Source organism: Scyliorhinus canicula, chromosome 10 (assembly GCF_902713615.1).
Source record: "Scyliorhinus canicula chromosome 10, sScyCan1.1, whole genome shotgun sequence".
Classification (NCBI taxonomy): Eukaryota; Metazoa; Chordata; class Chondrichthyes; order Carcharhiniformes; family Scyliorhinidae; genus Scyliorhinus; species Scyliorhinus canicula.
Window position 1 is genome coordinate 122,557,623 of NC_052155.1, and position 144,179 is coordinate 122,701,801.

General features: G+C 48.0%; 1 protein-coding gene across 1 annotated transcript; it reads right to left on the minus strand.

The window, feature by feature from the left end:
* Window positions 1-14,809: 14,809 nt before the first annotated feature.
* Window positions 14,810-85,515, minus strand: LOC119972143 (translation initiation factor IF-2-like). The gene is made up of 5 exons (XM_038808474.1): window positions 85,461-85,515; window positions 64,672-65,168; window positions 20,125-20,235; window positions 19,257-19,317; window positions 14,810-15,009 (listed from the first exon to the last, which is right to left on the minus strand). Exons 1-5 carry the CDS (start codon window positions 85,513-85,515, stop codon window positions 14,810-14,812), a joined length of 924 nt encoding a protein of 307 aa, XP_038664402.1.
* Window positions 85,516-144,179: the final 58,664 nt, after the last annotated feature.

The following is a 144,179-nucleotide window of genomic DNA, read 5'->3' on the forward strand; positions in this document are numbered from 1 at the left end:
CTTATCTATGTCCCTCTGTAACCTGCAACATCCTTCCGCACTGTCCAGAACTCCACCGACTTTAGTGTTATCTGCAAGTTTACTCACCCATCCTTCTACGCCCTCCTCCAGGTCATTTATAAAAATGACAAACAGCAGTGGCCCCAAAACAGATCATTGTGGTTCACCACTAGTAACTGAACTCCAGGCTGAATTCATACAGCGAGCCAGTATCTGATCCAAACTGCTAAATCACCCTGAATCCCATGCCTCCGTATTTTCTGCAAATGCCTACCGTGGGGAACCTTATCAAACGCTTTTCTGAAATCCATGTACATCACATCAACCTCTTTACCCTCGTCTCAAAGAACTCAATAAGGTTGTGAGGCACGACATACCCTTCACAAAACCGTGTTGACTATCCCTAATCAAATTATTCCTTTCTAGATGATTATAAATCCTATCTCTTATAAACCTTTCCAAGACTTTGCCCACAACAGAAGTAAGGCTCACTGGTCTATCGTTACCGGGGTTGTCTCTACTCCCCTTCTTGAACAAGGGGACAACATTTGCTATCCTCCAGTCTTCTGGCACTATTCCTGCAGACAATGACGACATAAAGATCAAAGCCAAAGGCTCAGCAATCTCCTCCCCAGCTTCCCAAAGAATCCTAGGATAAATCCCATCCAGCTCAGGGGACTTATCTATTTTCACACTTTCCAGAATTGCTAACACCTCCTCCTTATGAACCTTAAGACCTACTAGTCTAGTAGCCTGTATCTCTGTATTCTCCTCGAGAAAATTATCTTTGTCCTGCGTGAATACTGACGGAAAATATTTATTTAGCACCTCTCCTATCTCCTCAGACTCCAAGCACAACTTCCCACTACTGTCCTTGACTCGCCCTACTCTTACCGTAGTCATTCTTTTATTCTTGACATAACTACAGAAAGCTTTAGGGTTAACCTTGATCCTACCTGCCAAAGCCTTCTCATGTCCCCTCCTGTCTCTTCATAGCTCTCTCTATAAGTCCTTCCTTGCTAACTTGTAATTCTCGTGCGCCCTAACTGAACCTTCACGTTGCACCTTTACATAAGCCTCCATCTTCTTCTTGACAAGTGATTCAACTACTTTAGTAAACCACGGTTCACTTACTCGACCACTTCCTCCATGCCTGACGGGTACATACTTATCAAGGACACGCAGTAGCTGTTCCTTGAACGAGCTCCACATTACAATTGTGCCCATCCCCTGCAGTTTCCTTCCCCAACCTATATATCCTAAGTCTTGCATCATCGCATCATAATTGCCTTTCCCCCAGCTATAACTCTTGCCCTGCGGTATATACCTATTCCTTTCCATCGCTAAAGTAAACGTAACTGAATTGTGGTCACTATCACCAAAGTGCTCACCTACCTCCAAATCTAGCACCTGTCCTGGTTCATTACCCAGTACCAAATCCAATGTGGCCTCGCCTCTTGTTGGCCTATCTACATACTGTGTCAGGAAACCCTCCTGCACACATAGAACAGTACAGCACAGAACAGGCCCTTCGGCCCTCGATGTTGTGCTGAGCAATGATCACCCTACCCAAACCCACGTATCCACCCTATACCCGTAACCCCCTTAACCTTACTTTTTTAGGACACTACGGGCAATTTAGCATGGCCAATCCACCTAACCCGCACATCTTTGGACTGTGGGAGGAAACCGGAGCACCCGGAGGAAACCCACGCAGACACGAGGAGGACGTGCAGACTCCACACAGACAGTGACCCAGCCGGGAATCGAACCTGGGACCCTGGAGCTGTAAAGCATTTATGCTAACCACCATGCTACTGTGCTGCCCCTATTGGACAAAAATGGACCCATCTAAATTACTCGATCTGTAGCTTTTCCAGTCAATATTTGGAAAGTTAAAGTCCCCCATAACAACTACCCTGTTACTTTCGCTCCTCTCCAGAATCATCTTTGCAATCCTTTCCTCTACATCTCTGGAACTTTTTGGAAGCATATAGAAAAACCCCCAACAGGGTGACCTCTCCTCTCCTGTTTCTAACCTCAGCCCATACTACCTCAGTAGACGGGTCCTCGTCTAACGTCCTTTCTGCAACCGTAATACTGTCCTTGACTAACAATGCCACCCCTCCCCCTCTTTTACCACCTTCCCTGAGCTTACTGAAATATCTAAACCTCGGAACCTGCAATAACCATTCCTGTCCCTGCTCCTGCCCTGTCTCCGAAATGGCCACAACATCGAAGTCCCAGGTATCAACCCATGCTGCAAGTTCACCCACCTTCTTCCGGATACTCCTATACAGAACTATACAGAACTATAATGAGTCAAGAATGGTCAATAAATGATGGAGATGAGTCTGGTGCTACAAAGAAAAAACATTGTCACTTTCGACATTAAACTGGAGATTTTAAAATCTTTTGAGGTCAGAGAAAATGATGATACTGGGGGGGGTGATACCCCCCCCCCCCCCCCATGGTGGCAAGAAAATGTCATGATAATGCTGACAAAATTACACAAAGTGTGCAAATTGTTCGATCTTTAAGTGCTACAAGACAAGTGGTACCAGAAGCAGCATCATGGAAAACATGGAAAGACTGGATTAAAGATCTAAGCAAGCATAATATGCCACTTAGAATGATGGCCATCTGTGCAATATACTGACCTTTTGAATGAACAGGTGAGAGTAGACAGTCTGAAAGCAGTTTTACTGCTGGTTGGGGTTGGTCTGAGTGTTTTAAGAAGTGTCTTTGTTTGTCTAACATCAAACAACTGAAGAAGGGACTGAATGCATGATTGTTAAATTTGCTGATGACACAAAGATAGGTCGGAAAATGTGGTGATTGTCCATTTAAGGGCAACACAGCCGATTAAGGGGCACCTGGTCTGGGCAACCAATCGGGACTCAGAGTGTGAAATCACCCCATGGTGAAAGAGGCACCCAGGCAGAGACATTTTGGACCCGAGTGACAGCCACGTGGCTGCTGTACAATTCTTATTAATACATACCTTTTGTGAAGTCTGTGAAAGTGCATTTTTACAGGAAGTAAGTTGTGAAGAGGACCAGTCTGCAAAGGGATATAGATAGGTTAAGCGAGTGTGCTAAAAGTTTGCAGATGGAGTATAATGTGGGAAAATGTGAACTTCTCCAATTTGGCAGGAAGAATAGAAAAACAGTATACTGTTTAAATAGAGAGGGATTGCTGAAATCCTGATGTACAGAAGATTCTGGGTGTCCTGGTACATGAATTAGGAAAGGTTAAGATGAAGGCTGCGATTTTACTGAAAATAGAGCTTGTGTGTGGGAATCGAGGGGTCATCCCAGCGCTTGTAGTGCAGGCAAGGCCCCCGCTATCTAACGGCACTCTGTTTTTTTCAGCCCCTGGAGGGGAACGCCTCGCCAAGGCTGCACTTAGCCTCATTTTCTGGAGCCCAGATCTCTCGTACCCCTGACACAACTCCCAGACCCCGCCCCTCCCAATCCCCCAACTTACCTGTTGGGGAGTCTCCGAGCCCCCCCCCCCCCCCCCCCCCCCCCCCCCCCACCTCACCACATACTGGAAGGGTCCGCCCCCCGCCCAATCCCTGGGTGTGGGCAAAATGCCAGCTTGGTACCTTGGCGCTGCCAGCCTGGCACCCTGGCAGTTCCCCTGCCACGATGGCAGTGCCACCTGGGTAGCCTGGCAGTGCCAGGTTGGCATCTGGGTGGCATTGCCAGGATTCCAAGTTGACAGTGGCAATGTGCTTGGGTGGCACCAGTAGTCCCAATGTGCCAGTCTGGCCAGAGGTTATCCATCCGCAGACCCCCGATCGTCCGGGAGACCCTCTCCCCCAAGTATCAGTACGCTTGATCCCTGTTTGTAGGGACCAGTGCTAATCAGCGCTCAACTGGGGTCTCCTCAATGAGGTAGATAGATGCTGGGTGGCCGTTCGATCTGGAGTCAGCGCATCTAAGTGGGTTCTTTTTTTAAATAAATTTAGAGTACCCAATTCATTTTTTTCCAATTAAGGGCAATTTAACGTGGTCAATCCACCAACTCTGCACATCTTTGGGTTGTGGAGGCGAAACCCACGTAAACACGGGGAGAATGTGAAAACTCCACACAGACAGTGACCCAGAGCCGGGATTGAACCTGGGACCTTGGTGCTGTGAGGCTGCAGTGCTACCCACTGCGCCACCTTGCTGCTCTGCTGTGTGGGTTCTTAAACTCACCAACTGTGCGAGAATTGGTCCCACCCATTGTGGGCGTGATCCTGATCATGACGTTGTGCGAGATCTGGTTAGATCTCGCGAGGCTTAATGGCCGTCAGGAGTCCTGGGAGAGACCTCTCCCGGTATCTACCAACCGTGTCCCGTCCTGATTCCGGTGGGACGCGGCTGGTAAATTGCACCTGAAGTTGCATTATCGGGTCCAAATAGTGTGTGGTGAAAAGCGTGGCCCGAATGTGTCAATGACCTCAGTGGATTTGGAAACATTTTTCAATGGAAGATCATCACCTTAGCAAGGTAACTTTCCATCAAGATGTGGAGAAGATTGGTGAGGTGGAACTGCTTATGTCCCACAGAGAAGAATTGCCGAGTGAACATTCAATACAACGATAAAAACAACAAACCAAACAAGAAAAGTGCAACTCTGCAACTGGATCCTCGACTTCCTATCCCATCGACCAGAATCAGTAAGGATAAACAACAACACCTTCTCCACGATTGTCCTCAATACCGAGTTCCTACAAAGCTGCGTACTTACCCCCCTACTATACTCCCTATACACACACGACTGCATGGCGAAATCTGGCTCCAACTCCATCTACAAGTTTGCTGATAACACAACTGTAGTGGGTCGGATCCCGATAAAGGATGTGTCAGAATACAGGAGTGAGATAGAGAGCCTAGTGGCATGCTGTAATGACAACAGTCTCGCCGTCAATACCAGCAAAACTAAAGAGCTGGTCATTGACTTCAGGGAGCGAAGTATCGTACAAAGCCTGTCTGTACCAATGGTGTCGAGGTGGAGATAGTTGACAGCTTCAAATTCCTAGGTGTGAACATCACCAAAAATATGTCCTGGTCCACCCACTTTGACGCTGCGACCAAGAAAGCACAAAGCACCTGTACTTCCTCAGGAAACTAAGGAAACTCGCCAAGTCCACATTGACTCTTACCAATTTTTACAGATGTACCATAAATAGCATCCTATCTGGCTGCATCACAGCCTGGTATGGCAACTGCTCGGCCCAATACCGGATGAAACTACAGAGGGTGATGAACACAGCCCAGTCTATCACACAAACCTGCCTCCCATCCATTGACTCTGTCTACACCTCCTACTGCCTAGGAAAGACCCCTCCCACCCGGGTTATTCTCTCTTCCAACTTCTTCCATCGGGCAGGAGATACAAAAGTCTGTGAACATGCACTAACAGGTTCAAAAACAGCTTATTTCCAGCTGGTACCAGATTCCTGAATGACCCTCTTATGGACTGAACTGATCACACATCTTCTCTGCTGAGTAGTGCTACACTCCTGTATGCTCACCTGATTGCTGTGCCTATGTATTTACATGGTGTTTCTATCGTATGTCCTATGTTTTTAATGTATAGAATGATCTGTCTGGACATAAGAACATAAGAACATAAGAACTAGGAGCAGGAGTAGGCCATCTGGCCCCTCGAGCCTGCTCCGCCATTCAATTAGATCATGGCTGATCTTTTATGGACTCAGCTCCACTTTCCGGCCCGAACACCATAACCCTTAATCCCTTTATTCTTCAAAAAACTATCTATCTTTACCTTAAAAACATGTAATGAAGGAGCCTCAACTGCTTCACTGGGCAAGGAATTCCATAGATTCACAACCCTTTGGGTGAAGAAGTTCCTCCTAAACTCAGTCCTAAATCTACTTCCCCTTATTTTGAGGCTATGTCCCCTAGTTCTGCTGTCACCCGCCAGTGGAAACAACCTGCCCGCATCTATCCTATCTATTCCCTTCATAATTTTAAATGTTTCTATAAGATCCCCCCTCATCCTTCTAAATTCCAACGAGTACAGTCCCAGCCTACTCAACCTCTCCTCATAATCCAATCCCTTCAGCTCTGGGATTAACCTAGTGAATCTCCTCTGCACACCCTCCAGCGCCAGTACGTCCTTTCTCAAGTAAGGAGACCAAAACTGAACACAATACTCCAGGTGTGGCCGCACTAACACCTTATACAATTGCAACATAACCTCCCTAGTCTTAAACTCCATCCCTCTAGCAATGAAGGACAAAATTCCATTTGCCTTCTTAATCACCTGTTGCACTTGTAAACCAACCTTCTGTGACTCATGCACTAGCACACCCAAGTCTCTCTGAACAGCGGTATGCTTTAATATTTTATTGTTTAAGTAATAATCCCGTTTGCTGTTATTCCTACCAAAATGGATAACCTCACATTTGTCAACATTGTATTCCATCTGCCAGACCCGAGCCCATTCACTTAACCTATCCAAATCCCTCTGCAGACTTGCAGTATCCTCTGCACTTTTCACTTTACCACTCATCTTAGTGTCATCTGCAAACTTGGACACATTGCCCTTGGTCCCCAACTCCAAATCATCTATGTAAATTGTGAACAATTGTGGGCCCAACACAGATCCCTGAGGGACACCACTAGCTACTGATTGCCAACCAGAGAAACACCCATTTATCCCAACTCTTTGCTTTCTATTAATTAACCAATACTCTATCCATGCTACTACTTTACCCTTAATGCCATGCATCTTTATCTTATGCAGCAACCTTTTGTGTGGCACCTTGTCAAAGGCTTTCTGGAAATCCAGATATACCACATCCATCGGCTCCCCGTTATCTACTGCACTGGTAATGTCCTCAAAAAATTCCACTAAATTAGTTAGGCATGACCTGCCTTTTACGAACCCATGCTGCGTCTGCCCAATGGGACAATTTCTATCCAGATGCCTCGCAATTTCTTCCTTGATGATAGATTCCAGCATCTTCCCTATTACCGAAGTTAAGCTCACTGGCCTATAATTTCCTGCTTTCTGCCTACCTCCTTTTTTAAACAGTGGCGTCACGTTTGCTAATTTCAAATCCACCGGGACCACCCCAGAGTCTAGTGAATTTCGGTAAATTATCACTAGTGCATCTGCAATTTCCCTAGCCATCTCTTTTAGCACTCTGGGATGCATTCCATCAGGGCCAGGAGACTTGTCTACCTTTATCCCCATTAGCTTGCCCATCACTCCCTCCTTAGTGATAACAATCCTCTCAAGGTCCTCACCTGTCATAGCCTCATTTCTATCAGTCGCTGGCATGTTATTTGTGTCTTCCACTGTGACACAGTACGCAAAACAATACTTTTCGCTGTCCGTCGGTACACGTGACAATAAATCAAATCAAATCCACTCCAAAAGTCCACTGTTGAACAGCACCCCGGTAAATGTTGGCAACAAAAATCATTATTAAGAGCTTTAAAACTTATTGAAGAAGCAATCAAAATATTGACTGAGGACGATCTGAATGGAAAATGCAGCTCAACGTGAACATGGCAAACAATTATGGCATTAAGGACATTTATTGAAAGAAGGAAAAAAAACTGTCCAAAAGTCTTTGGCTTAGTTTTTCAAGGTTGATGGTGATACTGTCTCATCATTCCATTAACTCAACCATAACATGACCGTTCAACCTATGCCACTTTCAATCCAAAACCAAAATCACTCCAACTTCAGTCATTGAGATTATAAATGCAGAAGATGCTGTGTATGCATTTACTCAGAATGTATGGTGCAGAAGGAGGCCATTCAGCCCATCAAGTCTGCACCGGCCCTTGGAAAGAGCACCCTACTTAAGCCCCACTCCTCCACCCTGTCCCCTTTATCCCTGTAACCGAATCTAATATTTTTGGACACTAAGGGCAATTTAGAATGACCAATCCGCCTGACCTGCAGATCTTTGGACTGTGGGAGGAAACCAGAGCACCTGGAGGAAACCCACACACACACGGAGAGAACGTGCAAACTCCACACAGACAGTGACCCAAGAAGGGAATCGAACCTGGAACCCTGGAGCTGTGAAGCAATTGTGCTAACCACTATGCTACCCTGCTGCCCAGAAAGCATATGGGAAAATGGGCCTTTCACCAAACACCTTGAAAACAAACATCTTCTCCTAGCCAGCCCCAACCACATCACACCCTCCTGATCCCAATCGATTAGGATCAAGGAGAGCGGTATTCTCCCATACCCGGCGGGGCGGGGTGTCCTGACGTAGCTCCAAACCTTTAGGGGCAAGGCCCGCGCTGGAGTGGCTCCCGCTCCGCCGACTGGCACCAACTGCCTTTGGCGCCACGCCGACCGGCGTCAGGGCTGGCCGAAAGGCCTTCGCCGGTCGGCGTGAGTCCGCGTATGCGCTGGAGCGCAGTGGCCGCTGACGTCACCACCGGCGCATGCGTGGTGGAGGGGGTCTCTTCCGCCTCCGCCATGGTGGAGGCTGTGGCGGTGGCGGTGGCGGAAGAAAAAGAGTGCCCCCACGGCACAGGCCTGCCCGCCGATTGGTGGGCCCCGATTGGGGGCCAGGCCACCGTGGGGGCACCCGCCTGGGGTCCGATCGGCCCGACCCCCCCCCCAGGGCCCCGGGGCCCGCTCGCACTGCCTGCTCCCGCCGGCACAGAGGTGGTTTAAACCACGTCGGCGGGAGAGGCCTGACAGCGGCGGGACTTCGGCCCATCGCGGGCCGGAGAATCGGCGCGGGGGTCCGCCGACCGGCGCGAGGGGCCCGCTGACTGGTGGGGCACGATTCCCGCCCCCGCCGATTCCCGGGTGGCGGAGAATTCCGGCTACGGCGGAGGCGGGATTTACGAAGGCCCCGGGCGATTCCCCGACCCTGCAGGGGGTCGGAGAATTCCGCCCATGATCCTGGAAACTGAGAACCATTCACAGTATCTCGTAAGCTTCCCCATGATGAAGGCAAACATAGATGATAATATTTATCATTGCCTCCAATGTGAAAGCTCAGCTTTCATATGACTGAGGAGAAGAGCATTTGAGACCACAATCTCAATCTCAAACCTAGACTAAGGCCACGGTTTTCTGGGCAGCAGTGAAGCCTATGTTTTGGAGACTTGGAAAAATCTCAGACACTGGAGAGGTACCACGTATTACCTTCACAAGATCCTGAAAATTCGCTAGCAAGGGAGACAGTCAGGCAGCAACTTTTCTCGAGTCAACAGCACGAGATACTAATCATTCAAAACCAGCTCCATTGAAATGCTTTAGCAATGTCCTTGAAGAATCCCTGAAGATGTATAAACATCCCCACTAACTCATGGGAGAACCTGGCTTGAGACTGGCAAAAATGGAGAAGGTACATTTGAAAACTCACCCATCTAGAGAGTTCATAGGGATCACACAGAAGCAAAGTTAAGTGTTGGAGAGACCACACGAACCTCCAAACAACTCATCTACCTGACCATTCATCCACCACGTGCCCCCCATGTGGCAGAGTTTAGAGATTGGACTGAACCATCTCTGAGCTCAGCAAACCAGAGTGGAAGAAATTCATCTTTGATCCCTTGTAGTAATCCAGGAGACATGAAGATGAACGTTTAAGCAGATTTATTCGCAACTCAAAAGTAAAGCCTCACTCACAGTGCACAACACATGTATCCCATCCTGGAACTAACAGAACTAACAGCCGAGTTTGGGATGGTATTTAAAGGGCTCAGTAACGTGTCGCCGCTGGGCTGGCCTCTGCCCGTTACCATAGGAACTTGTACTCCACCAGCTCCAAGGGGAGATCGATGAGTGATTCCCTGTGGTCCTCGTGAGGGTTATCCCAACCCCATGGGACAGCTAAAAAGAGAGAGAGACTTTAAGTGTTAACTAATTTAAACTTATAGTGTATTTATGTTATATTGAATTCATTATTTTGTTTGACTGTGTTTCATTTTGGGATGCGCATGACTATTTACGTACTGTACAGTATTTCAACTTGTGATCAGTTTTTCCAGGTGAGAAAGATCCATAAGAGCCTAATTCCAGTTTATACTCTGATTCTTATCATGACCTCTGAAAACAAACGTTCTATTGCAAACAGCTCCAACCAAAAAAGCTGCAAATTTGAAGAATGCAACTAGGACTTTAAGTGGGGAATCTTGCATTTTTGGAATTGAACGTCAAAGTTTTTCTGCCAATTTTTACTGAGGAAAGTATATTTTAAATAACTTGCATTGACTCAGAATAATGTTGAATTTTTTTTGTCAGGGCAATATCAATATAGCAGACAAGAGTAGACTCCAAGTTAAAGTTCAGTTTTGAGCACGTTTCCGTGGAATTTTGCGAAGGCTGTGTTGGCGAGATCACAGCCGGTATTCACATTGTGCCGAACATGAGCGACCCACGAGATTCTCGACATTACTGACTTCCTTGCTGTCTAATTCGCCCGGCTCACGTCTCAGCAGCTCCCGCTAACAAGTGGGAGCTTCTTTTAAGCACTCCCTCAATATTCACTCTTGTTGTCACACAAGCAGGGCAGCACACAAACCTGCTCCTCGCTTTGGAGATGCCTACTTCACAAGGCTTTGCGATGCTGGGGATGAGAGGTGGGGCAATCTGTTCCCCTATGGAATTCGGAGGACCAGCAGTACAAAGAACAAAGAAAAGTACAGCACAGGAACAGGCCCTTCGGCCCTCAAAGCCTGCGCCAACCATGCTGCCCGTCTGAGCTAAAATCTTCTACATTTCCAGGGTCTGTATCCCTCTATTCCCATCCTATTCATGTATATGTCAAGATTCCCCTTAAATGTCACTATTGTCCCTGCTTCCACCACCTCTTCTGGCACCAAGTTCCAGGCACCCACAACCCTCTGTGTAAAAAACTTGCCTCGTACATCTCCTCTAAACCTTTCCCCTCGCACCTTAAACCTATGCCCCCCTAGTAATTGACCCCTCTACCCTGAGAAAAAGTCTCTGACTATCCACCCTGTCTTTGCCCCTCCTAATTTTGTAGACCTCTATCAGGTCGCCCCTCAACCTCCGTCGTTCCAGTGAGAACAAACCACGTTTATTCAACCTCTCCTCATAGCTAATGCCCTCCATACCAGGCAACCTCCTGGTAAATCTCTTCTGCACCCTCTCTAAAGCCTCCACATCCTTCTGGTAGTGTGGCGGCCAGAATTGAACACTATACTCCAAGTGTGGCCTAACTATGGTTCTATGCAGCTGCAACATGACTTGCCAATTTTTATACTCAATGCCCCGGCCAATGAAGACAAGCATGTCGTATGCCTTCTTGACTACCTTCTCCACCTGTGTTGCCCCTTTCAGTGACCTGTGGACCTGTACACCTAGATCTCTCTGACTGATGAGCTGGATGAGTAGGATGACTTGCAGGGATATATTATCACCTCTCTCCTGGCATCAGTTCTGGCTGCCATCACTCAAATTCCCAAGCCCCAACTGCCCCAATCGACTGGCTGGCACCTCACACCCTCCTCACATCCAATCTTCTTGCTTGTTCCTCAGAAACACCAGCACAACTCCTTCAGATTCAGGTGTGGTGCCCATACATGCCACCTTCTATAAACCCCCCAATGCATCAAGCAGCTCACAATGCCCTTTCTTTGCCCCCGCAGGTGAAGGAAGCCCTCAATAAACGGGAAAGGGCCAAAACAAGGGTAATCCCAGAGATTCGAGTCCTCACCCTCTATGAGGAATGGGCCCTGGAAATCCCAGGGTTTTCTGAGGAGAGAGCAGTCATCGACCGCGAGATTTGCCTGTGCTAGTGAGGTGATGATCCACTGCCCCACCAATCAGATAACCTGTCTCCAGCGAGTTGTTGATGTCAGACAAAATGATTCTTCCCTTTCACTGACCACATGTCCATTGTCGCACAGGATCACCATCTGATGAGGTTAGACCCCCTGGAATTCTACTACCTACTCTCTGCCCCCCTCACCCACCTCCCCGCCCCCCCAACCACCCAAGAAAACACCTCAGAGGAGGACTCCAAGGATACCACCTGTAAGGTGTCACAGCTATTAACCGCACCTTCCAGGTTTCCCAGGTATAATCTGGTGAGCACCACAGTTGCTGATGCACATCAGGTGGAGGCAGGAATAATCAAGGAGAACAGAGTCAGAGGTCTGCTGGATCCCAGGACACAATTGGGTTCCAGCAAGATGCCGAGCCTCTGGACCAGGTTCTCCCAGAGCTGATACAGATGATAGGATGCAGCCATGAGATTCAGGAGGGGATGTCAGTGACATTCCAGTGACTGTAAAGCCAATTGGAGGAGTCACAAAGGCTTCAGGCGCAGGAGATGGTGTCAACAATGCATGGCACCCAGGCCAACACTGGTAGTGTGGCGACCACAGTGGAAAACCTGGAGCACGGCATCCAGTCTTGAGTGGTGATGTCCAATGCATGGCTCAATTTGTGACAACCGTGGCTGAGGGCCTCAACATCATCTCCCAGTCACTGAAGGACGTGTCCCAGAGTCAGGTAGACATTGCCGGGGCACTGCAGAGCATGGGCCAATCACTGAGGAGCATCGCTGAGGGCATCGACACCATCGAGCAAACAATGGGGAGCCTCCAGGACTGGCGGCACCAGAGGCCTCTGTAGATCACTCCAGTTGTCCCACCATATCATGGAGTCACCCAGGACCCTACGGGCATCGTCAGGGAGGAGGAAGTGCTGGAAGCCAACGCGGGCCCTGCCACCAAGGAGACTACGGTGGTCTCCATTTTTTCTGACTTCACTCCTCCTGACACCATCACATCTTAGGCCAGCGGGCAGAACAGGGTTAAACGGTGATGCCAGTACACCGGTAGGTCGGCTGGGGCCCCCCGGTTTCAGGCCCTCCAAAGGATGCCCGTCAAGGACATCAAAGGCCACAGGGCACAGAAATCTGTCACAGGATGTTCACTATTAAAACATGTCAGACCTCATATATATAGAGCCTTTGTCACGTTAATCTTCACAACAGGATTGCCCGCACCCCCTGTTGCCCGCTGCACAGTGGTCAATGATCAAAAGCCCCTGATGCAATCCCAGTTCAGAGGATGGATGGGAGCGTGCTGTCAGCAGAAAGACAGGAGTCAGATTTAATCAGATCCTGAGGAGCACCAGAGCTTCCCTCACAGTGAGTTACCATCACTCTCCTGCTTTGTATGGTGACCCGCTGGCAATACCAACAGAGGCCCATCATCCTGGAGTAATGTTACACAGATCCTTGGAGGGGTGAACAGGGTTGTCAGGGAGACAGCAGTATGATGCGTCAGGGAAAGGGGGGGAGGAATGGGGGGGGGGGGGTAAGGGAGGGATTGGGGATGGGGGAATGGGGAGTGGTAGAAAAATGGGGGAGGGGAGGAGTGGGGCAGGGAGGGAAATGGGACAAGAGAGGATGGGGAAGGGAGGGAAATGGGACAAGAGAGGATGGGGAAGGGAGGATGGAGAAGGGAGGGAAATGGGGGAAGGGAAACGGGCACACCCTTGTCCTCGGAGTATCTGGAGACGCTGAAGACCTCTCTGGTCCACCTGGCACGTCGGATCCTTACCGCCGACCGCCTTTCCTCCTCCTTGGACTCATCCTCCTGGACTGCCTCATCTTCCTCATCCTCCTCCTCCTCCAATATGTCATACCACTGCTGTGTCAGATTGTGGAGGGCACAGCAGACCACCACAAAGTGGGAGACGTTCTGGGGATTGTACCGCAAGGCATTGCCAGAGAGATCAAGGTATTGGAACGGCATCTTGAGCAGATTGATGTACCGCTCAATGACAGCTCAATGACAGCATGGTTGGCAACATAGGGCTCATTGTATCGGGTCTCCACCTTGGTCTCAGGCCCACACACTGACATCCTCAGTCATGACCTCAGCGTGTATCTCTTGCCCCCACGAGCCAACCCGTCATCCTGAGGTGGTCCTCGAAGGCACTGGGAATCTCCGAGTGCCCCAGGATGTAACTGTCATGCACGCTCTCTGGGTAGCAGGCACAGATAGGCATGATCCTCAGGTTGTGGTCTGACATGATCTGAACATTCAGGGAGTGGAACCCTTTCCTGTTAATATAGGGCACTCCCTGATGTACTGGTGTTCGCAGGGCGACATGCATGGCATTGATCGCCCCTTCACTATGGCAATGGCAGCAAGTGGCAAAGGGGCAGCAGGGTAGCATGGTGGTTAGCATAAATGCTTCACAGCTCCAGGGTCCCAGGTTCGATTCCCGGCTGGGTCACTGTCTGTGTGGAGTCTGCACGTCCTCCCCCTGTGGGCGTGGGTTTACTCCGGGTGCTCCGGTTTCCTCCCACAGTCCAAAGATGTGCGGGTTAGGTGGATTGGCCATGCTAAATTGCCCGTAGTGTCCTAAAAAGTAAGGTTAAGGGGGGGGTTGTTGGGTTACGGGTATAGGGTGGATACGTGGGTTTGAGTAGGGTGATCATGGCTCGGCACAACATTGAGGGCCGAAGGGCCTGTTCTGTGCTGTACTGTTCTATGTTCTAAATCCTGTAGCCCAGGCATCCTGTTGGGCCTGGTCCACCTAGAAAGTGATATACTCTGATGCCCAGGCACACAAAACACCCATCACCTCCCTTATGCAACTGTCGCCAGAAGATTAGGATATGCCACACAGGCCCCACTTGAACCATGAAATGTCAAAGTGGCATTGAGGTTTAGGGCTGCAGTGACCTTTACGACCACTGAGAGTGAGTCCTCCTCCTCCACGGGGTCCCATGTCCGCAAGGACGTGGCACAGGCACTGAACTGTCTCTCTGCGGAGACACAGTCTTCTCAGGCACACGGTGTCTGTCAGCTCATTGAATGACCAACCTGAGTCCCTCATTAGCCTGATGGGTGGCCAGGTCTTCAGGGTGTGCAGGAGCCCCCTGCACGTGGGTTGCCACCTCCAGCCTGTGTTGTCGCTGCTTCCTTCTATGGCAGCTGCCCGCATTGGCTGCCACAAGCAAGGCGAGGGCAGCCTCCGTGGGACCAACTCCAGCAAAGATAATTATATCTGGAAGGGATTAGAGAAGGAAAGAAACTGACAATCAGTTAGGGCTTCCCTCCTTGGATAGTCAACTCCCCCAAGCCTCCCCCACCCTTACCATGATTGTCCTGCATTCTCTCAGTGTGCCATCCAACAAGCCAGTCGTGTTGGCAAAACCTGCTCTGCATATTGCCCCCCGGCCACACCAGGAACCCGTAGACCCCAGACCTCTGCCGGGAACATTAGGACGTGCTCAGGTGATCATGGCTGATATTCCAACTCAATAGCCTAATCCTGCTTTCTCCTCATAGCCTTTGATCCCATTCTCCCCAAGTGCTATATCTAGCCGCCTCTTGAATATATTCAACGTTTTAGCATCAACTACTTCCTGCGGTAATGAATTCCACAGGCTCACCACCCTTTGTGTGAAGAAATGTCTCCTTTTATCTGTCCAAAATCTGTCCTGAATCCTCAGACTGTGGCCCCTGGTTCTGGACACACCCATCATTGGTAGCATCATCCCTGTATCTACCCTGTCTAGTCCCGTTAACATTTTATAAGTCTCTATGAGATCACCCCTCATTCTTCTGAACTCCAGGGAGAACAATCCCAACCGAGTCAATCTCTTCTCATATGGCAGTCCCGCTGTCAGTCCCACTGGAATCAGTCTAGTAAACCTTCGCTGCACTCCCTCGAGAGCAAGAACATCCTTACTCTGAGAAGGAGACCAAAACTGCACACAATATACCAGGTGTGGCCTCCAGGTGTGGCCAGATGTTAATGTATTCTAATAGGGGTCCCGATATGGAACATCGGGATTCCCATTACACCATTGGCGGGGGTCAGAGACAATTGTAATGGGAATTCCCGTCAGTGTAAATCACATTTTGAGCCTCTCATGGGATTTCCCACTCCTGCTTTAAGGAAACACTGAAGGTTTTGGCAAAGATTTGTATCATGATTGGGACAGGCTTGGAGGGCTGAAGGGCCTGTTCCTGTGCTGTATTGTTCTTTGTTCTTTGCTGCTAAACCTGCTGATCAAAAATGGAAGCAGAAAATCCCCCTCTTTGTCTTCACACCCTCCATGCCAATTCACCCAGTATCCACATGGGCAGAACCCAGGAGGCTCACTGTGATAAAATAAAGTATCTAGACTTCTCTATTGAAATAAAAATCCCATTGATAACATCATTCACTGCATTTAAATTCATTGAGCTCCTTAATCCCAGATAGAAGCTACCATTACATTCAAGTACTTAAGCCATTATAAAACAGGCATATTTGTATTCATAGCCTCACATCAAAGGTGTTTAACCACTCGGAGCTAGCAAACAAACTGTGAGCTGACATGCACCCCACTGTGACAATGATAAATTGTGCAATCATTCATGCAGCACAAATCCTATAGGTGTATGTCAACAGACAAAGTGAAATAGCAAGTGCTGTTTTTTTTTAAATTGTAGACATTTAAAGAGCAGGAGATTTAAATTCATTGGCAGCTTGACAGATCCAATGAGTTCATCCACATATTATATATTTTCATGTCTACCTGTAATAATTTCAAAAGGCATTCGACATCACCAAAAAAGCACTTGACTTCTCCCAAAGCTAAAACGTTTGCTTACCTCTACAAAAGGATACCAACAAACTCCAGAAAATTTAGACTTTCTCCTGGAAAGTGTAAAACCCACAAGTTTTTCAGAAACCTGGGTGATGATAATTGTATCTGACTGAAGGCATCTGCACTTTTACATGCGCTGTTCCTTCCATGAACCACGGATGTGCAAACTAAAAGCCACCTCAGTTCACCCCTGGCGAAAGTGGCGGATGCCAGGTTCGGGAGGTCCAATGCCGTTTTGGTTAAGCCAGAGACTCTCTCCATCCCTGCAAAAATTCAGGCCTCGAAGTATTCTTGGATTTTGCTTTAAATTAAACCAGTAAGTAACTGCTACAATTAAAAATGTGTCTTTTACTTTAGCTCGCTCCATGCAATTACCTTCAGTAAGCTGTTGCCTTTCGTGATTTGAATATGCAGTTTGTTCGTGATTAGTTGCACATCAACATAATGCACAGTGGGAATTGTACTTTGGATGTATTTGTTGCATTAATGTTCCATGGATGCAGCTACACGCTCATTCAAATTCCACACTTTGCTTTCTACATGCTGTTTAATTCTAGTAGTCAATTTAATCGTGATGTTGCTATCTTACTTTCCCCCACTTTCACTTGTTTGTTTACTATATCATTTATTATTCACTTAGCTTGTTCGCTATTATTGTTTTATCTGTTTTTTTATCGTTACCCCTTGTTGATCTTTCATTGGTCTACATTTGTTTTTCAGATTTTTCGGTGGAATTCTACTTTTTAAAAAATCACACCCAGTGATGTGCTTTGGGATTTTTCTCCACGTTAAGATGCCTTAAAAATCAATTTGTTGGTGTTAGTAGTTGTTATAAGAACATAAGTAAACACAGATTGAGAGAAAGTCATTTGGTCTGTCAGGCCTTCCCTTCATTTGCCCCACGAACTATCACAGACACAATTCAACCCCTTTCCCTGCTTTCAAAAAAATACACCTGTGGCTTCTGGACCATTGCTTTAAACCTGCATAATACCAACCTGACTTTCATCCAATGATATTTCCCCTGACCAGCTGTTCACCGTGGTAAAGCATTGTGACATTTCTGCAACACATACTGAGCATTAAATCATCCTCTTTGTTTTTGTGATAACACTCATGAGAACGACGGAGGGTCACTGATGACTGTGGGCTTCACAGAATCCGAGTTCCCATGGTGAGCGGGCGGTGACCTGCCCAGCTGGGGCTCATGAGCGGGACCTTTAAATGTAGCTCCCAGATCCAGACCAGCAGTTACGATTGTCCTGGGCTGGGATATTTGCTTTATGTGCTGGGGCAGCGGCTTTATTTTCACATTAAAATAAGCAAATTTAGCCTTTTCTTCCGCGCCTCCTGGAATTGTTACTGTGGTGTTATTTCTGTTTCTTATACTCAGGATGGATGTTGTAGTGTTCACAAAGACCACACAAGCTAAGTTCAATAACAAAGCTAGCATTTATTACACTACTTAATATACAGCTCGACCACTTACTCCTATAGCAAACAATAATGTATTGAACGACAAGCTACATTATACCAATACTTGTCTCATACACTCTGTCTTGAACTGTACTCTGCTCTCTCCTCTGCTCCCTCCGACATTCTTTCCCACTCTCTCCCAGAAGCCTGAGAGTCAGTCCTTTTTATAGGCCTGTTCCCAGCTCCATCTAGTGGTCAATTATGGTATTACATTAACCCTTTGTATACTAGACATTCTACATAATGTCACATCCCTCTTTCTTTGCAAAATGTTTGAAACACTTTCAAACATTTAATACATACATGTATGGAATTATTTTATTCGTATCATGTACAATATCATGTCAAATATCATAATGTCAAAATTACAGAGTAAGAGGTTGTTATTTGTTACAAGTTCAGATAATTAGTTTGTTTCCTTATCCTCTTGGACCTTCTTAATACACTCGGGGTGTCATTATAATTGTACTTTGTTCATGGGTTCTGTTTGGGAACAAAGCTGTCAGATATAGGGCCTCACGGTAGCATGGTGGTTAGCATCAATGCTTCACAGCTCCAGGGTCCCAGGTTCGATTCCCGGCTGGGTCACTGTCTGTGTGGAGTCTGCACGTCCTCCCCGTGTGTGCGTGGGTTTCCTCTGGGTGCTCCGGTTTCCTCCCACAGTCCAAAGATGTGCGGGTTAGGTGGATTGGCCATGCTAAATTGCCCGTAGTGTAAGGTTAATGGGGGGATTGTTGGGTTACGGGTATACGGGTTACATGGGTTTAAGTAGGGTGGTCATTGCTCGGCACAACATCGAGGGCCGAAGGGCCTGTTCTGTGCTGTACTGTTCTATGTTCTATATTCAATATTGCAAAGCATGGAGCCAGGGTGTGTTAGAGTTAGTTCTGGAACGTGAATTGGATTGTTGACTTTTAATAAAGCTCGTCGACTTCTGCAATACATCACTCCAGATTTGGTTTGGGCATGGTGCAACTTCATTCATCACCTTTGCAGCTTCCGACCAACCACCATTCGGATTTCGTACCCTAATAATATCTCCTTGGTGAAATGGAAGTCGATCCTTTGCATGTCTGTCGTAGAAGGAACTTTGTTTGCTTTTTTGTCATCGCATTTTATCATGCATCATCTGTTCATCCTGATTCGGAATGGATATGCCCGGTAACGGAGTACTTACCTTTCTTCCCATCAACAACTGGGTAGGTGATAAACCTGATGCCAAATGAGTAGCACTGTACCTTAACAGTGCGAAAGAAAAATCCTTTTGATCATCATACGCCTTTTTGAACAGTTTCTTTACTATACTAACACCTTTCTCGGCTTTCCCATTTGACTGCGGGTATATCGGACTTGATGTGATTTGTTGGAAGTTGAAGCATTTGGCAAAAGACAATCATTTCCAACCACTAAAACTGGGGCCATTATCCGTCATGACCTTTAGGGGCCAAAGAGAAAATGCTGGAAAATCTCAGCAGGTCTGGCAGCATCTGTAGGGAGAGAAAATAACATTTCGAGTCCAGATGACCCTTTGTCAAAGCTTTGGTAGACACTACAATCTTGAACATAGTTGTCAACCTCTTTATTGATGCCTGGCGAATAGACTGATTGCCCAGCACGTCTTTTGCATTTCTCTATTCCTTGATGCCCTTCATGAATCCTTGTTAGGATGCATCTTCGGAAGCAGGATGTCATTACAATTCTGTCACCTTCCAGCAGAAAACCACTGACAACGGTCAGATAATCCTTGACACTTCAGAAACTGTTGAGCTGTCATTGGGCCCTCCTTCCATCAGATGTTTTTTCACATGCTGATGATTGCACCTTTTGCAGTCTTCTCGAATTAAGCTTAGTTGTGAATCAGACACTGGTAACATGTCTGCGATGGATGTGTTGGCAATGTGAATTCTTTGCACCAAATTTAATTGTATGCATGCATCCACACCTATTAATGATGATTTTGTAGAGTCAACTATTTCAAACTCTCATGGTATGCATATGTCACAGTTCTTTATTGTGAGGCAGCGGGAACCTCTTGTTGCAATTACGTTTCCATTGTAGTCTGTCGAACGACATTTGGATTTTTTAATCTTTGGAAACTTATTTACTAGTTTCAGATTTGCATCTGTTATCAAGTTTGCATGTGCACCTGTATCAAGCTTAAATGCAACATCTGAACCATTAGCGTTCAGTATAACAGTCCAATCTTTGGTTAGATCTGTTTGTTGAAGTATTTTCTTTTCTAAAGTACCCAGCCGAGGTGAGTGTCTCTGGGTTGTTGGTGGGGGTTGGAGAGAGTTGTGACAGGAATTCTGTGTCAACATTGGATTCGAGCTCCGGGGTATCCTGGATCTCAGGAATATGCATCCCTTCTGTGTATATGGGATTTCTGGCTGTGGCTGGGGGCGGGAGACACCAGAAGGACCCACCCCATCGCCAGTAGCTCCTGCAAGACACAAGACAGGATTTATGATTAGACCACGGGCCGGGGGTGCTGGGGTGGTGTGAGGGGGGTGTGGTGGTGAGGGTGATGGGGGGGGGGGGGGAGGTGGTGGTGTTTTGGGGGGGGGGGGCGGTTTGACACACGTGTCACAGAGAACTACAACTAAATCTCACTTCCTCGCCCTAGGCTGATCTCCAGCCCGCGAACTTCCTGTTCTTTGGGCCTGCGAACATGTCCAGGGCCCACTGCTCTGCCACAGTGATGGCCCGCAGATCTGGCGGTCCCCTTCCAGTCTGTTCATGCTTTCTGCGGCCTTCTCCTGGGAAGGGGTAAACAGTAGGTGCACAATGTTAGACAGTCCAATGCATGTAGCTGGCAGCTTCAGTGGCCAGACCACCTGGTCATGGCGGCCGGTATGGGTGCCGGTATGTGGTGCAGAGTAGGGGATCGGCCGCCTTCTGTGTTGGAGGGCGTGGGGCAATGGGTGTGTGAGGTGGGGATTGGTGCCAGGGGCGCAGTGTTGCCTACTCACCCTGGGTGCCCTGAGAAGGTCGTGCAGTTTTTTTACAGCATTGCAGACCTGCCCAGATGGTGTTGGTGGTGCTGGCAGCCTCGACCACCTGCGCCCAGGCACAACGAACAGCGGCAGCTGACAGCCTCCTTCTCAGGCTGGGGTACAGGGTGGTCCGCCTCCCCACCATAACGTCCAGCAGTGTCTTGAGCTTGGCATCTGTAAATCTTGGGGCTGTTCTTCTTTCTCCCATCTTGTTGGCTGGGATGGTGTGTGTGGGGAATGAAGTGTGTCTATGTGGCTGCAGCATCTCAACCTCTTGGGTGTCAATCACGAACCCGGCGAATCCGGCACCACTTCTCATTCGAATTGATTGTGTTCCATGTGGCGCCGGTGCTGGCCCCTTAATAGTTGCTGAATCGGTCCAGGTGCGGCACCAGTTTTGCTGTCTTGGAAGTCCACGAACCCTGCCCCGGCATCAACACTTAGACTCAGGAACAGGGAATCACACCACATGTATTTCAAACAATCCAAATGGTAACTTTAATTTGTTATTGTTGGCCCTCTAATTCTGGAGTCGTCCTGCTGCTGACTTGCTTCTCCTTCACCTGTTCTCAGCTTGAGCTATTAGCTGGAAGCCTATGGTGACAAGTATGTCTTTCTCCTCTGACACCGTAATGCTGGACACTACACAAGATGCCTTCCGATGTGGGAGAGTCAATAGTATAAATATAAAGGAAAGCAATCTCGTAACATCACTTCAACCACTTTGCATCATCTGTGGAGATTGTTAATGACTTTTGGCATCAAGCTGTGAATGAAACAGTTCTTGATAAATTGTGGGAAAACATTACTTAGGATTGATTATTTTTTTACTCTGCATGTCTGATGATGCTGGACCAGAAACGACAAACAAGAGAATAATGAATTGGGTGGAGCTAAGGGGTGGCCACCGGCCTTGAGGAGCATCCCATCTTAAATTGGGTGCCTGAATCCGGCCTAAAATGTGACCCACAAAATGATAGAAGAGTGCTATTTAAATGTCACACAATCATACCAATACAATTAACACAAGCACAATTGCACAATTTTCATCCTGATGATAATGACTGTAAAATATATTGGTCCTCAGAGGGTTTGGTATCCCTTTTCTACATACAGACCCTTTGCAGCTGAAACTCAGTGTCCACTGTGGGGGAAGAGTAAGGACTTGTCTAGTCCCAGTCATGCTCTCAGAGTTTCAATATAAATTTTATGAGCCAAATCTTCTGATTTAATTTGTGGACAATTTTGAGACGTTCACTGCTATTGTGCACGAGACCCTGAGGAAATCCCTACACATGTGGTATTTATATGGGAAATTAAACTTCCAACAGACAGAGATACTTCCTGGGCTCCTTCATGAATGCTTCTGACACTGACCCTCCCATTGTAGACTGAGCTAGGTGCCCTGAATTTATCTAGAAATCTACTCCGTTATACTCATGCTGTTAATTACGTAGTGGGATGTGAGTTGAAAGTGATTAACAGCAGAAGCTGGATTTGGGGAGGGATCAAAATATATTTTAAAATAAACTTGTTGAACAATTAACACCCTGTTCATGCCACCCCAGCGCCCCATTCTCCCCCATCATTGAACAGTCCCCCCAACCACAGGTTCCCAATTCATCCCTCAACTCTATCCTCCATTCAACCCCCACCTTTACCCATCTCTTCAACCTACACACACTCCCAAATATTCACCTATGCTCCCCCCCCCCCCCCCCCCACAATCTCCATGCTCCCACCCACTCTCCATCCTCTCCCTGACAACCACCTTCAGCCCCCACCCTACAGTCTTCCCCTAACCCTAAAACCCTGGTCAGAGATGTAAGTTTTAAGGAACATCTTTGTTATGCGTTGTAACCAATGCCTCTCTGTATAGTATGCAACATGATTACACGATGACATCATCAGAGGAACTCAGGATATTTTCCCTCTCTTCCATCTTAGACTTTGAGCAAGTAACACCTCTGTAAATAAACTCTGACAACTGGCCAAGTCACCTATGATGTGGCAACCTGGTTATCCTTTGTTTATACTGTGGGTAAAAATAAAAACCCTCAAAACATAACAGCATTAAAAACCAAGCTGGCGATAAGGCTGTTTTTCAGAAAATAATAGAGAAAAAAACAGCCCAGACTGGCACCTCGAGGCGATGAACTATTTTAGGAAGACCACTCCGCCATCCATAAATGTGTGGTAAAAGTGGCCATTGGGAATGGACTTTTTAGCTTTGCTAAGAGTGCATTTTAAGTGAGCGGAAGCAGGGCAGCACAGTGGCCCAGTGGTTAGCACTGCTGTTTCAAGGCGCCGAGGACCCCGGCTCAATCCCGGCCCTGGGCCACTGACCATGTAGAGTTTGAACATTCTCCCCATGTCTGCAGGGTCTCATCCCCACTACCCAGAAAATATACAGGTAGGTGGATTGGCCGCACTAAATTCCCCCTTAATTGGAATACTCTAAATTTCTAAGAAAAAAATGAAAATTAAAAGGAAGCATTCAGGATTGTTCCTTAAAATGTTTCTACACAACTGTGACCTGGGAGAGCTCAGAGAGTCGGAGGCTGTAAAAGAGAAAATGTTTTCAGCCAGTGTCAACTGTTGTGCCAGTCAATTTGCACAATCGCTGGGCTCAAAGAATGTTCTTAAAAACCTTCTAGAAATGAGAAAGCCAGGAAAAAAGGGGCTAGGTAGGCTGTCGAAAAATGAGTTATTTTTCGAGCTGGGGAGTATTTCTGGCTGTGCACCTTTGCACGGAGAGAAAGATCTGCTTTTGGGAATTAACTGGCCAAAAAGTAAAATACCGCAATAGTAATCAAGACTAAGCTGAATTAAAGCCAAAATATGCTTTTCTAAAGCAGATTGGTGTTTGCAAAGGAAAAAAAAGAATTTTTTTTTTCTTAAAGCCACAGTCCAACCAAGAAAACATATATTTAAAAAAAAACAATAAAAGGAATAATACAACTTAAGTTGGAAGAGAGTGAAAAAAACAAATTAGAGGGAAGGAAAAGTTAAAGAAAACACTACAACTTGAGAACAGGTAACTGCGATGGCAGGAAGAGGTAGCGCTATGGAACCATTCGGTGAGAATGCAGAAGCTTGGAGTCCTATGAAGGGAGATTTAAATAGTATCAAACAAGATACCAAATGAAATTAAAGTAAAAACTTTCTTGAGTGTAATAAGATGAAAAACCTTCACCCTATTACAAAGTTCTGTCCATCCTGCCAAGCCTGGTACAACAATTTACGAATAATTGACAAAGACCTTTGAAGAATACTTTGCGCCCAAACCATTAATCATAGATTCATATTTCATCAATATAGTCAAGAAGGGGGTGAAAATATTCCACAATTTGTAGCAGTACTACAGAGACTAGCAAGAATTCTGAGTTTGGTTCGACCTTTGAGGACACACTGCGAAACAGACATGTGTAAGGAATGAGAAATGAGACAATACCGAGAGATTTGCAAAAGGAAAACACTCTCACAGTCACACTTGCTGCTGACAGCAGTGTTTATGGAGTTGGCAACTAAAGAAGCTTCCCAAATTGGAGCTGGCACCAAAATAAGATGAATATTGAGAAAAGAAGATTTCTCAACATGCAAGCATGCTACAGGTGTGCCCAGGTGGGGCATTCTCCACAGCAATGATGGTGTTGAGAAAACAAATGTCATAATTGTGGCAAGAAAGGTCACATAACAAAGTCGTGCTGGGACAGACCAAATCCTCAAACCTCGAAGATGGGTATGGAAAATCTGTTCCAATCCTCGCTACCATAGTAAAACCCCTTCATATGTTATTATGTGCAAATTAGCAATGGACTTGGGCAAAAGACTGTGAAGAGGCATAGAATTAAGTCAAAAATGTGCTGACGCAATCGGAAGTCTTAGTTCATTTCGACCTTAAGCTGAAAATACAACTCTGTGATGCATCGACCTCTATGGTGGATGCAGTTGCCTCTCATAAAATGCCAAATGGAGATGAAAGACCAATTGTTTTCACTTTGAGAATGTTTAAAAACGCAGAACAGAGTGATGCTTAATTGGAAAAAGAAGCTTTGAGTATATTTGGAGTCAAACTATTTCATCACTACTTGCATGGAAGACATTTTACCTTGTTAACAGACCACAGGCCTTTGACAATGATTTTTGGTCCATACAAAGGAATACCATCTCTAACTGCGAGTTGATGGCAGAGACGGTCCCTCACCTCATCAGTGCATAATTACGAGATTAAATACAGAAGATCTGAGTAACATGCGAAGGCCGATGCTCTATCACTTTTACCAACATGGGACAAAGCCGAATCACAGGATAACTATGTTAACTAATTCCCAGGTGGACTTATTACTGTATCTCAAGTGCAAAGTCACAAAAGGTCAGATCCAGTGATGGGGAAGGTCATGGACATAATCTTGAAAGGTATATTACTGGATAAACAGATGAGGAATCCAGATTTCTAGTTGTACCAAACAAGGGAACTTGAATTAATGGTACAAAATGAAGACTTATATGGGGGATCTGAGTCATCGCTCCCCCATGCTTGCTGAGTTGCATACTGGATCAACTCCATGAAGGACATCCAGGAGTTGTATGTGTGAAAGAGCTTGCACGGAGTTATTTCTGGTAGCTGGGGCTAAACTCACAGGTAGAAGGAAGAATAGGTCAGTGTCAGTCTTGTGCTAAGATACAAAATACTCTACCTCTTCAACCACTTTACCTGGGGATTCTCCAAAGCAACTGTGGAAAAGAGTAAATATCGATTTTGTGGGATCAACTGAGGGATATATGTTTCTTGTCCGAGAGGATGCACATTCCAAATGGCCTGAAATAATGATCATGAAGTCGACAATCATGGAAAAGACTGAAACGACTGGAAGAAGTATTTGCAGTTTGACAAACTGGAACAACTAGTTAGCGATAACAAGACTTAGTTCAAGTCAAAATGTGGACCACCTTCAAAATAATGGCATACAGCATATAAGAACTGCATCTTATCATCCTTCCACAAACAGATTGGCGGAGAGGCTGATGCAGTCATTGAAGAATGCCATCAAAGCAGTCAAAGAATGATGGACCATTAGCTAACAGTAAACAATTTCCTCATATACTACAGAAACACCACCTGTGCGATAACCCAAAACCCGTTGGCAATATTGTTTTTATAAAGGAAGTTGAGAACTAAATTTGATTTGCTCTTAGCGCCTGACACGACTACCATTGTTGAGGGACAACAAGAAAACCAAGTTACTCATTATGAACAGGCATCGCAACCAAGAAGTTTGAACAAGGAGAAAGAGTTTTAGTGAGAAACTACTCTTCAGGTGAGAAGTGGGTATCTGTGACAATACTTGCAAAGTTGGGGCCTATTTCTTATACGGTGCAAGCTAATGGTGAGGGACACCGATCAAATCCATGGGCGGGATTCTCTGACGCCCCCGGCGTGTCCCGAATCGTGCCATGCCGGTCGGCGGGCCCCCCGCAGCGATTCTCCGGCCCACGATGGACCGAAGCCCCGCCGCTGAAAGGCCTCTCCCGCCGGCGTGGATTAAACAACCTACCTGACCGGCGGGATTGGCGGCGCGGGTGGGCTCTGGGGTCCTGGGGAGGGGCGTGGGGCAATCTGACCCCGGGGGGTGCCCCCACGGTGGCCTGGACCGCGATCGGGGCCCGCCGGGCGGGTGGGCCTGTGCCGTAGGGGCACTCTTTTTCTTCCGCCACCGCCATTAGGGTTAGGGTTAGGATTAGGGTTAGGGTTTAGGGTTAGGGTTAGGGCTAGGGTTAGGGTTAGAGGCGGAAGAGACCCCCTCCCCTGTGCATGCGCCAGTATGACTTCAGCAGCCGCTGACGCTGCAGCGCATGAGCGGACTTACGCCGGCCGGCGAAGTCCTTTTGGCCCCAGCTGGCGTGGCGCCAAAGGCCATTCACGGCAGATGGCGGAGTGGGAACCACTCCGGCGCGGCCTAGCCCCTCAATGTGAGGGCTTGGCCCCTAAAGGTGCGGAGAATTCAGCACCTTCGGGGCGGCCCAATGCCGGAGTGGTCACGCCACTCCGACACGCCGGGGCCTCCCGTCCCGCCGGGTAGGGGAGAATCCCGGCCCTTGTTTCAAAAGGGAATTTGCAGAGTCGGTATCTGAAAGGCCAACATCTGACACTCAAGGTTTCAAAATCTCTGAACCTAGAATCATGACTGTGTCAAATTCAGATTCTGCACCAGTTGAACCAACAGCATCTGGAGAAGCTGAAGAAGAACCAACTTTATCAGATGATGTGCCTGAGCCAAGTGATGAACAGACTACTATAGTAATCTATTATAGATTTATTTATATTATATATATGCAAATAATTGTGTAATAATTATAATACTTGGTTAAATTATAACTGTTCACCATGAGTAATAGTTAAAAGTAACATTTGTTGTCACGCTACACGAGTAACGGGGGAGGGATGTTATGTATTGTAACCAATGACCTCTGTATAGCGAGTCACGTGATTACATGGTGACATAATCAGAGGCACTTGGGAGATTTCCCCCACTTCCATCTTCGACTGTGAGCAAGCAACACCTCTGTAAATAAACTCTGACTGCTGGTTAAGTAATTTACGGTATGGCAGTCTGGTTATCCTTTGTCTCTTCTGTGAAGTAAAAGCAACAGTCTTAGAGGAGGAAAGAGAGGGCGAAGGACAGAAATGTTGTGTGAGGGAATTTCAGAGCTTAGGGCCTTGGCAGCTGGAGACACAGCCACCAATGGTGGAGCAATTAAAATCAGTAATAAGCCATTCCCACACAATTAGGAATGCTTAACAGGCAAGAATTTGAGGAATGAGGATATTTTGGAGGATTGTACACCTGGAGGAGATTACAGAGATAGGGACCACAGACCAATTTGAAAAGAAGTATCATGGTTGAGGCGTGACTGAAAACATAGACATATGTTCATTAGCTGGACTACTTTATTAAATCAATTTTTCCCATGAACAGATTTTTCAAAATGAACAATTGCTCAGCTGACAAAATTTCTCCAGCTGGCCAGCTGATGCCTTGCAGCAGGTTCAAGGTAACAATGAGCACCTGACCCGATTAGGTCTTAATCTCCCAAAATGGTGCTAATGGCCGAAGCATTAGCCATCTTTACACAATAGTTTTGACAAAAGAGCTGCAGTTTACCTACTCAAACCCAGTGCCTCCTAGAAGAAAGAAATCCTGACTCCAATTAAACATCTCAAGATTCCAGCCATGGGAATATACCACCTGTGTCCAATAGTGAGGAGATATATCACATGACCTCTCCCAAGTTGCACTGCAATATCATCCAGTGGAATTGAAATTAAGAAGTTACTGTTTTTGACTTCCAATGTAAACAGGACTCCAGGCAACAGCCTGTGTTGTCTATTGTTATGACCCTGTTGGGGGCCAAGGACTGAGCTCCATTCGATTTCCCCCTTACACAGCTGAGTATGAACTCCGCCAGTAATTGGAGGCGGGATTTCCCCTTTACGAGGGGAAGCTACTCTATAAAAACCTTGACCTGGATGCAGGTCGAGGAGAGTGGCCCTTCAGGGAGAGGAGTGGTAGTTTTGTTACTTCTGTGTATGCCTTAATAAACCAGTTGTTCATTTCTATCCGGCCGTGTGTTCCTGTTGCCTCTCCCATTCGGTTTCTACACTGGCGATGAGGGTGAAGTGGAGCTGCTGCAGCCACCGGGCATTATACCGCCGACCCTCTTTATTCCTGACCACAGAGGCCTACACTCCGAACGGTGTGATGCCGCACATGAGGAAACTTGCCTAATTCGATGCAGGTAGGAATGACTGGACCCAAACATGGAGTGGGGGGAATATTGTTTTTGGTCAAACATAATCATTGGGAGATGAACGAAAGACCGTTATCCTGCTGCTGGAAGTCGATGGACCCACCTATGCACTCATCAAGAGCCTCACACACCCAGATAGACCGGACTCCAAGAGCTTCGCCACGTTGATGGCCCTGGTCGAGGCACATCTTAACCCACAGCGCCCGATATGGGGCCAAGAGTTGCAGGGCTTGCCGGTCCTGAACCTTAGTTGCTGGACTAACTGTCAACTGACTACTCCCAAGCCCAAATGACACAAGTCTCCGTGAAGCGGGAGCGTCCACAGTACTCAATGCCATCGCTATGGCGCACCCAGGCACGACAGTGAGGATTCCCCCAAAACGAAAGACCAAGATGGCAGCCGCATTCCATGGGCTCGGGGCTAGGAACAGGGCTGGGGTGCCAGACAAACAGAGGAGAGCCCTATTACCCGCTGAAACCCCAGGCGTTACCAACCCCTTAGAGGCTGTGCATACTACATGGAAGAGGACGAGTATCAGCAGTTGCACTGCGTTCCAGTCTCCAGGGTTTCACCCATCCGAATTGCATTGAAAGTGAATGGAGCGCGATACCGGAGCAGCAGTCTCAACAGCCAGACATTCACAATGATCAAATACTGTCTTGAACCTTCGGGGCACGGATGCCCAATTGGCGACATGCACAGGAGAGCCTTTGGCCATTGAGGGAACCAGCCACATGACTGTGGCATATGGGGACCAGTTGGCAGATTACACTTGGTGGTAGTCCGCATAGGAGGACCCAGCTTACTGGGCTGCAATTAGCTACACCACTTAAAATTGGACTGGCACCCTATCTGTCACATTTACCCCCAAGGCCTGGAAGGAGTGTTGCCAAAGTTTCTAGACATTTTTTGCAGAAGTCCTTGGGGTGATGAAGGCGTAGCGGCCAAATTCAGTGTGGATGGGGATATAATCCCGTTATTTCATCACCTGCCCAGTGCCATCCGCGCTGTATGCAAGGTCAACACAGAGCTGGATCGTTTAGAACCCATGGGCATCATCCGCCCTGTCCAATTCGCTGATTGGGATGCACCAGTGATCTCGGTGCTAAAACCCGACGGGTCCATATGTCTGTGCGGAGACTACAAGGTGATGGCAGCTCGCATAAAAGAATGGACACAGACAGACCGCAGCTATCGGGGATCCGACACATGGTTCAGTGTGGGGGCCAGCACAAAGCTTTGCCCGACAATCTGCAGGCCTACACATCCCAGAGCTGAGCGTAGAGCATGGCACCTTAATATTGGAGACACGGTGGTTATCCCGGAACGCTGTTGGACACTCTTGTTACAAGACCTCCACAGTGGACTCCCAGGGGGTATCCAAGATGAAGACGCTTGCCCGCAGCTGCAGCTGGTGGCCCGGGATAGGCTCGGACATTGAGAAGGTAGCCCAGCGCTATGGCCCGTGCCAGGAGAACAAGAAGGCCCCACTAGCTGCACCAATACTCCAATTCACCCTTGGCATGGCCAGTAAAACCATGGTCCCGCGTGCACATAGACATTGCTGGCCCATGATGGCAGATGCCCACTTGAAGTGGCTCGAGGTTCACAAGGTGCTAACCATGACCACAAAGACAACCGTAGATAGGCTGTGGCACACACTCAGCACCCATGGCATACCCGAAGTGTTTATGTCGGAAAACAGCAGTACATTTACCAGCAAAGAGTTTGAAGCGTTCATGGCCTCAGTCGGAATCCGGCATGTATGGACCACCCTGTATCAGCCAACCTCGAATGGTTTGGCCGAAAGTGCAATCCATACTTCCAAAAGGACAATGAGAAAAGTTGGGAGACATGACTGGCCCGATTTCTATTCAGTTTCCGGACTACCCCTCATGCTACCACGGGTCGCTGATGGCACTTTGGCTTGGGACCTGCCTCAACCTTGTCATCCCAGACATAGGTCCCTGTCCCTGTGTCTGGACCAAATAGGAAACCGGGCCAGTGGCCTGGGTACCACGCCTGGAATCCATGTGGCGCTGGGGCAAAATTGTGCACGTATACAGCGTCCCGCGGTTTGAACTCACACCGCTGACAGGAACGCTCTGGAACAGACACGGCGCGAGTTCGAACCGGGGGATGCTGTATACGTGCATATCACATGGGTGCAGGTCAGGGAGGATGGCCCTTTGTGGAGAGAAGTAGCACTTTTGCTATTTCTGTGTACACTGTAACAAACCAGTCGTTCATTTCTACCCTACTGTGTGTTCCTGCTGTCTCTCCCATTCGGGTTCTGCATCTATCATCAAGCTGTGGCAGCAGAAATAACTCTGGCTCTCATCAAACCTGCAAACTGCTGGAACCTTGGATCTCATTCTTATAAACTAACTCACACTACGTGCCTTCTCCCATCACGGAATTCTCGCATTGCAAAGGATGATCACTCAGTCAACCTCCCCTCAGAAGGAACATTCAGTATTGATGCGACCATCAATTCACACGAGACAATTAGAAGTGAATAGTGGTCTTAATAAGCTAGTGCCTGCCTGTGCGTGTGTATGTGTGTGTGTGTGTATGTGTGTGTGTATGTGTGTGTGTGTGTATGCGTGTATGTGTGTGTGTTTGTGTGTCTATGTGCTTGTGTGTGTTGTATGTGTGTGTGTGTAAAAATAAACCAACCTTTTTTATTTACTCTTCCCTCACATTTGCAGTGCAAGTTATTAATCAAGGATTGGAGCTTCTCAAATTTTAAGGGTTGGGAAAATACGCCACCTATAAGAAAGGAGGAAATCTGTTTACAGATGGGTAGCGAGTGGGAAAATCAAGGCAGTTTAAATTGACTCCCCCTCCTGCCCGTGACAGAAGGATAAAAATATTAAGATGTTCCATAAATGGGATCCAATGTCGGTCAATGAATTCAAGGATGATTGGTGAACAGGATTTGTTGGGGAGTTAGGACACAAATACCAGATGATTTCAAGTTTTTGAATTATAAAATATGGGAGGAGAGCCTGGAGTGCATTGAATAGTCAGGTCCCGAGGTAACAAAGGCATGAAGAGGGTTTCAGCAACAGAGGAGATGAGGCAGAGGCCAAGCTGAACAATGTGGAAATAGATGGTCTTAGTTTTGGCACTGATACGTGGTCGGAATCTCATCTTGGAGTCAAATATGATATCAAAGTTGTGAACAGGCTGGTTTAGTCTTGAGCAGTTGCCAGGGAGACAGATGAAGTCAGTGGAGAAAAGCAAAGTTTACGACAGGGGCCAAAGTGTCAATCTTTAGTTGGAGGAAATTTATGTTCATCCAGTACTGGATGTTGGATGGTCAGTCTGCTAATTCAGAGACACTGGAAGTGTTCAGAGAGATGATGATGAGGTAGGGATGAATGTTGTTAACGTACATGTGAAAATTGGCACCATGTTTTCAGTTCATGTTGCTGAGGAACAGAAAGCAGATGGGAAATAGTAGGGGGCCAATGATAGAACATTGGGGGCATAAAAGAGGTTACAGTGCTGGAGTGCAAGGCAAATTGGGAGCCTTATGGATAGGATGAGCTCAAAGAATGTCTGAGGGAAGACAGGAGATACAGTAGAAAGGTGCAAGGTCAGTGTTAGGGAGCCTGGGCGGGTGGACCTTTGATTCAATTTGACTCTGCCAAAGGCAGATATTCCTCAGACATCTCATTGTTCTTTTCTGTACCATAACTTTCTAACCAGCAAACATTTCATTGTTCAACAGGAAATTTAAAAAAACATTTTAAGTTGCAGTCAGCACCCCTTAATAGCTGCAACTGTACCTAATCCCCACTATAAATAAAGGAACAGGCCCAATCATGGTTGGAAACTACCTAAGACTAGATAATTGGGTTGGCTTTGAGATATCACATGCAATTTTGACGAACACAAAGCTCACTTCACTATGCTCAAGTCATCCAGTTGCTGGATAATTATATATCCAAATTATAGTTGCAGAGTTGGCATCTTAACAGAGTTGGCAAGCACGCAAGGTTGAAGTGATAAATTTATTCATTATTAAATAAGGTTTAGATGACTGACTAGATATTATCTCCACCCCTCTTTGCACATTGTAGTACTAGCCACCTTGTTGTCTGCTGCTTAACCACCTACCCAGTGGAAAATGATCCCCATCTATTGAACATCTTACCACATTCTCTTCTTGCTGTTATAAATCAAAGTCTAAGGGTTGTGGGAACACTCAGCAGATAGGAAAGGACAGAAAGAGAGAGACAGCAGGGACACTTCAGAAAAGACAGCGATATCACCTTGGTTAACAAAGGAAACATGCATAATGAACGTGTTGAAGAAAAAATTAGTCAGCACTTCGAGTTTTTGCAAAAGGTCCTTTATTTAACACAAAGTTCGTGGAGGGAATTAGAGTGATCACCGTCATTCCAAATGTCTCCGATTTACAAAGGTAAGGCGAGTAATTTATATGATACAGTAAGCAATATCTAGGATAATGAGACATTCTTTAGATTAGCCAACAAGACAGGAAAGCGAGCAAAGCTTAATAACAGGCCTTGAGTTCCTCGCCTAAGAAAAACATTTCATAAAAACAATGATTAGACCCAAAGTTCATTATATGAGCCTGAAGAAGTCATCTGTATTTCTACCAAATAAAATGTACGTATGTCCAGCATCACTGATACAGTCACAATAAATACAAAAGAATTTGACAGAGCCTGCCAGCATGCACCATTATTATATTCACAAACCAATCATGGCAACACTCCAGAATTAAGCATGCAAGAGATTTCTTTCCAAAAGCAGTAAATGTAACAACACCAAATTGAAAAGGTTGCCTTTTGAATTAACCAATTCGCTCAGTCTCGGTAGAGGAACGGTAGTGTGGCACAGCAGCTATACAACACAATGCAGACTTCATACTTTCTGGGTGGGGTTTTCCGCTCCAGAGACCAAGTTGGTTGGGGGGCACCGTCTGGAATTGTAGGTTTGTGTGACATATCGTCTGCTTTTCAGCTTATTGTTTTTGAATGTACATGATCCACGTCAGACCTCATGGCAGGGTGAGCTATGACTTGTCTACCCTGACCATATCATCAGATCATCTTTCGGGGCGCCATATTTAAGCCGCATCCGTGGACATCATTCAATCTCTGCAGTCCAGCACTGGTCGTGGCAAGTGACGGCGAGTAAAGGTAAGCAGCTGACTGCCTCCAAATCTAGTGACAAAGTGCTGGGGTACTTCTGAATTAGGTGGAGACACACCAGGTCGTCCCTGATCCCAGTGATGGGAGACAGAGGTCCACCAACCTCACCTCTCTGGCTTGGCAGAAGATCGGCAGTGCGATCAGTGCACACAAGACGCATAGGAGAACCGCCATCCAGTGCAGGAAAACAATGAATGATCTCATTAACTCTGTCAGGGTAAGTCAACCTCATTCTCAACTCTCACAAGCTCATCAGGCAATTGCGGGGTTACAGTCCACAGAGATATCACACACTGCCAGTACAGGGGACATCACAGGGCACTCTCTTGCACATTTGACATCTTCACCCTTTCACATATTCTGTGCAGCTTGAGTCCTCAGCCCTTACACAGGTCCATTCAGCACTACAATAGACAGGCATCCTTATCATCTGCCTTGACATCTGTCCTGCTCACAGTCTGTCCAACTGTCTTTATACAGGACAAGATTGCCCACAACAACAGGGAGAGATGCCAGACTGGAGTGGGTAGGCCTCTCCCGGAATTTGAGGAGCGGATGGCAGAGATAGCCAATGAGGAACTGAACCGTGCCTGCACCAAGGGTGAGATTGGCATCTCCCAGCTGAGTGAGGACCCATCACCATCTCGCCATTCAGCCACTGATGCTGTGAGTGCTTTGTTATGTTGGTTACTATGTAGACAATGACTAGAAATCTCATCTCTCTTTGACAGACACCAGCACAAAGAGGAAAAGAGACACGGGCAGGCCATCAGCCCCAATCCTCACAGCACCTCAGATGAGGATCCAGAGGACTCAATAGATGAAGCCCCATCACAGCATTCACCCACACCCTCCACTAGTGCGAAGACGCCCATCTCAGTGGCACCAGGATTTAGAGCCGGCTCGGGGTCACAACCTGGTCAGCACAGCACAGATTCGGGTCCACAGCAGACAGAGGCATGGACATCCAAAGTCACCAGCTATCGGAAAACTACTGGACGCCAACTCCTGCAGAGTCCGAGTCAGATGATGAGCCCCTGGACTCGGCCCTAACGCAGATGTTGGAGCTGTAAAGAACATCAAGCAGGGTGGTCAGATGCCAGGTTGCACCAGATTTCAACATACAATGGAGGAATCCGTCTGTGTTCTGTCTGCACGGTGGGCAGCATGGTAACACAATGGTTAGCACTGCTGCTTCACAGCTCCAGGTTTGATTCCCGGCTTGGGTCACTGTCTGTGTGGAGTCTGCACGTTCTCCCCATGTCTGCATGGGTTTCCTCCGGGAGCTCCGGTTTCCATAAGTCCCGAAAAGATGTGCTTGTTAGGTGAATTGGACATTCTGAATTCTCCCTCTGTGTACCCGAGCATGCGTCGGAATGTGGTGATTGGAGACTTTCAGAGTAACTTCATTGAAGTGTTAATGGAAGCCTGCTTGTGACACGAACAAAGATTATTATTATTATTGATGACATTGCTCCAACATGCCAATGTATTGAGGTCAACACTGGTATGATAGGAACTGCCATGGATTCCTTGGTGTAGGATATTACGTCTGATATACAGCAGGACCTGCACTCCATTGCTCTAGGCAGAGGTGGCATCCATCAGTGGCTAAATGAGAGAGGGTCAAGGCACCACAATCTTACTCAAGGTGCCCTTTCTCCTCAAGGCATCAGGCAGGGGTCCATGGGCACTGATAGAGATGAGGATCAGCAGCAGGACATCCCGAGGCCATCCACCCAGGTGATTCCAAACCCCCCTACCCGTGACATGATCAGCTCCAACTTCACTGACCGAGGAGATTGAATCTGACTCACAAATGGAAACCCCAAGTAGGCTGGGGCCCTGCAGACCCTTCAGAGGACGGCGACCAAGGTTATTGCAGACAACAGAGTGTTGCAGTCACCATGCTTCCTCCACCTCGGCTGTGGATGTCGGGGAAGTGGTAGAGTTGAAACATTAAGAATACTCGAAGCATAAAGGTGTCCACTATTTGAATATTGTTTGTTTAGACGTAAACATATTTCCACTCACTCTACTTCTCACCTTGTGTATGCCACGTCTTTCTGATGATATGCTCTGTGGTCACTCAGGTGTCATGGATGTACCCCCACCTTCCTCCCAAATGTTCCATCATCTGCCTCAGCTCTATGGTCTCTACAGCTATCTCATTGCAGTGTCTGTCCATTCTCTGCTCAGTCGTGACCTGAGTAAAGTGTCAGCCTCTAAGAACTTTGTGGTTGGCTGGAGCATTGAAGAGTTTTGCCTCAGAGCCTCATGTCACAGTGCCTCATAAATCTAAAGCCTGCAGGCTGCTTTAGTCCCCTCAATGCTTCTGCATTGTCGAGTGATCAATGTGTATACTAGAGGATTTAATGGTGGCACACACAGAGTTGGCGCTTGTTTCATTGGCCTTCATGTACCTTCCGACAGGCTTGGGTGTGCTTGACTTCAGAACTAAACTTTCAAGCTGTTATACGTATCTGTCTGCCTGCAATGCCAATTGAGTTTGTACTCTCGCATGAATGTACTGCAAGAGTTAAGGTGCCATATTCCCAAAGTTGGCTTTCAAATGTTTCTAGAATTAAAGTGAAAATTAATTGGGTATCACTTCAATCAGCCATCAGGCCCACTGGTCGATTCCTGCCACAAGCCCTGATCATGTTCAAGTTTCCCGCCCTCCAATCATTCTCCTTCGTCCACCTCTAATCCTTAATCCCCTCGTCATTGATTTCCCTGTTCCCCATGAACAGTTTGATGTTAATGTCCCGATTGCGAATCTCGACCTCTCCCCATCTTGAGGCCCATTGTACTGTGACTTACAGAGAACCCCCGCATGAGACCATCGAGTGATCACCCCTACATTATTCCTTCCTGTAAACCGACTGTAGATGCTTCACTGACTGTGACTGTTCCACTTGGTGGCCAGTATGACAACACCAACCCCAGGCCCAACATGTATCAGGGAATGACAGGCATCCCATTCCTAGACTCGGACCAGGAAAGGAGGTCAAGCACAGCTCTCTAAATTGCGGTACAAATCCACAGGACCGCCATAGATTTCTGTCCCCGACTCCATTCAACAAACACCTCGCCAGTCATGTGTCTGTGCGCACCCTGTCCGAGTCTACCTTCCGAGTCACGTGTCTGTGTGCACCCTGTCCCATTCTTCCCTCCAAGTCATGTGTCTGTGTGCACCTTGTCCCAATCTTCCCAATGTGTCGTGTGTCTGTGTGCACCCTGTGCCAGTCTCCCTTCCGAGTCATGTGACTGTGTGCACCCTGTCCCAGCCTACCCTCAGAGTCATGTGTTTGTGTGCACCCTGCTGCAATCTTCCCATGACCAGACAGTCAAGCCTTTGACCTCCTGCCCCTTCCACTGTCTTGTCTCAACTCCCCCTCTCCTCAGTCAAAATGGTAAACGGCAGTTCAGAGACTCCCATGACACCCCACCAGTCTTGCCTGTACAGCCTGGCATCAAGTCTGAGCAGCTGTGAGCAGAACCCAATGAAAGTTAGGCAAACGTACCTCAAGGTCACAAATGAAGTGGTGCTCGCCTGCTGCAAGTCACATATGTCCAGTTGAATCACACTGGTCCAATTATTCACCGGTGTGGCCCTATGATCTGGAGTGGGAACATGATTCTGGACAGCGGCCGTTATAATGAGTATTCATGACTTTTAAATGCATTTCCTTTTTTTAAAAAATAAATTTAAACTACCCAATTAATTTTTCCAATTAAGGGGCAATTTTAATGTGGCCAATCCACCTACCCTGCACATCTTTGGGTTGTGGGGGCGAAACCCACGCAAACACATGGAGAATGTGCAAACTTCACACGGTCAGTGACCCAGAGCCAGGATCGAACCTGGCACCTCGGTGCCACCATGCTGTCCTCTTAAATGCATTTCCTGACATGGCACAGCGGGCTGCCCGACCCACCATGAGAGTACGGAATGGACATTGGAAGCAATGTTTCCGCCAGCAAAAAAAAAACGACTTTTGGCCCCCTCCACATTTTCCGTTCCCGCCCGCCTTGCTGCCCACTGCTGATGGGACTGAAAAATCCTGCCCTCTATTACAAAATACAATGGTTATCAACTTGAAGCATAGTCGCGAGCTGTGATAGATGCTTTAAAAGATGGCGAGCAATGTGGAGTTTGAGAAGAGATCACAGATGGGATGAGGAGGGGGTATGTAAAGAAGCACATGGGGGGAGGGAATGATTTGTATCCACCATGCTTCATAACTGTTTCACGTATAAGGACAGAGGTCTTTATTGAACTGACTAGAAATGACAGTCTGCAGTGCTTGGCCTCATGGTAAAGCCATGGTAAAGACTATGGCAAGCCAATTAGGTGTGGAGTGCAAGACCCCATTTCCAAAACCCAAACATCCCCTTTTAATATAAAAAATAGATACAAACATCCTCTTTTTCCTGGTGACCAAAAGACACATGATCTGTATGACAGGGAATTATCCAGGTTACCCACTATAAACCCACTGTTTCATACAAAAACAAGCGCTTGTTCTCCTGGTCAATCTCTGTACATGCATTGCACACATGCATGAACTGTGCTGGTCTCTTCCTGGAACACACACGCTTTGACACTGGCTGTTCAGCTGGTGATGTTCCTTGTCTGGAGAGTGACATTCTCATGGCCCTTGTTGCCTTGGTGACTGTTGTTCCAGGTCTCAACCCTCCAGTGGACACTCCCCAAGGTCATTACAGATACAGAGCTAGGTGCCATCAGGCTACCTCCACTTCCGCTGTGGGTGTCAGGGATGCACGAAGACATGTGGTAGGGTTAGGAAAGTCAAGAAGATGTAGCTGCACAACATGGATGGGTGTTAATCACATGCATACAATGTTTCCAAATGTAAATATACTAATTTTTTAAAGTAAATTTAGAGTACCCAATTATTTTGTTTTCCCATTAAGGGGCAATTTAGTGTGGCCAATCCACCTAACCTGCACATCTTTGGGCTGTGGGGGTGAAACCCACGCAAACATAGGGAGAATGTACAAACTCCAGACGGACAGTGACCCAGGGCATGGATTTGAACCCGGGTCTTCAGCGCCATAGTCACAGTGCTAACCACTGCACCACGTGTCGTCCCGTAAATACACTCATGATCATGACTTCTTGTTTATGGCTCCATATTGTGATCAGGCGTGTTTGTGTCATTCAGAAATAAAATCTTCAATGAGGCAAGAGACATAGAACAGTACAGCACAGAACAGGCCCTTCGGCCCTCGATGTTGTGCCGAGCAATGATCACCCTACTTAAACCCACGTAACCTGTATACCCGTAACCCAACAATCCCCCCATTAACCTTACACTACGGGCAATTTAGCATGGCCAATCCACCTAACCCGCACATCTTTGGACTGCGGGAGGAAACCGGAGCACCTGGATGAAACCCACGCACACACAGGGAGGACGTGCAGACTCCACACAGACAGTGACCCAGCCGGGAATTGAACCTGGGACCCTGGCGCTGTGAAGCATTGATGCTAACCACCATGCTACATGCTAACCATGCTAAAACAGGGGTTTTACCCCCGACGATGTCACAGGCCACTGGGACAAAGACCCAGAGGCATGTGGGTCCCATGGGCCGATCTCCCTGCTCAATGTAGATGTAAAATTACTGGCCAAGCTCTTGGCTTCTAGGATTGAGGACTGTGTGCCGGACTTTATTATGGAAGACCAAACCAGGTCGTCAAGGGCAGGCATCTGGTGGCCAATCTGAGAAGGCTGCTAAATGTGATCATGATGCCCCCGGAGAGTAGGGAGGTAGAGGTAGTCATGACAATGGATGCCGAAAAGGCTTTTGACCGGGTTGAGTGGGACTATTTATGGAAGGTGTTGGGACGATTTGGGTTCCGGGAGGGTTTTATTGACTGGGTTAGGCTGCTGTACCAGGCTCCGGAGGCTAGCGTAAGGACGAATAGGATGACGTCTGATTATTTTAGACTGTACCGAGGGACAAGGCAGCGGTGCCCCCTCTCCCCACTGCTGTTTGCGCTAGCAATTGCTGCTGGCAATTGCTCTGAGAGTTTCAAGGGGCTGGAAGGGGCTAGTTCGAGTGGGGGGGTGGAACACAGAGTTTTGTTGTACGCCGAATACCTGCTTTTATACGTCACGGATCCAGTGGCTGGGATGGATGAAATCATGGGAATCCTGAGGGAATTCGGCCGGTTCTCGGGGTATAAACTGAACATGGCAAAAATTGAGTTGTTTGTAGTCCAGGCGAGGGGCCAGGAGTGTCGGCTGAGGGGGCTGCCGTTTAGGTTAGTAGGGGATAGTTTCAGGTACTTAGGGATACAAGTGGTGCGGGACTGGGGCTGGTTGCAGAAGTTGAACTTATCTCGATTGGTGGAGCAAATGAGGGTCGGGTTCCAGAGGTGGGATGCGCTCCCACTGACACTAGCGGGGAGAGTGCAGATGGTGAAAATGATGATCCTCCCGAGATTCCTGTTCGTATTCCAGTGTCTCCCCATTTTTATTCCGGGGTCCTTTTTTCAGAGGGTCAATAAAATGATTATGAGATTTGTGTAGGCGAGAAAGTCCCCGCGGGTGAGAAGATTGATGCTCGAGAGGAACCGAGGGGAAGAGGGGCTGGCGCTGCCATATTTTAGTAATTACTACTGGGCGGCCAACATAGCTATGATAAGAAAGTGGATGGTGGGTGCAAGGTCAGTTTGGGGGCGGATGGAGGCCGCTTCGCGCAGGGGCACCAGTTTGGAAGCCCTGGTTACGACGCCCCTGCTGCTCCCGCCGGCAGGGTACTCCACCAGCCCTATAATGGTGGCGGCTTTGCAGATCTGGGGCCAATGGAGGAGGCACATGGGGGAAGTGAGAGCATTGGTGTGGTCCCCAATTTGCGATAATCACTGGTTTGCCCCGGGGAATATGGATGGAGGGTTCTGAACATGGCAGAGGGCTGGGATTGAGGGCTGGGATGTTCTTGGAAGGGAGCTTCCCAAGCATGAGGGCGCTTGAGGAGAAATTTGGGCTGGCGAGAGGGAATGATTTCAGGTATTTGCAGGTGCGGGACTTTCTACGCAGACAGATTCCATCCTTCCCACACCTGCAACTTAGGGGGATCCAGGACAGGGTGGGGCCCAGTGGATGGTTGGGGGAGGAGATGGTCTCAGATATATATGAAGAACTTATGGGGGCAGAGGAGACGCAGACCGAGGAGTGAAGCTTAGTGGGAAGAGGAGCTCGGAGGTGAGGTAGAAGAAGGCTTATGGACGGAGGCGTGAGGAGGGCAAACGCGACCGCAACCGCAACATGCGCCAGGCTCTGCCTGATCCAATGGAAGGTCGTCCACCGGGCCCACATGACAGTGGCCCGGATAAGTAAATTCTTTGGATTGGAGGACAGAAGCACCAGATGTGTGGGAGGACCAGCGAACCATGTCCACATGTTCTGGGCACGTCCAAAACTCAGGGGGTACTGGCAGGGGTTCGTGGATGATATGTCCCGGGTACTAAAAACATGGTGGTGATGAGTCCAGAGGTGGCTATTTTTGGGGTTTCGGCGGACCCGGGAGTCCAGAGGGAGAGAGAGGCTGAAGTTTTGGCCTTTGCTTCCCTGGTAGCCCGGCGACGAATTCTGCTGGCATGGAGCGACTCAAAACCTCCGAAGTCGGAGGCCTGGCTATCGGATTTGGCGAGCTTACTCGGTCTGGAGAAAATTAAGTTCACCCTGAGAGGGTCACTGTCAGGGTTCGCCCGGAGGTGGCAGCCATTTATTGACCTATTCGCGAAAAATTAATCGTCAGTGGGGGGTAGCGGGGAGGGGAGGGGGGGGGGGAGCGGGGTTAGGGTAACGTAGATGAGAGGGTTAATTAGACGGTTGCTTGTGGTTTTTGCACTATGTTCATTGTTCTTTGCACACTGTTCTGTACTGTTGCTGTTTACTGTGCCAAAAATGCCTCAATAAAATTGTTTATTAAAAAAAATAAAAAAATAAAAAATAAAATCTTAGTACCTGCACAAAATGAAGTCTCGAGTCACAGTCTCGGGACTCTCCTTTGTGCAGTGCACACAATTGTGACCACTGTGATTTTTCCATCCCAAATTTACTGCCCACCTCAGTAATTCTTGAACCTTGAGGTAAATTGATAACAAGAATCATTATTATTGCCACAAGTAGGCTTATGTTGACACAGCAATGAAGTTACTATGAAAATCCCCCAGTCGCCACATCCCGGCGCCTGCTCGGGTACACAGAGGGAGAATTCAGAATGTCCAATTCACCTAACGACACGTCTTTTGAGACTTGTGGGAGGAAACCGGAGCACCCGGAGGAAACCCACGCAGACACAGACAGAACGTGCAGACTCTGAACAGACAGTGATCCAAGCGGGAATCGAACCTGGGACCCTAGCGCTGTGAAGCAACAGTGCTAACCATTGTGCTACCATGCCACCCGATATTGTGTTTACTGCAAGAATATCATGCCTTAGCATTGTTGGGTCAGGTGGTGTTATGTGTGTACTGAGCACCTTTGAGGAAAAGCTGTTCCCTCCCCCTCCCACTTCCTATACTTTTCATCTGCATTCTGGACAGATGTAGGTGTAATGCTAAAGGCCACAGGTGATTATGCAGCAAAATGATTAAATACTTTTGTAGTTAATATTCCCACTGTTCCAGCAAGGTTTGTCCCAGAGTGTGAGTCTGCTGACCACTGCCAGACTGGTGTCAGACACTCTCAGTTGTTATCTCATGCTCTCAGGCGATTCCTCACTGCATCTTTTCATTCTCCTTGCAGAATCATGTGCCTAATAGCGTCCGGCCAGAGCAATGGCCTTGTTGCCTGAATCCTAGCTTCCAGGACCTCATCACCCTCCTCCCCTTCCACTTCCTCCTCATTGAAGATAGAACATAGAACATAGAACAGTACAGCACAGAACAGGCCCTTCGGCCCTCGATGTTGTGCCGAGCAATGATCACCCTACTCAAACCCACGTATCCACCCTATACCCGTAACCCAACAACCCCCCCTTAACCTTACTTTTTAGGACACTACGGGCAATTTAGCATGGCCAATCCACCTAACCCGCACATCTTTGGACTGTGGGAGGAAACCGGAGCACCCGGAGGAAACCCACGCACACACAGGGAGGACGTGCAGACTCCGCACAGACAGTGACCCAGCCGGGAACCGAACCTGGGACCCTGGAGCTGTGAAGCATTTATGCTAACCACCATGCTACCGTGCTGCCCTCAACTCTTCCATCTCCTCACAATCCAGCACCTCCCCACTCTGCATGGTGAGGTTGTGCAGCAAGCCCTGGTGGGAGGGGGGGGTGAATGGTGGTGGTGCAGGTATGCACTGCAGAGCTCTGCCAGGCCTGTTGAGACATGGGAACCTCATTAGACTATCTCTCAATTGGAATCTCAAGCCGCTGGATGGGCGTCATTGGCCATATCCTCTGTGGGTAGCCCTTGTCCCAGAGGAATCAGCCCTGAAGTTTCTGTGGATCATGGAACATGCCAGCTATCGAGGATCTGATGAGGATGTAGAAGTCATGGTACTCTCTGGGTCGTGCGTAGACCTGCATGATTCATTTGTATTGGCGGCAGACCAGCTGAACATTAAGCAATTGGAAGTCCTTGCAGTTCACATACTGGACCTGTTGCCCCAGAGATATTAGAGCCATGTGAGTGCAGTCAGTGGCACCCTGCACCTGTGAAAAACCATAAACCTCAGCAAATCCCAGCGCTCTTGTTTCCTGGCTTGCCTGACCTTAGTCAAAATTGACAAAGTTACGTGTTTTGGTGAAGGTGACATCCAGGACCTCCTGGACATATTTGTGGCTGGAGGCTTGAGAGATTCCACACAGGTCACTCGTGGAACAAGCCACTGCTGTAGGAATTGAACACGGAAGTCACTTTCAATGACATTGCTAGTGGACGCCCTCTGAGTCCCTGAGGCGCCTGTAGAAGGTGGCATCTGGCTTTTGGGCAGAACTCAGCCTCTAAAAGCTTAGCTACAACTTTCAATTCCTCCAAGGGCAGTACCTTTAACTTCTTGACAGTTATCTCATCTTGTTCTATGAAGTGGAGATGCCGGTGTTGGACTGGGGCGGGCACTGTAAGATGCCTTACAATATCAGGTTAAAGTTCAACCGGTTTGTTTTGAATCACTAGCTTTCGGAGCGTCGCATTCACAAGACAGCCCCGAACGTCACCCAAGCACAACACAACGTCATCCGCTTTCTCAAGACCACCGCAACATTGTCATCAAACCAGCAGACAAAGGAGAGGCCGCCGTCATACTGAACAGAACGGACTACTGCAAAGAAGTGTACCAACAACTCAACAATCAGGAACACTACAGACAGTTACCCGTAAATTCGACCAAAGAACATAACCGTCAACTCAACTGACTGATCAAGACCTTCGATCCAGACCTTCAGAGCACCCTACGTGCTCTCATCCCATGTTGGAGATCTCTACTGCCTCCCAAAAATACACAAGGTCAACGCACCAGGCCATCCTATCGTATGAGACAATGGGATCCTGTGTGAGCAACTCTCTGGCTACATCGAGGGCATCTTGAAACCCATTGTACAACCTTCTGTCGCAACACAACGGACTTTTTACAGAAACTCAGCACCCATGGACCACTTGAACGAGGAACATTTCTCATCACAATGGACATCTTGGCACTCTCCATCAGCATCCCCCATGACGACGGCATTGCTGCAACAGCCCCAGTACTCAACACCGACAACTGCCAATCTCCAGACACAATTCTACAACTCACTTGCTTCATCCTGGATCACAACCTCTTCACCTTCGACAACATGAACAACATGGAACAGCCATGGGGACCAAATGCGCACCTCAATGCTTCATATTGAGATGCAAATTTGGTTCCCATGGTTGCTCCGTGTGTCTGGATGAAGAACGCGTTGTCGAAGGTGAAGATGTTGTGATCCAGGATGAAGCGGGTGAGTTGTAGAATTGCGTCTGGAGATTGGCAGTTTGAACAAGACCTGCTCACAGCACAGGATCTCCAACTGACGCTATACACCAGATACATCAATGACATTTTTTCCCTTTGGACCCACGGCGAAGAATCACTGAAACGATTACACAATGACATCAATAAGTTCCATCCCACCATCAGACTACACTCCACAATTGGTTGCATTCTTGGACACATGCATCTCCATCAAGGACGGTCACCTCAGCATTTTGCTTTACCGCAAGTCCACAGATAACCTCATGATGTTCCACTTCTCTAGCTTGCACCATAAAACCATTAAAGAAGCCATCCCTGATGGATAAAACCCTCCGTATACACAGGAACTGCTCAGCCAAGGAGGAACATATCAGACATCTACAGATGCTGAAAGACGCCCTCGTAAGAACGGGCTAAGGCGCTCGCCTCATCAATCGACAGTTCCAACTATGACCTCTTTTTCACAGCCTTCAATATGTCATCGATGAAGACAAAGATCTTGCCAAGGTCATCCCCACACCCCCATTACTTGCCTTCAAACAACCGCGCAACATCAAACAGACCATTGTTTGCCGCAAACTACCCAGCCTTCAGAACAGCGATCACCGACACCACACAACCCTGCCATGGCAACCTCAGCAAGATGTGCCAGATCATCGACATGGATACCACCATTACAGGTGAGAACACCACCCACCAGGTACGCGGTGCATACAGGTGTGACTCGGCCAATGTTGTCTACCTCATACACTGCAGGAAAGGATGTCCCGAAGCGTGGTCCGTTGGCGAGACCATGCAGACGCTGCGACAACGAATGAACGGACATCGCGCGACAATCATCAGGCAGGAATGTTCTCTTCCAGTTGGGGAACACTTCAGCAGTCAAGGGCATTCAGCCTCTGATCTCCGGGTAAGTGTTCTCCAAAGCGGCCTTCAGGACGCGATACAACGCTGAATCGCTGAGCAGAAACTTATAGCTAAGTCCCGCACACATGAGTACGGTCTCAACCAGGACCTTGGATTCATGTTGCATTACATTCACCCCACCATCTGGCCTGGGCTTGCAAAATCCTACCAACTGTCCTGACTTGAGACAATTCACACCTCTTTAACCTGGGATTATCCTTCTCTCCAGTTGCTCCGCCTGGACCTGTAAAGACTTAATTACGGGGGGACCAGCCTCATCGGATGGTAATCCTGCAAGACATTGACATGTGGTCTGTGAGAGGGAAGGATATTTGTCTGGGACATCAACAACTATCCTGAGACCAGTCATCTGGATGAAGGAACAGTGGATCTTCTCCTCTGTGGTGCAGGCTGACGTCGCTGCCATTCACTGTTCTCTCCTCGAGCAACCCTGTGAGCTCAAGGGTGCATTCCTCATAGGTAGTGAGGATTTGGATCTCTGGCATGCCGCCCACCGTCTTCACCCTTTTGTGCTAATTATGGGTTATCTTCTCCCATGGGGACAAAGAGAGGGCATTGTCAGCCACATGCTTGATGGGTCAGGGGTTTCTATGGTTGGTGGTAAGTGTGGGCACTGCAACTAAACATGAAGGGATTGTGCTGGTGGGTGTCGGGGTTTTGAGGAAAAAGCTTGAAGATCGAATTTTGGGAGGGTGCACGGTGTCAGCCAGTGGATTGGGGAGGGTTGGGAAATTGAGGGGCGGCAGGCAGAACTGATGCCAGGAGAGAGGTGGCAACTTAACCTTCCAGGTCTTTGGAGGTTGTTTGTCCTCTGCCGACTTTGGAACGGCGGTCCTCCTGGGCATACTGCTCACACTGACAGCCACTGCCTCCCAGGTGGCAGTGTTGACCCTGCTGCTGGTTCTCTGACCTCCTCCTGGGAACAGGGTGCCCCGCCACTCATCGATGGCGTCGTGAAGCCTGGCCAAAATGAAATCCCCAAAGCGAGGAGCAGATCTGCACGCTGCCATCCTCATTTCTTGACTGTGAGTGGTGAGGGAGCTTTGAAAAGCAGCTATCCCTTGTTAGCGGCAAGCAGCGGAGGTGCAAGTTGGGTGATTCAAGTGGCAAGGGAGCCAGAGATGGTGAGATTCAAATGGGGGCTCATGTTTGGAACTAAGTGCGGGTGAATACAGGTCGCGATCCTGCCAATGCGGCCCACGCAAAACATCCCGCCAAAATGACACTTTGAAAGTTTCTGGTTGAATCATGCCCCATAATTTCCAAAATAAAGGGGTATAGCCTCATGACAGGGGTGAGACTTCAGCAGTAGGCTGAGGGCAATGAATCACAAATGATTGACAAAAAGCTTTATTAGAGGCTCGTGTGAGATACTGCGATACGTTCAAAGAATTTCTTCAAATGCAAGATCAGAAAAAAACCTTCAAAGAAGGGGCATGGGAATTAGAAGAACAAAGAGAATAAAAGCCCAACATTTGAATAAGGCTGTCTTTCATAAACTCTTGGAGGATGTGAAACAGGAATAGGCTGCTGAATGACATGAGAAAAAAAAGTCCTATAAAAAATGAGGTGTTGGGCATTCCAAGGGGAAGAAAGGTCAGTGGCACGGACTGCCACATCTCTCACCCCCAGAACAGCAGAACAGTGTCAGACAAAGTTCAGTCCTCTTGACAAGGACAAGCAGGGTAATGGATTGGCCAATGCAGCCTATTTTCCGTGGACACCAAGACATTACTATATTGTTTCTTCACTGAAATCAATAGCTGACAAATCATGCTTTACTCTGCACTGTGGTTTATATCGAGGTTTATAACTCTGTCAGTGGAATTTTCCCAAAAGTTCTCAGATTGCTGGATCAGGTCCACGGTAGCACGGTAGCCTTGTGGATAGCACAATTGCTTCACAGCTCCAGGGTCCCAGGTTCGATTCCGGCTTGGGTCACTGTCTGTGCGGAGTCTGCACATCCTCCCCGTGTGTGCGTGGGTTTCCTCCGGGTGCTCCGGTTTCCTCCCACAGTCCAAAGATGTGCAGGTTAGGTGGATTGGCCATGATAAATTGCCCTTAGTGTCCAAAATTGCCCTTAGTGTTGGGTGGGGTTACTGGGTAATGGGGATAGGGTGGAGGTGTTGACCTTGGATAGGGGGTAGGGTGCTCTTTCCAAGAGCCGGTGCAGACTCGATGGGCCGAATGGCCTCCTTCTGCACTGTAAATTCTATGTAAAAAAAAAAGGTGAGAAAAGCTCTGTGAAAATCATTGGCTTCACGGGTACTTTTTCTCGCCTGATTAAATAGTATTTTGTGCAATTTCAAAATGTTTGCAAGGATCACACAGCCAGCTGGAGGGGCGGGACCTAAACGTGCCGGCAACACTGGGATTCTGAGGATGCCCCGATCTCAAAGATATTTTAAAGGCCCCCTCCCCCCACCACCAACTGAGATCGGGACCACCCCGAAGGAGATCGGGACCTCCTGACAAATAAGAGGAACACCCCCCAACCCCACATACAGAAGGGCAGCCACCCCCTTACTACACAGATATCAGGCACCCCTCACACAATGGAAGCAGTGGGGAGCCTCCCCCCCATTCTTCCACTGGCTTCGGGGCACCCCCCACCCCCTTCACTGGCACTTCTGCCACTTGCCTGTCACTGGCACTGACCCCACCCCCTTCCATACTCTCTGCCCCCCCCACCCCAATGCTTACACAATCCCCTCATGACAACCATCGGCCTCCCCCTCAACACGCGCAAGGGGAACCACACTAATGGGGCTCCCCAGAGGGCCCCCCCCCCCAAGGCAGTGCCAACATGACACTGCCCCTGGAACCCTGGAAGTGCTAATGTGGATGTGGTGATGGTGTGGCAGTGCCAACCTGGCAGTTCCAACCTGGTAGTACCAACATGGAAGTGCTAACATGACAGTGCCAACATGAAAGTATTAACCCGGCAGTGTCAGTTTAGCAGTGCCATGGTGCCAGAGGCAGTGTCATGTCTCTCACATGATCTTCCTCACATCTGCGCCCCCGGTGTGGTCACCATGATGGTTCTCATTTTTGAAATCCAGTAGTAATTTGCAGCAGCGTGACATCATGCCGACTGAGTGGGTGGATAATGCTTGGGCGAATGTTATGGCATAAAGCCGTTTTAAGTATAGTTAAATGCACTAAAATTCATGGAAATCAGGTTCACGTCCTTTCTGCCCATGAACCTGATTGTGTCACTCACGAGGAAGGAGGCGGGGAAAATCTCAAACCGAGACCTCGTTGGCGCAGATCCCATTATGGCACTTTTGCGGGAGTTCGCAGCCATAATGGGATTTGCGCCCACGGTGAACGGGCCCTCTAAGTTCCACTCAGTATTTTACTCCTCTGAGTGGAGTTACCAGCCTGCAGAATTATAAAATTCTTTCCTTCACTGCAATACTCAGCAACAGGAAATCTATTACATCAGCTATCTGATGCCAACTATGAAACATCGTCAAACGGTAGCCTGAGCTTTATTCACTCAATCTTGTTACAGAGGATATTTGAAAATAAAATAAAGGTCGGTGTTATGGATTGGATTGGATTGGATTGGATTTGTTTATTGTCACGTGTACCGAGGTACAGTGAAAAGTATTTTTCTGCAAGCAGGTCAGCAGATCATTAGAAAAGGGAATTAAACAAAATTCAAGAAAATACATGAGAATACATAATAGGGCAACACAAGATATACAATGTAACTACATAAGCATTGGCATCGGTTGAAGCATACAGGGTGTAGTGTTAATGAGGTCAGTAAATAAGAGGGTCATTTAGGAGTCTGGTGACAGTGGGGAAGAAGCTATTTTTGAGTCTGTTCGTGCGTGTTCTCAGACTTCTGAATCTCCTGCCCGATGGAAGAAGTTGGAAAAGTGAGTAAGCCGGGTGGGAGGGATCCTTGATTATGCTGCCCGCTTTCCCCCGGCAGCGGGAGGTGTAGATGGAATCAATGGATGGGAGGCAGGCTCGTGTGATGGACTGGGCGGTATTCACGACTCTCTGAAGTTCCTTGCGGTTCTGGGCCGAGCAGTTGCCATACCAGGCTGTGATGCAGCCCGATAGGATTCTCTCTATAGTGCATCTGTAAAAGTTGGTAAGGGTTAATGTGGACATGCCGAATTTCCTTAGTTTCCTGAGGAAGTATCGGTGCTGTTGTGCTTTCTTGGTGATAGCGTCGACGTGAGTGGACCAGGATAGATTTTTGGTGATGTGCACCCCAAGGAATTTGAAACTGCTAACCATCTCCACCTCGGCTCCGTTGATGCTGACAGGGGTGTGTACAGTACTTTGCTTCCTGAAGTCGATGACCAGCTCTTTAGTTTTGCTGGCATTGAGGGAGAGATTGTTGTCGTTACAACACTCCACTAGGTTCTCTATCTCCCTCCTGTTCGGACTCGTCGTTATTCGAGATCCGGCCCACTATGGTCGTATCGTCAGCAAACTTGTAGCTGGAGTTGGAACCAAGGTTTGCCACGCAGTCGTGTGTGTACAGGGAGTAGAGTAGGGGGCTAAGTACGCAGCCTTGAGGGGCACCGGTATGGAGGACTATTGTGGAGGAGGTGTTGGTGTTCATTCTTACTGACTGTGGTCTGTTGGTCAGAAAGTCAAGGATCCAGTTGCAGAGTGGAGAGCCAAGTCCTAGGTTTTGGAGCTTTGATATGAGCTTGGCTGGGATTATGGTGTTGAAGGCGGAGCTGTAGTCAATAAATAGGAGTCTGATGTAGGAGTCCTTGTTTTCGAGATGCTCTAGGGATGAGTGTAGGGCCAGGGAAATGGCGTCTGATATGGACCGGTTGCGACGATATGCGAATTGAAGTGGGTCAAGGCGTTCCGGGAGTATGGAGGTGATGCGCTTCATGATCAGCCTCTCGAAGCCCTTCATTACGACTGAAGTCAGGGCCACCGGGCGGTAGTCATTGAGGCATGTTGCCTGGTTCTTCTTTGGTACCGGTATGATGGCGGTCTTCTTGAAGCAGGTGGGCACCTCGGAGTGGAGTAGGGATAGGTTAAAGATGTCTGTGAATATCTCTGCCAGCTGGTATGCGCAGGCTCTGAGTGCACGACCAAGGATCCCGTCCGGGCCCGCCGCTTCAGAGGGTTTACTTTCAGGAAGGCCGATCTGACTTCGGAAACTGTGATGGTGGGTATGGGTGAATTATGGGCTGCTGGGGCACTCGACAGCAGATTGTTGGTTACCTGCTCAACCGAGCATAGAATGCATTGAGTTCATCGGGGAGGGGTGCGCTGCTGCCAGAGATGCTGCTTGGCTTCGCTTTGTAGCCCATTATGTTGTTTAGTCCTTGCCACAACAGCCGAGAGTCTGTCTGTGACTCTAGCTTAGTTTGATATTCTCTCTTGGCATCTCGAATGGCTTTGCGGAGGTCGTACCTGGATTTCTTGTATAGGACAGGGTCGTCTGCCTTGAACGCCTCAGATCTGTACTTCAGTAGGGAGTCAATCTCGCGGTTGAGCCATGGTTTCCGGTTGGGGAACGTACGTACTGCTTTCTTTGGCACGCAGTCGTCCACAGATTTGCTGATGAAGTCTGTGACGGTGGTGGCATACTCATTTAAGTTAGTCGCTGAGTTCTTAAATATGGACCAATCCACTGTCTCTAAGCAGTCATGTAAGAGCTCTTCTGCTTCCTCGGACCAGCACTGCACAACCTTCTTAGCTGGATTCTCCCGCTTGAGTTTCTGCTTGTAAGCCGGGAGAAGGAGCACTGTCTTATGGTCTGATTTCCCAAAGTGCGGTCGGAGGATGGAACGGTAGGCGCCCTTGATTTTTGAGTAGTAGTGGTCAAGAGTGTTGTCGCCCCTGGTGGGACAGGAGATGTGCTGGTGGAATTTTGGCAGTACACTCTTGAGGTTGGCTTTGTTGAAGTCTCTGGCCATAATGAACAAGGCCTCCGGGTGTTCTGTTTCATAGTTGTTTATGACTGTGTACAGTTCATCCAGCGCCTTCCTCACTTCTGCCTGGGGTGGGATGTAGACCGCTGTGATAATGGCTGAAGTGAACTCACGTGGAAGATAGTATGGGCGGCACTTTACGGTCAAGGAAAGAGCAAGGCCTGAAACTAATGGTAAATATCTTTCAAAGAGAGAAGTATAGATACAATGGGCCCAATGGCCTCTGATGTGTTGGGTATGCTGGGTCTGGGAGGACTGCGTTTACCAGAGCAGTAAGAGAGACAGGTTACCAACACTTGTAGAAGTACAACTCTATTTTATTTAACTATGAGCTGTTAAACATACTTGCACTGTGGGTCGACACTATGTTAGGTTGACTGAAGACCTATGCCTAACCTGAACAGCCTCTACTGCTAGCACATGGTAGATGTTCGTACTACTGACTGCGGGCTCTGGCTGTCTCAGAGGCTGCATCCCGAGAGAGCGGGAAAACTAGTGCCCTCTGGCTTTATAGTGACCGTGACCTGTCTGGTGATTGGCTGCTGTGTTCTGTGTGTTGATTGGTCTTTCAGTGTGTCAGTCAGTGTGTGTCTATGCACCATCATATACTTGTGTGTATATTGTGACATCTCCCCTTTTAAAAAAAATACGTGTACGTGGCAATACATAGTGTGGTATGTGAATGTTCCTGACTATGTGGGGCATATGTAAGCATATTTACAGGACTGTATAAAAAAGTTCTAACATATTTACACGGGAAAGTGTCTAGTGCAGATAGACTGTATGTAACACAAAGCAGAACATGAATAACAGTATGTACAAACTAGTGAATTAATAAACAGGGTAACGAAACAATCAGTTCATGAGTTTAGAGAGTTCAGAAATTAAGGAAGTTCATAAATTCAGTCTCTGTGGTGGGTGGCGAATTCTGGTTGACCGCTTCAAGGGTGGGTCAGGGGCCGCCTGCTCTGGAACGGGCGGGACTGTGTCAGTCGCAGAGGGTGGCAACACAAAAGGTAGATCTGCAAACTCTGTGATGGGCCTGTCCTGAGGGTGAGGCAGGACATGACGATCTGGCGGCGAGCGTGGAAGGAGCCGCAGTGCTCGCCTATTTCAGCGAAGGAGAGAGCCGTCCTGTAGACGAACCATTTTTTTGAGTACCACAGCGGCGGCGGAGCAGCCACCTTTGGGAAGTCGGACACGAACCTTGTCATCAGGAGCAAGAGCAGGGAGATCCGTGGCCCGGGCGTCGTACGCCGATTTTGTGTTGGGCCCGAGACAACTACATTCGATGCAGGACTGGAAGGTTGTCCAAGTCTGGGACATGAATGGCCGACACCTTTGTTCGCAGCATGCGATTCATCAACAATTGAGCTGGTGACAGGCCAGTGGACAATGGAGCTGACCTATAGGCAAGTAGTGCGAGGTAAAAGTCGGATCCCGCATCGGCCGCTTTGCACAGGAGTCGTTTGACAATGTGCATCCCCTTCTCAGTTTTGCCATTGGACTGGGGGTAGTGGGGACTGGAGGTGACGTGCGTGAAATTATATCGCTGGGCAAAATTGGACCACACGTGACTAGCAAAACACGGGACATTGTTGTGAGAGGGATGCCATGGCGAGCGAAAGTCTCCTTGCACGCATGGATGACCGCTCTCGATGTGAGGTCGTGTAGCCTAACCACCTCTGGGTAGTTAGAGAAATAGTCCACTATGAGGACGCAGTCCCGGCCTAGGGCATGGAAAAGATCAATGCCCACCTTGGTCCAGCGGGACGACACCAGTTCATGTGGCTGCAAGTTCTCCTTTGGCTGAGCCGGCTGGAACCATTGGCATGTCGGGCAGTTGAGAACGGCGTTGGCGATGTCCTGGTTGATGCCAGGCCAGTACACTGCCTCACGGTCCCGGTGGCGGCACTTCTCCACCCCAGGTGACCCTCATGGAGCTGTTCAAGGACGAGTTCCCGCATGCTGTGCGGAATGACGATCCTGTCCAACTTCAGCAGAATTCCATCTACCACTGCCAGGTCATCTTTGATGTTGTAGAATTGCGGGCATTGGCCCTTGAGCCATCCGTCTGTCAGATGGAGCATGACACGTTGGAGCAGAGGATCATTGGCTGTTTCATGACGAATCTGGATGAGTCGTTCATCATTGGCGGGTAGATTAGATGCGCAGAACTCAACATGAGCATCAATTTGGCACACGAGGCCCGACGGCTCTCAGGGCGCAGTGACAGAACGGGAGAGTGCATCGGCGACGATGAGCTCCTTACCCGGGGTGTAGACCAGTTCGAAATCATACCGCCTGAGTTTAAGGAGGATGCGTTGCAGGCTCGGAGTCATATCATTAAGGTCGTTTTGAATAATGTTGACCAATGGCCTGTGGTCCGTCTCGACCGTAAATTTGGGGAGTCCATAGACGTAGTCATGGAATTTGACAATTCCCGTGAGAAGGCCCAGGCACTCTTTTTCGATTTCCGCGTAGCGTTACTCGATCGGCATCATTGCACGTGATGCGTATGCGACTGGAGCCCATGAGGAGGCGTCATCGCGTTGAAGGAGCACTGCTCCAATGCTGGACTGGCTGTCTGGTGGTGTGAGATGCGAGGTTGGGGATGAACTTCCCCAGGAAGTTGACCATGCCCAGGAAGCGGAGGACCACCTTCTTGTCCTCCGGTGTCTTCATGGCATTAATGGCCGGCACCTTGTCAGCATCCGACTGCACGCCAAACTGTGAAATGTGGTCTCTGAGGAATTTAATTTCCGTTTGACCAAAGGAGCATTTGGCTCTTGAGGCGGAGGCCATGCTCATGGATTCTCCGGAAGACGCACTGGAGGCGATCAATGTGTTCCTGCGGGGTGGTAGACCAGACAATGATGTCGTCTACGTATACCCGCACCCCTTCGATGCCCTCCATCATTTGCTCCATTATTCAGTGGAACACCTCCGAGGCTGAGAAAATGCCAAACGGCATCCGGTTGTAACAATACCGGCCAAATGGGGTGTTAAAGGTGCAGAGCTTCCGACTGGATGCGTCAAGTTGAATCTACCAGAGCCCCTTAGATGCGTCCAGCTTTGTGAAAAATTTGGCGTGAGCCATCTCGCAGGTGAGTTCTTCGTGCTTTGGGATAGGGTAGTGTTCCCTCATAATGTTGCGGTTCAGATCCTTGCGGCCGATGCAGATGCATAGTTCACCAGATGGTTTCTTAACACACAGCATGGAGCTGACCCAGTCAGTTGGTTCTGTTACTCTAGATATGACGCCCTGGTCCTGGAGGTCCTGCAGCTGCTGCTTGAGGCGGTCCTTGAGGGGCACCGGTACCCGGTGAGGTGCGTGAACCACAGGCGTGGCATTTGGTTTTAAAATAATTTTGTACATGTGCCCATGCACTCGAATACACCGTGGTATTGAGTGATGATGTTCTTCAGTTGTGTTTGAAAGTCAGCGTCCGGCGATGCTGAAACCTCAGCGGGTAACAAGGAGTGAACCCTTTGGTCGAGATTCAGGATCTTGCACGTCTGAGCACCGAGCAGGGAAGCTTTGGTGGACCCTACAATCTCGAAGGGCAGGGTGGCCTTTAAGGAGCGGTGCGACACCACAAGCTGGCATGAGCCACTGCCAGCAATGGAATTGCCATTGTAGTCAAGAAGCTGGCAGGCGGATGGCAGGAAGGTTGGTTTAACGTGGAGGCTGTCGAGTACAGACTGCGAAATGAGGTTGGCTGAAGCGCCGGTGTCCAGCAGGAATCGGATGCGAGATTTGTTGGCCGTGAAGGTGGCACACCACTCGTCGTCCCGATCAATGCTCAGCACTGGGAAGGACTTGGCTTTTTGTTTCTGAAGCACCTTGTGTTTGGTGATGATGCCCACCCGTAATGGGGATTTGAGATCCTCGGTGTCAGGGTCCGGAATCATGTCGAGGTCGGAATCGGTGACCGGTGGCTGGACGGTCCGGACGTCCCTGCGTGGCTGGTGTGAGCGATGAGAGGTAGTTTGTTGAGCAGACCTACATAGGGCTGCGTAGTGGCCAAGCTTGCCACACTGGAGACAATGTCGGAATTTCGCGGGACGCTTTACGTGGGCAGAGCCACAGTTGTTGCACGTCGTGACATCAGACGTTCAGTGGGCCACCGCGCACGCACGGCACGGTCGTACGTAGTGCGCGCGCAGTTCGGTCTTCAGCCTCGCTGTCCCCTCGGTCGGTGCGTGCATGCGCGGGAGCCCATGAAAAGCACGCGAAATGGCCGCCCTCATCCAGGCTCAGGCCCTGGAGCTGTTTTACGGCCTGCACCCGCTCTGCTTCGTGGGGGCCTTGCTGCGCCGTCTCTGCCGCTTGAATGTGCGAGTATCGGTTAGGGGCGTGCTCATGCAGAACGCAGGTGTCGATGGCTATAGCGAGGGTGAGCTGTTTAACTTTGAGGAGCTGCTGGCGTAGGGGGTCCGATTGCACACCAAAAACGATCTGGTCGCGGATCATCGAATCGGAGGTGGAGCCGTAATTGCAGGATTGCGCGAGGATGTGAAGATGGGTGAGGAAAGATTGAAAAGGTTCATCCTTACCCTGCAGACGCTGTTAAAAGATGTAGCGTTCAAAACTTTCGGTGACTTCGATGTCACAGCGGCTGTCGAATTTGAGCAGGACTGTCTTGAACTTGGACTTGTCCTCACCTTCAGCGAATGTGAGGGAGTTGAAGATATGGATGGCGTGGTCCCCGGCCGTGGAGAGGGAGAGAGCAATCTTCCTGGCATCTGAAGCAGCTTCCAGATCTGTAGCTTCGAAGTGCAGTTGAAACCTTTGTTTAAAGATCTTCCAGTTCACACCGAGGTTGCTGGTGATGCGGAGCGGCGGGGGAGGGCGGACGCTGTCCATACTACCGGATGGCTGATCGCTGGTCGAAGGCAGATTATTTGAGGGTAGGTCCATCAAACTCTAACATCACGCACTGGTACCATGATGTGGTGGGTATGCTGGGTCTGCGAGGACTGCGTTTACCAGAGAAGCGAGAGAGAGACAGGCTACCAACACTTGTAGAAATACAACTCTATTTTATTTAACTATGAGCTGTTAAACATACTTGCACTGTGGGTCGACACTATGTTAGGTTGACTGGAGACCTGAGGCTAACCTGACCAGACTATACTGCTAGCACATGGCAGATGTTCGTGCTACTGATTACGGGCTCTGGCTGTCTCAGAGGCTGCATCCCAAGAGAGCGGGAAAACTAGTGCTCTCTGGCTTTATAGTGACCGTGTCCTGTCTGGTGATTGGCTGCTGTGTTCCATGTGTTGATTGGTCTTTCAGTGTGTCAGTCAGTGTGTGTCTATGTACCATCATATACTTGTGTGTATATTATGACAGCCTCCTTCTGTGCTGCATAATTTATGAACCTCGGAGAAACGTGAACACAATGCCCAGAAAAGATGGTGACCAGAGGTAAATGTAACAAACATTAGCACACTAATCCCTTATGATGAATAAGTGATAGTTTTAATTGCGGAAGTGGTATGATTAGTGAGATCTCTATGAAGTCCCATGACAGCCAGAAGCCTCTTTGCCTTTCCGGGTTCCTGTTCTCAAGGAATTCTTAGTTTCTGCCTTCCCTCCCACAATACAGAGCATCAACAAGACCAGAGAATAGCAAAGAAAGGGAGACGATAAGAAGAAACTTCTTCTTTGTGGACGATGGCTATGAAGATGATGACAGGAGTAACAATAATGATGAGCAGGCCATCCAAGAATCATGGGTGGGATTCTCCTTTTGCCGTCACCAAAATCGAGAGGCTCCGACGCCAAATCGCGGCAGGTGCCAATTTGACACCATATCGCAATTCTCCGTCACCTCGACAGCGGCCTCAATGCGTTCCAGAACGCACTTACGGTAAACACTGTTTGCGTATCATTAGCGGGTCTGACCCGGTATTCTCCAGGGCCTCCATGATTCTCCTCCTCCAATACCCCCGGAAAGAGCAGTGCCAGCCGGCAGTACACCTGCCATCAGGGGCAGGTGGCAGGGCCAGAGGCCCAAACCGTGCCGGCCAATCATAGGGCCAGGGGCGCGGACATGGGGGGGTACATCCGGGGGCAGAGCCCGCAGTGCCAACTGGGGACACCATGAAGCCCATTGGCCTTGGTTGTGTACGGGGTATGCACGATACTAACATGTTGGCCTTGTAGACAATGGACACTGGAATTCAACCAGCAATGGTGTACTTCCTGCTAGTCAACACAGCCCTGGGGGGATGCACTGTGGCTGTATGAGCTGGAACTGCTCAAGAGGGTGAAAACAGCAGCGGCGGAGCATGCAGCAGTGAGTCCTTCCTGAGTTGCAAATACCCATAACACATGTGTCAATCCCCTCAACACCACCCTCACCACCACCTTAACACCATCTCAAAACCACCCTCACCCTACACCACCCTCACCACCCCCCACCCACACGTTCACCCCCATCACCTCCACCCTCACACCACCTCAACACCATCCTCAGACCACCATCACCCTACACCTGCACGATACAGTGAGAATTTCAAATGACCATGCCTTCTCATAAAGTTCCCCCATGGTTATGAGGATGACCCTTTAGTTGTGCTGACCTTGCGATTCACCCTGCCAAGTGGACCCTCTTTCCACCGTGATGCATTGCAGTTGGACATCGAGGGCAGTGCCTTGCTGCAGAGATGGTATGTACCTCCTTCCAAATCTGCACCACCACCTTTTACCCTCCTCCTGTCCATCACCAACTTTTCCTCATCACCATTGACCACACAATGCAACCGGTACTCTCCACTCTGTAACCTTTGAACTTTTGCCTGTTATCCCAGACCACATCACCAACCACATGTCTTCTCTCTCCATGGAGCCCAAACCCATTCCCATGCTCATTCCCACCCTGCCTCTTCCCATTCCCATTATCCTCGTCACATTCTTTGGTCACCTCCATGACCCTCCAGATGAGAAGAACACCCATCAAACACACATCCTGACCCTCCCATCCGACCGCATCCTCCTTCCCCTCTCAAACTAACCTATCACTCCTACCGCCAGTACCTCAGTTCTCCTCACAGGGCTCCACCATAGACTCAATGAACCCCGCCCTTTAGAACACTCTCCCCCTCTTCCACAGTCACTACACCTTCCTTCCAGCTTTCCATCCCCTTTCCACCCAACTTCATATCCTCCACCTCTCTTTCCTGCTTTCAAGCCCGCCCCCGCTCAGACTTCCACCCCCCTATCATGCCCTGCACAACTCTTTGCAGACTTTAGCTCCCTGCTTGTGCCCAGAACTCCCCTTCCCATCTCCTCTGCATCTCCCAGCACCCGGGAGTGGTCATCAGGAAAGATGCAGCAAGCACTGAGCACCCGGTAAGTCCTGATAGTCTCCATCTCTGGATGCACGCCATTTATATTGAGCCGGGAAATAGAACAGTCTAAATTGACATTGGTAGGGTGGAAAATTCAATGGGGCAACAAGATTCCGGACTGTTGGGGTTTTAATGAGCATTCATGAGATGCAAAAGGGGTACCCAATGTGCGTCAGTGGGAAAGTCGACCCACTATTAACACACCATGAAAGGTGGTAAAACAAGATCCCAACATCATTTCTGGGAGTTGGGAAACGGATTCTTTGACTGTCTCCACATCCTCCTTTCCCACCCATCATGATTTCCGTTATTGGCAGGAGGGAACAATTCTGCCCATTGTCTTTAAATTCTGCGACAAGGTTTGCATCTTTGCTACTGTCTCCATCCCTGTCCTTGGTCAGTATCCCTTTGCCTGTTGAACGCTTAGCATCCTTTGTATTGTGGTTAATCCTAAGTTGGGCTTTGTTATGGGTCTGGACCAGAACATCAATTTTGGTTAAGATCCCAGTTAGAACCTAACTATTTGTATTTGGTAAAGCTGTGAGGAAATGTCACTGCACCACAGGAGTGATAACCCTAACCAGTAGACAGCTTTTATATTTAAAAAATAATAATTTGAACACATAGTTAGGAACATCAGCAACAAAGAAATAGCTTTACAGTTAACAGGTACAACATCTTAAATTGCTTCCTGATACGTGACGCTACATTCCAATGAAGCAACCTATTACTTCAGATACCACTTAAGTCGAAAGTTAACAACCAGGTTTTACTTGTTTACCTTCGTGCAGAAACCTTGGAAAGAGAAACTTTTTTTTAGGACCAAGCTGAAAATCTTCTGCTCATCTTAAAGCCCTGGAATAAACTCATTTGTCCAGACAGACCTGGCCCCTCCCATTATCTACACCATCTGTACCCAAAGCACACAGCATTCCTTTGTCTATTGTTACAAGATGTGCCTTGATTTGTTTAGCCAGCCTCATACTGTTACATTACATTAGCCCTCTATCTGCAAACAGGTGAAATGGCTTTTAATATCTATCAGCAAAACATTTGCCCTGCTGATGTCTCCACTTCTAATCACAGCTCCAGCAGACAAACTGTCTGTAAGCATTTTAACCAAGGTTTTAATAATATTACTGCAAAAATACCAACTATAAAGTATGACAATTGCTTATGTTCATTACAGCTTCCAACCCACCTATATTCTCCAACATAAATATCAACAAATTCCAGCTACATGTAGTCCATTATATCACCCGCCACAGTATTTCCATCAGTTAATTCACTACAGAAACCCATACACAATTCCTGTTATCTTACGACTCAATTGGCCCAGTCCTCCCCCAGACTGACTTTCACCCCTCCACTCTTCCCGTAAAAAAAAGGCTGCCACTCGTATTATTGCTTGTAAATTTGACAGGGGGTGAGCAGAAGCCCTAGGGAAATGCCATCAAAACAGCTGCCTGTGCTCACTGGGAAAATCCTGCTGAAGTTCACAATGAATTCTCAGAATAGAATCTTCCAGCAAAGGCAGAGACTAGTCTCATGTGTATGTGCTATCTCTTTGAAAGAACTATCCATTTAATCCCCTTTCTCGTTTTCTTCCTATGCTATGTCACAACTCATTGCTGGGGTTGAGTTCATCAACTCTTTCATAAAGGAATTTGATCATTATTTCCAAATGAGGAATATTAAATACTGTTTTCAGGCTCATGTTAACCCTATATGAGCAAGACCATTATGTTACACCTCCTCCCAAGTCTTTCCCCAATGAATTTCAAGCTATTCTAGTTGCCACTTGGATTTATATCCCATAACTCATTGCACTACTGTTGGAAGAACACTCTGTTGACTTGGACGTTGTTCTGTCAACAGGATATCTTCCGCGATGTCTTTCCACTTTGCTGTGGAAATGGGTGGATTATAGGGATGAGGAGGAGACTCTTCTTGTTTCTCATGGATGTCCTGTAACTAATCCTTAGTTACCAACAGTTTTTAGTGTGCAAAGTTTCCTGTCCATCTGGAGTTCAGATGGAGTCAAGTTGCATTGAAATGGGGTGGACCTGCAGGTTGGCAAGACTGGGGAAAAGTTCTCATTCTTTTTAGGAGGGTTTTTACAGCGCAAACCTCTCTTTCAAACGTCGTGTTTGACTATGGGTACTGTGGTGGAAGCTGCGAGGCGCCTCTTTTTTATGACAGTAGATCTTGTATCCATGTCCAATGACCCTTTGGAAGCATAGTAAACGGGTTGGCCACTTCCATCCAGTTGTTCCTGAAAGTAGACTCCTCTCCAAGGCCTGTGGATGAAGCACCCACTGCTACAGTGGTGAACAGGGTTGGGTTATAGTTGGCAAGAATATCAGTGGAGAGCAGCATTGTCTTGATGTGAGTGAATGCTTGCTCTTTGGATTGGATTCGATTGGTTTGAATTTGTTTATTGTCACGTGTACCGAGTTACAGTGAAAAGTATTTTTCTGCGAGCAGCTCAACAGATCACTAAGTGCATGGGAAGAAAAGGACATAAAAGAAAATACATAATAGGGCAACATAAGATATACATGTAACTACATAAGCACTGGCATCGGATGAAGCATACAGGGTTTAGTGTTAATGAGGTCAGTCCATAAGAGGGTCATTTAGGAGACTGGTAACAGCGGGGAAGAAGCTGTTTTTGATTCTGTCCGTGCGTGTTCTCAGACTTCTGTATCTCCTGCCCGATGGAAGAAGTTGGAAGAGTGAGTAAGCCGGGTGGGAGGGATCTTTGATTATGCTGCCCGCTTTCCCCAGGCAGCGGGAGGTGTAGATGGAGTCAATGGATGGGAGGCATGTTCATGTGATGGACTGGGCGGTATTTACGACTCTCTGAAGTTTCTTGCGGCCCTTGCCGAGCAGTTGCCATACCCGATAGGATGCTTTCTATGGTGCATCTGTGAAAGTTGGTAAGGGTTAATGTGGACATGCTGAATTTCTGTTTCCTGAGGAGCTTCGACGTGGGTAGACCAGGACAGATTTTTGGAGATGTGCACCCCTAGGAATTTGAAACTGCTAACCATCTCCACCTCGGCCCCGTTGATGCTGACAGGAGTGTGTACAGTACTTTGCATCCTGAAGTCAATGACCAGCTCTTTAGTTTTGCTGGAATTGAGGGAGAGATTGTTGTCGTTACACCACTCCACTAGGTTCTCTATCTCACTCCTGTATTCTGACTCGTCGTTATTCGAGATCCGGCCCACTATGGTCGTATCGTCAGCAAACATGTAGATGGAGTTGCAACCAAGTTTTTCTATGCAGTCGTTTGTGTACAGAGAGTAGAGTAGGGGGCTAAGTACGCAGCCTTGCGCGGCCCGTGTATTGAGGACTATTGTGGAGGAGGTGTTGTTGTTCATTCTTACTGATTGTGGTCTGTTGGTCAGAAAATCGAGGATCCAGTTGCAGAGTGGAGAGCCAAGTCCTAGGTTTTGGAGCTTTGATATGAGCTTGGCTGGGATTATGGTGATGAAGGCGGAGCTGTAGTCAATAAAGAGGAGACTGATGTAGGAGTCCTTGTTTTCGAAATGCTCTAGGGATGAGCAGAGGGCCAGGGAAATGGCATCTGATGTGGACCGGTTGCGACGGTATGCGAATTGAAGTGGGTCAAGGCGTTCCGGGAGTATGGAGGTGATACGCTTCATGATCAGCCTCTCGAAGCACTTCATTACGACTGACGTCAGGGCCACCGGATGGTAGTCATTGAGGCACATTGCCTGGTTCTTCTTTGGTACCGGTATGATGGTGGTCTTCTTGAAGCAGGAGGGGACCTCAGAGTGGTGTAGGGACAGGTTAAAGATGTCTGTGAATACCTCTGCAAGCAGGTTTGCGCAGGCTCTGAGTGCACGACCAGGCATCCCATCCGGGCCCGTCGCCTTCCGAGGAAGGCCGATCTGACTTCGGAAGCTGTGATGGTGGGGATGGGTGAATTATGGGCTGCTGGGGCACTCGACAACGGATTGTTGGTTACCTGCTCGAACCGAGCATAGAATGGATTGAGTTCATCGGGAAGGGATGCACTGCTGCTGGAGATACTGCTCGGCTTTGCTTTGTAGCCCGTTATGTTGTTTAGTCCTTGCCAGAACCGCCGAGAGTCTGTCTGTGACTCTAGCTTGGTTTCATATTCTCTCTTGGCATCTCGGATGGCTTTGCGGAGGTCGTACCTGGATTTCTTGTATAGGTCAGAGTCGTCTGCCTTGAACGCCTCAGATCTGTCCTTCAGTAGGGAGTCAATCTCGCGATTGAGCCCTGGTTTGCGGTTGGGGAACGTACGTACTGCTTTCTTTGGCACGCAGTCATCCACACATTTGCTGATGAAGTCTGTGACGGTGGTGGCATACTCATTTAAGTTGGTCGCTGATTTCTTAAATATGGACCAGTCCACTGTCTCAAGGCAGTCACATAAGAGCTCTTCTGTCTCATCGGACCAGCACTGCACAACCTTCTTAGCTGGATTCTCCCGCTTGAGTTTCTGCTTGTAAGCCGGGAGAAGGAGCACAGTCTTATGGTCTGATTTCCCAAAGTGGGGTCGGGGGATGGAATGGTAGGCGCCCTTGATTTTTGAGTAGCAGTGGTCAAGAGTGTTGTCGCCCCTGGTGGGGCAGGAGGTGTGCTGGTGGAATTTTGGCAGTACACTCTTGAGGTTGGCCTTGTTGAAGTCTCCGGCCACGATGAACAAGGCCTCCGAGTGTTCTGTTTCGTAGTTGTTTATAACTGTGTACAGTTCGTCCAGCGCCTTCCTCACTTCTGCCTGGGGTGGGATGTAGACTGCTGTGATAATGACTGAAATGAACTCACGTGGAAGATAGTATGGTCGACACTTTACGGTCAGGTATTCCAGGTCTGGGGAGCAGTAGGTCGCCAGGGTCGCCACATGCAAGCACCAGGAGGAGTTGATGAGGAGGCAAACCCCTCCACCCTTCGCTTTGCCTGATGATGCCGTGCGGTCCGCCCGGTGAATTGAGAAGCCTTCAGGTTGTATGGTACAGTCCAGTGAGGCGGGGTAAGCCATGTCTCTGTGAAACTAGCACACAGCAGTCTCTCACTTCCCTCTGAGAGGTAAGTCTGGCGTTAAGTTCATCCAGCTTGTTTTCGATCGCTTGGACGTTTGCTAGGAGTATGCAGGGGAGAGGGGCCTTGAAACCGTGTTGCTTCAGTCTAACCTGCAGACCACCGCGTTTCCCTCACTTCCTCGGTCGCCGGCTGCTGCTGGATGATTGTGGGATCCGATGGGAGACGTCAGCCCTTGTGGACGGTAGGTGGTTGCGTCTTGCGGGGTCCAGGGCGCTGGTTGAGGTAGAAGGGTTGCTGGGGGGGGGGTGAGTTTGCGATCCGGATAGGTCCTGGTGTTTTGCGGGCACGGGAATACCTTGCAGCGCGTTCGGGTCCTCGCGTGTGGTCTCCGCCATTTCTGGCATCCTGGGCTGTGGGCAGGGGCTTCCTGAGGCAGGTTGGGCTGGGTCCCGCGGTCTGTTCCCTCCCTGGGCGCTCCTGGGGTCGGATCTTGAAGTAGGCCCGGCCGGGCCTCCATGTGGATTTTTCTTTCTTCCATCACCAGGTAGGTCGGGTTGTTGTGCGGGCCTCTCCGGGTCGGGTCGCTGGGCAGGTCTCTCGGGGTCGCGTTGGGCCAGGTCTTGCCGTCGGGGGTTGGGTCGGAAGCTCCGGGGACTGGGCCGGGCGATCCGGGGGTTGGCGTCGGTAGCTAGGCCGGGTTTGGAGCTCCGAGGTCCGGGTTGGCTGCAAATCGAGGTCGGGGCTTCACTTCCGCTTTGGGCCTGATCTTCTTCCAGGTCGCGGAGGTCAGGTCGGGTCGGGTCAAAAGGTCTCCAAGGGCCTCGGAGGATGTTCAAGCCTGCAAGAGAGGATAAAGGAGAGAGGTTAGTAATAATGTTAGTTTTAGAATTAATTTTGAAAAGATTAGAACAAGTATAAGTTAAGTAAAAAGCGGATCTGTTGGGGAGAGCTCGCAGAGAGTCGCCTCACTCCAACGCCATCTTGGAAACTTGATGTGAGTTCCAGCACCATGCCTGTTTCTTTCTTAAGCAGATTTCTCAAAGGTTATGTGACTTTGTAGAAGTGGATTTCATTTGGAACTTCGCTGATAGGGTTAATATAACAGTTCTGAAAAGCTCTGTGAAAGAGATGTCAACAGGTCAAGAGATGAAATAAAGGGAGCGTGTTCTGACCGGCATCTGTGAAAGCAGAGATGTCAGAAGGTTATGGGATGGAAAGAGGGGAGTGTGGCTTTAGTACTATTTAATGTTCTGACCCGCATCTGTGAAAGCAGAGAGGTCAAAAAGTCAAAGAATGGAATGAATGGGAAGCGTTACTTTATTGCAGAGATAGCGTAATTAAGCTCGTTTGACCAGTTGAGACAAATAAACATTGAAATGTAAAAGGAATGGGCTTTGGAATGAGTTAAGCCAGATGGCCATGGGATACAAAAACCTTTGTAACAGACTTGTGCTAATGATTATGTCAAAAATAACCTCCCGACCTCGAAGAATAATTCCATATATGTACATGTTCTGGATCCTTGCCAAATCATAGGTGTATCTAGGAATTTAAGGGGACCACCCCTAAGCTGTAAAATGTATAAAAATACAGTCCTTATTCTGGGATTTTGGCACTTCTCGAAGGTGGTTACCCGACTGCTTAGAGATTTGTCCCGGCCGTAAATAAACGAATATTCGTTACTGACGTGTTCGAGTGTTTTACTTCTGGACTGACGATCAGATACGTGAAAGCGCAATTCACATTTGGTGGCCCGTACGGGGATCTCCAGAGGGGTCTGCGCAACTAACCGGCGTAATCGACTGAGCTCGTTCAAAGTAGAGGACGAATTTGGCCCCCAACGTGAGTAAAAATTTGTTTTCCACCTTGGTATTCGCCTACTACCAGTTTGATCGTTGCTCAGCCTTGCCTTTGGTTTGTCGAGAAGCCTCTGCGAGATCCAGGTCAGTCCAGCGAACCCGTTTTAAAGAGGGTAAGTGAGTGAACCCTGCGGTTATCGTCTCTAGGGGCAGCCTGAGACTGCCGCCGTGATTCCAGGCAGTGTTCGCTGGAGTTACGGGCGGGGTTGTCAGGACTGCTAGGGGCAGCCTGGGACTGCCGCCGTGATTCCAGGCAGTGTTCGCTGGAGTTACGGGCGGGGTTGTCAGGACTGCTAGGGGCAGCCTGGGACTGCCGCCGTGATTCCAGGCAGCGTTCGCTGGAGTTACGGGCGGGGTTGCCAGGACTGCTAGGGGCAGCCTGAGACTGCCGCCGTGATTCCAGGCAGCGTTCGCTGGAGTTACGGGCGGGGTTGCCAGGACTGCTAGGGGCAGCCTGAGACTGCCGCCGTGATTCCAGGCAGCGTTCGCTGGAGTTACGGGCGGGGTTCTCAGGACTGCTAGGGGCAGCCTGGGACTGCCGCCGTGATTCCAGGCAGCGTTCGCTGGAGTTACGGGCGGGGTTGCCAGGACTGCTAGGGGCAGCCTGAGACTGCCGCCGTGATTCCAGGCAGCGTTCGCTGGAGTTACGGGCGGAGTTCTCAGGACTGCTAGGGGACGATTCCGGGCTGTGGGCTCCGGACGGGACTGCCGCCGTGATTCCAGGCAGCGTTCTCTGGAAGTTACGGGCGGGGTTCTCGGAGCCTATCCCCCGGTATAACCCATACCTTCACCGAAGAATTTTCCCCTTAATAGCATTGGTGTCCTGGGTCCTGTGTTATTAAGGAAGTGAAGTAAGCTAATAACCACTTAAAATCTGGTCTTCTTGAGTTGTATTAGCTGTTTAAACTCGGCTGCTTTCCTTGTCTTTCTCCAGCCGGCTGCGTCTCTCTCTCTCTCTCTCTCTCTCTCCTGTTGCTGTTGCAGAGTGCTGCTGCTTCTGCTCCCTGGGTTTATATTCTCTTTCGAAGAGTTATTAAGTTTTAACGACTGTATTGTATATGGGCTTGTTTCACTTTGATAGTTTAAAAGTATCTTTGATGTAAACATCTTACTACAACTCGTTATTCATTTTGGGCATATCGTCTCCTCTCAGATCTGATTTTAAAAAATGCTTTCGTTTCAATAGTTAACTTTTATTTCTGTGATTTCAAATCGTTTAATTTTCCAATTGTCCCCAGTTCATAACTTTGCCTTTGATTTTGACTTAAATGATGTTTCTCGTAGCCAGGTCATCTCCAATTTTCTTTTAATTAACTTGATGTTCGTAGAATTTTACCCCTTAAATTGACACTAAATTCGACTGAGCATCTTCCATTCTTTCCAGCTGTTTACTAAGAGAGTTTATTTCAATTAAGGTGTGAAACTTTGCCTTTAGCTGTATGCTAAAATTTAACTTGGTTGTGACTTGAAAGACTTGCCTGTTTTAAACATTCGTCACTTAATGCAATTGAAACTCTCATCCATGCTTTTCAGATGCTTCCTGAGATAGTTACATTCCATGAAGGTGTGAGCCATTGTTTTAGCTTACCACATGAAGCCTGTGTGTCTGCTGAAACCTGCTTGTGCGCAAGAATCTGCATTTTATAACCCTGCTCTTTGCAGCTGCTATTAACCTTTTGTGGGATCTTTCCCTGTACCCTCTTAAACCAGATATTGCCAGACTTTCATGTTTCAAATGACACATTTTTCTGTATTATCAAGAACCCACCGCAAAGAAATTAATTGCCTTGTGGAGGGAATACTGTCAGTTAATGAAAGATGCATCTATACTGGCTAGCTGGCAGGCAAATGCCTCAAAATTGGGTATTGGCCTCACCAAAGGGGGAATTGTTAAAACAGTAGAGGTCTTAAAAAGGGAATGTAAAGAATATAAGAAACGTAAGAATGCTACTCCTACCCCGGCGCCGGTCAGCAATGCGAAGCAAGGTTGGGAGGAGGGGGACGATGGGGATGAGGAACATCTGTTCAATTGCGGGGGACATCAGAAGCCCCCACAGCCCCCACAGCCTCCACAGCCTCCACAGCCCCCACAGCCACCTCCGCCACCGCCCCTGGAATGTGATCAGTATTATGAGTAACTCAGTATGTTCAGAACTACATTGGTCTCAGAATAAACAGATAAAGAATTTGTGCTGGGCAGTTTCGAAACTGCTGCGTTGAAATTGACACTGCATGGCTCCGCAGGGTCCGAGTGCCCGCTGATCACAAACAGTCACTAGCAGAACCGCCTCAAGGAGGCACTCCTCCAGGCCCCTGCCCTTGGTCGACCCTTATATGATCGCCCTTTTCAGCTCTATTGCACAGTCCTTGCCGACTGCGCCACAGCTGTCCTGACCCAACGCCACGGCGACCGCTGTCGCCCGGTTGCATACTACTCCTCTAAACTCGATCCGGTAGCCCTTGGCTATCCTATTTTTACCCAAATTCTTGCAGCTATCTACAACAGCCTGCAATCGGCTGCTAATATTACCCTCCAACAAGATATCACTGTCTATAGTTCCCATTCTGTTACGGCCCTTTTGGGACAGCTACAGACTCAGCATCTCACGATGGCTCGTCAGAACAAATATGAGATTGCTCTCCTTAATAACCCGAAAGTCCAGTTTGCCCACTGCACCACTATCAACCCTGCTGACTTTTTGACGCATCCTCCCACAGACATGCTCGACCCAACTCATGACTGTCTGCAACTGTTGCAGGAAGTCTCCTCGGTTCGAGACGACCTCTCCGATATACCCCTCCCAAGTGCAGATTGTTCCTTTTTCACCGATGGAAGTTCTTCCGTCGGCGAAAGGGGGGATAGACAATCTGGCTATGCAATCATCGATCAAGACGGTGATGGAAAAACAGAGGGTTTTTAACCTCCGCTGGTACACCCATCTCACACCAGCAGTTAGTAACCCAGTTATTGCAGGCCCTTATGCTCCCAGACAAGATAGCGGTGATAAAATGCGCAGCGCATACAAAAGGCACGGGACTGGTGGAAACGGGCAACAGGAGAGCGGACGAGAAGGCAAAAGAAATTTCTAAATCTGGCAAACTAATGGTGCCTAGAATGATGAGGCAGACTAAAACCCCCCCCGGAAAAGTCTCCCTCTGAAAAACCTATGCCAACCATTGCTGACATAATCCAAATGCAGGAGGACGTTCCTGCAGCTGCTGTAAATATGTGGAAAAACTTAGGATGTATATATGATATCGAAAATAAGCTGTGGGTCACCCCGGTAGGACAAACATGTATGCCCGATGCATTAGCAGCCTGGGTGACCGAATGTGTACACTTTGCAACTCACTGTGGAGCTCGTGCCACAGGGGACATATTGTTAAAAAGCTGGTGGCACCCACGACTGCAAGAGATGGCCCAACAAATTAGCAGTCGGTGCCTAATCTGTCAACAGCACAACCCCGGTAAGGCCGTCCCCTGTGATCCTGGCACAACCCCCTTACCTGAGGGTCCATTTGAGACCCTACAAATGGATTACATTGAGTTGGAAAGATGTCAATGCTATAAATATGTGTTAGTCATTGTGGACACTTTTAGCAAATGGATCGAGGCCTACCCGACTACGGATAACAAGGCCTCGACAGTAGTTAAGGTGTTAATGCGAGAAATTGTTCCGCGATTTGGAATTCCAGCCCGGCTGAGCTCTGACAATGGTCCCCACTTCATAGGTCAAATCAATAAGGAATTCTGTGCTCTGCTAGGAATAAAGCAACAGTTTCATTGTGCCTACAGACCACAAGCCGCTGGAGTGGTGGAAAGGGCTAATCAGACTCTAAAGACTAAACTCGCTAAACTACAAGCAGACGCTGGGGCCACTTGGCTCAAACTCCTGCCTTTAGCACTCTTCCAGCTACGTGCCACCCCCGCAGGAAAAACTCGCCTAAGCCAGCGGAAATACTATATGGCAGACCCTTTCGAACGCCTTGGGACAGCAGTGTTCCACGGAATGTTCAATTCCATTACATGACTACCGAGATGGCTAATTATATATTAACACTAACTAGAATTTTGAAAGGATTACACTCCCGAGTTCGTGCCACCCAGGAAGAAGTCCCATCCATTACTCATGACGTCTCCATCAACTCTGGGGATTATGTCCTAATTCGAAATTGGACACGTAAAGGTTTGGAACCTCGATGGGAGGGTCCCCTACAGGTTCTACTCACTACCCCCACTGCAGTAAAAGTGGAGGGGCGAAACGCATGGGTACATATGCACCATTGTAAGTTAATTAAGTATCCATGATGTTCTAAACTTTTCCTTTAAGTCCTAGGAACACGAGTACCAGGATGAGGCCCCTCTTCGCCGTCACAATACTCGCCACCCTGCTCTCTCTCACTGCATCCGAAAGAAGGAGATGCCTGTACGGAAGCCGACACCCACCCATGTGCCGGGAAGGAACCCCACGATGTGGAACAACGACAGATCTCCGATGGATCACCACCGCTATCAGAAACTGCCCGACCACCGTTCCTCCCGACGACCAGAAGCGCCGATTCCTGATTACGTACATGGTTCTAATGTACGATCGCCGCACATGCAGGTGGAACCACCGGTGCATTGATAAGGACAGGGTACAAATTTTACCATCAAGGACTACTCACCCCTACTCGCCTTCCAGAAGGAAGCGGGCAACGCACCATGTAACGGCAAATTCATTTCTGTTTATGTCCTATGTCTATGCTAAGAAAGTGGGTGTCTCCTCTTGCTGGGTATGTACACAGGTCCCGACCCATGCCCATGGAGGCGTTCCCTTGATATCTGTTCCTTTCTCGATCGAACAGACGGCTGAATGGGTTATATTCCAGACAGTTCAGAGAATATCACGCGTCTGGTAACCCATATCAGAGATGGAGTACAGCGCTTGCAACTCGCCGGTCAGGCTGACTGGTGGAGCTGGATGTGGTCCAATTCTTGGGCCACTTACCTGTTCCATGGGCTCATTATCTTCGTTACCATCTGTTTGTTGCTCTGTATCATAGCTACTGGTGTGAAATGCCTATGCAACCGTTTGGGTGCCACTGCATTACCACAGATGCTTCAGAGATCCGCCCTAGACGAAAAAGAAAAACTGGTTCCACATACCCCTGACCTATATGAGGAAGTGGCATCCTGCCTCCGCCTCGCTCTCATTTCCATCTAAAGTATCCTGAGTGTTATGTGATCATGGAATGATCAAAGGGGGGAATGTAGAAGTGGATTTCATTTGGAACTTCGCTGATAGGGTTAATATAACAGTTCTGAAAAGCTCTGTGAAAGAGATGTCAACAGGTCAAGGGATGAAATAAAGGGAGCGTGTTCTGACCGGCATCTGTGAAAGCAGAGATGTCAGAAGGTTATGGGATGGAAAGAGGGGAGTGTGGCTTTAGTACTATTTAATGTTCTGACCCGCATCTGTGAAAGCAGAGAGGTCAAAAAGTCAAAGAATGGAATGAATGGGAAGCGTTACTTTATTGCAGAGATAGCGTAATTAAGCTCGTTTGACCAGTTGAGACAAATAAACATTGAAATGTAAAAGGAATGGGCTTTGGAATGAGTTAAGCCAGATGGCCATGGGATACAAAAACCTTTGTAACAGACTTGTGCTAATGATTATGTCAAAAATAACCTCCCGACCTCGAAGAATAATTCCATATATGTACATGTTCTGGATCCTTGCCAAATCATAGGTGTATCTAGGAATTTAAGGGGACCACCCCTAAGCTGTAAAATGTATAAAAATACAGTCCTTATTCTGGGATTTTGGCACTTCTCGAAGGTGGTTACCCGACTGCTTAGAGATTTGTCCCGGCCGTAAATAAACGAATATTCGTTACTGACGTGTTCGAGTGTTTTACTTCTGGACTGACGATCAGATACGTGAAAGCGCAATTCACAACTTGAGCCAAATTTTGTAAAACAAAAAGTAACCAGCTGCTTCACCATGTCGTAGAATTGCTGGAGGTCTGGAATTGAGAAAGGGATCGGGAAATTGCTAACATCTTTCGTTTTCTGTGGATCCGCCATGATGTCTTATTGCTGACGATGTGGCCCAGGAAACAGATTGATGTTTTCGAGAACTCACATTTCTTATTCAGTGTCAGTCCTGCTTTCTGAAGGTGCTGTGAGTCTCTTGTCACATTCCTTCACTGCTGTACCCTGAGCCATCACATTGTCCACTTGGGAAATGAGCCACTGTAGGCCCTGCACAATATCCATGTTGAAATATTTCTAGTACTGAAGTAATTCCAAATGGCAGGTGGTTAATGTTGAATCTCCCAAAGTGGGTAATAAATGTGCTTAGCCGCCTGGACTCTTCATCAAGGGGAAGTTGCCAAAAGCTGCTCTTGGCATCCAGCTTTGAAAATATCATGCTGTTCGAGAGTTTAGTCAGGCTGTCATCCACTGAGGACATGGGATGTACGTCGCTAGTGTTTTGTTATGCTCTTGACGTAGCATAAGCTGCTTCCTTGATGTGCACTCTGACAAAGGAAAGTTCAGACTTGGAGATAGCTTTAACACATCTATTAAACTATTAACAATTCTCCTACTTGGATACGACTCTCCTCTTAATCCTGCTATAGCTACTCAGACTGACAAACCAGTATGCTACAATCCACGTGGTGGGTATGATGTGTTCAATCAACCCTGTGTACTCACTAAGTATCTGTGTACTGTGTCTCCACTGGAAAAAGAAAGAGGAAGATCATGTGTGCTGTGTCCTTATATATGGTTGGTGTAATGCCCTCCTGTGGTTGTGTCACCTCTGTGTGTGCCTTGAATGCCCATTGGTCGTGTCCTGTCTTACTGGCCTATTGGTTGAATGTCTGTGTGTCATGTCTCTGGTGCTCCCTCTAGTGTCGAGCTAGTCTACGTGTATTCACATTAACCCCTTGTGCATTTACAGTGATGCATATCACCACAGCTAGCTACAGCATTATTGAGCTGTGTCAGGTCAATGCAAATAAAGATATAACCATTCAGTTTTGAGACTGGGACCATTCCAGAATACCATGCACAGTGTGACTGGGGAGACGTTCCTATGTTGTCATCACATCCAGCTGCAGCTGCACTTATTTCATGAGTGGGCAGGGAATCTGTTGTGATATAAATTGGGAGACAAGTTTAGCATCCTCCATCAATGTGATCTTGTATGTGTTTTCAATCAACCCAGTGTGAGGAATGTAGGAATTTTAGATATATTGGACACAATTTAACAACTGCATTGCGCCCAACGCGGACCTAGGTGCACCAGTTAAATAGCTGGATTCAGTTTGCTATCTAACTGGCCCACCCCCAATGGCGAGTTTCAGATCACACCCAAATATAGCGAGCATATGATTAATCCACATTCCATTAAATTCCATCTCATTAGCAAGGTTGAAGTTGCATGCAGCGGCCTCCCGGAAATTAACCAGCTCCCCAGTGAGGAATCACGTGGACATCGTTTAGTGCTCCTTTCTAAAAACATGAAGCTGGCACAAAGGCCGCTGAGGGGAACTGAGGAGGTGAGTAGCCATTTCCATTTTCCGGAATGAAACTCAAAGGCACTAGAGTCGCTGTCCCAGTGCTCGGAGATGGGAGTGGAGGGAGGTCGAACTTGGTCGGGGGACTGAAGCATTACAGATTGGGTGTCGCCCCTGGGTGGGGGGGTGAGGTTGGTGGTGAGGGGACTTTCATTTGTGACTACGTCAAGCCATCTTTAAATTTTGTGGATACCCATAACAGGGGCAAGTACAGCTGCTGACTGCCTGTCCAACCAAACACTTCCAGGACAGAGCCCTGTTCTTGGTTATATGCTGAAGGTCACTTTTACTCCCTTTGACTATTACCGCTTGCTAATAGTTGTGAGATCACTTCACAGCTCTCAGTGTACACGTACCATGGGGTGGGATTCTCCCGTACCCAGCGGGGCGGGCCACTCCGGTGCCGAGGAGTGGCGTGAACCACTCCGGCGTTGGGCCGTCCCGAAGGTGCAGAATCCTCCACACCTTCAGGGGCTAGGCCAGCGCTGGAGTGTTTGGCGCCGCACCAGCTGGTGCGGAAGGGCTTGGCGCCACGCCAACCGCCGCTAAAGGGCCTCTGCCAGCAGGCATGAGTTGGCACATGCGCGGGAGTGCCAGCACGTGCTGCGTGCGCAGGGGGTTCTTCTCCGCACTGGCCATGGCGGAGGTTGACAGCAGTCGGTGTGGAGGGAAAGAGTGCCCCCATGGCACAGGCCTGTCCGTGGATCAGTGGGCCCTGATCGCGGGCCAGGCCACCGTTGGGGGCACCCCCCAGGCCCACCCACCACCGAGGACTCTACAGGCCGCCCATTGAGCCAGGTCCCACCGGTAAGGACCTGTTGTGATTTACGCCGGCAGGACCTGCCGAAAACGGGCGACCACTCGGCCCATCATGGGCTGGAGAATCGCCGGGGGGGGCTGCTGTCAGCAGCCGCTGGCCAGCGTGCCACGATTCCCGTCCCCGGCGCCAGAGAATTCGGCTGCCGGCGGGGGCGGAATTCATGCCGCCCCCCCCCCCCCCCCCCCCACCCCCCCCCCCCCCCCCCCCCCCCCACCCCCCCCGGCGATTCTTTGATCCGGCAGGGGGGGGTCAGAGAATCCCACCCCATGTCTCTAACAATGATTATTGCAACGCATTTTAATCAAACTTTGAAGCGTGAACATTTTGCCTGAACTCTAGAAGTGTCAGCACCACAGAGGCAGCAGCCAACAATCAAACACTCAAGAACTGGGCTTCAGCACTGGGGACATCCTCGCGACCATAGAGTAAGTGTGCGCGGCAAGGAGGGCACTTGAGTACGATCTCCCTGATGTTCCAGGGAGGGGCTTAGGGTCTAAAGACTCCTCTTGTGGCCGGGGGTGAGTATGCATAGCGAGGGTTTCCAGTACAGCTGGCTCGGTGGATGGCACTCTGAAAGAAAGTGGAACATGTAAGGGTGGGGGCAGCTTGGAGAATTTGATGGTCTCTCTTCCTCTCCAATTCTTTACAGATGTAACAATGTTATGTCGGTCTCGCAAAGGCTGCCCTTGCGGTGCTGGTGGCTGCCAAGGCAGGCAGACACCAGAGAAGGTAGCAGCAGAGTTGACACAGGCTGGAGGTGGCACCCCACATGCAGGGAGTAGCCGCACACTTTGAATACCCGGTCGCCCATCATGCCGAGCAGGAACCCAGAGGGGGAAGCAGCAATGACCCAAGATGTAAGGTGTCGCTATTGTATCGAGGAGATGGCAGATTGCATGCGTCGGAGGAGGCTCCGTTTTCACGAGGAGACAGTGCAGCACCTGTGCCATGCCCTCACGGAGGAACCATCGAACCATAGAAATGTTACAACACAGAAGGAGGCCATTCGGCCCATCTTGTCCATGCCAGCCCTAGGAAACCCAGGTGTCCTTTCTACTCCCACCTTCATGCACCCGGTCTGTAGCCCACTTAAGGTGCAGATCAGGTACTTTTTAAAATAACATAGGGTATCTGCTTGCACCATAAACCTGAGCAATGAATTCCAGACACGCACTACCCTCTGTGTACAAAGGTTGTTCTGTGTAAAATGCCCCCTCTACCCCTTCTGCCACTTATCTTGAATCTATGTCCCCTGTTCCTAAAATTCTCCACCAAGGAAGACAATGGGCTGGATTCTCCATTTGAGAGACTACGTCCCCATGCCGGCGTGAAAACGGTGGTGTTTTACGCCAGGACAACTGGTGCAAAGCGGCCACCGTTTCCCTGCTCAGGGGGGGGGTTCTAGCAGCCAGGCAGTGTAGAGCTCCCAGCTCTAGCTGCCGATATGGCCCGAAGTATTGCCGGGTCCGTGGCCACGCAGGCACACGGTGGTGGCCTGCAGAGGCAGCGCCGTGCTTCATGGCGGACACAGCCCGCAGACCATGACCGCAAAAATAGTCCTCCCTTTGCCGGCTCTCACGCCCTGGACCCCCCCCCCCCCCCCCCCCCGCCCCTCACAATGCCCCCAGCCCTGAATAAAGAACCCCCTACCCACGGATCAGCCCTCCCCCGACTGTGACGGCGCTGGACTGAGTCCGTAGCCGCCAGGCCGAGTTCCCGATAGATGAGACCACACGTGTCCCACGCCGTCGGGAACTCGGCCGGCCGGGAACGGGCACCGCGGGGTGGGCCTCAGGGAATGGCCTGTGCCCGTGGATATGGCGCGCGGCGCACTCTGCTTTTCAGGAGGACAAGCATCGCGAAAGTGGCACCGCCGCCGATTTTATCATCATCGGGGATTCTCCACCCCGTTGCCGAACGCAATTCTGGCGTCGGGGATCGGAGATTCCAACCCAATTTATCCTTTTCACTCTAACTCTTCCCCTCATAATTTTCTGCACCTCAATTAAGTCATCCCTCAGCCTTCTTTGTTCCAAGGAAAATAACTCCAATCTATCCATTCTCTCCTCTTTGCTACATTTTCCGAGCTCTGGCAACATTCTCTAAACCTCCTCTGCACCCTCTCCAGAGCAATAACGTCCTTCCTGTAATATGGCGGCCAGAATTTTCCAGTTGTGGCCTCACCAGTGTTTTGTACAATTCCAACATTATATCCTCATGTTTACCTCTGCCAATGAAGGAGAGCATTCCATATTCTTTCTTACCTTGTCTACTTGAACCGCTGCCTTTTGGGACCTGTACATTTGTCTGCCAAGATCTCTCACTTCCCCTGCCCCTCTTAATATATTCCAAATATTCCCTATAACTGTCTGTCCAACTAAATGCATGACCTCATACTTCTATGTCTTGAAATCCATCTGACACTTTATTGCCCACTCCACCAAATATATCATTTTGGAGATTATTGCTATCATCTACACTATCCACCATTTAGGAGGACACCCATTCCCAGTGACCATGAAGGTCTAAGTTACTATTGAGCTATTTTGCTGGTAGGGACAGCTGGTTTTCAAATAGTCATGCCAGATTGGCTTCAGCAGTCACAGGATGTGGAATTTTACGCTCGTTGAAGAGACCGCAGAGGTCACTTTCAATCTTGCTTTTTGACTTGAACTTCTGTGCATCGGTTCATTCCAGGACTCGAGCGGGGTCTTGTGCTGCATTTCCCAAGCTACAGCCCACGAGTGCATCCGTGAGGTCACAGGTGCCCTGTATGCCCGGGCATCAGAATTTATCAACTTTGAGCGGGACCAGACCTACCAAGATGCCCAGTTTGCAGGATTCTCCGCCATCACCGAGATGCCCAGGTCAGGGTGGCCTCCTGGATGGTGGATAGTGTACAAGATAGCAATAATCTCCAAAATGATATAGATGGTTTGGTGGAGTGGGCAATAAAGTGTCAGATGGATTTCAAGATGTAGATGTTTGAGGTCATGCATTTAGGTCGGACAATAGATGGCATGCATGTCACGTTGCGCGAACCAGGGCATCAGGGCGTGCCCTTCATTAACAGGAAAGGATTCCACTTCCTGAATGCTCAACACATTTACGACCAACATCTCTGGATCATGCACGTGTGTAGCTGCTACCCTAGGAGTGTGCAAGACAGCTACATCCTGGGACACTCAGAGATCCCCAGTGACTTCGAGGACTATCCCAGGATGACAGGTTGGCTCCTGGGGATACCCGCTGAAGTCCTGGCAGATGATGCCAGTGCGGAGGCCAGAGACTGATGGGAGACCTAATACAACAAGGCCCATGTTACCACCCGTGCTGTCATTGTGCGGTGCATCAGGGGGCTCAAAATGCAGTTCCGATGCCTGGACTGCTCTGGGATGCCCTGCAGCACCCCCTCCCCCCAAAGGGTCTCCCACTTTGTGGTGGTCTGATTTGCCCTCCACAACCTGGCACAGAAACAGGGCGAAATGCTGGAGGGGCGTAAGGCCATGGCTGAGGAGGAGGAGGAAGAGGAGGAAGCAGACCAGGAGGTGATGTAAGACGAGCCCGGGGAGGGTCCATGGAAGAGTTGGAGGATGGAGGACAGGCAAGGGTCCGGCATGCCTGGAGGATCAGGGAAACCGTCATTCTCACCCAATATCACATAGAACAAGGCTTTGTCCATCATCTTAACCCCCATTCTTCCTTCCCTCTCCCCCGCATTCCCGTCCTTCCCGCTCAATCCCCCCCTCCCAATCCTTCCTTCCCCCAATCCCCCAACTCAACCCATCCCTACTTCACCAACCCTCCTCTCCCCCCATCCCTCTTTCCCCTCCCAGGGACAGTCTCCCATACATTTCACTCATTCCTCTCTCCCCAACATCATCTATGTGTGTTCCCAGGATGCACATCAGAGGTGGAGGCAGCCTGCTGCTTTCTGTGCCCGATGGCCTTTGATGTCCTTGGGGGTACCTTCTAGAGGGCCTGGAGCCAAAGAGCCAGAGCCTGGCATCGCCCTGCCACCCTGTATGCCCACTGCTCTTGAGGGGCGTTGGTGTCAGGAGGGGGAGATTCAGGAGAACTGGCGACCGCTTTTGTCTCCTTGGTGACAGGCCCCAGGTTGATGCCCAGTGCTTCCTCCTCCCTGATGGTGTCCGTAGTGCCCTGTGGGTCTCCATGGGATGGAGGGCAGCTAGAGTGAGCTCCAGAGGCCTCTGGTCATTTGGCTATGCCAGTCCTGGCGGCTCCCCATGTTGTCGACGCCCTCAGTGATGGTCCTCAGTGACTGGGCCGTCTTAATGTAGACTTGTTAGTCTGAAGTAGGTGAACTGTATGTAATTATTAACTACAGGAACGTTGTGCATATATTCAGTAAAGGGTTTAAGCTAGAAGCTGGCTCCATGCTTGCTTGTGCAGGCCTTTCTGTCCAACCCTATACTGACCCTTGGGTACGGGCCATGTGTTCTTGCATCACTGTGCGGGTGATGTACTCAACCCCCCATTAACCCCATATGTGCCAGGCTCTTATACTACAACCATTGCACTTATAATGCAGAACAAAAGACTGATCATTCAATCAGAAACCAATCTATTCAAAAATTAATTGACAATTAAATAAAGCTAACTCAAATTTGAAATGTATCAGGAGCAAAAAGTACATTGAATGCTTAGCCTGCATCATAAATATGATGCAATATATTCACCTTAATCTTTCCATTACAGAAATAAATATCAGCAAGATAATGAAAACCAAAGTGGAAACCTGGCATTCGAAGTGACATCCTCGTCAATAATTCACATCTTGTGCAAAGCATAAGTGTCAAATCAAGCCCTCAGACATTAAACATGATCAGACAAGAAACAAAGAACAGTTTACCTGGTCAATGGAAGTAACAGCTCAAATCTTATTCCACTTTTGTGTGTTGCTTAAATTTATAAAGAGGCATTTTTTGAAGATAAAACCTTTTCCTGCTGGTTGGAATAATCAACGTTTTCACATTAGAATACTGACCAGCGACCAGTTGTGAGAATTATTTGAAAACGACTATACAAATTCATTGCATTCCAGTCAAAATAATTCCACAGAAAACTCCTTGCTTGCCACCCCACTTAATTATATTGTACAGAAAGTATATGGTGCAAATTCCAGTGTCTTTCTGTAATATTTCATTGAAAGCTCCGATTAGGTTTGCTGATGCCTAATGTTTATTGCAAATGAAAACTGAAATTGTAAAATAATAAAATTAAAGCAATGTCTTGTACTTGGCATTATATTGCTGATCAGCTTAACAGTTTTAATTCCCCAGGAGATCAGACACAAATTATCTTTAATTTTATTCTAAATGAATGGATTAAGCAAACCGAATATTAGATACTTTTAAACAGGATTTTAAGACACCTTGGGGGCAGCAACTAATGTTTGCATTCCATTTATATGACTGAACAATAAAAAGCTGAGAGATTGCTCTTATGATATATCGGTCTTTGTAATTCAACGGGCAGGAACACATAAAATGAATGGCTGAAAGTAAATGGACAATTGTAAATCCAGAACTGTACTAATTAGCATGGTGAGAGAAACTGTAGCTCCAATGTTGCATGCACAACTTTGCAAAGCCCACTTACCCAGGTCATATTAAGCTGACACTGTCTGTCCCAGTGCCAACCGAAACAGTCAGGGGTATGAGGGAGAGGGGGAATTGCATGGCCCTCATCAGTGCATATAAAACGGGTGGCTAGTCCACTGCCTTCCTGCGCAACCCCAAGTCGTCCCCCATATTACAGGGGGCAGGTGATACATCAATCAGTTTGCCCACCAGTAGACCTATAAATTATAAATTGACAATTAATTGTCTCTACAGGGCCTCTTTCTACCTCTGCTGCCATAATACAGTGGGGCAGGGGGGGGGGGGGGGGGGGGGGGGGGGGGGGTTAACGTTAACGGTTAAGGGGAAAGTAGCCAGCCAGATACTTTTCCAATTCCGGATAAAAAGGTGAGATGGAAGTGGGGTATCTCCTTCATCCCGATCAGAGGCACGTCCCAAGGTGGTAACCCCCATTTGAGCCTCCATCTGGGAATACAACCTTCAACCCCTTCACCCTAACCCCCCCCCCCCCCCCCCCCCACCCCCCATGTTACAGTTCCTAATCCCTCGCCCAACCAAATATCCTGGACTTACCTTTCTATCCTGTTTTAAAAACCCCACTGATGTGAAATGTGGGGGTATCCCAAATCCAAGAAGGGAAACCTGAAACGTCGGTTCCTAACCGTTTGTTTTGCAATTCGATGTAATGTGAGGAAATAGATGAAAACCAGTGACAAAAGGTCCAGTCTTGTAATTATTCAAATGGAAAAACATTAATCAAACTGTAAAACACCAGAATGGCAATAATACAGAAAACATTACAAATAACTACAATAATTGCTACACACTACAATATATTTTAATTAACCACGTTACAAATCCATCTACTTTCCTAAAGTCGGAGAATGTACCTTCCTCAAAACAACATCCCATAGATTTTAACACCATGAACCAAATCCAGCAATAATTACTTCACACAACCTGTAACTTTATCTTGGGAAACATAGGGCGGAATTCTCCGCTACCGGGAAAACTCGGGAGGGCCGTCGTGAACTCGGCCGAGTTTCACGACAGCCTCAGAGGCCGCTCCTCGCCCCCTATTCTCCCCTCCCGGCGGGCTAGGAGCGGCGCTCCTTAAATCTCGGCCGTTGGGGCGTCGCGCCAAGAATGACGCGGCCGGCGCACCTAATGATGTCAGCTACGCATGCGCAGGTTGGCCGGCACCAACCCACGCATGCGCAGCTGATGTCACGACGCTGACAGCTCGAACCCGCGCATGCGCGGTGGCCATCTTTCCCCTCAGCCGCCCTGCAAGACGTGGCGGTCCGATTGAGACGCCGGCCCGACGATCGGTGGGCACCGATCGCGGGCCTGTCCCCTCCCGAGCACAGTCGTGGTGCTCTTTCCCCTGTACTCCCCCCACAAGCCCCAAACGGGCATATCTCACCCGTTTCACGATGGCAGCGACCAGGTGTGGTTGCCGCCGTCGTGAAACGGTCGCGAACGGCAGGCCGCTCGGCCCATCCAGGTCGGAGAATCGCCGTTCGCCGTGAAAAATGGTGAGCGCTGATTCTTCCAAGGCGGGGGGGGGGGGGGGACAATCGCGGGGGGCGCCAGGGGGGCGGGAATTTTGTCGGGGGGCCCTCCCGCGATTCTCGCACGCCGTGTGGGGAGCGGAGAATCGCGCCCATATTCTTCTTGTTCAGAGTAGAACCTCTGGGTTTAAAACAGCAGTTTTCAGATCAAAGTTTGCTTCCAGCGAGACATGAATGTGATCTTGGTTGCCCGTCAGCTGTTCTCCTCCAGTAAATGAATAACCCTACCACTGATATGTGGTTTATCCCTTCTGATATTGTCTTATCTTAACAACTAGTTTCAGAAGTCACTCTTACAGCATGTAAGTGCAATATTCATTCTTATTTCTCCTTTTGAACCCCTGCCTTCTGTACCTTTAATTCCTGCAATTATATGGCTTATTGTTCTCTTCAGTAAATATCTGTTCACCTTGCTATTGGAGTAATCAGCATATCAAAAGTCCTCAGTGCAGCTGAATTCCCAGCAGTTTCCTTTTGTCCGATTCTTCAGTCTTCATGTTATTCCAACTTTCTGATACCTGTGTCATCCATGAATCTTCTTGGGACTTCCTTGTAATCCTAGGAGTGGCCGCTATAGCTGTGCTGCTGAATCCACTCAGCTGCCAGCAAATCAGATTTGCCAGCAGCTCTGAAGGGACAGAAGTCCCACTCTCACCTTGGTGAGGCTGTGCCCAGCATATTATCACTGCGGGGAAGCCCTATTAAAGTGGGCAGGCTGCCAACCAACATTTCTACTGGGGGTGTGGGTAGGATGGAAATATGCACCTTTCCTTTGTTTTACCAGTTTTTCTCAACTTTTACTCTCAGAACTGTCTTTCACATTGAGGATTTTTCCACTGGAGATTCTTCCTCTAGTACAAGCTGGGCAAATCTCTGTCTTGTTTTAACTCCTCGTGAATTAATTTTTTGTTCCAAGTGCAAGATCCCACCCACATTTCTGAACCGTAGCATCTTGCTGCTTAGAGTAGCTCTCTCTCTCTGGGATCCTGGCAGAGTAACCTTGTCTGTTAGTTTTCCAGGGAAGTCTAGACTCTTCCTATCTCAAAATTGACCTCCATAGCATTATGCATCACATGGGCCTTGTATCCAGATAGAACAATTTAAATCACAACTGTTTACATGCTGACATTCTCTACATCTTTCTGGCACTTTGAAAACGCACAATTTATCTACTGTTAGCACAAAGGCTGCTGTCATTGTCTCCAAGTGTAAACACCTTGGACCTTCTTCCCAGTAAAACAATATGGGCCCAATTTAAACTTGAAAATCAAACCACGAGAAGAGCTACATCTAGAAGAGGTTTCACATCTTTTGACTTCAGTCTGTAGGCCATATGAATTGTGCATTTGAATCAACTCCCTTCATTTTACTTTGAAATATAGACACAGTCCCAAATCATGACAATTTTATAACTCTAATAATTGTGACAATATACACCTAGAGCATGAAATGGAGAAGCAAGAACAGTCCACATAAAACTTAGACTTTCTGAGTTCTCAGTACACCATGAGCACAAACTGAAATATTTCAGTCAGCGCAATTAATATTTGCCAACCTACACAAATGATGGGTGGATGGGGAGAGGGCAGGTACCTTTCCACAGATGATTATTTGAAAATAGGACAAAATGTGTGTCGTTAAAGTCAATATTTGAAATTGTGTTTGCAAATAATTCAAATGAACAATGCATTTGGTCTGCATGCTGACTTTTCAAGCAAGATCAAGAGATGATAAACCACTTCTAACTGATAGCCTCACGCTGTCTCGGTTTCACACAGGCTGGGCTGTAACATCAATGCAGTCTGTTGTGTTCAATGGCTTGATTGATCTATGTTTGATTATGTTATTCTGATAACTTATTCTTGTTAATTGGACTTGTGTTTAATCCTATAGGTGGAGAAAGTTATGAACTGACACCACAGAAAATGTTCCATAAAGGATCTGAGTTCTGAACAAAGACCATGGGTGGGACTTTCCATGTCTCCCGCAGCGTATTTCATGGTGGTGGAGGCAACCTGCCATTGGCCAGTGGCGGGATCTTCTGGTCCAGCCACTATCAAAGGGGTTTCCTGTCAGTGGAGTGTAGGGAAACCCATGGTGGGAGTTTTCCATTGGCAGGACCAGAAGATCCCACCACCAGGAATGGCCAGAAAAGTCTGGCCCATGTGTGCAGGAAATCCTGCAAGTTCTGAAATATTTTGAAGTACTGTCAATAAATCTGTTGTAGATTTTGGGTCTAATGTCATCCCTGCATTGCCATGAGATAAATTAGATGCCTAAAATATACAGCAAACTTGTGAACACATAACTCAGTCTGGTGAAAAAACATATTTTAAGCTATCCGGAAACTTTTACATTCCTAAGTTAGGGAAAAGTGGACATCCAGCTCATACTTTTTTATACTGCCTGCACTGGAAGAAACCATGATAGGGTTAATCACATTATAGTATCATAGAATTTACAGTGCAGAAGGAGGCCGTTCAGCCCATCGAGTCTGCACCGGCTCTTGGAAAGAGCGCTCTACTTAAGCACACGCCTCCACTCTATCCCCATTTTTATTTTCTCCGGTTCCTCACAGTGACGGCTTCAAGATTAATTTTGTAATCTTGGAGACTTCAGAACAATTCTGAAGGGTTGCCAACCTGCCTGATGGTGGGGGCAGTTGAATTTTGTATGGTAGAATAAAGATATAATTATTGGAATAATGGGAGACAAGCCTGGGGCAGGGGAGATCTGAGGTTTCTTGTTGGGCCCAAAGCAGCACTCACCATCTGATTGGTAGTCAAAGGGTTTTATGTTGTTTTGTACGGATTATACAGACTTGAATCAAATTACACAATATTTCCCACCTCAAACCTAATTATTGTAGAAAAATAAATTAACTCTGCAACAGGTACGTTTTTCAACCCAAAAAGCTTTCTTTGACTGACATTGCTTCAACGGAAGGGATTTTGTTCTCCAATATTGTTACTTGATCTCAAAATTATTGGCACATGGAATTAAATTGCTGTAACAGAATATGCCTCTGGGGGTGCATTGATTTTCAGTGCAAGAGAACATAGATACTGTGCCTATTTCTTAACAACTCCTCCTTCACAGTTATGTTCTCACTAACTGGTACTCCGTATACATGAGATATGTTTCAATAATCTCAGATGGGTCACTAATAATGAAAAGACATCTGAACAATATGAATTGTGATTCAATGCCTGTCATTCCATTGGAATTTCCTGAAAATAGATTAAGACAAAGGTGCTAGAAACATTGAATAAACAACAATAGAAAACATAGATTGTTCTTGATTTTCTCATTGCTAGCGTTCCGAGCGGAAAATGGAGCCAGCCTTCCAAACAACATTCTATTTTCCTCAGGAAAGATTCGTACCCTATTCTGGCTAAGCTCCCATTTCAATAGTGCTTCTTGCTGGGGAGTCTATCTCAGACAGAAATCCAAATGCTGCTGCAGAGATTGGCCAACAATGTAACAGAGTTAAACAGTCTCCCTTGGTGATACAAAAAAATGATGAGGCGCAGTGACTGAAAGTGGAAGAAGAGTCCAGGCAAAAAATAAAACTCCTTAAAAAGTGTTCTTCAAACTTTTTTTCCAGGGACCCATTTTTACCAACCGGCCAACCTTCAGGACCCAACCCGGCCGACCTTCGCGCCCCACGCCGGCCGACCTGCGCGACCCACCATTTTCTCTTACCTTGTTTGCTGCTGACAAAAATGGGGGAAATGGTTTGGGTCCCTTTGGCCCTCATACACGCTCCTCCTATGGATCCTGTTGGATGAAGGTGAAGCCTTCTGGTGTCGGAAAGTATGGAGTCTCCATCTGTCCAAAGTTCTGAATTTTCTTTCTGTAAAATGTTATCAAATAACCCCCCCCCCCCCCCAACTTGCAGAAAAAAAAATAATAAAATGAGTAAAATAAATGAAAAAAGTGAATAAAACCCTCCCCAAACTTGTAAAAAAAAATGAAAAAAATGAATAAAACCCCCCGAACTTGTAAAAAAAATAAAATGAATAAAATAAATGAATAAAAACCACTACAGAACGTATAAAACAAAAAGCTGCAACCGTTTAAAAAAATAGCGGCCGCACTGCGCATGCGTACCCAATCATCATGCGCGCATGCGCAATGCGGCAGAATTTTTGAAAAACATTTTCGCGGAATGCGCATGCACACCAATCATCAGCGCACTTGCGCAATGCGGGCAGATTTTGTTTTTAACATGTTCGCGGCCGCTTGCAGCCGACGTTATGAAAAGCCGGCTGCTGCGCCAGGATTTGCGCGATCGGGAGTGCCGCGGACAACGGCTCCACGACCCTCCCGACACCCGCCCGCGACCCACCCGCGGGTCGCGCCCCCCGACTCCGAAGAACACTGCCTTAAAAGTCCTTCATGATGCCTGGCCCCCACTCTGCGATGACAAAGGCGTTTTTAATACCAAGGTTCTTCCCGTGAGGAAGAGAAGCAGAGAGCAATCTCGCAGAATCTACACCCTATCCATTCTCCACCACTTACAATTGGTAGAATGAACAATAGATAGCCAATGAGATCGACCCCGACCCCATGAGAGTGCAGAGGGTGTTACTGGACTCATCATCCAGAGGCCCAGGGCAATGGTCTGGGAATCTAGGTTTGAATCCCACCACGGTCGATGGTGAAATTTGAATTAAATGGAAATCTGGAATTAATAATGACCATGGAACCACTGTTTTTTTTTTTAAATCTTTTTTTATTCTCCTCCTTTTTCACATTTTCTCCCAAATTTACACTTAACAATAAACAATAATCAGTAACGAATGTAACGTCAATCCCCATATCAATAACAACGATCCCATCCTCCCACCAAACCCCAAAACATTAGCCCGCATGTAAACATAAACAAATGACAAAGAGGAATCAGGAATCACCCATAGTCACCATTAACACATATAATCCCCCTCACCCCAACCCCCTCAGCCCCCAACCCCCCTAATGTTCGATGTGATCCAATTCTCGAAAGTGCATAATGAATAATGCCCATGAATTATAGAACCATCCTTCCTCAGTTCAAATTTGACCTTTTCAAGCATTACGAATTCCAGCAGGTCCCTCCGCCACACCAGGGCACAGGGTGGAGAGGTTGATCTCCACCCTAACTGGCTCCACCTTCAGGCGATCAACGAGGTGAAGGCTACAACATCTGCCTCCGCGCCCGTTTCCAACTCCGGCTGGTCCGACACCCCGAATATGGCCTCCCGGGGGCCTGGATCCAGTTTCACGTGCACAACTTTAGAGATTACCCTAAAAACCTCCTTCCCGTAATCCTCCAGGTTTGGACAGGACCAAAACATATGAATGTGGTTTGCGGCCCCCCCCCCCCCCCCCCCCCAATGTTCACATACATCTTCTACCCCCTCAAAGAGCCGGCTCATCCTTGCCCTTGTAAGGTGCGCTCTATATACCACCTTCAGCTGTATCAGCCCCAACCTCGCACGCGAGGTGGAGGCGTTCACCCTCTGGAGCACTTCACACCAGAGCCCCTCCACCATACCCTCTCCCAACTCTTCCTCCCACTTTACCTTGATCCCTTCTAGTGGCGCCTTCTCCTCCTCCAAATTAGCCCCGTAAACTTCCGATACTACCCCCTCCTCCAGTCCCCCTGTCATCAGCACCTCCTTCAGCAATATGGAAGCCGGTTCTTCTGGGAAGCTCCTTTCTGGCAAAGTCTCAAACCTGCATGTATCTAAATATTTCCCCCTGCTCAAGCCCATACTTCTCTCCCAGCTCCCGCAATACAACCCCCAAGAAACAAATCTTTTAGTGTCCTAATTCCTTTCTCCTCCCATCTCCAACAATTTCCGTCCCACTTCCCTGAGTCAAATCGATGGTTCCCCGAATCGGCATTTCCCTTGACCCTGCCCCCAACCCGAAGTGCTGTCAAAACTGCCTCCAAATTCTCAACAAAGCTATTACTACCGGACTCCCTGAGTATCTCCCTGGGGCCGTCGGGAGCGGCACTGTTGCTAGCGCCGCTCCCAACCCCCGACACAAACTCTCCTCCATTCTGACCCATTGGGAGACAACCCCTCTGACCCAGCTCCGTACCTTCTCCACATTCTCCGCCCAGTAATAATACATCAGGTTCGGAAGACCCAAACCCCCTGCCTGCCTTCCTCGCTCTAGCAGCACCTTTTTAATTCTGGCCACCTTCCCTCCCCATATGAGCGAGGTAATCATCCCTTCAATCTCTAAAAAATGCCTTTGGCAGGAAAATCAGCAGGCATTGAAAAATAAACAGGAATCGTGGCAGCACATTCATTTTAACCTCCTGTACCCGACCCCCAGTGACAGGGGGAGACCATCCCACCGTGCCAGATCAGCTTTCACCCTCCCCACCAAACTAGAAATGTTGTACCTACGGAGTCCCCCCCATCTCAAGCAACCTGCACCCCCAGGTATCTAAAGTGAGTCCCTGCCTTACAGAATGGCAGCCCCCCTACCCCTGTCCCATCCCTCACCGAGACACCACAAAATATTCACTCTTGTCTTGATTCAATTTGTACCCTGAGAAAGACCCAAAGACCCGAAGCAGCTCCAGTATTCCTCCTATTGACACATTTGGTTCTGACACGTATAATAACAAGTCATCGGCATATAAGGACACCCCATGCTCTATCTCCCCCCGCACTATCTCTTTCCATACCCCCAAACGTTTTAATGCGATGGCCAATGGCTCAATCGCAAGTGCAAACAGCAGGGGGATAAAGGACATCCCTGCCTAGTCCAATGGTGGAGAGGAGAGTATTCTGAGCTGATGTTATTTGTGCGGACACTGGCCCTCGGCTCCTTATAAAATAGGTTTATCCAGTCCACAAATCTGGGTCCAATTCCAAACGCTCTAGAACTGCCATCAAGTACCCCCATTCTACCCGGTCAAACGCTTTCTCGGCATCCAATGCCACAACCACTCTATTTCCTTCCCCTCCACTGGTACCATAACCATGTTCAATACCCTCTTAATGTTTGAAAAGAGCTGCCTCCCTCTCACAAACCCTGTCTGATATTCACCTATCACCTTTGGGAGGCATTACTCTAGCCTACCCACCAGTACCTTCGCCAATACCTTTGTGTCCACGTTTAAAAGTGATATGGGCCTATACGACCCACACTCCTTCAGATCCTTATCTTTCTTAAGTAACAGGGAAATCAATGCCTGCCCCAAAGTTTGTGGTAACACCCCCTTCCCTATCGCCTCCTCAAACATCCCCAACAACAACGGTACCAGCTTATTTTTGAATTTTTTATAATATTCCACCGGAAACCTATCCGGCCCTGCCACCTTCCCCGACTGCATCCTCCCAATCGCATCTTTTTAAAAATAAATTTAGAGTACCCAATTATTTTTTCCAATTAAGGGGCAATCCACCTATCCTGCACGTCTTTTTGGGTTGTGGGGGCGAAACCAATGCAAACACGGGGAGAATGTGCAAACTCCACACGGACAGTGACCCAGGGCCGGGATTCGAACCCGGGTCCTCAGCGCCGCAGGCAACAATGCTAACCACTATGCCCCCGTGCTGCCCTTCCAATCGCATCTTTCATCTCCTGCTCCACTATTGCGGCCTCTAATGTAGCCCTGTCCCCCTCCCCTAACCTCGGGTACTCCTGCCCATCTAGAAATTCTTGCATCTCCCGGCCTCCTTCAGGTGGCTCTGACCTATACAACCTCTCATAAAATTTCTTAAAGACGTTGTTAATCTGATCTGGAGCTACCACCAACTTCCCTGCCCTGTCCCGAACCTGGACAATTTCCCTTGCCGCAGCCTCCCTACGGAGCTGACCTACCAACATACGGCCCACCTTCTCTCCATACTCGTAAACTGCCCCCCTAGCTCGCCTTAATTGGCGTACCACCTTCCTGGTAGATAGTCGGTCAAAGCTCGCCTGGAGTTCCTTCCTCTTTTCCAACTTCGCTGGGTCCCTAGCTTCTGCATACCTCCTGTCTACCTCCACCATCTCATCCATTAACCTCTGACGTTCCAACCTCTCCTCTTTGTCTAGCCTAGCCTTGAACGAGATCACCTCACCCCTCACCACCACCATTAAAGCCTCCTAGACAGCCTCCTTTGACACCTCACCTGTGCAGTTAAAACCTACATATTCCTCGATTACTTTTTAAATTTTGTCACAGAACCCTCGGTCCCCCAACAGTCCCGCATCTAACTTTCACCCTGGTCTCTGTACCATCCCCTTCTTGAGTACCATATACACCCAATGTGGAGCATGATCTGATATTGCAATTGCGGGGTACTCTGACACTTTAACCCCAGCCAGCAGCACCTTCCCCACCATGAAAAGGTCGATCCGCGAGTATACCTTCTGGACCACTGAGAAAATCGAGTTCTCCCGCTCCCTTGGGTGTAGAAACCTCCAAGGGTCCACCCATCCCATTTCCATCATTAGCCCAGCCAGCGCCTTGCCCCCCCCCCCCCCCCGCCCACCGACGGACCAGCGAGCGCGGCCGTGATCTGTCCAATTTTGGCTCCTGCACCAAGTTCCAGTTCCCCCCCCCCCCCCCCCCCCCCACTATCAGTTTGTGTGTTTCCAAGTCGGGGATGGCCCCAAACACCTCGTTTGCAAATCCCACATCGTCCCAATTGGGACCGTATACACTTAACAGCGCCACTAACCTCCCCTCCAGCGCCCCTGTCACAATCACATATCTACCCCTCTGATCTGCAACCACCTTCTCCGTCTGGAACCGTACCCTTTTGCTGACCATTACCGCTACCCCTCGAGCCCTTCCGTCAAATCCAGAATGAAACACCTGACTAACCCAGCCCTTTTTTAGTCTCACTTGGTTCTTCACCCTCAGGTGAATCTCCTGCAGCATTGCTACATCAGCCTTCAAACTTTTAAGATGCGTCAGCACCCTTGACTTCTCGACTGGGCCTCCTAACCCCTTCACGTTCCATGTGACAATCCTAACGGGGGTCTCTCACTGCCCCCCCCCCCCCCTCCTTAATCATGGAACCATTGCTGGTTGTAATAAAATCCATCTGGTTCACTAATGTCCTTTAGGGAAGGAAATCTGTCATCCTTACCCGGGCTGGCCTGCATGTGACTCCAGATCCACAACAATGTTGTTGACTCTTAAATGCTCTCTGATATGTCTGAAAAGCTAGTTAGTTCAAGGGCAATTAGGAACGTACCAGCCTCCCCGAACAGGCGCCGGAATGTGGCGACTAAGGGCTTTTCACAGTAACTTCATTGAAGCCTACTCGTGACAACAAGCGATTTTCATTTTTTCATTTTCAACAGGCAATAAATGCTGGCCCAGCCAACAATGCCCACATTTGTGAACAAATTTTTAAAAAATCCACGTGGGTATTTGCCGATTAATTAAAATTAAAAGACACAACACAAAAGCAAAATAAATCTCTTACCTTTGACATGTTTTCTGGCTCTAAATTCCAGAGACCAAGAAGTTCCATTCTTGTCCAGGATTTGCCTAGAATTATAAATGGGGCAGAATCCAATTACTTTGGTTATTTTGCTTTCGTGTTCTGTCTGTTACTTTTTAAGAGATTTCCAGCGTGTAAATCTTGCGGCAACAATTTGGCAATAGAAGTGAAACATTCAGAACTTTAAATGTCATTCTTCAAAGTAACCCAAAGACATGATTGTGAAGTGAAAGTAATAAATTGACACAATATTGTTGAACAAGGTTAAGTCTAGACAGTCACTGTGCATCATAGATTTCAGACATCTCAATGTAAAGCAATGACAGTTCTTTCGACAGCAGTGGCTGCAAATTGTTTCTCAGAGGAAAATAAAGAACAATGATTGCATGGCAAAGATGGTGGTAAACTTACTTTTTATTGAGGGTCTTTTTGAATTTTGTGATAGAAAACATCTAACTTAATCCGCATGCCTTGAATCCTGATATTTGGACCAATTGCTTGTCCCAAGTGTGGCCAAACGAATGTACCACGGTGATGTTTTAACTGGTTTGGGGCAATTAAGTGGCCACCACCAGAATTGCTGTCCAATTAAGGACAGAGTGCTACCCCTCCAAGCTGCTGGCCCAATCAGAGGGCTGGGAGCTCAGTAGCCTCGGTAATGTCACCGATAGAGGTGACCACTGCTGAGATGCAAAGCGAAGGAGAGGGCACCTTCATAACGAGACATTCCTGATGGGCTGGCAGGAAAAACTATTGATGTGCCAAGTGCTGTGGCAGGGCAACAGGTTGGCCATTGCAGCTGGGGCCATGTGGGTCATGAAAACTCTGGGGAGGATGGCCCCCTGGAAAATGCTAGAATGCCACCTTGATGCAGCTGGTGGACTCCTCAGCTGGTGGGATTGGGCTGCCCTGATACCAGTAAAATATGGCCTTCAACCATGGCCAATTAATTGACTTGATTTGCTGCCTGCCTCTTGTCAGTGGCCACTAAATTGCTATTGGGATCTGCAATGGTTCATGAAGGCAGCTCAGCACGACCTTCTGAAGGGCAATAGGGTTGGACAATAAATGCTGGCCTAGGTAATGAAGCGGACATCGCTTGAATGAAGTTTAAAAAAGGAATATCCCCTGATGGTGGGAATACATCCGACTCACAGCAGTGATTGATGGCCTTCTGTCGCCATTTTCCCACCCCTCCCATCTCCAAGGCCATCTCCAAAGGGCTGGTAACATTCTGGTCTTATTTATTCCCTTCTTCCTTTCTTGCTCTCCTGAAGGGACTGAAGAATGCAAAGGTACCATTCCACACTCATCCAATTGACAATTTATGATGTCTGACCCAAGATACTGATTGTCACTAACCTGGTTGCTCATGGTGAGCATAATAGCGCAGGGGTTGGTTTAGCACAGTGGGCTAAACATCTGACTTGTAATGCAGAACATGGCCAGCAGCTGAACAGGCACTGGAATGTGGCAACTCGGGGCTTTTCACAGTAACTTCATTGAAGCCTGCTTGTGGCAATAAGTGATTATTATTATCGCCTGGGCTCTTAGCTGACAGCTTCATGTATACACATACATGCAAACAGATGGGTGCACATGTCTGTATGTACACTCACATACACAGTTTACAGCAAGAGACAGTAATAAGAAACCTGGATGACTTCCTTCTCATCCCAGAGGAACTGAGGCCAATTACACTGCACTACATTTGTCCCAGCTCAGATCAGTTAATTCAGTATAAAGCAGCGATCTTTCTGGTCCAGATGCATACTTACTATCTTAAATCCAACACCTCAAATGATTCTGGAAACAGTTGTGAACAAAAGCTGAGATTTGACATTCAATCGCAGTAAGAACCTATTGCACAACACCTCAATAACTACAAATGATCAAAGTACTGTTGACAATATGACCAAATTTGAGCTCTGAAATTAAAACATCGTAGACGATTGGTATAGAACATAGAACATAGAACATAGAACGATACAGCGCAGTACAGGCCCTTCGGCCCTCGATGTTGCACCGACATGGAAAAAAAAAACTAAAGGCCATCTAACCTACACTATCCCCTTATCATCCATATGCTTATCCAATAAATTTTTAAATGCCCTCAATGTTGGCGAGTTCACTACTGTTGCAGGTAGGGCATTCCACGGCCTCACCACTCTTTGCGTAAAAAACCCACCTCTGACCTCTGTCCTATATCTATTACCCCTCAATTTAAGGCTATGTCCCCTCGTGCTAGCCACCTCCATCCGCGGGAGAAGGCTCTCGCTGTCCACCCTATCTAACCCTCTGATCATTTTGTATGCCTCTATTAAGTCACCTCTTAACCTTCTTCTCTCTAACGAAAACAACCTCAAGTCCATCAGCCTTTCCTCATAAGATTTTCCCTCCATACCAGGCAACATCCTGGTAAATCTCCTCTGCACCCGTTCCAAAGCTTCCACGTCCTTCCTATAATGAGGCGACCAGAACTGTACGCAATACTCCAAATGCGGCCGTACCAGAGTTTGGTACAGCTGCATCATGACCTCATGGCTCCGGAACTCAATCCCTCTACCAATAAAGGCCAACACACCATAGGCCTTCTTCACAACCCTATCAACCTGGGTGGCAACTTTCAGGGATCTATGTACATGGACACCGAGATCCCTCTGCTCATCCACACTACCAAGAATTTTACCATTAGCCAAATATTCCGCATTCCTGTTATTCTTTCCAAAGTGAATCACCTCACACTTCTCCACATTAAACTCCATTTGCCACCTCTCAGCCCAGCTCTGCAGCTTATCTATGTCCCTCTGTAACCTGCAACATCCTTCCGCACTGTCTACAACTCCACCGACTTTTGTGTCGTCTGCAAATTTACTCACCCATCCTTCTGCGCCCTCCTCTAGGTCATTTATAAAAATGACAAACAGCAACGGCCCCAGAACAGATCCTTGTGGTACGCCACTCGTAACTGAACTCCATTCTGAACATTTCCCATCAACTACCACTCTCTGTCTTCTTTCAACTAGCCAATTTCTGATCCACATCTCTAAATCACCCTCAATCCCCAGCCTCCGTATTTTCTGCAATAGCCGACCGTGGGGAACCTTATCAAACGCTTTACTGAAATCCATATACACCACATCAACTGCTCTACCCTCGTCTACCTGTTCAGTCACCTTCTCAAAGAACTCGATAAGGTTTGTGAGGCATGACCTACCCTTCACAAAACCATGCTGACTATCCCTAATCATATTATTCCTATCTAGATGATTATAAATCGTATCTTTTATAATCCTCTCCAAGACTTTACCCACCACAGACGTTAGGCTCACCGGCCTATAGTTACCGGGGTTATCTCTACTCCCCTTCTTGAACAAAGGGACCACATTTGCTATCCTCCAGTCCTCTGGCACTATTCCTGTAGCCAATGATGACCTAAAAATCAAAGCCAAAGGCTCAGCAATCTCTTCCCTGGCTTCCCAGAGAATCCTAGGATAAATCCCATCCGGCCCCGGGGACTTATCTATTTTCACCTTGTCCAGAATTGCCAACACTTCTTCCCTACGCACCTCAATGCCATCTATTCTAATAGCCTGGGTCTCAGCATTCTCCTCCACAATATTATCTTTTTCTTGAGTGAATACTGACGAAAAGTATTCATTTAGTATCTCGCTTATCTCCTCAGCCTCCACACACAACTTCCCACCACTGTCCTTGACTGGCCCTACTCTTACCCTAGTCATTCTTTTATTCCTGACATACCTATAGAAAGCTTTTGGGTTTTCCTTGATCCTACCTGCCAAAGACTTCTCATGTCCCCTCCTTGCTCGTCTCAGCTCTCTCTTTAGATCCTTCCTCGCTTCCTTGTAACTATCAAGCGCCCCAACTGAAACTTCACGCCTCATCTTCACATAGGCCTCCTTCTTCCTCTTAACAAGAGATTCCACTTCTTTGGTAAACCACGGTTCCCTCGCTCGACCCCTTCCTCCCTGCCTGACTGGTACGTACTTATCAAGAACATGCAATAGCTGTTCCTTGAACAAGCTCCACATATCCAGTGTGCCCAACCCTTGCAGCCTACTTCTCCAACCAACACATCCTAAGTCATGTCTAATGGCATCATAATTGCCCTTCCCCCAGCTATAACTCTTGCTCTGCGGGGTATACTTATCCCTTTCCATCACTAACGTAAAGGTCACCGAATTGTGGTCACTGTCTCCAAAGTGTTCACCTACCTCCAGATCTAACACCTGGCCTGGTTCATTACCCAAAACCAAATCCAAAGTGGCCTCACCTCTTGTTGGCCTGTCAACATATTGTGTCAGAAAACCCTCCTGCACACATTGTACAAAGAACGACCCATCCAATGTACTCGAACTATATCTTTTCCAGTCAATATTAGGAAAGTTAAAGTCTCCCATAACAACTACCCTGTTACTTTCGCTCTTTTCCAGAATCATCTTCGCCATCCTTTCCTCTACATCTCTAGAACTATTAGGTGGCCTATAGAAAACTCCCAACAGGGTGACCTCTCCTTTCCTGTTTCTAACCTCAGCCCATACTACCTCGGAAGAAGAGTCCCCATCTTGCATCCTTTCTACCACCGTAATACTGTCCTTGACTAGCAGCGCCACACCTCCCCCTCTTTTGCCCCCTTCTCTGACCTTACTAAAGGTATGAAATGCAACTTTTACTCTTGAATCACAGACAGGACTTAATTGAATTCTGAATAAGCTTTCAGGCAACCATGTTCAATATCACTGCGCTGCAGAGAGTTTTTACATGAGAAGCTGTTAGCTCTTTTGGTTTCTCTTATTATGTTACATTTTAATGACACATCCATCAATAGCTGATGTGAGATTTGAAGGTTTGGTGAGTCTAGATGCACTCAAGTGATAATGCCCAAATATTTGATTGATGGAACTGTGGTTACTATGGTATTGTATGTGTACAGTCTGCTATTGATTTACTTCTCTCATTTTCAATGTTTAATCATTTTTGCACATTATGAAACAAAACTGATTAGATATGCTATAGATAAAACAGTAAAACATACAATTGCTGAGTTTTTGAATAGCAATCTACAGTCTACTGAAGGCTGATAAATCAAAATCGTAAAAAGGGAACTGAATTCAGCTAGGCTCCAGGTCTCAATAACTGTTCCTTGATCTCAAGACATTTTGATGAATAACCTTTTCATGTTTCCAGACAGTAATTTTTAAATTTAACTTTTAACTTTAAAACAACAATGTTGTGAAGCAAGCTCATTGTTAAGTTCCAGCCGAAGGCATTTTCATCCTCTAAACCTGTAAGGGTTGCGGTATCTCAGTGTATATTATTTGGACAATATTACAACATGCTGTAGGCTGCATCCGCTGGAAGATAATAATTCAGGAGGCTATTTGAGAATTATTGTGTGTTTAGTTACTCCTTCAATTGGTGAGACAAGACACAAACATGGCTGTCATACACAGCTATGGAATAAGATCGTTCTGAAAAACACACCGTGAATGAAACATTTTGGCGGTTTGAAAAAGTCTTGTCCAATCGGGATATCTGCTTGGTTTATTTGCTGAATTGTCAGTGAAAGAGAAAGAACAATATGAATAATAAATCAAGAGTTTCCATATCATCAGAAGAATGCATAAAAGAGGTCTGATTAAATCACCTGGCAAATTGTATTGAGTTTAGGGAATTAACCCCTATTTTGGGGATGAAAATTGTTTGATTACAATCCAAAGAACATCAGTCAAATAAAGCTTTCTATTTATCTATATTATGGGTGGCATGGTAGCAGATTGGTTAGCACTGTTGCTTCACAGCTCCAGGGTCCCAGGTTCAATTCCTGGCTTGGGTCACTGTATGTGTGGAGTCTGCACGTGTCTGAGTAGGTTTCCTCCGGGTGCTCCGGTTTCCTCCCACAAGTCCCGAAAGACGTGCTATTAGGTAATTTTCACATTCTGAATTCTCCCTCTGTGTACCTGAACAGGCGCTGGAATGTGGCGACTAGGGGATTTTCACAGTAACTTCATTACAGTGTTAATGTGAGCCTACTTGTGACAATAATAAAGATTTTTAAAAAAGTAAAATCTGAAACCTACATTTCGATAAATATGGGTAGAAAATCAATCACTACCCACAGAATCACAGAATTGTTATGTCGCAGAAGGAGGCCATTTAGCCTACCATATCTGCACTGACTCTTCAAACGAACATCATGGCTTAGTGCTATTCCTCTGTCTTTGCTTGTACCCCTGCATTTGTTTCTATTCAAGTAATCACCTAATGCCCTCTTGAATGCCTCAATTGAACCTGCCTCCACCACAATTCCAGGCAGTGCATCCAGACTCAAACCACACATTGTGTGAAAATATTTTGCTTCTCTTGCAAATCTCTTTAACTCTGCGCCCACTCGTTCTTGATCCTTTCATGAGCGTGAGCAGTTTTTCCTTATCTACTCTGTCCAGCCCCCTCATGGTTTTGAATATCGCTATCAAAACTCCTATTAACCTCTGAGGAGAACAGTTCCAACTTCTCCAATCTAGCCCAGTTTCAGGTGGGAATATAACCCAGAAGTAAAACAACAGTTGGAAACAGTATTCTCATTTCCCAGCGTTTATAGTTTGTCCCTTCTGGGAATGATGCAGTCGCATGTGCAATCAATGCAGGTGGCCCGAGGAAAAGCCAAACTTAGGCTCAGGCCTCAATCTGGGCAGCAGCCTCCACGGGCTGATCAAATACATTTTTTAAAGGTACATTTTGTGCTACTTGTCTTGACAGCAGCATCCAAGGCTAAGCCTCAGGATCATTTGGATGTCAGATTTTGCACTGGTAGGGTGCATGGGAAGAGCCAGTCATGAATACCATGGAGTCAAGGAGAAGCACTCCTGGCTGTGCAGAAACAAACTTTCCACATGAAACTTATATTTTGGTGGTAGTTGTCATTTAGGCAGCAGCCACCACTGAAGAATCATGAAAGGAACAGGAACATTGGAATTAAATTTCAAGTAGATGAGCACATGAAGCGCCATATCACACAAGGCTATGGACCAAGTGCTGGAAAATGGGATTAGAATAGATAGATGCTTGATGGTCATCACAGTCATGGTGGGCCGAAGGGCCTCCTTCTATTCTGATAAACTCTGTGAATCTATGCCCCTAGGAGTAAGATTCATGCTGTGGTCATGTGCATTCGAATTTAGCCAAGACACCCTGAAACAAAGCATATGTAATGGACACAATGTCAATTTTGAATGCAAACAATTCTAATTGATGCCCTGCCATAATAATTCCAGGCCGATGTAAAAAATATTGCAGACTACACTAGAAATCTGGGGGGGGGGGGGGGGGGAATCTTACCAGGATTTGGTAAAGATTCAGATGCTCACAGAAACCTGGCATGGACCTTCCCTGTTCCTTAGACCAGGGGCGGGATTCTCCGTTTCTGAGACTAAGTGTTGATGCCAACACAGAATTTGTGGACTTTCACGCCAGAAAAACTGGCGTCACACCTGGACCGATTCCGTCACTATGGAGGGGCAAGCACTGGTGCCATGTGGGACACAATAGATTCCAATGAAAAATGGTGCAAGATTCGCCGGGTCTGTGATTGACACTCGAGAGGCTGACAAGCTGCAGCCGCATATACAAATTACACTCCCACACACACACTCATCCCAGCCAAAAAGATGGCACTGGTTATGCTGGAGCGTGCCCATTCAGTGATGGGTCGGCAGGGGCCAGAGGACATCCAGGGGGGTGACCTGGGGGGGGGGGGGGGGGGGGGGGGACGGTGGGGACACCTATACAACCCGTGGCACTAAGTTCAAAGTGGGCTATTAGCGGCATGCACAGCTGCAAGGCTGCCTTGCCGGCTGCAGCAATGGTGTTCCGTGCCTGTCCATGCCGAGCCCACAGCCCGCCTCCTGGCCACCCTCCAGCTACTCTCCCCAGCCCTGGCAGAAGTCCCCCGGACAGCGGCACAACTGTCAGCAAACTATGGCGATGTTGAACGCTTTCCGTACCCCCTCCCTCTCCCTCAATAGCCTCCACGACGGTTTCACCATTTTTAAAAGCACAAGTGAATCTCCCCGTCGGGAACTTGGCCCATCGGAGACAGAGAATCACGGAGGCCCTGAAGAATACCAGATTGGGCCCCCCTGATGAAATGCAAGCGGTGTTTACTGTATGTGCGTTCTGGAACGCATTGACACCACCATTGAGGTGCTGGAGCATTGCGATTTGGTCTCAAATTGGCGGCTGCCGTGGTTTTGCCATCGGAACCGATTCTCCACACATTCGCCTTTCCCGAGGGAATTGACCTCCTCCTCTCTGATATTCATTCCCACAACCTACCACCGCCCAGACATCCATTCCCTGCACCCCTCCCCCAACATTCATCGCCAGCAAACTTACTCAATCCCCGCCTATCCCAATCCCGCCCGCCCCTCTGCCAACCAAACATCAAAGCACTCCCTGCACCCATGGGTCTCCCACTAGGGTCCACCTCTGGCACTGCATCCTGGAACAGGCTGTCACTGCCAGGTTGCCAACCTGCCTGTGCCAATCTGGAAATGCCAATCTGTACCATGGGGCAGTGCCTGAGAAATTCCCTCTACCTCCCCTGGTGACTATCCTTCCCTCTGTGTCCCCAGAGGGATCCCCTCGACTGCTTCAGGCCTGGCCCAACCCATTGTAAACCTTGCCTACTTGAAGTCACGACAGCAAAGTTTTAATATTCCGTAAGGGGATTATTTCGCGGGCGGGGGGCTGGGGGGGGGGGGGGGGGGGGGGGGGGTGCGCCGCTTGACACGTTGACATTATTCCTATTGATAGTATGAAAGTAGTCATAGAATGATACAACATCACAGTGGAGAAAGAATCTATTTAGTTCAGTAATTCTGCACTTGTGTTTTTTCTACATAAACCATCTGGTCTAATCCCATTCTTTTTGTTGGTGGCCCATATCCTTTAATCACCTTTTCATGCAAATATATCTGTATCAGGAGCAGTTTGTGGCAGGAAATTCCACATTCAAACCACCCTCTGTGTAAATGTTCTTTTCTAGCCTCCCTTGAATTATTTTTGTGATAATCATAAATTCATGTTTGCTGTCAGCATCTCAAAGTCGAACGAAAGAAATCTATTTCTATTCACACAGTTGCAAAGCAGAGGTAGATCATCCCCCATATTAATTTTAAAAACAGCAAATTGGTTTGGAAATTCTTGGAGATGGATGCTAATTGTATATTGATTGTGTTTAGTTACATGCAGGCACTAGGCATTAACTGGGGATTCATTGCAACCCTATAAATAGACAATGAGGGTAATTTTCCACTTTTTCCACCATTGGGATCTTTCAGTCCCTTTTAATGGGCCGTTGAATGGGTCACTGCATTTTATGGCTGCAAACAGGGATGTCAAATTCCACCCATAGATTGAAACTGTGGCTATTGGAATTGAAGGTGGATTAGGACTTGTAATGTGTAATTTGACAAATGAATATAAAGGTTGTAAAGATTGTCTCCAGTTCTATTCTTCTCCCACTGAGTTGTGTACCGTCTACTCCTTCAATTAGTGAAATAAGGCAAAAAATGTCTGTCACAGACAATTATGGAATTAGATAGTTCTGAAAAAATTAATATTGCTTCCAGGGAAGCACGGTAGCATTGTGGTTAGCACAATTGCTTCACGGCTTCAGGGTCCCAGGTTCGATTCCCGGCTTAGGTCACTGTCTGTGCGGAGTCTGCATGTTCTCTCTGTGAGTGCGTGGGTTTCCTCCGGGTGCTCCGGTTTCCTCCCACAGTCCAAAGATGTGCAGGTTAGGTGGATTGGCCACGCTAAATTGCCCTTAGTGTCCAAAATTGCCCTTCGTGTTGGGTGGGGTTACTGGGTTATGGGGTTAGGTTGGAGGTGTTGACCTTGGGTAGGGTGCTCTTTCCAAGAGTCGGTGCAGACTTGATGGGCCGAATGGCCTCCTTCTGCACTGTAAATTCTATGATCAAACACGCTGCTAATGAAACGTTTAGGCAGTTTGAAAAATATATTGTCCACTCGGGATATCAGCTTGATGTATTTGCTGAGTTGGCAGTGAAAGAGGAGGTGCAATGGTTGCAGAGAATAGTTGCCTAAAGATGAAGGTTGGAAATGAAAACAAAATCTCAGTAGTTATTGTGGAAAATGGTAGTTAGCAAGTGTAAACTATCAAAGTATGCTGACCCACTGATGTTTTTCAATCCTGAACCATATGACGAGTGAAAATACGAAGTGTATGTGTCCTTTTATGTCCTTGCCAAAGAGAAAACAAGGTATAGCCTTGGCTTTGTCATTTCCTGTAAGAAGAAAAGATAGAAGTAAAAGCATCTTCTGAGCTGGGTGCCTGTCGTTTTGATAGTGATGAAGGTTTGGACATTCTGTTAGAGTTCATGGTTGAGAATTTATGAGAAAGTGATCTGTTAAATGAATGGTCTGACTTTGATAGATTTTTAAAAAAACAGATGGGCATTCCATAGACCAATATATCATGGATTGTAACAGGTTGGATAAAAGATTGACAAAATTCAATTTTTGATCCCTGGGTCAGTACTAATGTTTAAATTACTGAATTGTGCTAAGGTGTTTCATATGAATTTGCTGCTTTTTCTAAACTGGCACTCTGTTCTCAGAGAGGGACAGAGAGACCCTGTTGGATCAGATGTTTGCTGCCTTGAAAAGATTCCTGGGGTAGCAATCATTTCCTTCATCCTTCGTGGAACAAATGAGACAATCCACTGTGTCACAAAGAATAGAGAACTCAATCATTGTCAGCTGTGGAAGGAAACCGGAGCACCCGGAGGAAACCCACGCAGACACGGGGAGAACGTGCAGACTCCGCACAGACAGTGACCCAGCGGGGAATCGAACCTGGGACCTTGGCAGTGTGAAGCCACAGTGCTAGTCACTTGTGCTACCGTGCTGCCCGAAGATCAACACAGGTTAACAAATATAAAATTATCATATGCTTCAGGTTTGGTGATGCCAACACCATGAAAGAGAGTTTTAATCGTATGCAAAATAGCTGGAGTAAGTAATTTTACAGACCTCACGATGTTGGTAGCACCAAACCTAAAGCGTGTAGTACTTCTATAAGTACTGACAAAGCATCTAATGACATATCTATGCTATTGAATAAACCTTCTATGAGAAAGGCACAAATGATTCTTAGCATGGAGCATGACAAGGTCATTATTTTTGGAAAGTCAGTTGATCTGTAGTTTACCTGATCGGGATATTATTGTATCCCCCTTAGCAAAAACTGATTTTTCTCATCAGAGTGTTGGAATAGTATTAATGGCATCAGATGAGAAGAATCAAAGAGCCAAAAAGCAAATGATCTTAAAGTTACATGGACAAGTTGCTTATCCTACTTGTCAATGGTTAAACATCCTGCTAAAGGATACGACTGTGATACAAGCTAATAGAAGAGAATATTGAGGAGCAAGAAATTGATACAAAGTATCAGAGGACTCTTCCAGACCCTATTGTAAGCCTTCCATTGTCATGTGACTTTAATAAGGTAGTTTCCCAAAGGTTTGGGATGAAGACAAAAATATATTCATTCTACATTTTAAAAACCAGGCAATCAGATTTGTCTGTCTACAATAATACTTCGTAAGGACAGAAAGGTTATTATTGACAAAATCATGGAGAAATGGATTGGGACATAACATGGGCTTCAACAAAGTTTCTGACCGATAATAGAGGGAAATTTGCAATGATGAGTTTAGAGACACCTGTGAAAATAGTCACACCTTGGCTATGAATAACACAGCTGAAATTCTTTCAGCAATGGACTCTGAAAGAAATCATGCAGTGAGCAACAAAGTGGTGCAAGGGTGGTTGATGCGAAGAATTCACTCCAAATGAATGGATATAATTCCTATCAATTAGTCAATGAGTAAAATCCAAAATTGCCTTTTGTGCTATGTGATAGTTTGCCTGCTTTAGAAGGAACTACAATTAGTTACATTTTTTCTGCATATTTAAATGCATTGCTGAAATGCAGCAGTATGTTCGGAGAGTTCTGATGCATCTCATAAGACCAGGTTTAATTCAGGATATTTTGTGTATTATAAAAGAGAGGGTGAAGGGGAATGAAAAGGCCCTGGTAAGGTTATAGGTTATGACGGCAAAACAGTACTTAGCAAGTATGGCAATCGAACTTGAAAGGCTCATGCCCAACATGAACCAAAATTAAATATAAAATATCGTACTCGGAACAGTTGATAATAATAATCGCTTATTGTCACAAGTAGGCTTCAATGAAGTTGCTGTGAAAAACCCCTAGTCGCCACATTCCGGCGCCTGTTCGGGGAGGCCGTTACGAGAATGGAACCCATGCTGCTGGCCTTGTTCTGCATTACAAGCCAGCTGTTTAGCTCACTGTGCTAGCCCAGCCCCTGATATAAGTAACCGAAGCACCTTGTACCTCAAATTCGCATGTGTTTTCTGATGAAGATCCTCAGAAACTAAATAGGGCAGATCAAGGGCTAGATAGTGGCAATATGAATGATGTGTGCTATCATGTAGGCAGTGAATGGAGGAATGCAACAATTGCATGTCGTTTAGAAAGTTCATTGGCCAGTTCAAATGTCAGTTAAATCACCAGGATGATGGCCAAGAAATGTGGTGAGCACTGCTGCCTCATAGCACCAGGGACCCTGGCCTTGAGTGACTGTCTGTGTGGAGTTTGCACGCTGTCCCCATGTCTGCATGGGTATCCTTCAGATGCTCTGGTTTCCTCCCACAGTCCAAAGATGTGCAGGGTGGGTGGGGTTACGGGGATAGGGCGGGGGAGTGAACTGAGGTAATGTGCTCTTCAGGAGGATCAGTGCAGACTTGATGGGCCAAATGGCCTCCTTCTGTACTGTAGGGATTCTATGGATTCTAAAAGAGATCAGTGGTCTGGCAGGATGGGGGGAAAGAGTCAAGAGTAAGAAAGTGCAGTGCAAGTACTTTAATGGATCTCGAAGTGGCCCATGCACCAGCAACAAAGGTGTAAGGGCGGCACGCTGGGGCAGTGGTTAGCACTGCTGCCTCATGGCGCCGAGGATCCGGGTTCCATCCCGGCCCTAGGCCACTGACCGTGTGGAGTTTGTACATTCCCCCCGTGTCTGCATGGGTCTCACCCCCATAACCCAAAGATGTGCAGGGTAGGTGGATTGGCCACGCTAAATTGCCCCTTAATTGACAAAAAAGAATTGGGTATTCCAAATTATATTTTTTTTAAACAAAGAAGTACCAGAAAAAGCTAACAATATTGCAAGATATGGAGATGCCAGTGTTGGACTGGGGTGAGCACAGTAAGATGTCTTCCAACACCAGGGTTAAAGTTATTCACCCCCACCCTCTGGCCTGGGCTTGCAAGATCCTACCAACTGTCCTGGCTTGAGACAATTCGTTCCTCTTTAACCTGTGATTATCCCTCTCTCCAGCCGCTCTGTCTGGACCTGTAAAGACTTAATTACCTGCAAAGACTTGCATTCAAAGTATCGTCTGGCATCTTTGACTTTGTCTATATGAATGTTTCTGGAACCCACCTCTTCATTCACCTGAGGAAGGAGCTGTGCTCAGAAAGCTAGTGCTTCAAAACTAACCTGTTGGACTTTAACCTGGTGTTGTAAGACTAATAATGCAAGAGATAGATCTCTCAGTCATAGTCCTGACAGATAGAAAAGTACAAATAGAGGCCATAGCTTGAATAGATTAGACAATGAAATAAAGGTCATAGAATGTTCAGAACTAGAAGCAGACGTTCTCATGAACTTGATGTTTTGGTGGCTGCCACTAAACTTGAATATAAGCTAATAACAATAACTGAACTAGCAAAAAAAAAGATAATTAGATATTGGAGAGTTTGGAATTTATTCTAGTGCACCAGATATGAGTCAACAAAATATGGGTCACCAAGAGCTAAAGAGGTTGTAACTGCAGAGAGTAAACCACAGAAAGTAAACTGGCCCAGGTTATATTTTCAGAACGTGGTATTTTTCAATGAGATATGTAAAAGTATAAAAGTAAAATGAACACTTCATTATTCTTTAAAATAACATGGAAAATGGGCACTCTGCATTGTAACAACAATCCTATTTACAAAGAAGAAAGAACAATACAGCACAGGAACAGGCCCTTTGGCCCTACAAGCCTGCGCCGATCATGGTACTTGCCTAAACTAAAACCGTCTGCACTTACGGAGTCCATATCCTTCCAGTCCCACCCTAGTGAGAGTTATTCCTGTTCTGGTTAATCATGCTAGGTAATCAGAGAAAGGTGATGTATATAGCGAAAGAGACGGAGCAATTGCAAAACTTGATTTGTCAGTTGAGCTGGGTGGGTACTCAGTGTGGTAGTCACCACTGTTGTAGATATCACATACGAGAGGTAATACGGTAAGGCTCCTGTACTACAGGTACAGGGGTAGATCCCTGCCTGCTGGCCCCGCCCAGTAGGCGGAGTATAAATGTGTGTGCTCACCGAGCTGCAGCCATTTCGGCAGCAGCTGCAGGAGGCTACGCATCTCTGCTTAATAAAGCCTCGATTACACTCTACTCTCGTCTCATCGTAATTGATAGTGCATCATTCAGTGCAGACCATAACACAGGTCAGTACTTATCAGCCCCATGGTGACAGACTGGGAGGATGAAATATTGGCAAAAGAGCAAAAGAAGGTGCCAGAAAGCATGCTCGATATCTTCCTGCCGGCATGACATTTGACCAGTGTTGAAAAAGCTTGCAGATTTTGTACCCCTCAGGAGCACTTGTCCCCTAAAGTGTGAAATTAATGGTCACTTCCCACCTTTTGGTATTTTGCCAGAAACACAGCGGGAGGGATGATTATCCCAATGTGGGGAGCCTACCCTGTGAAACCTGGTGGTGCCCCAACAGTTTCAGGGGTAAAGGCCCTCAGAGTGGACTGATGCCAACACCTTTCCTCTCTGACTACCCACACTCCAAAATTGACAAGGATCACCTTCGAATCACCTTTCATGATATGCTCAGCAACGAAGAAACATAACCACTCAATATGGCAATGAAGGGTACAAACAGTGCTTGGCTCTTATTGTTTAAATGATTTATTACCAAAAATTGTACTGAAAGTAATATCTCTCTCCTTGATATTACAATCTAATGCATGTGAAGAAAAAGGCAGTTTGCAATCTTGCCTTAGTAGTTGGAATACAAATGGAAGTTTGAGTAGCCACAATGCATGCTTAAATTCAAGAACCATCCTCCCCACATCTGGCAACGTCTGCAGATCGGGCATTTGTCTTATCAGGCATCTCAAAATCCATCAAACTGGATTGGACGCACGTTATCCTTGATCCCCAAAGAACTACCTAAGAAGAAAACATCACTTAGTTAGAAAATAAAGTCACTTCACCTTTGAGTGTCAAAGATGTGTAAATATGTAAAGTGCCATTTTTATTCTCAAACTTTCAATATAATGTTGATATATCTAAAAGCTATAGTTTCCTACAACTTTATATTTACTGCGAAGTCTTATTCATTAGTTTGAACCTGATCTCTAAATATTGATATTTTAATATTGAAAGGTTGAAAGCAAAATATTTTTTAAAAATTGTTCTTGGGAAGTGGGCGTCATTGGTGAGGACAATATTTATTGTTCACCTTTAATTACCATTGGGAAGATAATGGTGATCCACACAGTCCATGTGGGGATTTGTACACAAATAGTGCTGTTGGGGACGGCGTTCCAGGATTTTGACCCAATAACAGTGAGGAAACGGCGGTGCAGTTCCTAATCAGGATGGTGTGGGGCCTGGAGGGAAACTTGAAGTTGGTGGTGTTCCCATTGTGGTGATCACAAGTTAACCAGATGCAACACAACTGAGCAACCACTAGAGGGAGCACGGGAGAGCCATATAAATAGATCAGGACAGGAAGTGAGGACACACTTCACTGAGGGCAGAACTTGGAGCAACACATATACAGAAGACACTCTTCACAGCAGGCGGGCTGGTAAGCAGGACACACAGCAAGCAAAGCTGGTAGTTAGCACTGGAAGGTAGTTCTAGGTCGAGCTCTGGAAACTGAACGAACTCACAATAAAGCATCTTCTCCACACTTGAGACTACGAGCTTTATTAAGACACGAGTAACAACACATGGTACCTAGGAGTGATTTCAGACGCTTATGACAGGACAACTCAGCTGCAGATACAGAAAACAAAAAAACAAAAAATGGCATGGAAATCTCAACCAAGAATGGCATGGAGATCTCCTGCTGGACATTCGACTTGGGAAGACATTGCTGATGAGAGGATGTGCCTTGGATTCCCACTTCACCTGGACACGACTGGAAAAGTAAGAAGTGTCTGGGAAAGGTTTAAACAAATGTTCGATTTCGCTATCCTAGCATATGATGCAGCAGCAGCCTCAGACGAAATTAAAATAGCAATTCTCATCGAAGGAAATGAAGCTTGGAAAGTTTATAATGGATTTAAATACTCAAAAGGTGAAGACAGAAACAGCTTACAAACGGTACTAAACAAATTTGAAGAGTACTGTGAGAAATTTGAACAGCAAGACATACTCAGAGGCCAAACTGCACAGAGACTGAGTGATGCAAAACTTAAAAAATCACCAAAAGAGCAAGAAATCGCGAATGAAAAGTACAGATCAAAAAGAAGAAATAAAAAGAATTTCTCACAAAGCCAAAACGCTGAAACCCTGTCCAAATCGGGAAGAGAAGATCACTTACGAATTTTGCAGTCCTGGTGGGACAGTAAAATCGCTGAAATCCGCGAAAAAACGGCAAAAAAATGGCGTTGGAGCACATTTTGCAGTCTCCGGTAAGCAAAGAACTACAAATCGCGTCTGCGCATGCGCCGGAACCGGAAGCCGCGCATGCGCAGTTTGAAAAAGATCGCAGCGCCGATTGTTATGCGCATGCGCAAGCCGCGCATGCGCAGTCAAAAAAAGTCGTCGTCGCGGATCGTCATGCGCATGCGCAAGCCGCGCATGCGCAATGGGAACGAAACCGCACAGTGAAGGACGAAAGCCGATTTGCGCATGCGCAAGTCATGCCAACGCGTGACGTCATGACGTCTGAGCATCCCGACCACGCCCACTTAAAAGGGAAATACCCGAAAATTGAAAACAAGACACTTAAAGTGGTAAACACAAATTTTCTTGCCTCAGAACACAGAAAAACGCCTGAACTTACACCAACAGTTAAAAACAACTTGCACAACACCCTGAAAAAAGCAGTCTGCACCACCCAAAGTGAAGAGAACAAAAAGAATTCCGAAACAACAAAAGATGATTTGTTTTTCGAAGAATACTACTCAGACACAGCTGAGTCAGTCGGATATGCTTCTCACAGCATCAGCGACACGGTCGCAAAGTTCAACACGAATCAACTCGTGGTAGAAGAAGCCAACGAAGATGAAATGGCTATCAAAGAATACTACTCAGACATGGAGGAGTTATTTGGACATGCTGATCACAGCATCAGCGACACCGTTGCAAAGCTCAACACGACTCTACTCATGGTAGATGAATCCAACACCATGAGGCCATGGCAGCTCGTCGATACATTGGATGACAGCAATACCCAAGACGAAGACGACGCCACACAGAGAGCACAGGAAGACTCCACAGAGCGAGCGATGACAGGCTCCACAGTGCGAGTAATGAAAGACTCCAAAAGGGATGCAAGCAAACACTCCCTGGCGAACACCATGCATGAACAAGACCATGCAGGTAAACCCGCAGTATCTGAGCAACCGCAAGCAGACTATGACAGTCTACCAAGCTCACAGGAACAAGAAGAAGACAACGTACATCTCACCACTGACACCATGCATGCACAAGACCATGAAGGTCAACCTGCCGTATCTGAGCAACCACAAGCAGACTATGAAAGTCTGACAAGCTCACATGAACAAGAAGAAGACAATGCACCTCTACCCACTGCATGCGAAAACAGTAACAAGGTGATCGCACTCGACGTACAGGATCACAGCGAGACTGACAGTTCTCAGCTTGTCTGTACAGAAGCACAGAGTCGGGCCACCCAACAGTCCAGAGCGACGATGCCGAAAGAAAACATGCAGATTTTGACTCCAGAAGAGGAGCACCTGGAGTCCAGAGAGACCAAGCCAAAAGAAACCATGCAGATTCTGACTCCAGACGAGGAGCACCTGGAGTCCAGAGAGACCAAGCCAGAAGAAACCATGCAGATTTTGACTCCAGAAGAGGAGCACCTGGAGTCCAGTGAGATAACATCAACGGAAATCATGAAGATTTCAACTCCAGAAGCGGAGTACCAAGAGTCCGGAGACACCACGTCAACTGAAATCATGCAGATTTCGACTCCAGAAGAGGAGCGCCAGAAGTCCACAGACATCACGTCAATTGTAATCATGGAGGTTTTGACTCCAGAAGAGGAGCGCCAAGAATCCAGAGACACCGCGTCAAATGAAATCGAGAAGAATTTGACTACGGAAGAGGAGCACCAAGAAAGCAAAGATGAGGAATCCAATTCTCCACAAATGATTGATGTCACCTGCACCGCTGCAACATCAGATCATTCGCACCACTCTCGAGACGAAATGCTCAATGACTCAAATTATCCACTCGGGACACTCATAGAGTATAACAAAAAAAACAAAAGTCAAAAGAAACACAGCAAGAACAAAAACCACATGAAGCGCGACAAGAACAACAACAATAGCAAGAAGCACAGCAGAAACGAGAACGACAACAGCAAGAATAAAAGCAACATGAAGCGCGACAAGACAAACAACAAAGTCAGGAACAAAGATAGCGACAACACCAAAGACAGAAACGACAAAAACAGCACCAAGACCGGCAACGAGAACAACAAAGTCTGGAACAACGACAGTGCCAACACCAAAGACGGAAACGACAATAACAGCGAAAAGTACGGCAACGAAAACAACAAAAACAGGAACGACAGAAACAACAGCAATGAAACAACGACTTGTACGCAATGGTACTACGCGGCACATGAAGGACAATGCCGCAGCACACTGCAAAATGATGACAAGACTACAAACATGTCATGGGATGACAACGAATCGCACAAACTCACGTCTGCTCCAGAACGAGCAAGCACACCAGCATCCAAGGCGGATGAGACAATAAATCAACACCACAAGCACAGAAAAAAGGCCATGCCAGTCAACATCAGTGATGTGACCATGCAAACACCTCGGGATGATGCATTGGGTACTTAAAATAACAAGGAACACCAACAACATTCACAGCGGACTTGCAATATCAATATCACCACGTCATCAACAACAAAAAAAAAGAAAAAAAAGCTCTGAACAAATTCATCAAGTTTGGACTCATAAATGTTTTATTGAGATTGGACATATAACTACATTGGCTTTGTACAGTATGCAATAGCACCATCACCTGTATAGATACGCATATCATAAGTAACTGTTTTCTATAATTTTTCTTTAACGATGTACAGCAAATATGTAAAGAGAAAAAGGGGGATGGGGTGATCGTAGATTTACTAGATACAAAACAACTGAGCAAACACCAGAGGGAGAGCTACAAATACACCGGGACAGGATGTACAATTTTCTTTAAGATGTACAGAAAATATGTTAAGAGAAAAAGGGGGATGTGGTGATCACAAGTTAACCAGATGCAACACAACTGAGCAACCACTAGAGGGAGCACGGGAGAGCCATATAAATAGATCAGGACAGGAAGTGAGGACACACTTCACTGAGGGCAGAACTTGGAGCAACACATATACAGAAGACACTCTTCACAGCAGGCGGGCTGGTAAGCAGGACACACAGCAAGCAAAGCTGGTAGTTAGCACTGGAAGGTAGTTCTAGGTCAAGCTCTGGAAACTGAACGAACTCACAATAAAGCATCTTCTCCACACTTGAGACTACGAGCTTTATTAAGACACGAGTAACAACATACCCATGTGCCTGCTGTTCTTGTCCTTCTAGGTGGTAGAGGTCAAGAGTTTGTAAATTGCTGTTGAAAGCAATTTGACCAGTTACTGCAGTGCAAATTATAGGTGATACATACTGCTGTCACTGTGTGCTGTTGGTGGAGGAAGTTAATATTTAAGATGATGGATGGGGTGCAGATCAAATGGGCTACTTTGTCCTGGACGGTGTTTAAGTACTTGAGTGTTGTTGGGGCTGCACACATCCAGACAAGTGGTGAGTATTCGACCACACTCCTGATTGTACATTTGTGTTTGGTGGACAAGCTTTGGGGGGGTTAAGAAGTGAGTTACTCGCTGCAGAATTCCTAGCCTCTTAGCTGCTCTTGTAATAGTTATGTGGCTGGTTCAGTTCCGATTCTGGTCAATAGTACCCACAGGGTATTAATTGTGAGGAATTCAGCGATAGTAATGTCATTAAATATATAGGGAGAGATGATTAGATTTTTTCTTGTTGGGGATGGTCATCGCCTGGCACTTGCCTGGCATAAATGTTACTTACCACATATTAGCCCTTACGGAATGTTATCTATGTTTTGTTTCTTGCGGGCAGAGACTGCTACAGTATCTGACAAATTGTGAATGGCACTGAATGCTGCAATCATCAACGAACATTCACATTTATGGGATGGAATTTTCTGGGGGGGTTTTCAAAGTGTTACTTCAGGTGGGAAAAGTATTGCGTGGCCTGCCGTCAGCATTGCTGGCTTTTGCCACTGAATTTTTAAACACTTGTAAAATAAAATGGCAGAGGCAGATCCCACGCCATCGTGCTGGCAGGGCAGGCCCTTAAACGGCCCAGTCAGCCAGCAACGTCGGCCTTCCAGAGATAGAACATAGAACATAGAACAGTACAGCACAGAACAGGCCCTTCGGCCCTCGATGTTGTGCCGAGCCATGATCACCCTACTCAAACCCACGTATCCACCCTATACCCGTAACCCAACAACTCCCCCCCTTAACCTTACTATTAGGACACTACGGGCAATTTATCATGGCCAATCCACCTAACCCGCACATCTTTGGACTGTGGGAGGAAACCGGAGCACCCGGAGGAAACCCACGCACACACGGGGAGGACGTGCAGACTCCACACAGACAGTGACCCAGCCGGGAATCGAACTTGGGACCCTGGAGCTGTGAAGCATTTATGCTAACCACCATGCTACCGTGCTGCCCTAATCGGGGTCAGATCGGGGTGCCCAATCCAACAGAACCAAAATAAAAACAAAGACCCCCCCCCCACCACAGTCATGGAGACCCCCTCCCCCCACCCCCCACTGAAACAGGAGACCCCCCCCCCCCATAGACCTCGCCAAAGGAAGCTCCCCCTGCTCTATCCCCAGACATATCTCTCTCCCCACGGGGGGGGCAGTACTTACCATAGTGCCGCAGCAACAGGTTCTCTTTGCCAGGTTCACTTTGGCCCAGACACAAAAACAGAAAATACTGGACAATCTCAGCAGGTCTGACGACATCTGTGGAGAGAAAAAGGAGTGAACGTTTCGAGTCTGGATGACTCTTTGCCAAAGCTACAGAGAATTGTAAATGGGGTCAGATTTAGACTGCAGTGGGGTGGGGGGTGGGGGGGTGGGGGGGAGCTGTGGGGCTGGATAGGGGGCCAGCGATAGGTGGAGATAGACAAAGATGTCGAGGACAGAGATGAAAGGAATCTAAATGTAAATGTAAATATCAAATGTTGTCTTGCTGTCAAGGGCTGTCACTCTCACTGTACCTCTGCATTTTACATTTTCGTTCTTCTGTCCTTGTTTGTATCAAGGCTGCTCTCTGTGAAAGAGCTAACTTACCAAACTGTACAAAATTACAGTATAACCAAGGAATCCAGCTTTAATTGAGTGTTAGGCATGAGCCGATTATCTCCGATGTGTGAATCGCCAAGAAAGTGCAACGGCCCTTTACTTCCTCAGGAAATTAAGGAAATTCGTCATAACTCTTACCAACGTTTACAGGTGCACCATAGAAAGAATCCTATCTGGCTGCATCACAGCCTGGTAAGGCAACTGCTCGACCGAAGACCGTAAGAAACTGAAGAGAGTTGTGAACACAGCCCAGTCCATCACGCAAACCCGCCTCCCATCCATTGACTCTGCCTACACCTCCCAGTGTCTTGGCACATAATCAGCATAATCAAGACCCCCCCCACCTGGGTTATTCTCTCTTCCAGCCTCTTCCATCAGGCAGGAGAAAGAAAGTTTGAGAACACGAACCAATAGATTCAAAAAGATCCCTGCTGTTACCAGACTCCTGAATGTCCCTCTTATGGACAGAACAGATCTTTCTACGCATCGTCTCTACTGTTTTCGCACTACATTCCATATGCTGCACCCAATATCTTATACTGGGGCGGGATTCTCCAACCACTCCGGGGTCGGGCCTCCCCAAAGGTGCGGAATCCTCCGCACCTTTGGGGGCTAACCCCGCGCTGGAGCGGTTGGCACCACGCCGACTGGCGCAAAAACCGGCACCAGCGGCCTTTCAGGCCCGCCGCCCGGCAGCGGGGCTGGCCGAAAGGCTTTCGCCGGTTCGCGCATGCACCGGCGGTGACGTCAGCGGCCAGCTACCGCTGGCATCACAACCGGCGCATGCGCGCTGTGGGTTTCTCTTCCGCCTCCGCCATGGCGGAGGCCGTGGCGGCGGCGGAGGAGAAAGAGTCCCCCCAGGGCACTGGCTCGTTCCCTGATCGGGGGGCCCCGATCGCGGGCCTGGCCACCATGGGGGCACCCCCCCGGGGTCCGATCGCCCCGCGCCCCCCCCAGGACCCCGGGGGCCCGGTCGCGCCGCTGATCCCGCCGCCACCAGAGTTGAGTCAAGCCTCGGCGGCGGGAGAGGCCTCTCAGCAGCGGGACTTCGGCCCATCGCGGGCTGGAGAATCGCCGCAGGGGCCTCGCCGATCGGAGTGGCGAGATTCCCGCCCCCGCTAATTCCCGGGTGGCGGAGAATCTCTGCCACGGCGGGGGCCGGATTTTCAGCGGCCCCAGGCGATTCTCCAACCCTGCTGGGGGGTCGGAGAATTTCGCCCAATTATGTATTTACATTGTATTTATAGTATGTTCTATGTATTCATGTATGGAGCGATATGCCTGAACTGTACGCAGAAAAAGACTTTTCAATGTATCTCAGTGCACGTGAAAATAAATCAAATCAAATTAAATCTTGAAAAATAGCTGAGCATATAGAATAAATAAACAAAACTCAGAAAGGCAGCATGTCTCTAGCAGTACAGACTCTTCCAGAAAATCACAGCAAAATCTGTTTGTAATTAATTGCTAACTTGTCTTTTAATCCAAATTTTGGCAAATAATTTTCATCTGTTTTCCAATTAATTTTAATGATCTCTAACTTTCTGCTGCAGATCACCACAATATTAGCTCAGCTTGCCCTTGTATCTTTGGAATTGAAATTCTTTGGAATACACTATAGTGAGGAAAAGCATCTGGGGTCCATGTGAAGAAGGAAAGTAACTGTACTTCCTTCATCAATCGGATCAGAGGAATGTGAATTGACCAGTGCAACAACTGAGGAGCAAGTGTCATTTAGAAAGGTGAATTCAATGACAAATCAAGTACAGAAAGAGAAATATAAAGGCAAAGACATGTTGGTTTAAAAGGGAGACTGGAAATTTATATTTAAACTAATGTAAATTTTAAATTTTTATAATCTCCAAAAATAATGAAGGAATCTGGTAGCAATTTGGTAATGGTTAATTTCAGTGCCAAAGGTGTAAATTTACAACAATAAACTTATCACTTATTTAAAAAGGTGATAGATCTGAAGTAACATGATTTTCTGTGGTGAATTTAGTATATTTTGCAAAGATAGCGACTTCACAGCGTTTCAGTGGTGAGGCAGACAACAAGATGCTGTTTTCACTGATTTTGGCAGCACGCTTCGGACAGCAACTTTCAGAATTTTGCATATTGCCTCACATCTGCCCTCCCCCCCCCACCCCCACATTGATTTGCTGAACCATTCCTGCATAAATAATGGTGAATCCTTACTGTTAGTTTGACAGCAACATCTGGCCCATGAATGAACACAATCCGAACGTTAACCAAAAGGAAGAGTCTCTTCTCAATATGATCAAAATATCACAAGGTCTCAACGTCGAGTAAAGTGATGATGGCCTTCAGTTCTATTGCAGTTCATTCATGCATAAGATCCACTAATCTCTCATCATGGTATCCAATCGTTCCTTAAATGATCCCGCGACTTAGCTTAGGTAAGACATAGGTAATTACAAAGCTGATGTGCTGCTCAAAGTAAAGATTTGGATGTGCAGAAAATCTGGTAAAATATGTGATCCCATCATGAAAAAAATAACTTGAGCCTAGACAACACGACAGGGCCATTTGCAATATCCCTCTATACATCCCAACAGACGGCATTGCCAAAGGGCAGGACAAAAGAAATGGGAGCTCGGTGGCACATTGTATTACTGCACTTTCATTCCACCCCAGAGGTGGATTTGATTCCAGCCACAGATGGATTGATGGATGAAAGAAAACCTGCTCTCTCGTTGCTGAAATTTCCTCCCTAAACCTCATTGCCTCTCTTTCTTCCTTCAGTATGCGCCTTAAAACCTACCATTTTGACCAAAGCTTGGCATCTGCTTTAATATCACTTTAGTGGCCGAGTATCAAATTTTGCTTTATAATGCTTCTGCCAAGTGCCTTGGGATGTTCTATTATGACAGAGGTCATATGCAAATGCAAGTTTGTTGTTGTTGGATTGAACTCTTTTAGATCCCTCTGCTTATTCTTAAGAATGAAAACATTCTTCTTTTATATAAATTTAGGGTACCCAATTCATTTTTTCCAATTAAGGGGCAATTTAATGTGGCCAATCCACCTACGCTGCACATCTTTGGGTTGTGGGGGCAAAACCCACACAAACACAGGGAGAATATGCAAACTCCAAACGGATAGTGATCCAGAGCTGGGATCGAACCTGGGACCACGGAGCCGTGAGGCTGGAGTGCTAACCACTGCGCCACCGTGCTGCCCAGAATGAAAACATTCTTACAAAATAACACGACAGGGGTAAATTTTCCAGTGGGCAGGATGGAAAATCTGACAGCTCATTGAAAGGTCCATTAACCTCAGGCAGGAAATTCCAGTCTCGGAGTGGAGGCACCAGGAAAATCCCGCTCAACGTTTCTGGTAAAGTTTCTATCTTACAACATTGATGTGCAGCCCATGCTGCTCGAGTTTTCTGTAGGTAACTCCCCCCCCCCCCACCCCCCCCCCCCCCCCCACCCCCCCCCCCCCACAGGCAGCAACTAGCTGTGATTGTTCCCAGTTGCTAGAGGCTTTTAAAGGCCAAAGAACACACTTCTCACCATACCAGCTTGCTAACTCCCATTTTACATTTGCTTCACTCTCAATCACAATGCAAATGAACTGACCCCTCAAATGATGTTGGGAATCAATAGTGCTCCTCATCAGCAGTGAGAAGTCCCAGCCCTGAGAACAAGAATAGGGTAAGCAGCCTATGCATTTCCTGGGCTTTTCCATACACATTGTAATGTTAACAAGGAAATGGGGGACAAAAACTATCCACCATCGTTCAAGTTAGGGACAGATTTACACTGTTGTCGATAGAGGAACCAGGTTGCATGTAGTAGGAGGAAGATCCTTTAGAACCAGCAAAGAGAGAGCAGGTTTTCTTTCATCCATCAATCCATCTGTGGCTGGAATCAAATCCACCTTTGGGGTGAAATGAGAGTGCAGTAATACAATGTGCCACCGAGCTCCCATTTATTATATTCTGCCCTGTGGCAATGCCGTCTGCTGGGGTGTATCAGCAGCTGATGGCACGGCCACGACTGGTGGAGTAATTGAAATCAGAGATGCTCACAAAGCCAGAATTTGATGACAGATATTTGAGTGTGTTATATGATTGAAGGAGATTTCAGAGATGGGTGGAAGCGGTGAGGACATGGAGGGAATTTTAAAATTGAGGTGTTCTTTTACTGGGAGCCAATGTAGGTCTACAAACTACTTAATGACCAAGACTTGGCATCAGTAAGAATACAAACCACAGAGTTCTGGATGCCATCAAGTTTATAGAGGTGTGACGATCCCAGTTGATGTAAAAACTGGATGGGAAGGTCCCAGAATGGAAGCCTGGCTCGAAAGACCATGGGCACGATTTTCGGCCTCATTTCGCTCGAGCGAGGGCGAACAAGGCCATTTGATAGCAGGAGAAGCCAAAATGGAGAACTACACTGGACGCCAAACCGTTTTCAATGAAACCAACCTACTCTCATGGGTGAAATCGGGATCCTGCCATGGTGTGGCGAGAAAACAATTATCACCACTTAAGCCCTATTTCCATATAATTAAAGGGAGCCACCCCATATCCAACAGCCTCCCATGATGCAGCGGCCTCGCCAATAACTGGTCACATTGGTGCTGGTCAGCATTCCTTTTGAAAAACGCGAAACTGGTGGATGGGCTGCTGCAGGAAGCTGAGCAGTCATCTTCGCTCACAGGCAGTGGGCCTGGAGGGCACTGGCTATGCTGCTCCTGTGCTCAGAGGGGGATGGAGGGGCAACTGGGGGTGCAGCCCCAGTGGAGGTTAGGCCGCCATGTGGGACAGGAAGTGTCAGGGCTTGGGGGGGGCTCTGCTTTGGGGGGGGGAGGTGCTGGGGGTGTAGCGCCCGTACGCAGGTCCTCTATGCCAATCCCTGGACTGTGTGATCCTGTTCCGGGGGCAACTCTGGTATTCACTGGCCAGGTTGCGAGGCCAGAGAATCGCGCCCCCCGCCCCCACATCCCCCCGGTGATTCTCCGACCCGGCACGGGGTCGGAGAATCCCACCCAAAATACGGCTCGATTCTCCATTTCAGAGGCTAAGTGCTGGCTCAAACGGAGAATTTGCGGGAGATTTAGGACCAGAAAATTGGCTCCAACCCCTCACTGATTCTTGGACCAGTGAGGGGGCAGCAGCGGCACGGGGTGAAACCCCCGGCTCCTGCACCAAAAATGGCCAGAGAATGGCTGGGACCCTGGCCGCGCATGCGCACTGCTGACGACCTGCAGCGGTCGTGCCGTGCAACATGGCGGCGGCCGTGTGTGGACACAACTTGCCATCCGTGACCCCACAGGCCATCCCCTGGCCACCCTCCACCAGTCCCCACAGCCCTCGCGGAAGCTCCTCCAGCCAGTGGCATCGATCCCGGCCGAGTGTGGCGGTGCACAATGCGATTCCGCCATTTCCGATCACTGGCAGCATGGCTGACCGACGTCAAACCGGTGCCAGCCCTGATTTGGGCTTTGGAGTCGACTCTTTGCCCAATCACCGATTACGATATCGGCGTCGTGCAACGGAAAATCCAGCCTCTTGATTTTAAAATTCACATTCATGTTTTCAAATCCCTCCATGGCAATGCCCTTCCCTATCCCTTTGTCCTCCTCCAGGCCTACAACCCACCTAGCACTCTTCTAATTCTCATCTCCTTCATATCACTGATTTTAATCGCTCCACCATAGAGAGCTGCACCTTCAGCTGCCTGAACTGTAAACTCTGGAATTACCCCCCCCCCCCACCCCCCCGAACCTTTCCGCTACTCCACCTCCCACTCCCTCTTGTAGACATTCATTAAACCCACCTCTTTGACCAATCCTTTAGCCATCTTATATCACCTAATGTGGCTCGGTGTCAAATATTGTTTGATGATGCTCCTCCATAGTGCCTTGGAGTGTTTTACAATATGAAAGGCACTATATAAATGAAACTTGTTGTTGTTGCCACCCCTTGAATGCTTCCTTCTCAAGAGCAGTAAAATTCTTTGCAGCAGCTATGTGCCTTGAACATTGCATCAGAAGCAGTGTGAGTATTTTAATCCTGACAGTATATTTTTCTGAGATTATCACATGGAATAAGTACATTGTTGCACCACAATCAGAAACACCTCGGGGTAGATACTAATCAGCACTCAGCCGGTTTAAATTGTCCACGTCCCAGTGAGACTGAATGAGATTTGATCATTTAAGACAGCTCAGTGCTGATTAGAATCTTGGTCCTCATCTCTGCCTCAAGAAGGGCCGCATTAGTATTCTGTTTCCTGCATCCCTTTTGTGTTTTAATTTATTGTAAAAGAGAACAGCATGAATAATTATTACTAACTGCAGTATGAAAGGAGAATAAAATAAAGTTATATTGAATGTGACAAAGCATGGCGATTTGATGTGCATAACTAGCATTGGCGTGATTCAGGGAATTAAGGACGAGAGACACACGGAACTTGCTAGAACTTTAACTTCATTCTCAATTATAACACAAGGCCTTTTGACAGATAACTCTGTGTAAGACCTCCAGACCCTGCCCTCCGTACTCCTTGTGATATAGAACATACAGTACAGAAGGAGGCCATTCGGCCCATCGAGTCAACACCGCCCCACTTAAGACCTCACTTCCACCCCATTCCCGTAACCCAATAACCCCTCCTAACCTTTTTTTTGTCACTAAGGGCAATTTAGCATGGCCAATCCACCTAACGTGCACGTCTTTGGACTGTGGGAGAAAACCGGAGCACCCGGAGGAAACCCACGCACGGGGAGAACGTGCAGACTCCACACAGACAGTGACCCAAGCCAGAATCGAACCTGGGATCCTGGACCTGTGACGCAACAGTGCTAATCACTTGTGCTACCGTGCTGTCCTGAGAGCACAACTGCCACATCTTAATACAGCAATCTCAGATATCCCCTTTGTGTTCTGCTGGCACAGCCATTGAGATACTGGGAGTGGAATTTCTGCCTTAAAAAAAAACTTCACAGGTTCATGTGTAAACCAGAAGAGGAAGATAGCGGGGGCGATTCTCCGATATTGAGGCCAAGTGTTCACACCATCGTGACGCCATTGCATTTCACGACGCCGTGAACTGGGCCCAGGCACAACCTATTCTGGCCCTCACAGGGGCCAGCACGGTGCTGGAGCAGCTCATGCCGCTCCAGCCTCCTTACACGGCGTCAAATGGGCGCCACGCCAACCCGCGCATGCGCAGTTGGGCCAGCTCAATCCTGCACATGCGCAGTTGGGCCGCGCCATCCTGTGCATGCGCAGGGAACTTTTTATGCGCGCCGGCCCCGACCCAACATGGGGGCGGTGTTCAGGGGCCGGCCGCGGCGGAAAGCAGGCTCGGGGGGGAGAGGCCAGGTCGCCAATTGGTGGGCCCCGATCGCTGGCCAGACCCCTTCGGAGGCCCCCATTGGTGAAGGAGCCCCCCCCCCCCACAGGCTGCCCCTCCAAGCCTTCGCGACGAGTACCCGCCAGCAGCGGCCAGGTGTGGACGGCGCCGGCAGGTCTGTCATTTCTTTCGCCGGCCGCTCGGCCTATCCGGGCCGGAGAATCGCTGCTCACCGTTCGCGGCGATTCTCCAAGCGACCTGGTGCAATTCTCGCGGCGCTGCTTTCGGGGGGGGGGGGGGGTGGGAGAATCGCGTGCGGGGGTCAGGGCAGCGTGGCGCGATTAACGCGGCATCCCAGGCGATTCTCCCACCAGGCATGGTGGTGGGGGGGGGGGGGGGGGGGGGGGGGTGGGGGGGGGGGGGGGGGGGGTGGGGGGGAGAATACCGCCCACAGCTTTCCCTCTCTAAAAGGTATTAATGGGATCTTTATAGCAAATCCAGCAAGCTTTGAAGTTATTTTTCAGTGTTGGAAAAAATGACCAGATATAATGCATTAAAAGTCAGTAAATTACAATTGAGGAAGTTGAACTGGCGCTCTCTGGATTAATCATCAACCGTCACAGTCACCTTGCTACTGTATCCTATCAGCAAATTGTCATTCTGGCCTATTCTCACACAGGCCTGTGAAAAAAAAATGAAATGAAAATCACTTATTGTCACAAGTAAGCTTCAAATGAAGTTACTATGAAAAACCCCTTATGGTAGTCACCACTGATGTATATATTGTATATAGAGGATGTTGTTATCGGTGCTTTACGGTAAGGCCCCTGTACTATAGCTACGGGGGTAGATCCTTGCCTGCTGGTTCCGCCCAGTAGGCGGAGTATAAATATGTGTGCTCCTCGTACAGCAGCCATTTCGTCAGCTGCTGCAGGAGGCCACACATCTCAGTGTAATAAAGCCTCGATTACATCCTACTCTCATCTTTGCGTAATTGATAGTGCATCAATTTATTACACTGAATTTTCAGGGATGGACCTCTGCATCAAACCAGATCGCCTGCAGCTGCATCCTCAAGCAGACAACGCCAAAATGGACTTTGAACATTGGCTAGCCTGTTTCGAAGCGTACATCGAGTCTGCACCAGACACAATTCCAGAAGCTCCAGATCCTTTACACGCGGCTGAGCTCTGTCTTTCCACTCGTCCAGGACGCGCCAACCTACACAGAGGCCATGGCACTACTGAAGGAAAACTATTGAAGGAAAACCACGCTCAGCGGACTAACAAAATCTACGCCAGATACCTCCTCTCCACGTGGCGCCAGATTCCCGGCGAGTCAGTGGAGGATTTCTGGCATGCCCTTCTCGCCCTAGTTAGAGACTGTGACTGTGAGGCGGTTTCGGCCACGGAACACTCGAATTTGCTAATGAGAGACGCATTTGTTACGGGCATAGGGTCTGACTACATCCGCTAGCGCCTCTTAGAAGGGGCCACGCTCAACCTTGCGGCGACCAAAAAGCTAGCGCTCTCACTTACAGTTGCATCACGCAACATTCAGGCCTATGCCCCCGACCGCGTGACCCACCGCCCCCTGTGCATCGTGGACTCCGCAGACGGCCGCCCCATCGTGGGCCCCATCAGCGACCGCCCTTAGCCAGTCCTACGCCTGTGCCGCGCGGCAGCCAACCAACCCCGGAGGGCCCAAATGCTACTTCTGTGGGCAGTCAAAACACCCCCGACAGTGCTGCCCGGCGCGGAGCGCCCTCTGCAAGGCCTGTGGTAAGAAGGGACATTTCGCTGCAGTGTGCCAGGCCTGCTCAATCACCGCTATTGTCCCGCCACCCCCACGTGTGGCCAGTGGGCGCCGCCATCTTCCCCTCCTCGGACCACGTGCGGCCAGTGGATGCCGCCATCTTGTTCGACTCGCAATACGTGCGACCCGTGGGTGCCGCCATCTTGTTCCTCCCGAGACCAACAGGCATCGCCATCTTGCCTTCCTCACGATACGTGCAGCCCAGGGCGCCGCCATCTTGCCTCCCCACGGCACGTGCGGCTCGTGGGCGCACCATCTTGCCCGACTCAGGACCCCTGCCCGTTGGGCACCTCACCAGGCCACTCATCACCTGCAACCATCGACGACCAGCAGCGTCTTGCCTCGGTCACGATTGACCAGTCTCAATCACACAACCTCGCGAGTGCTTCAACTAAAATGCAGGTCAACGGACACAAGATCTCCTGCCTGCTGGACTCCGGGAGCACTGAAAGCTTCATTCACCCCAATATGGTAAGGCGCTGCTCCCTCGCGGTACACCCTGCCAATCAGAGGATCTCCCTGGCCTCCGGATCCCACGGAGTGGCGATCCGGAGGCACTGAATTGCCACTTTCACTGTCCAGGGCGTGGTGTTCAGTGGCATCCGCCTCTACGTCCTCCCCAACCTCTGCGCTGCCTTGCTACTCGGAATGGACTTCCAGTGCAACCTCCAGAGCCTAACCCTGAAATTCGGCGGGCCCTACCACCCCTTACTGTCTGCAGCCTCGCGACCCTCAAGGTCGACCCACCTTCCCTATTCGCAAACCTAACCCCGGATTGCAAACCCGTCGCCACCAGGAGCAGACAGTACAGCGCCCAGGACAGGACCTTCATCAGGTCTGAAGTCCAGCGGCTGCTGCGGGAAGGCATTATCGAGGCCAGCAACAGCCCCTGGAGAGCTCAAGTGGTAGCAGTCAAAACTGGGGAGAAGAATTGAATGGTCGTTGACTACAGTCAGACCATCAATCGGTACAAGCACCTCGAAGTGTACCCCCTCCCACGCATATCTGATATGGTCAATCAGATTGCACAGTACCGGGTCTTCTCGACAGTGGACCTGAAATCTGCCTCCCACCAGCTCCCCATCCGTAAGGCGGACCACCCATACACTGCATTCGAAACAGACGGCCGCCTTTACCACTTTCTTAGGGTCCCATTCGGAGTCAACAACGGGGTCTCGGTCTTCCAACGGGAGATGGACCGAATGGTTGACCAGTACGGACTGCCACTTTCCCGTACCTGGACAATGTCACCATCTGCGGCCACGATCAACAGGACCATGACGCCAACCGTGCCAAATTTCTCTACACCGCCATACTCCTCAACCTCACGTATAACAAGGAGAAGTGCGTGTTCAGCACAAACCGCTTAGCCATCCTCGGCTATGCGGTCCAGAACGGAGTTCTGGGGCCCGATCCCGATCGCATCCGTCCCCTCATGGAACACCCCCTCCCCCACTCCGCCAAGACCTTCAAACGGTGCCTGGGGTTCTTATCATATTACGCCCAGTGGGTCCCAAACTATTCTGACAAGGCCCGCCCACTCATCCAATCCTCCATTTTTCCATTAACGGCCGAGGCTCACCAGGCCTTCAACCATATCAAGGCCGACATCGCCAAGGCCACGATGCACGTGGTCGACGAGACGTTACCATTCCAAGTGGAGAGCGATGCATCAGACATCATGCTGGCCGCCACCCTCAATCAGGCAGGCAGGCCTATGGCATTCTTTTGCCGCACCCTCCATGCCTCCGAAATGCAGCACTCCTCCGTTGAAAAGGAGGCCCAAGCCATCGTTGAAGCTGTGCTGCATTGGAGGCATTACCTGGCTGGCAGGAGATTCACTCTCCTCACTGACCAATGGTTGGTAGCCTTCATGTTTGACAACACACAGCGGGGCAAGATCAAAAATGATAAAATCTTGAAGTGGAGGAGCGAGCTCTCCACCTACAACTACGAGATTTTGTATTGCCCCGGTAAGGTCAACTAGTCCCCCGATGCCCTATCCCAAGGTACATGTGCCAACGCACAAGTGGACCGACTCCGGACCCGACACGACAACCTCTGTCAACCAGGAATCACCCGTTTTTACCATTTCGTCAAGGCCCGCAACCTGCCGTACTCCATCGAGGAAGTCAGGGCTGTCACCAGTGACTGCCAGGTCTGAGCAGAGTGCAAACCGCACTTCTACCGGCCAGACTGTGCGCGCCTGGTGAAGGCCTCCCGCCCCTTTGAACGCCTCAGTGTGGTCTTCAAAGGGCCCCTCCTGTCCACCGACCGCAACATGTACTTTCTCAGTGTGGTCGATGAATACTCCCGATTCCCCTTTGCTGTCCCATGCCCCGACATGACATCTGCCAACGTCATCAAAGCCCTCAACACCATCTTCGCTCTGTTCGATTTCCCCGCCTACATCCACAGCGACCGGGGATCCTCATTCATGAGCGATGAGCTGCGCCAGTACCTGCTCAACAGGGGCATTGCCTCGAGCAGGACGACCAGCTACAACCCTGGGGAAACGGGCAGGTGGAGAGGGAGAATGGGACGGTCTGGAGGGCCATCCAGCTGGCCCTACGGTCCAGACATCTCCCGGCCTCCCGCTGGCAGGAGGTCCTCCCCGACGCACTTCACTCCATTCGGTCGCTCCTGTGCACCACGACTAATGAAACCCACCCATGAACATCTCTTTGCCTTTCCCAGGAAGTCCACCTCCGGGGTATCGCTCCCAACGTGGCTGGCAGCTCCAGGACCCGTTCTCCTCCGTAGACACGTTTGACTCCACAAGGCGGACCCGTTGGTTGAGAGGGTACAGCTACTTCACGCCAACCCGCAGTACGCTTACGTAGCGTAACCTGACGGCCGCCAAGACAGAGTATAAATAGGTTTGCTCCCCGTACAGCAGCTATTTCATCAGCTGCTGTAGGAGGCCCCACATCTCAGTGTAATAAAGCCTCGATTACATCCTACTTTTGTCTTTGCATAATTGATAGTGCATCACCCCTTAGTCGCCATGTTCCAGCGCCCGTTCAGAGAGGCTGGTATGGGAATTGAACCGTGTTGCTGGCCTGCCTTGGTCTGCTTTAAAAGCCAGCTCTTTAGACCTGTGCTAAACCAGTCAACAATGACCTCTGCACTCAACCTGATTCTATGAGTAGCAGTTTACTATGAGCTATGTGAGATTGTAGTGTATTTTCTTTGTTGGATAAACTTTCACACTGAATGGTAAAATACATACCTACACGGCAATTATTTTCTCGGAGCACTGACCACATGTATCATCACTGCCGCTATTTGTCATATTAATAGACCCTCATGATATTGCCTATGTGTGATCTGCATCATGGTTTCGGACAGTTACTCAACAGACTACAACCCAAACAAGACAGCTGTTTGTCCATCAAATCTTTTCATTGTCAGCGACATCCATTCATTTGGATAAGATTTTTTTTAAAATTTAGAGTATCCAATAAATTTTTTTTTCCAGTTAAGGGGCAATTTAGCATGGCCAATCCGCCTAACCTGCACATCTTTTGGGTTGTGGGGGCAAATCCCACGCAAACACGGGGAGAATGTGCAAACTCCACACAGACAGCGGCCCAGAGCCGGGATCGAACCTGGGACCTCAGCGCCGTGAGGCAGCCGTGCTAACCACTTGCGCCACCGTGCTGCCCTCATTTGCATAAGATGATGGACATGTAGAAAATCAAGTAAGTCAGAAATGGGACAGTGCAATTTTGGTGCACTTTTGTTAATGGGACCAATCCATGAGAGGTAGATTCTTTCACAATTGCTACCTATGAAATGATTATCGGCTGTTGTGGATTCTTATTTACTCCTGGCCTTTTGCCTGGAACTGCCTCAAGAGGCTGATTTCTATTGGTATTGTATTCCTTTTTCCTCATATCTACATTTGTGGTGACCTGGACTGTGCTGGACGGCATCTTTAACAGCAACATCGAGAGTTAAAGAGAGTAAATTCAATACAGAATCTGGAGTCAGGCCTGTGAGGTGCTGACGTTTCCTTCAAGCAACCATCTTCTGGCAAATCCTACCACTGACTGGGCCTTGGCTTTCATATTTCCTCTGGCTATTTGTCCATGTGGTTGAGGGTTGTGACAGGGGGTGTTCAGATGATCGGCAAGTCTGCACCAAACCATGCCTAGGCTAAGCAGCATCAATCCTCAGCATCTAGTGCTTCATCTCTTACTGTCCTTTCCTGTCGAAAGCGGTCAAACCTAGTTTGGTGTTCCAACTCTACAACCAGCACTATTTGTTCAAAATTCTTCATCTAGGTTGCGTTCCACTGACATCACCCTGCAGCGAAATTCTCCATCAGTGAATTCGGCACGATGTACTCTCCCTTCTTTCCCAATTGACCCCTCTTGACCTTTGATACCAGGAACAACTCCGTGGCATATTCCAGAATTTAGGGATAGGAAAACAGGTCAATAAAAAGTTTTGTATCTTAAGCAAGTATTAATAAATCCATACTGGAAGTGTATGCATGCACATTGAGATGTATATTATAAACCGAGTGTATTATTTCAAAAAGAGAATATCAAAGTGTTTTCTTTTTGATTGGTAGGTCAATGGTTTTAAGAATGTTACCTACATTTGTACGGTCATGGGGCAGCACGTTAGCACAAGTGGCTAGCACTGTGGCTTCAGATGCCAGGATCCCAGGTTCGATTCGCCGCTGAGTCACTGTCTGTGCGGAGTCTGCACGTTCTCCCCGTGTCTGCGTGGGTTTCCTCCGGGTGCTCCAGTTTCCTCCCATAGTCCAAAGATGTGCAGTTTAGGTGGATTGGCCATACTAAATTGCCCTTAGTGTCCAAAAAAATGATTATAGGGGTTATTGGGTTACGGGGATAGGGTGGAAGTGAGGGCTTAAGTGGGTCGGTGCAGACACGATGGGCCGAATAGTCTCCTTCTGCACTGTATGGTCCCATGGGTAGAATTTTCACAGGTATTCTCTTCATCCATTACTGTACCATCAGTAAAAAATCCATGGAAAAGCCAAACAAACGATATAAATGGCCCAGAGAACCGGAGAATAATGTGCGCCCTGAGAAATGTCACCTAAAACCCTGGATTCTCCTATTCTGAGGCTATGTTCCCACCTCGGCCTGGAAACGGTGGTGTTTTACGACAAAACAAATGGTGTAAAACAGCCACCGATCCTCCGTTTGGCTGGGGGCTAGCATCAAGGCAGCATAAAGCCCCCGGCTCTAGCTACAGATAGGGGCCGGAGAATTGCTGGGTCCGTGGCCGTGCATGCACACGGTGGCAGCCTACAGCGGGTGTGCCGTGCAACATGGCGCCGGCTGCTCACAGACACGGCCTGTGAAATAGTGCCCCCCCTTTGGCTTGGCGCATACGCCCCGGACCACCCCCAACAGTGCCGCCAGCCCCGGCAAAGTCCCCCCAGCCCACGGATTGGCCCTCCCCCGACTGTGGCGGCGCGCCGAATTACTAACAAATGAGACCACATGTGACCGACGCCTTCGGGAACTCGGCCGGTCAGGGGCTCAGCATCAGGAGGTGGGCCTCAGGCAATGTCCTGAGGCCATTGGTACAGCCCGCGGCATACTTGGAGAGTACGCCACTTTGGAGGGGCGGAACATCGTAAAAGAGGCTCCGCCCTCGATTCGGTCATGAACGTGGATTGTCCGGCTGATCTCCGAACGCGATATCGCCCCTTGAAATAAATTGCGCTCTTAATAGCCTCCCAAGCATATGGGCTCCATCCCTCATTCAGACTAGTGATCACTGCCAGTGTCACAAAAGCCTTGTTGGTTACAGTGAAGTTTGGTTCAATCTTGGCATCTGTCAATGCGGGTGGGAGTCGGAGTTCTGTGCCCACTTTAAATTGGAAGAGAAATTTCTGAATAAATTTTTGGTTGTACCAGATTTGTTCAAACCAATTAAGTCCCATCCATTGCAAAACCACATCACTGACCTCAGCCTATCTGTACTGTAAATTTGCAATCCTTCTACCTCTCATGTTTGAAATGGAAATAAAAGAACAGTACTGTAACAAAGACAGCAAGAATTCTAGGATGAGTTTATTGTTTCGGTGCAGGAGGGTTGGAAGAGAAGCCAGGCTCTGTTGAATCTGACTTCTCCTGGCATCACACTCCACAAGGCTATTTCCACGACCTTAAGACGAAGTACCTGGAGACAACTGCAGAGTGCTGCATCCAGCTCTCTATGCCAATTAAATTACACCAGTGCGTGACCCGAGCTGGAAAGGCTATTCAACATCAGCACAAATCTGCATATGGTATTCAAAACAACAACGCGAGACTATTATGCTTCAGTGACTTTGAAGGATGTTAAAGGGGAACCCAACATGAGACAGTCGCCTCACTGCAATGTCACGGAGCCTCTGCTAAGGAGTGCATCATTATCTGTGCCTTTAAGCACCAAGCCTCGGCAGTTTCTAATAAGACTGCAAGCTTTCTCTGGAATTGTAATGAAATGAAATCAGTATGAAATGAAATGAAAATGAAAATCGCTTATTGTCACAAGTAGGCTTCAAATGAAGTTCCTGTGAAAAGCCCCTAGTCGCCACATTCCGGTGCCTGTTGTGGGAGGCTGGTATGGGAATTGAACCGTGCTGCTGGCCTTGTAATACCCCCACAAATACAGGACATTATTGATTGCACACGCACACAGCCATTTCGGTTCCCTCATGAATAGAAACACAGATCACCGGATGTACAGACTCATTGATGCTCACCCTCCAGGTTAAACACAAAGATAAAAGCAAATTACTGCGGATGCTGGAATCTGAAACAAAAACAGAAAATACTGGACAATCTCAGCATGGCTGACAGCATCTGTGGAGAGAAAGGAAGCTAACGTTTCGAGTCTGGGTGACTCTTTGTCAAAGATAGCAAAGCCAGGTATCCACAGAGTGGTCATGATAGTTATGCGCTGTAGGAATCAAACATTCTAAATCCTCTCTGCAGGCTTGACGATCTGGATGGATGGCTCCAGGGAGCAATCTCCCTCGATGCCACGACTCATTATGGCAACTAACAGAGCAAAGGGGGAGTGCAGTGAAGCTGATTACACATCCCAACTGACCAGTTTGGAGTATTTGGCACCTGGATTACTCCAAATGTACATTGTATTGTGCCCAAAGATGGTGTGCAAGGTGGTTGCAGTAATTAAGTTGAACCACTGAACATTGTTCCATCATGTCCACAGTTTCTATCTGAGGACTATTTTTTCCTTTCATACTTTCCTTTTAATTGGATGTTCAGACAATCAAAGATGCATCACCAAGCAATCCAGAGGAGAGCAACCCACTTGATTGGCACCCCTTCCACAACATTCGCTACCTCAGTGGCAGCAGTGTGCACCATCTACAAGATGCACTGCAGGAATTTACCAAAGCTCCTTAGATAGCACCTTCCAAACCCATGATTGTTACCATCTAGAAGGACTAGGGCATCAGATACCTGGGAATGCCACCACCTGGAAGTTCCCCTCCAATTAATTCACAATCCAGACTCGGAAATATACCACCGTTTCTTCACTGTCACTTGGTCAAAATCCTGGAGCGACCTCTCTAACAGCACTGTGGGTGTACCTACACTTCAGGGACTGCAATGGTTCAGGAAGGCAGCTCACCATCACCTTCGCAAGGGCAATTAGAGATGGCAAATAAATGCTGGCCGAGCCAGCAATGCCCACATCTTGTAAATGTAATTTGCAAAAAGCCATTTTCATTTAATTATTTATGCAGCACGTTAGCACAGTGGGTAGCACTGTTGCTTCACAGCTCCAGGGCTTGGGTCACTGTCTGTCTGGAGTTTGCACGTTCTTCCCGTGTCTGCGTAAGTTTCCTCCAGGTGCTCCGGTTTCCTCTCACAAGTCCCGAAAGATGTACTGTTGGTGAATTGGATATTCTAAATTCTCCCTCTGTGTACCCGAATAGGCGCTGGAATGTGGCGACTAGAGGCTTTTCACAGTAACTTAATTCCAGTGTTAATGTAAGCCTACTTGTGCCAATAAAGATTATTATATTATTATGGTAGTTAAATCAATTAAGAGGTGCCAAAAAAATTGGCCTGCTGATGGGTTAATCTTTCCCTTTTGGAATTGGAGTTCAAACAGCAGCTAAAGGAGCATTGACAAAGTCAAAGAGTACAAGGGGAATGAAAATCCCATTTCTAAACTCTACATTGTTATCCAATCTACTATTAATACCTGAGAGGGGGCAATTAATGATACTTCAACTTGAGAAATAATTTCATTCTGTCTTAAAACTCTAAAACTAAAATGGTACAAACATCTTCTATGACACACAAATAATGAAACATGAAACTAGTAAGACAGCCTTGCTGGAAAAGATGGAAGACTGACAGAATAATTATGTTCTTCAACAGACCCTTCATTGCTCTGTGAATGCCATTACTCTTTCATGAACATGACATGAGCCTGTCACATCGATGGAACTTCCTGCAGCTTATGATTACGTCAAATCATTTTAATTCTACATGGTAATAAAACGTCTGAAGCGAGTTAGTACCTATTGAAAACTTACACATGGTGAAGTAAATCCTGAAGACTTTGCTTCTCAAAGCACAATAGGGCTTCCTTTTACCAAATTTGACTCCCACAATCCTTTGTTGGTGCTGTGCTGTTTCTTCACGGGAGCTGCCTATTTTGGCCATCACTTCAGACTTGCACAAATCATTGCGGGTTGAAATGAAGCCTGGCACCCAGTCAAAAAAGGATTTGAAATAAGTTTTTGGCATAACGGTGAGCAAATACATTTAATTACAAAATGACAAATGGTGATATTTTTATGGACTGTTCAGTTCAATTATTTATATTCAAATGAACACAACTGGATCAAAATAAACATTTCATGCCTGCTATAGGATGCGACTGGACCTGTCCAGGTATCCAAACCATTACATGAGGAGTCCAGTGACCTGGGTGATAAGGCCTCAAGTTGACCCATAGACTCCATTTTTCTACGGCATCTCTTCCACCAAAATCACAATGAATATGCAGGAAAAACCCCGTAGAAATTTAGCTCATGTTATAATTAATTCCACAACTTCATGCCAGCATTTTCCTTATGTGATATTCATTTCTCCTCCCCCTTCCCCCAGTGACTTCACCTCATGAATAGAAAAGCCTTCATCACTGTCAAACATTTGTCATGATTTTGGATTCAGGCAGTAAAGCACAAATTTTAGTCTCGATTCTTCAGGTTAGGTCAATGCATGACCTATTTTTGTGTAAATCTTCCAAGTGGTGCAGGCACATAGACATGTTGCTAGGCAACACACACTATACCCTTTGAAAGTTATTCCATCCTCAGCTGTTTTATAACTGTCTAGTGATGAATACCACCATTGAAGTGAGCACAGTGTGAATGTTTATCTTACACTAGAAAGAGGATGTAACCCGTTAACCACTGGATATTTAGGAGAGCTACTGCAAATCTATTGTATGTAATATCAGGAGCATAATTTTTACAATTCAGCAGGGCATTCAATTTGCCAATGAAAATTACCGCCTGTAAATGTTTTTGTCAGGAATATCCTCGGAAGGTGATTGGTCACTGTAAAATGTATCCCAGCACCTAGAATTTTCCTGCTGAAGTTAAAGGAATCTATCGGAACATTCCTTCCTCGAGGAATCGCTATGTATGGGTTTGAATAGGGTGATCATGGCTCGGCACAACATCGAGGGCCGAAGGGCCTGTTCTGTGCTGTACTGTTCTATGTTCTATGTATCTAGGTATAGCCTATGCTTCCCTAATACCACATTTAGGGGATGTGTTTCAGTTGCCTGGGGGATAGGGTGGGGGGAGGGGCTAGGTTTCCAGTTAATTCTTCATGACTTTAAGAGCCTTCGAAACACCAAAAGATACATCGACACCTCACACACCATTTCTCCAGGGTTTTCCACCATTCTTCGCTTTAGCTTTTGACTGCAATGCCGGCCGACATGTTGCACTGCATAGTCCCTTTAACATTGGCACACACATCTGACAGGGAGCACGACAGAAGCAAAATACTGCAGGTGCTACAAATACTCAGCAGGTCAGGCAGTATCTGTGGAGAGAGAAACAAAGTTAACCCATTTCAGGTCAACCAAGGTCATCAACCTGAAAGGTTATTGTCAGTTTTATTGAAGAGAATGTTGTTTGGGTACAGCTTGTTCTGTCCCTGTGCAGCACGTTTATTCTTTTTTAAAATAAATTTAGAGTACCCAATTATTTTTTACAATTAAGGGGCAATTTAGAGTGGCCAATGTACCTATCCTGCACATCTTCTGGTTGTGGGGGTGAAACCCACGCAGACACGGGGAGAATGTGCAAACTCCACACGGACAGTGACCCAGGGCCGGGATTCGAACCCGTGTCCTCAGCGCCGTAAGCAGCAATGCTAACCACTGTGTCACCGTGCTGCCCCGCACGTTTATTCTAACAGCTCACAGGTGAAAAGGAACATTGATTTCCACTGCTCTTCTCCTGAATTTACAGGGATATGAGCAGAGCTCCTCTGAAATTTGAAATTCATCCCTAACTTCCAATAACATTTTCTTCATCACACCTATCCATAGGTCTTTACCGAATGCAGAATGAGAAATAACTGAGATTGACCCTTGGACTCCTAAGATAAGCAGGGTTATGCAAACATTAAAAAAAAAATTATCTTTAGCCTAAGCAATCAATATTATCAGCTTCCAAAAACTTTGGGCTTGATTCTCCGCTCTGGAGACATGGGGCGCCATTCTCCGACCCATTGGAATGTGCGTACTGGGGGGGTGGAGGGGCTGGGGAGGGGCTGCGGGGGAGGAGCTGAGGATGGGGGGAGGGGGGAGGGCCTAGGAGGGGGGGAGGGGCTGGGGAGAAGGGAGGTTGGGGAGGGTGCGTGTCGGGGAGGGGGGGGAGAGGGGAGGGGGTATGGGCAATGATGACATGCCGCCTATCCCCACCCACCCCCCCACCCCCTGCAGGCTGTTTTGTTTGGTAATCGCCCAGCAATGTTGACCGCCGTGACGGGAGCCACACTTCTACGTGGTGCCCTGGGGGAGCTGAAGCGGGACCGTGCCAAGGAGGTGGCAGAGGCTGCCGCAGGGGAGCGTGCCAAGGAGGCGGCAGAGGCTGACGCAGAGGAGCGTGCCGCAGGGAGGCAGGTGGCAGCCGCCCAGGCTGGAGGGTCACTCGCCCGACAGGACGAGGAGGAGGAGGAGGAATTGGTGGTTGCGCCACGGCGACGGAGAGCTCGATGAGGCCCCATGTGTACCGGCCCCGCTCATCGTACCAGGACCTCACAGACCAGGCATGCAGTAGGAGACTCCGGATGAGCCGGGAAACCGTCGCCCATATCTGCCACCTGATGGTACACCTGGCACCGCGTAGCACTGGGGGAGGACACACTCTCCCCATGGCCGTCAAGGTTACGGTGGCCCTGAACTTTTATGCCACGGGGTCATTCCAGGCGCCGAGTGGGGACGTGTCCGGCATCTCGCAGGCATCGGTGTATCCGTGCAGTGACAGATGCCCGATATGCCATTGCGGACCACTACATCCAGTTCCCTGTGGACCGGGCCAGCCAGGATGCCCGGGCAGTGGGCTTCGCTGCCGTGGCCGGGTTTCCCATGGTCCAGAGGGCGATCGATGGGATGCACGTCACCGTGCGGCCACCTGCGGATAACAGGGCCGTGTTCACGAATAGGGAGAGGACCTATTCCATGAACGTGCAGGTGGTCTGTGACCACCGCATAGAACATAGAACAGTACAGCATGATGATCCTGCACGTCTGCGCCCAATACCCAGGCAATGTACATGACTCATTCATATTGGTGCAATCTTTCATTCCCACCATGTTCGAGGGATGCCCCCCACCCCCGGCTAGGCGACAGGGGTTACCCGTTGAGGTGGTGGCTCGTGCCGCCTATCCGGAGGTCACAGACTGACGCGGAGAACCACTACAGCGATGCCCATGCAGCGGCCAGGGTTGTGATAGAGAGGTGCTTTGGGCTGCTGAAGATGCGTTTCAGGTGCCGGGACCGCTCTGGAGGGGCCCTCCAGTACCCATCAGATAGGGCCGGCCGCATCGTTGTGGTCTGCTGCGTCCTGCACAACATAGCCCAGCCGAGGGGCGATGTGCTGCAGGCAGAGGAGGGGGAAGGGAAGGAACAGCAGGACGAGGCGTAGACCTCCCCAGATGAGGAGGATGGGGGCAAAGTTCAGGACGGACGGGCTGGACATGGACGGGAGGCTGCCCACCGTTACCGGCTGGGCCAGCGGGCACAGGACAGGCTGATAGCCGCCCAGTTCACAGACTAGGGGGGCGTGGGAATCACCGAGTATGGGCACAGGCTGCACACCACGGCACCAGCCTACTACCCTCACCCCACCGACCCAACACCAACCACCCTCAACCCACCCACCTACCACCAACCACCCTCACCCCACCCGCATGCGCACCACCCCTCCATTGCACATCCACCTGCGGCACAAGAGGCCAGGCTCACACGGTCGCCGATGGAAGCGGGTCTATTGCAGGCCATGGAGGATGATGACAACCCGCCCTGCGATGAGCTCTGGGCTCTACATCGTTGGACAATGTCTTAGATTTTATAGAGCCTCTCCTGTTGCCCATGGCAACCCTTAATAAAATCATAAGAGCTGGATCTGCACAAACTATCCTCTAGACCAGTGCATCTCAAACTATCTGATGTGGCGGACCGGCAGTTTTTTGTTTCAATGTGCCAGGGACCGGTGAGCGAAACAAGCCAATCCAGGATTACTGTCTCTTTCTTTTCTGGAAACACTCCAAGTACAGGCAGACGATGGCTCGCGTACCGGCACCGGTACGCGTACCACACTTTGAGAAGCACTGCTCTAGACCATTCAGTCCCTCAAACCTGTTCATCATGGAACGCACTGAATCTACTTATGTCAAGTGTTGCAGGAGCATAAATAATGGAAATTGTCCTGTTAAAATGCTTGAATACTTGCACATATACCCTACAAACCCACCCTTCAGGCAAGAATGTACTATATGCAATGTCCATTAATTAGTCAAAAATTCCTGAATAGCATGTGCCCAGATTCCTGATATAAATTCCCAGTACATAAGTGGCACATTGGGAGCAGGCAATCAAAAGATTGCACCTTGTGGTATTTTATGGGCCTAATATTCTAATTGTGCAAAAATGGGCTTGTCCTGAACCTGCAATCAAGGCAAAGTCATGGGGAGAAGGTAGGATGTGCCCCATTTTTTGATGTAAACTTTCCCTATTTTTAATGGATTGTAGAGGAACCATGGCCTGCAAACCTGGTTGGTGATCAAACTGTCCATGTGGGCTACTCTTAATGGGTTGCAGCTCACTATAATAATGAATTAGTGTTGTAACCTACACGTGACCCATGGGGCCGGGAAGGTGAGGTTCCCCGTTAGTCCAGTGTAATACGAGCTTCCCCACATTAGCAGGAGGGCAAACCGGAGTATAAAATCCCTGGCCCGGGTGTGGGTAGTCTCTCCTGTGACCAGTGTATATACAGTCTTTGTTCTTCTGTAAATAAATCTTTCGTTCCTTGCACTTCCTGTGTGGTCGCTTCTATGAACTCATCAGCTAGGTAGTGTCATAAAAGTTACTTAATTGCTCACGAGAGTACAATAGTCCAATCTGAGCACCATCCTCTTTCATCCTGACAGTTAGAGGCAAGTGCACCAGAGGAGGTCTAAATGGGCCTGTCAACCTTCCTCCAACAGAAGCAAAGTTACCAGCTGCATGGAGGAAGGTACCTGGTGAGAATAGAGGAAGTTGTGTCCTGCTCGCAATGGAAAGGAGAAGCTGAGTAGGCTTCAGCTATCCACCTACTTTTTCACTCAAAGGGTGGTCAGAAACTGGAGCTCACTTCCTGAAAGGGTGGTAGAGGTGGGAACCCTCACAACATTTAAGAAGCATTCAGATGAGCACTCGAAGACCAAGTGCTGGAAAATGGGACCAGAATAAATGGGTGGCTTAATGGCCAGCACAGACATGCTGGGTAAAAGGGCCTCTTTCTGTACTATAAGGTTCTATGACCCTTGGGAGTCCCATCAAGCATAGAAAAATTCTCAAGAAGGTACCATTTAAAACACTTTTACACTAGAGTGTTAGCGTTGGGCAGAGATAATTATACAGGTCTGAGGAAAGAATTGGCCCAAGTACACTGGACACAAATAATTGAGGGTAGGACAGTTGAGGAACAATGACAAATGTCCAGGGAGATATCAAACACCTCTCAATTAATATATATTCCTGAGAGGAAGAGGAATTGTTAAAGGGTGAAAAACATTCCATTGCTAAACAAGGAAATCAGGGAAGATATAAAGGCAAAAACTAGAGCATCTCATACTGCAAAAGCGAGGGGTAAACTGGAGGATTGGGAGAACATTGAGTTTCAGCAAAAGGCTACTAAAAATAAAATCAAAAGAGCGAAGATGAAAGGAAACTTGCAAAAAACATAAACACTGAAACCAAAAGCTTCTATACGTATATAAGGAGGATGAGAATAGCTAAAGTAAACGTTGGCCCTTTGCAGGACGATTCTGTGAGGTAATAATGGGGATCACAGAACTAGCAGAAGCACTGAACCAATATTTTGCCTCTGTCTTCACAGTAGAAGATAAGAAAATATTTCCAAAAACTACAGTTAATGCAGAGGAACGTGGTGCAATAGCCACCACCAGGGGGATTGTATTGAATAAATTGATGGGATTAAAGCCAGATAGGTCTCCGGGACCAGATGGCTTGCACCCTAGGGTATAAAGGGAGATGGCAGCAGAGATAGTGGATGCATTGGTTATAATATTTCAGAAATCCCTGGATTCTGGAAAGGTCCCGGTGGATTTGGAAAAACGCTAATGTGATGCCTCTATTCAAAAAGGAGAGGCAAAAAGTAGGAAACAAAAGACTGGTTAGCTTGACCTCTGTGGTGGGTAAGTTGCTGGAATCAATCATTAATGAAGAGATGACTGTACTTTTGGAAAGACAAAGCTCAATCCACCATTGTCAGCATGGTTTCATGAAGGGTAAGTCATGCTTAACAAATTTGCTTGAGTTCTTCGAGGACATAATCATCAAGGTGGAGAATGGGGAACCTGTGGATGTGGTATATCTAGACTTCCAGAAGGTTTTGACAAGGTGCTGCAAAAAAGACTGATCCAGAAGATGAGATTGCAGGGGACTGGGGATAGAGTGCTAGATTGGATTGAGGATTGGTTGACTGACAGAAAGCAGAGGGTTAGGATAGATGGGTCCTTCTCTGGTTGGCAAACTGTAACCAGTTCTCGGATCTCAATGGTTTATAATCTAAATAAATGAACTGCAAGCAGGGATAGAGTCTAATATGGCAAAATTTGCAGATGCTACTAAAATAAGTGGGAAAGTGGGCAGTGAATAGGAGATAAAGAGTTTACAAATGGATATAGATAGGCTCGGAGATTGGGCCAAAATTTGGCAGATGGAGTTTAATGTGGATAAGTGTGAGATTATCCATTTTGGCCGAAAAAATAGAAAGGCAAATTATTATCTAAATGGAAAGCAGATTAGAACTGTATATGCGCAGAGGGCTCTGGGTGTCTTTGTTCATGAATCACAGAAAGCCGGTATGTAGGTACAGCATGTAATTGAGAAGGCAAATGAATATTAGCGTTTATTGCAAAAGGACCGAAGTATATAAGTAGAGAAGTGTTGCTCAAATTGTGTAGGATATTGGTGAGACCACATCTGGAGTATTGTGTCCAGTTTTGGTCTCTTTATTTGAGAAAGGCTGTGATGGCATTGGAGACAGTTCAGAGGTGGTTCATCAGATCGATTCCGAGGATGAAAGGTTGACAAATGAGGAGAGATTAAACAGTTTGGGCTTATATATGATGGAGTTTAGAAGGATGAGAGGGGATCTGATCAAGGTATATAAAATACTAAAAGGGATTGATAAATTAAACGTAGACCAAATGTTCCCCCTTGTGGGGCAATCTAGGATGAGAGGTCACAGATATAGATTGTGAGTCAGTAGATTTAGAACTGAGATGAGGAACTACTTCTCGCAGAGGATGGTGAATTTGTGGATCTCGCTACAGATGTGGAATAGCAAACATACGTTCATACTGCCAGCCTGAGGTCCTTGTCTGCTGGGGCAATAACCATGCTTGTGAATGATGGGCATCAAGGAACTCTTCTCCACCATCCCACACACGGTGGCTTCACAGCAGGGCATGCCGGAAAACACCAGTGTTCGGGCCCACCACCACCTTACTACCCTTGTCAAAACTTCCACTTCCAGCACCTTCTCCACACACTGCAGGTGAACGGCAATGGTAATGCACTGGTAGTGGTCAGAGGAGTCAGTCGGGGTGGGGGCGAGCCAATGGTAGTGGGGTGGTGGTGGTGGTGATGAGGAGAGTCAGTGAGGATGTGGATAGGAGTGGTGGTGATGAGGGTAGTCAGTGAGGGTGGGGAAGGGGCGGTGGTGGTGAGGGGGTCAGTGGGAGTGGTAGTGAGAGGGGACAGTGTGATGGGGCAGGGGTGGTGGCAATGGTGGTGAGGGGAGTCGGTGGGGATGGAGGGGCAGAGAGGATAGTCAGTGAGGGTGGGGGTGAGGAGTTGTGGTGGTGAGGGGAGTCAGTGAGGGTGGGGAAGGGGCAGTGGTGGTGAGGGGGTCAGTGGGAGTGGTAGTGAGCGGGACAGTGTGACGGGGAGGGGTGGTGGCAATGGTGGTGAGGGGAGTCGGTGGGGATGGAGGGGCAGTGAGGATAGTCAGTGAGGGTGGGGGTGAGGAGTTGTGGTGGTGAGGGGAGTTGGTGAGGGTGGGGGGCAGTAGTGGTGAAAGTGAGGGGAGGCAATGGGAATGGAGGGGCAGTGAGGGGAGGCAGTGAGAGTGATGGTGGTGGTAAGGGGAGTCAATGGGGGTGGCGGTTATGTCGCTGCAGGATTTGATGGTCTCTGCTCCATTTTTCTTCACATCCTGGAGCCAACATGTAGTAACTGATATTAGCCTGAAAAGGCCGCTATGAATACCCAAATGGCGGGAGAAAGTACCTTCTAGTAGTTTCCACTCCCTCCATAAAGGCTGTTACTTAACTTCTGAAGAGTTTGGTTTCAGTCAAGGCATTTTGTGCGATTTTCAGTGCATTTCTGCCCCTTGACAGAGTCTAATGTAGCAACATTTGCAGATGCTATGAAAGGGCAATGCCATTGCTGGGTTTAAATTCTGAAATTCTTCACCTAATGAAGGGGTTCTGCCATCACCTTCTCAAATGCTGTTATGGATGGGCAATGAATGGCGGTCTTGTCAGAGACACCCACATCTTAAAGATTAATAATCTTTATTGTCACAAGTAGGCTTACATTAACACTGCAATGAATTTACTGTGAAAATCCCCTAGTCACCACATCCCGGGGGCTGTTCGGGTTCACTGAGGGAGAATTCAGAATGTCCAATTCACCTAACAGGCATGTCTTTCAGGACGTGTGGGAGGAAACCGGAGCACCCGGAGGAAACCGACGCAGACACGGAGAGAATGTGCAGACTCCACACAGACAGTGACCCAAGCCGGGAATTGAACCCGGGTCCCTGGCGCTGTGAAACAACAGTGCTAACCACTGTGCTACCATGCCACCTTAATGATTCCAAGATTCTTAATACTACCCGAGCCTATGGACTGCGTCAGCTATGGGTCCAATTCTCTGAGTCTCGATTCCTCAGGAGCTTCGTCCGTGAAGGTGGATCTTGCGTGTTGCTTTCTTCCATGTTCCGGCAGTTGGTCTGTAGTCAGTGTATTCGAACTTGACCAAGTTCGAATTCCCATCAGCCCAGTCCTGGAACTGACTGCGATTTGAATAAAATGCCAATTTAAATTTAGATATTGGGCCCAAAATTTGGGCTGCTGCCTATTTTGCCACAGTAGGAGAGGGAAAGAATGATAAGAGGTAAAAACGGTCAAACTGATTATCTCAATCTTCATGATGAAGCTGTCCATGAACTCCTTAGGCGGTATTCTCCGCTGTCAGGATTCTCCGTTGCGCCGGCAGCGCACTCAAGCCCTGGGGTTTCCCGACAACGTGGGGATGCCCACAATGGGAAACCGCACTGGCCGGCTGGCTGAATGGAGGATCCCGCTGCGGGTGTGGCGGGACAGACATTCCCACTCATCATGTTTGCTGTTAGGAGCGATTGAGAAGAAGACAGGGTTGGGTGAGTTAGGGAGATAATTGGCTATAAATGAGGAAGATGTGCCTTACTCTTAGTGTAAATTGAAGATGAATACATCTTAACACAAATTTCTTCAGAAGCCCATCAGTATGACTTAAACTCCCCAATACTTGGCGAGATACCATTTCAAACTTTGCACTTTGCATCAATGGTTTCATTGCGTTAAAACTACTTCATTCAATTTTCACACAAAAAATATTCTCTAAGGTGATCTTGGAGTCACGGTAGTCTTGATAAATGAGGACAGATAGTACCTGGTGTGCTCCAGCCAGATCTAGTTATGTAGAGGTAAAACAGTTTTGTATCAGCTGCTGAAGAACATTAAAGCTTGTCAGTGCCCACCCAGCAACAAGATGACTGCCAAGTACAGGTAGTCTTCACATTGGGAGCTCCCTGGGTTTATGCTGATCCAAAACTGCATACACAGTGAGCACAGTAGAGTTTGGAAAGGTGCCTTTTTTGCTCTGGTCCAGTTCCAGTCGTCTTCCTGCCCGATCAAGGCTGGGGTGTGTCTCGACATGTATCTTATTTAGTTAAACTGATAGATTACTGAAAAGGCTTTTTGGACTTCAAGAAGCATGAACTGGTTATCCCACAAGCTGCAGATGCAAGCTGTATTCCTAGATAGTGCACAAAATATGATGCATTTTATATATAGTTAAAGTAATAAATCCAAATTAGCTGCTGGAGGATCAATCTTAGTTAGAGAGACAAAAAGAGAAAATGGTGGAAAATCTCAGCAGGTCTGACAGCATCTGTGGAGAGTGAACAGAGCTAACGTTTCGAGTCTGGATGACTGCGCCAGAGCTGGAGAAAACTGGAAACAGGGTGAGATTTATACTGTGATGGGGGAACTGGGCAGTAAGGGCTGGATAGAGGATCAGTGATAAGTGGAGGCTGGGGTGAAATTTACATAGGTGTCGGGAACAAAAAGGCAAAGGGAATGTAAATGGTGGTGATCAAATCGACTACTCTTGATCTTTTAATTGAGAACTGTCTGTGTGACATTGACCGTCTCAATTTCTCTACTCCTCTCACCCACTCCAATCTGTTTCCATCTGAATTTGCTGCGTTCCGCTCTCTCAGGTCGAACCCTGACATTGTCATCAAATTCACTGACGAGGGTGGATTTAGTGTTGTCTGGCGTACTGACCTCTGCCTCACAGAGGCTGAGCGGCAACTCTCAGACACATCCTCTTCCCCCCGCCCCCAGACCATGACGTGACCCCACCACCAAGCACAAGCCATTGTTTCCAGACCTCATCTTTCTTCCACAGCTTCCAACCTTAGTCTCCCAACCCCCAACAGCCCGCTTCTACCTCCTCCCCAAAATTCACAAACAGGGCTGCCCTATCATGTCAGCTTGTTCCTGCCCCACTGAACTCATTTCCTCCTAACTTCACTCCATCCTCTCTCCTCTTGTCCAGTCACTTCCCACCTATATCAAAGATTCCTCCGATGCCCTACATCATATCAACAACCTCCAAGTCCCCAGCCCTAACCGCCCCCTCTTTATCATGGATGTCCAATCCCCCTATACCTCCATTCCCCCCATGGTGGTCTGAGACCTCTCCTCTTCTTCCTCGAACAGAGGCCTGAATAATCCTCATCCACCACCACTCTCCTCTGTCTGGCTGAACTTGTTCTCTCACTGACCAATTTCTCCTTTAACATGTCTCACTTCCTCCAAACAAAAGGTGCGGCTATGGGTACCTGCATGGGTCCCAGTTTTGTTTGTCTATTTATGGAGTATCTGGAACATTCCTTGTTCCAGTCCTACCGCCCCCCCCCCCTTCCCAGAACTCATTTATTGGTACAGCGACGACTGTGACTTTGTGCGCTTCATGTCCTTGTCTGGATCTGGAAAAATTCACCAATTCGCTTCCAATGTCCACCCCTCTATCACCTCCACATGGCCCATCTCCAACACTTCCCTTCCCTTCCTTGACCTCTATATCTCAATATAGGGAAAGTCTGTTCACTAGTATATGTGGTGATATGCCTATGGGCTATATCATAGTTGGATGGTGTGTGACTTCCAACCAGCAGGTAGCGGTACAGGCACACCATGCAGTCTCCAGACCAAGGTCATGTGACCTGGGACCCGAATATAAAGGGAGGCACATCCGGCCATCTTCAGAAGAAGATAAATAGGGTAATAAGGCATACATGTAATTGGTCAGTGGTGGGTGTAAGTTCCAGAGGAGTAGCAAGACTCTATGATCACATGCTCTGTATCAGATTGTCATCTCACCACACGAGACACAATAAAAGCATCCTGGTTTGGACAGATCAAAGTATTTGGTGAGTTCTTCATAATATTACAAGGACCAAACACAACAGTGTCCATTATAAACCTACCAACTCCCACAGCTACCTCGACTACAGCTCTTCACATCCCACATCCTATAAGGACTCTATCCCATTTTTCCAGTTCCTTTGCCTCCATCTCACCTGTTCCGATGATGCCTCTTTCCAAAATGGTGCTGCTGACATGTCGTAATTTTTCCTTAATAGTGGTTTCCCCCCATTGTGGTTGGCACAGCTGTCAACCGTGTCCAACCCATCTCCCCCACCTCTGCTCTTACCTCTCCTCCTCCTTCCTAGAACCAGGAAAGAGTCCCCCTTGTCCTCACTTTTCATCCCAACAACGTCTGCATTCAAAGCATTATCCTCCGCCAGTTCTGCCAACTCCAGGATTATGCTAACACCAAACACATCTTCCCCTCACACCCCCTGTCAACATTCCATAGGATCCATTCCCTCTGGGATACCCTGGTCCACTCCTCCATCAACCCCAACACCTCACCTTTTCCCATGGCACATTTGTGTGCAACACCATTGCCTTTATCTCCATCCAGGGACCAAACACTCTTTTCAGATGGAGCCCCTCTTCACGTCAACCTTCTTCAAACTGGCCTATTGCATTCGCTGCTCCCAATGCAGTCTACTCTACATCAGAGAGACTAAGCGCAGACTGGGTGACTGCATTGCAGAACACCTTTGGTCTGTCCATAAGCAGTTCCCAGACCTGTCACTAACATTTTAACACCATCCTGCTCTCTCATGTCCACATGTCCGTCCTTGGCCTGTTGCAATGTTCCAGAGAAGTCCAATGCAAACTGGAAAAATGGCACCACAATTAGGCATGTTATAGCCCTCCTGATTTAAGATTGAGTTCAACAACTTCAGATGGTGAACTCTCTCCTCCACCTTCACCCCGTTTTTATTTATATCAATATATTTTCATTTCTTCCATAGATATCATTTTCTATCCCACTTTCATCCTGCTTTCCATCTTGTTTTCCCCTCACCACTGTCTCCCCTGCCCGACCCCACCCCACTAGGACCAACTGTTCCAGGTTGACACACTGGATTGGATTGGATTGGATTGGATTTGTTTATTGTCACGTGTACGGAGGTACAGTGAAAAGTATTTTTCTGCAAGCAGCTCAACAGATCATTCAGTACATGGGAAGAAAAGGGAATTGAACAGAATTCAAGAAAATACATGAGAATACATAATAGGGCAACACAATATATACAATGTACTACATAAGCATTGGCATCGGATGAAGCAGACATGGGTGTAGTGTTAATGAGGTCAGTCCATAAGAGGGTCATTTAGGAGTCTGGTGACAGTGGGGAAGAAGCTGTTTTTGAGTCTGTTCGTCCGTGTTCTCAGACTTCTGAATCTCCTGCCCGATGGAAGAAGTTGGAAAAGTGAGTAAGCCAGGTGGGAGGGATCCTT

What these genes read in the sequence shown, in the direction of transcription:
- LOC119972143 (XM_038808474.1), bottom strand. Translation starts at nt 85,515, where the DNA reads ATGAGGGCCAAAGGGACCCAAACCATTTCCCCCATTTTTGTCAGCAGC. An exon ending in TTTTGTCAGCAGCAAACAAG is followed by an intron (nt 65,169 to 85,460) that starts GTAAGAGAAAAT and finishes CCTCTCTTGCAG; the next exon opens with GCTTGAACATCCTCCGAGGC. An exon ending in TGCAAGGTATTCCCGTGCCC is followed by an intron (nt 20,236 to 64,671) that starts GCAAAACACCAG and finishes GTTGCATTTAAG; the next exon opens with CTTGATACAGGTGCACATGC.